Source organism: Pollachius pollachius, assembly GCF_949987615.1.
Source record: "Pollachius pollachius genome assembly, chromosome: 8".
Taxonomy (NCBI): Eukaryota; Metazoa; Chordata; class Actinopteri; order Gadiformes; family Gadidae; genus Pollachius; species Pollachius pollachius.
This window is the reverse complement of record NC_136941.1, coordinates 26486472-26628345: the sequence shown is the minus strand read 5'-3', so window position 1 is coordinate 26628345 and position 141874 is coordinate 26486472. Positions and strand designations below refer to the sequence as shown.

General features: G+C 44.6%; 5 protein-coding genes across 9 annotated transcripts; all 5 read left to right on the top strand.

Moving 5' to 3' along the window:
- Positions 1-44921: 44921 nt before the first annotated feature.
- Positions 44922-71683, top strand: usp48 (ubiquitin specific peptidase 48). 5 transcript variants are annotated; one of them, XM_079741345.1, is made up of 28 exons: positions 44922-45051; positions 45469-45605; positions 45827-45944; positions 46045-46186; positions 46716-46843; positions 47564-47688; positions 47950-48058; positions 53969-54102; positions 54732-54817; positions 55785-55964; positions 56652-56789; positions 57103-57252; positions 58528-58728; positions 59308-59419; positions 59632-59780; positions 60493-60567; positions 60664-60788; positions 61119-61241; positions 61727-61788; positions 62209-62319; positions 62568-62698; positions 62939-63045; positions 69154-69267; positions 69433-69612; positions 69843-69968; positions 70150-70198; positions 70298-70324; positions 70865-71683. In XM_079741345.1, the coding sequence occupies exons 2-28, from the start codon at positions 45472-45474 to the stop codon at positions 70885-70887; spliced, it is 3159 nt and encodes a 1052-aa protein (XP_079597471.1). In that variant the 5' UTR covers positions 44922-45051; positions 45469-45471; the 3' UTR covers positions 70888-71683. The 5 variants fall into 5 exon arrangements, 4 of the variants coding, with proteins under 4 accessions (XP_079597471.1, XP_079597470.1, XP_079597472.1 ...); XM_079741344.1 differs by having other exon boundaries at positions 45824-45944; positions 59635-59780; XM_079741346.1 differs by having other exon boundaries at positions 45824-45944.
- Positions 71684-72072: 389 nt separating this feature from the next.
- Positions 72073-89573, top strand: zbtb40 (zinc finger and BTB domain containing 40). The gene is made up of 12 exons (XM_079741830.1): positions 72073-72162; positions 73091-73241; positions 73501-74273; positions 74601-74812; positions 75437-75623; positions 76849-77247; positions 82635-82841; positions 83166-83330; positions 83672-83886; positions 84598-84757; positions 87585-87874; positions 88589-89573. Exons 2-12 carry the CDS (start codon positions 73093-73095, stop codon positions 88784-88786), a joined length of 2955 nt encoding a protein of 984 aa, XP_079597956.1. The 5' UTR covers positions 72073-72162; positions 73091-73092; the 3' UTR covers positions 88787-89573.
- Positions 89574-107907: 18334 nt separating this feature from the next.
- Positions 107908-120624, top strand: sypl2a (synaptophysin-like 2a). Its single transcript, XM_079741039.1, has 6 exons — positions 107908-108059; positions 108270-108344; positions 115100-115221; positions 116095-116293; positions 117000-117173; positions 118817-120624. The coding sequence occupies exons 1-6, from the start codon at positions 108045-108047 to the stop codon at positions 118940-118942; spliced, it is 711 nt and encodes a 236-aa protein (XP_079597165.1). The 5' UTR covers positions 107908-108044; the 3' UTR covers positions 118943-120624.
- A 2096-nt stretch (positions 120625-122720) lies between these two features.
- On the top strand, positions 122721-136834 carry atxn7l2a (ataxin 7-like 2a). Its single transcript, XM_079740883.1, has 11 exons — positions 122721-122851; positions 123865-123933; positions 124590-124959; positions 125162-125451; positions 125691-125717; positions 125814-125896; positions 129042-129253; positions 130782-130962; positions 132591-132712; positions 134120-134984; positions 136458-136834. The coding sequence occupies exons 1-11, from the start codon at positions 122722-122724 to the stop codon at positions 136473-136475; spliced, it is 2367 nt and encodes a 788-aa protein (XP_079597009.1). The 5' UTR covers position 122721; the 3' UTR covers positions 136476-136834.
- Positions 136835-137077: 243 nt separating this feature from the next.
- On the top strand, positions 137078-140485 carry cyb561d1 (cytochrome b561 family, member D1). The gene is made up of 3 exons (XM_079741679.1): positions 137078-137885; positions 138014-138051; positions 139074-140485. The coding sequence occupies exons 1-3, from the start codon at positions 137720-137722 to the stop codon at positions 139578-139580; spliced, it is 711 nt and encodes a 236-aa protein (XP_079597805.1). The 5' UTR covers positions 137078-137719; the 3' UTR covers positions 139581-140485.
- Positions 140486-141874: the final 1389 nt, after the last annotated feature.

The following is a 141874-nucleotide window of genomic DNA, read 5'->3' as shown; positions in this document are numbered from 1 at the left end:
CAATCAAAATGTACTCTTTTAATTTGGTCAAAGAAAGAAAGGATGATAAGGAATTTCTGCTTTCAATTTGATATACCTCTATGAAGATGTTAGAACTGATGTTTAATTGTGGTTTAGGAACTTCTATATTCAACGCTTGTAATCTGGGATGGTTTTCCAAAAATTCCCATTGTTTTTTAACCAATGGTGCTGTGATGGCCGAGAGGTTAAGGCGTTGGACTCGAAATCCAATGGGGTTTCCCCGCGAAGGTTCGAATCCTGCTCACAGCGGAACATTTCAATGGAATCATTCTGTCCTCATTTGATTATCTCAAAGAAGAAATTGGTAGTTATGGCTTAATTCTTTTAATTTTGACCATCCTCTATGAAGATTGTAAAAACACTTGTTATACTGGGTATAGAGGACCTTCTTTGATTGCTGCATTTCATTTAATAATCTTTTGCCAATATATTCCGCTTTTACACCAAAAATAAGAAAATGTTATGACGCATTGTTTAATGCATTAGACTCGAAAACTCACTGGGAATAGCGAAGCTCAAATCTTTCACATATAATTTTCTGCTGAGATTTTTGACTAGATCAACCATTCGACAAGGCCTAGTAATTGTTAAAGGCCAATCCATCTTGACCGACGGATATTCCCTTTGTTTAATTTACAAAGGTCTTATGATGAGAGAGGGGTAATGACTTTAGATCCAAAATCACACGGTTTCGATCCGGGCCGGTTCAAATTCTACCAGGGGCATCGTATTAGAAACGTATCCAGTTATGGAAAGTATGTATCATATTTGCTTACGTCTTGTAAATTTGACCAAAAAACATGAAGTGCTGGAAACAGATGTTTCACTGTGTAACAAGGGCCACTTTAATCTATCCCAGGTCCCTTGGGACTCTGTTTGGAAAAATTGCCATTTGGGAAGTTGTCACATGAGCTGTGATGGCGGAGTGGTTAAGGCGTTGGATTTGAAATCCAATGGGTATTACCCGCGCAGGTTCAAATCCTGCTCACAGCGTTGTATGTTAATATTCCACGTGAGTTTTCAGTATCTTGACATGAGGAGCTAAGTGGGTTAGAAGACGTACTCAAAATGCAATCGTGGTATCGATGAAAATGTTCAAATCTTACTCACACCTGTCAACTCTAAATCAATCAAAATTTGGTCAAAGAAAGGATGATAAGGAATTTCTGCTTTCAATTTGATATACCTCTATGAAGATGTTAGAACTGATGTTTAATTGTGGTTTAGGAACTTCTATATTCAACGCTTGTAATCTGGAATGGTTTTCCAAAAATTCCCATTGTTTTGTAACCAATGGTGCTGTGATGGCCGAGAGGTTAAGGCGTTGGACTCGAAATCCAATGGGGTTTCCCCGCGCAGGTTCGAATCCTGCTCACAGCGGAACATTTCAATGGAATCATTCTGTCCTCATTTGATTATCTCAAAGAAGAAATGGGTAGTTATGGCTTAATCCTTTAAATTTGACCATCCTCTATGAAGATTGTAAAAACACTTGTTATACTGGGTATAGAGGACCTTCTTTGATTGCTGCATTTCATTTAATAATCTTTTGCCAATATAATCCGCTTTTACACCAAAAATAAGAAAATGTTATGACGCATTGTTTAATGCATTAGACTCGAAAACTCACTGGGAATAGCGAAGCTCAAATCTTTCACATATACTTTTCTGCTGAGATTTTTGACTAGATCAACCATTCGACAAGGCCTAGTAATTGTTAAAGGCCAATCCATCTTGACCGACGGATATTCCCTTTGTTTAATTTACAAAGGTCTTATGATGAGAGAGGGGTAATGACTTTAGATCCAAAATCACACGGTTTCGATCCGGGCCGGTTCAAATTCTACCAGGGGCATCGTATTAGAAACGTATCCAGTTATGGAAAGTATGTATCATATTTGCTTACGTCTTGTAAATTTGACCAAAAAACATGAAGTGCTGGAAACAGATGTTTCACTGTGTAACAAGGGCCACTTTAATCTATCCCAGGTCCCTTGGGACTCTGTTTGGAAAAATTGCCATTTGGGAAGTTGTCACATGAGCTGTGATGGCCGAGTGGTTAAGGCGTTGGATTTGAAATCCAATGGGTATTACCCGCGCAGGTTCAAATCCTGCTCACAGCGTTGTATGTTAATATTCCACGTGAGTTTTCAGTATCTTGACGTGAGGAGCTAAGTGGGATAGATGATGTACTCGAAATCCAATGGTGGCATTGACGAAAATGTTCAAATCTTACTCACACCTGTCAACTCTAAATCAATCAAAATGTACTCTTTTAATTTGGTCAAAGAAAGAAAGGATGATAAGGAATTTCTGCTTTCAATTTGATATACCTCTATGAAGATGTTAGAACTGATGTTTAATTGTGGTTTAGGAACTTCTATATTCAACGCTTGTAATCTGGGATGGTTTTCCAAAAATTCCCATTATTTTTTAACCAATGGTGCTGTGATGGCCGAGAGGTTAAGGCGTTGGACTCGAAATCCAATGGGGTTTCCCCGCGCAGGTTCGAATCCTGCTCACAGCGGAACATTTCAATGGAATCATTCTGTCCTCATTTGATTATCTCAAAGAAGAAATGGGTAGTTATGGCTTAATCCTTTAAATTTGACCATCCTCTATGAAGATTGTAAAAACACTTGTTATACTGGGTATAGAGGACCTTCTTTGATTGCTGCATTTCATTTAATAATCTTTTGCCAATATAATCCGCTTTTACACCAAAAATAAGAAAATGTTATGACGCATTGTTTAATGCATTAGACTCGAAAACTCACTGGGAATAGCGAAGCTCAAATCTTTCACATATACTTTTCTGCTGAGATTTTTGACTAGATCAACCATTCGACAAGGCCTAGTAATTGTTAAAGGCCAATCCATCTTGACCGACGGATATTCCCTTTGTTTAATTTACAAAGGTCTTATGATGAGAGAGGGGTAATGACTTTAGATCCAAAATCACACGGTTTCGATCCGGGCCGGTTCAAATTCTACCAGGGGCATCGTATTAGAAACGTATCCAGTTATGGAAAGTATGTATCATATTTGCTTACGTCTTGTAAATTTGACCAAAAAACATGAAGTGCTGGAAACAGATGTTTCACTGTGTAACAAGGGCCACTTTAATCTATCCCAGGTCCCTTGGGACTCTGTTTGGAAAAATTGCCATTTGGGAAGTTGTCACATGAGCTGTGATGGCCGAGTGGTTAAGGCGTTGGATTTGAAATCCAATGGGTATTACCCGCGCAGGTTCAAATCCTGCTCACAGCGTTGTATGTTAATATTCCACGTGAGTTTTCAGTATCTTGACGTGAGGAGCTAAGTGGGATAGATGATGTACTCGAAATCCAATGGTGGCATTGACGAAAATGTTCAAATCTTACTCACACCTGTCAACTCTAAATCAATCAAAATGTACTCTTTTAATTTGGTCAAAGAAAGAAAGGATGATAAGGAATTTCTGCTTTCAATTTGATATACCTCTATGAAGATGTTAGAACTGATGTTTAATTGTGGTTTAGGAACTTCTATATTCAACGCTTGTAATCTGGGATGGTTTTCCAAAAATTCCCATTGTTTTTTAACCAATGGTGCTGTGATGGCCGAGAGGTTAAGGCGTTGGACTCGAAATCCAATGGGGTTTCCCCGCGCAGGTTCGAATCCTGCTCACAGCGGAACATTTCAATGGAATTATTCTGTCCTCATTTGATTATCTCAAAGAAGAAATTGGTAGTTATGGCTTAATTCTTTTAATTTTGACCATCCTCTATGAAGATTGTAAAAACACTTGTTATACTGGGTATAGAGGACCTTCTTTGATTGCTGCATTTCATTTAATAATCTTTTGCCAATATATTCCGCTTTTACACCAAAAATAAGAAAATGTTATGACGCATTGTTTAATGCATTAGACTCGAAAACTCACTGGGAATAGCGAAGCTCAAATCTTTCACATATAATTTTCTGCTGAGATTTTTGACTAGATCAACCATTCGACAAGGCCTAGTAATTGTTAAAGGCCAATCCATCTTGACCGACGGATATTCCCTTTGTTTAATTTACAAAGGTCTTATGATGAGAGAGGGGTAATGACTTTAGATCCAAAATCACACGGTTTCGATCCGGGCCGGTTCAAATTCTACCAGGGGCATCGTATTAGAAACGTATCCAGTTATGGAAAGTATGTATCATATTTGCTTACGTCTTGTAAATTTGACCAAAAAACATGAAGTGCTGGAAACAGATGTTTCACTGTGTAACAAGGGCCACTTTAATCTATCCCAGGTCCCTTGGGACTCTGTTTGGAAAAATTGCCATTTGGGAAGTTGTCACATGAGCTGTGATGGCGGAGTGGTTAAGGCGTTGGATTTGAAATCCAATGGGTATTACCCGCGCAGGTTCAAATCCTGCTCACAGCGTTGTATGTTAATATTCCACGTGAGTTTTCAGTATCTTGACATGAGGAGCTAAGTGGGTTAGAAGACGTACTCAAAATGCAATCGTGGTATCGATGAAAATGTTCAAATCTTACTCACACCTGTCAACTCTAAATCAATCAAAATTTGGTCAAAGAAAGGATGATAAGGAATTTCTGCTTTCAATTTGATATACCTCTATGAAGATGTTAGAACTGATGTTTAATTGTGGTTTAGGAACTTCTATATTCAACGCTTGTAATCTGGGATGGTTTTCCAAAAATTCCCATTGTTTTTTAACCAATGGTGCTGTGATGGCCGAGAGGTTAAGGCGTTGGACTCGAAATCCAATGGGGTTTCCCCGCGCAGGTTCGAATCCTGCTCACAGCGGAACATTTCAATGGAATCATTCTGTCCTCATTTGATTATCTCAAAGAAGAAATTGGTAGTTATGGCTTAATTCTTTTAATTTTGACCATCCTCTATGAAGATTGTAAAAACACTTGTTATACTGGGTATAGAGGACCTTCTTTGATTGCTGCATTTCATTTAATAATCTTTTGCCAATATAATCCGCTTTTACACCAAAAATAAGAAAATGTTATGACGCATTGTTTAATGCATTAGACTCGAAAACTCACTGGGAATAGCGAAGCTCAAATCTTTCACATATACTTTTCTGCTGAGATTTTTGACTAGATCAACCATTCGACAAGCCCTAGTAATTGTTAAAGGCCAATCCATCTTGACCGACGGATATTCCCTTTGTTTAATTTACAAAGGTCTTATGATGAGAAAGGGGTAATGACTTTAGATCCAAAATCACACGGTTTCGATCCGGGCCGGTTCAAATTCTACCAGGGGCATCGTATTAGAAACGTATCCAGTTATGGAAAGTATGTATCATATTTGCTTACGTCTTGTAAATTTGACCAAAAAACATGAAGTGCTGGAAACAGATGTTTCACTGTGTAACAAGGGCCACTTTAATCTATCCCAGGTCCCTTGGGACTCTGTTTGGAAAAATTGCCATTTGGGAAGTTGTCAAATGAGCTGTGATGGCCGAGTGGTTAAGGCGTTGGATTTGAAATCCAATGGGTACTACCCGCGCAGGTTCAAATCCTGCTCACAGAGTTGTATGTTAATATTCCACGTGAGTTTTCAGTATCTTGACATGAGGAGCTAAGTGGGTTAGAAGACGTACTCAAAATGCAATCGTGGAATCGATGCAAATGTTCAAATCTTACTCACACCTGTCAACTCTAAATCAATCAAAATTTGGTCAAAGAAAGGATAATAAGGAATTTCTGCTTTCAATTTGATATACCTCTATGAAGATGTTAGAACTGATGTTTAATTGTGGTTTAGGAACTTCTATATTCAACGCTTGTAATCTGGAATGGTTTTCGAAAAATTCCCATTGTTTTTTAACCAATGGTGCTGTGATGGCCGAGAGGTTAAGGCGTTGGACTCGAAATCCAATGGGGTTTCCCCGCGCAGGTTCGAATCCTGCTCACAGCGGAACATTTCAATGGAATTATTCTGTCCTCATTTGATTATCTCAAAGAAGAAATGAGTAGTTATGGCTTAATCCTTTAAATTTGACCATCCTCTATGAAGATTGTAAAAACACTTGTTATACTGGGTATAGAGGACCTTCTTTGATTGCTGCATTTCATTTAATAATCTTTTGCCAATATAATCCGCTTTTACACCAAAAATAAGAAAATGTTATGACGCATTGTTTAATGCATTAGACTCGAAAACTCACTGGGAATAGCGAAGCTCAAATCTTTCACATATACTTTTCTGCTGAGATTTTTGACTAGATCAACCATTCGACAAGGCCTAGTAATTGTTAAAGGCCAATCCATCTTGACCGACGGATATTCCCTTTGTTTAATTTACAAAGGTCTTATGATGAGAGAGGGGTAATGACTTTAGATCCAAAATCACACGGTTTCGATCCGGGCCGGTTCAAATTCTACCAGGGGCATCGTATTAGAAACGTATCCAGTTATGGAAAGTATGTATCATATTTGCTTACGTCTTGTAAATTTGACCAAAAAACATGAAGTGCTGGAAACAGATGTTTCACTGTGTAACAAGGGCCACTTTAATCTATCCCAGGTCCCTTGGGACTCTGTTTGGAAAAATTGCCATTTGGGAAGTTGTCACATGAGCTGTGATGGCCGAGTGGTTAAGGCGTTGGATTTGAAATCCAATGGGTATTACCCGCGCAGGTTCAAATCCTGCTCACAGCGTTGTATGTTAATATTCCACGTGAGTTTTCAGTATCTTGACGTGAGGAGCTAAGTGGGATAGATGATGTACTCGAAATCCAATGGTGGCATTGACGAAAATGTTCAAATCTTACTCACACCTGTCAACTCTAAATCAATCAAAATGTACTCTTTTAATTTGGTCAAAGAAAGAAAGGATGATAAGGAATTTCTGCTTTCAATTTGATATACCTCTATGAAGATGTTAGAACTGATGTTTAATTGTGGTTTAGGAACTTCTATATTCAACGCTTGTAATCTGGAATGGTTTTCCAAAAATTCCCATTGTTTTTTAACCAATGGTGCTGTGATGGCCGAGAGGTTAAGGCGTTGGACTCGAAATCCAATGGGGTTTCCCCGCGCAGGTTCGAATCCTGCTCACAGCGGAACATTTCAATGGAATCATTCTGTCCTCATTTGATTATCTCAAAGAAGAAATGGGTAGTTATGGCTTAATCCTTTAAATTTGACCATCCTCTATGAAGATTGTAAAAACACTTGTTATACTGGGTATAGAGGACCTTCTTTGATTGCTGCATTTCATTTAATAATCTTTTGCCAATATAATCCGCTTTTACACCAAAAATAAGAAAATGTTATGACGCATTGTTTAATGCATTAGACTCGAAAACTCACTGGGAATAGCGAAGCTCAAATCTTTCACATATACTTTTCTGCTGAGATTTTTGACTAGATCAACCATTCGACAAGGCCTAGTAATTGTTAAAGGCCAATCCATCTTGACCGACGGATATTCCCTTTGTTTAATTTACAAAGGTCTTATGATGAGAGAGGGGTAATGACTTTAGATCCAAAATCACACGGTTTCGATCCGGGCCGGTTCAAATTCTACCAGGGGCATCGTATTAGAAACGTATCCAGTTATGGAAAGTATGTATCATATTTGCTTACGTCTTGTAAATTTGACCAAAAAACATGAAGTGCTGGAAACAGATGTTTCACTGTGTAACAAGGGCCACTTTAATCTATCCCAGGTCCCTTGGGACTCTGTTTGGAAAAATTGCCATTTGGGAAGTTGTCACATGAGCTGTGATGGCCGAGTGGTTAAGGCGTTGGATTTGAAATCCAATGGGTATTACCCGCGCAGGTTCAAATCCTGCTCACAGCGTTGTATGTTAATATTCCACGTGAGTTTTCAGTATCTTGACGTGAGGAGCTAAGTGGAATAGATGATGTACTCGAAATCCAATGGTGGCATTGACGAAAATGTTCAAATCTTACTCACACCTGTCAACTCTAAATCAATCAAAATGTACTCTTTTAATTTGGTCAAAGAAAGAAAGGATGATAAGGAATTTCTGCTTTCAATTTGATATACCTCTATGAAGATGTTAGAACTGATGTTTAATTGTGGTTTAGGAACTTCTATATTCAACGCTTGTAATCTGGGATGGTTTTCCAAAAATTCCCATTGTTTTTTAACCAATGGTGCTGTGATGGCCGAGAGGTTAAGGCGTTGGACTCGAAATCCAATGGGGTTTCCCCGCGCAGGTTCGAATCCTGCTCACAGCGGAACATTTCAATGGAATCATTCTGTCCTCATTTGATTATCTCAAAGAAGAAATTGGTAGTTATGGCTTAATTCTTTTAATTTTGACCATCCTCTATGAAGATTGTAAAAACACTTGTTATACTGGGTATAGAGGACCTTCTTTGATTGCTGCATTTCATTTAATAATCTTTTGCCAATATAATCCGCTTTTACACCAAAAATAAGAAAATGTTATGACGCATTGTTTAATGCATTAGACTCGGAAACTCACTGGGAATAGCGAAGCTCAAATCTTTCACATATACTTTTCTGCTGAGATTTTTGACTAGATCAACCATTCGACAAGGCCTAGTAATTGTTAAAGGCCAATCCATCTTGACCGACGGATATTCCCTTTGTTTAATTTACAAAGGTCTTATGATGAGAGAGGGGTAATGACTTTAGATCCAAAATCACACGGTTTCGATCCGGGCCGGTTCAAATTCTACCAGGGGCATCGTATTAGAAACGTATCCAGTTATGGAAAGTATGTATCATATTTGCTTACGTCTTGTAAATTTGACCAAAAAACATGAAGTGCTGGAAACAGATGTTTCACTGTGTAACAAGGGCCACTTTAATCTATCCCAGGTCCCTTGGGACTCTGTTTGGAAAAATTGCCATTTGGGAAGTTGTCACATGAGCTGTGATGGCCGAGTGGTTAAGGCGTTGGATTTGAAATCCAATGGGTATTACCCGCGCAGGTTCAAATCCTGCTCACAGCGTTGTATGTTAATATTCCACGTGAGTTTTCAGTATCTTGACGTGAGGAGCTAAGTGGGATAGATGATGTACTCGAAATCCAATGGTGGCATTGACGAAAATGTTCAAATCATACTCACACCTGTCAACTCTAAATCAATCAAAATGTACTCTTTTAATTTGGTCAAAGAAAGAAAGGATGATAAGGAATTTCTGCTTTCAATTTGATATACCTCTATGAAGATGTTAGAACTGATGTTTAATTGTGGTTTAGGAACTTCTATATTCAACGCTTGTAATCTGGGATGGTTTTCCAAAAATTCCCATTGTTTTTTAACCAATGGTGCTGTGATGGCCGAGAGGTTAAGGCGTTGGACTCGAAATCCAATGGGGTTTCCCCGCGCAGGTTCGAATCCTGCTCACAGCGGAACATTTCAATGGAATCATTCTGTCCTCATTTGATTATCTCAAAGAAGAAATTGGTAGTTATGGCTTAATTCTTTTAATTTTGACCATCCTCTATGAAGATTGTAAAAACACTTGTTATACTGGGTATAGAGGACCTTCTTTGATTGCTGCATTTCATTTAATAATCTTTTGCCAATATATTCCGCTTTTACACCAAAAATAAGAAAATGTTATGACGCATTGTTTAATGCATTAGACTCGAAAACTCACTGGGAATAGCGAAGCTCAAATCTTTCACATATAATTTTCTGCTGAGATTTTTGACTAGATCAACCATTCGACAAGGCCTAGTAATTGTTAAAGGCCAATCCATCTTGACCGACGGATATTCCCTTTGTTTAATTTACAAAGGTCTTATGATGAGAGAGGGGTAATGACTTTAGATCCAAAATCACACGGTTTCGATCCGGGCCGGTTCAAATTCTACCAGGGGCATCGTATTAGAAACGTATCCAGTTATGGAAAGTATGTATCATATTTGCTTACGTCTTGTAAATTTGACCAAAAAACATGAAGTGCTGGAAACAGATGTTTCACTGTGTAACAAGGGCCACTTTAATCTATCCCAGGTCCCTTGGGACTCTGTTTGGAAAAATTGCCATTTGGGAAGTTGTCACATGAGCTGTGATGGCGGAGTGGTTAAGGCGTTGGATTTGAAATCCAATGGGTATTACCCGCGCAGGTTCAAATCCTGCTCACAGCGTTGTATGTTAATATTCCACGTGAGTTTTCAGTATCTTGACATGAGGAGCTAAGTGGGTTAGAAGACGTACTCAAAATGCAATCGTGGTATCGATGAAAATGTTCAAATCTTACTCACACCTGTCAACTCTAAATCAATCAAAATTTGGTCAAAGAAAGGATGATAAGGAATTTCTGCTTTCAATTTGATATACCTCTATGAAGATGTTAGAACTGATGTTTAATTGTGGTTTAGGAACTTCTATATTCAACGCTTGTAATCTGGGATGGTTTTCCAAAAATTCCCATTGTTTTTTAACCAATGGTGCTGTGATGGCCGAGAGGTTAAGGCGTTGGACTCGAAATCCAATGGGGTTTCCCCGCGCAGGTTCGAATCCTGCTCACAGCGGAACATTTCAATGGAATCATTCTGTCCTCATTTGATTATCTCAAAGAAGAAATTGGTAGTTATGGCTTAATTCTTTTAATTTTGACCATCCTCTATGAAGATTGTAAAAACACTTGTTATACTGGGTATAGAGGACCTTCTTTGATTGCTGCATTTCATTTAATAATCTTTTGCCAATATAATCCGCTTTTACACCAAAAATAAGAAAATGTTATGACGCATTGTTTAATGCATTAGACTCGAAAACTCACTGGGAATAGCGAAGCTCAAATCTTTCACATATACTTTTCTGCTGAGATTTTTGACTAGATCAACCATTCGACAAGCCCTAGTAATTGTTAAAGGCCAATCCATCTTGACCGACGGATATTCCCTTTGTTTAATTTACAAAGGTCTTATGATGAGAAAGGGGTAATGACTTTAGATCCAAAATCACACGGTTTCGATCCGGGCCGGTTCAAATTCTACCAGGGGCATCGTATTAGAAACATATCCAGTTATGGAAAGTATGTATCATATTTGCTTACGTCTTGTAAATTTGACCAAAAAACATGAAGTGCTGGAAACAGATGTTTCACTGTGTAACAAGGGCCACTTTAATCTATCCCAGGTCCCTTGGGACTCTGTTTGGAAAAATTGCCATTTGGGAAGTTGTCAAATGAGCTGTGATGGCCGAGTGGTTAAGGCGTTGGATTTGAAATCCAATGGGTACTACCCGCGCAGGTTCAAATCCTGCTCACAGCGTTGTATGTTAATATTCCACGTGAGTTTTCAGTATCTTGACATGAGGAGCTAAGTGGGTTAGAAGACGTACTCAAAATGCAATCGTGGTATCGATGCAAATGTTCAAATCTTACTCACACCTGTCAACTCTAAATCAATCAAAATTTGGTCAAAGAAAGGATAATAAGGAATTTCTGCTTTCAATTTGATATACCTCTATGAAGATGTTAGAACTGATGTTTAATTGTGGTTTAGGAACTTCTATATTCAACGCTTGTAATCTGGAATGGTTTTCCAAAAATTCCCATTGTTTTTTAACCAATGGTGCTGTGATGGCCGAGAGGTTAAGGCGTTGGACTCGAAATCCAATGGGGTTTCCCCGCGCAGGTTCGAATCCTGCTCACAGCGGAACATTTCAATGGAATCATTCTGTCCTCATTTGATTATCTCAAAGAAGAAATGGGTAGTTATGGCTTAATCCTTTAAATTTGACCATCCTCTATGAAGATTGTAAAAACACTTGTTATACTGGGTATAGAGGACCTTCTTTGATTGCTGCATTTCATTTAATAATCTTTTGCCAATATAATCCGCTTTTACACCAAAAATAAGAAAATGTTATGACGCATTGTTTAATGCATTAGACTCGAAAACTCACTGGGAATAGCGAAGCTCAAATCTTTCACATATACTTTTCTGCTGAGATTTTTGACTAGATCAACCATTCGACAAGGCCTAGTAATTGTTAAAGGCCAATCCATCTTGACCGACGGATATTCCCTTTGTTTAATTTACAAAGGTCTTATGATGAGAGAGGGGTAATGACTTTAGATCCAAAATCACACGGTTTCGATCCGGGCCGGTTCAAATTCTACCAGGGGCATCGTATTAGAAACGTATCCAGTTATGGAAAGTATGTATCATATTTGCTTACGTCTTGTAAATTTGACCAAAAAACATGAAGTGCTGGAAACAGATGTTTCACTGTGTAACAAGGGCCACTTTAATCTATCCCAGGTCCCTTGGGACTCTGTTTGGAAAAATTGCCATTTGGGAAGTTGTCACATGAGCTGTGATGGCCGAGTGGTTAAGGCGTTGGATTTGAAATCCAATGGGTATTACCCGCGCAGGTTCAAATCCTGCTCACAGCGTTGTATGTTAATATTCCACGTGAGTTTTCAGTATCTTGACGTGAGGAGCTAAGTGGGATAGATGATGTACTCGAAATCCAATGGTGGCATTGACGAAAATGTTCAAATCTTACTCACACCTGTCAACTCTAAATCAATCAAAATGTACTCTTTTAATTTGGTCAAAGAAAGAAAGGATGATAAGGAATTTCTGCTTTCAATTTGATATACCTCTATGAAGATGTTAGAACTGATGTTTAATTGTGGTTTAGGAACTTCTATATTCAACGCTTGTAATCTGGAATGGTTTTCCAAAAATTCCCATTGTTTTTTAACCAATGGTGCTGTGATGGCCGAGAGGTTAAGGCGTTGGACTCGAAATCCAATGGGGTTTCCCCGCGCAGGTTCGAATCCTGCTCACAGCGGAACATTTCAATGGAATCATTCTGTCCTCATTTGATTATCTCAAAGAAGAAATGGGTAGTTATGGCTTAATCCTTTAAATTTGACCATCCTCTATGAAGATTGTAAAAACACTTGTTATACTGGGTATAGTGGACCTTCTTTGATTGCTGCATTTCATTTAATAATCTTTTGCCAATATAATCCGCTTTTACACCAAAAATAAGAAAATGTTATGACGCATTGTTTAATGCATTAGACTCGAAAACTCACTGGGAATAGCGAAGCTCAAATCTTTCACATATACTTTTCTGCTGAGATTTTTGACTAGATCAACCATTCGACAAGGCCTAGTAATTGTTAAAGGCCAATCCATCTTGACCGACGGATATTCCCTTTGTTTAATTTACAAAGGTCTTATGATGAGAGAGGGGTAATGACTTTAGATCCAAAATCACACGGTTTCGATCCGGGCCGGTTCAAATTCTACCAGGGGCATCGTATTAGAAACGTATCCAGTTATGGAAAGTATGTATCATATTTGCTTACGTCTTGTAAATTTGACCAAAAAACATGAAGTGCTGGAAACAGATGTTTCACTGTGTAACAAGGGCCACTTTAATCTATCCCAGGTCCCTTGGGACTCTGTTTGGAAAAATTGCCATTTGGGAAGTTGTCACATGAGCTGTGATGGCCGAGTGGTTAAGGCGTTGGATTTGAAATCCAATGGGTATTACCCGCGCAGGTTCAAATCCTGCTCACAGCGTTGTATGTTAATATTCCACGTGAGTTTTCAGTATCTTGACGTGAGGAGCTAAGTGGGATAGATGATGTACTCGAAATCCAATGGTGGCATTGACGAAAATGTTCAAATCATACTCACACCTGTCAACTCTAAATCAATCAAAATGTACTCTTTTAATTTGGTCAAAGAAAGAAAGGATGATAAGGAATTTCTGCTTTCAATTTGATATACCTCTATGAAGATGTTAGAACTGATGTTTAATTGTGGTTTAGGAACTTCTATATTCAACGCTTGTAATCTGGGATGGTTTTCCAAAAATTCCCATTGTTTTTTAACCAATGGTGCTGTGATGGCCGAGAGGTTAAGGCGTTGGACTCGAAATCCAATGGGGTTTCCCCGCGCAGGTTCGAATCCTGCTCACAGCGGAACATTTCAATGGAATCATTCTGTCCTCATTTGATTATCTCAAAGAAGAAATTGGTAGTTATGGCTTAATTCTTTTAATTTTGACCATCCTCTATGAAGATTGTAAAAACACTTGTTATACTGGGTATAGAGGACCTTCTTTGATTGCTGCATTTCATTTAATAATCTTTTGCCAATATATTCCGCTTTTACACCAAAAATAAGAAAATGTTATGACGCATTGTTTAATGCATTAGACTCGAAAACTCACTGGGAATAGCGAAGCTCAAATCTTTCACATATAATTTTCTGATGAGATTTTTGACTAGATCAACCATTCGACAAGGCCTAGTAATTGTTAAAGGCCAATCCATCTTGACCGACGGATATTCCCTTTGTTTAATTTACAAAGGTCTTATGATGAGAGAGGGGTAATGACTTTAGATCCAAAATCAAACGGTTTCGATCCGGGCCGGTTCAAATTCTACCAGGGGCATCGTATTAGAAACGTATCCAGTTATGGAAAGTATGTATCATATTTGCTTACGTCTTGTAAATTTGACCAAAAAACATGAAGTGCTGGAAACAGATGTTTCACTGTGTAACAAGGGCCACTTTAATCTATCCCAGGTCCCTTGGGACTCTGTTTGGAAAAATTGCCTTTTGGGAAGTTGTCACATGAGCTGTGATGGCGGAGTGGTTAAGGCGTTGGATTTGAAATCCAATGGGTATTACCCGCGCAGGTTCAAATCCTGCTCACAGCGTTGTATGTTAATATTCCACGTGAGTTTTCAGTATGTTGACGTGAGGAGCTAAGTGGGATAGATGATGTACTCGAAATCAAATGGTGGCATTGACGAAAATGTTCAAATCTTACTCACACCTGTCAACTCTAAATCAATCAAAATGTTCTCTTTTAATTTGGTCAAAGAAAGAAAGGATGATAAGGAATTTCTGCTTTCAATTTGATATACCTCTATGAAGATGTTAGAACTGATGTTTAATTGTGGTTTAGGAACTTCTATATTCAACGCTTGTAATCTGGGATGGTTTTCCAAAAATTCCCATTGTTTTTTAACCAATGGTGCTGTGATGGCCGAGAGGTTAAGGCGTTGGACTCGAAATCCAATGGGGTTTCCCCGCGCAGGTTCGAATCCTGCTCACAGCGGAACATTTCAATGGAATCATTCTGTCCGCATTTGATTATCTCAAAGAAGAAATTGGTAGTTATGGCTTAATTCTTTTAATTTTGACCATCCTCTATGAAGATTGTAAAAACACTTGTTATACTGGGTATAGAGGACCTTCTTTGATTGCTGCATTTCATTTAATAATCTTTTGCCAATATAATCCGCTTTTACACCAAAAATAAGAAAATGTTATGACGCATTGTTTAATGCATTAGACTCGAAAACTCACTGGGAATAGCGAAGCTCAAATCTTTCACATATACTTTTCTGCTGAGATTTTTGACTAGATCAACCATTCAACAAGCCCTAGTAATTGTTAAAGGCCAATCCATCTTGACCGACGGATATTCCCTTTGTTTAATTTACAAAGGTCTTATGATGAGAGAGGGGTAATGACTTTAGATCCAAAATCACACGGTTTCGATCCGGGCCGGTTCACATTCTACCAGGGGCATCGTATTAGAAACGTATCCAGTTATGGAAAGTATGTATCATATTTGCTTACGTCTTGTAAATTTGACCAAAAAACATGAAGTGCTGGAAACAGATGTTTCACTGTGTAACAAGGGCCACTTTAATCTATCCCAGGTCCCTTGGGACTATGTTTGGAAAAATTGCCATTTGGGAAATTGTCAAATGAGCTGTGATGGCCGAGTGGTTAAGGCGTTGGATTTGAAATCCAATGGGTACTACCCGAGCAGGTTCAAATCCTGCTCACAGCGTTGTATGTTAATATTCCACGTGAGTTTTCAGAATCTTGACATGAGGAGCTAAGTGGGTTAGAAGACGTACTCAAAATGCAATCGTGGTATCGATGAAAATGTTCAAATCTTACTCACACCTGTCAACTCTAAATCAATCAAAATTTGGTCAAAGAAAGGATAATAAGGAATTTCTGCTTTCAATTTGATATACCTCTATGAAGATGTTAGAACTGATGTTTAATTGTGGTTTAGGAACTTCTATATTCAACGCTTGTAATCTGGGATGGTTTTCCAAAAATTCCCATTGTTTTTTAACCAATGGTGCTGTGATGGCCGAGAGGTTAAGGCGTTGGACTCGAAATCCAATGGGGTTTCCCCGCGCAGGTTCGAATCCTGCTCGCAGGTTCGAATCCCTAGATTATCTCAAAGAAGAAATTGGTAGTTATGGCTTAATTCTTTTAATTTTGACCATCCTCTATGAAGATTGTAAAAACACTTGTTATACTGGGTATTGAGGACCTTCTTTGATTGCTGCATTTCATTTAATAATCTTTTGCCAATATAATCCGCTTTTACACCAAAAATAAGAAAATGTTATGATGCATTGTTTAATGCATTAGACTCGAAAACTCACTGGGAATAGCGAAAGCTCAAATCTTTCACATATACTTTTCTGATGAGATTTTTGACTAGATCAACCATTCGACAAGCCCTAGTAATTGTTAAAGGCCAATCCATCTTGACCGACAGATATTCCCTTTGTTTAATTTACAAAGGTCTTATGATGAGAGAGGGGTAATGACTTTAGATCCAAAATCACACGGTTTCGATCCGGGCCGGTTCAAATTCTACCAGGGGCATCGTATTAGAAACGTATCCAGTTATGGAAAGTATGTATCATATTTGCTTACGTCTTGTAAATTTGACCAAAAAACATGAAGTGCTGGAAACAGATGTTTCACTGTGTAACAAGGGCCACTTTAATCTATCCCAGGTCCCTTGGGACTATGTTTGGAAAAATTGCCATTTGGGAAATTGTCAAATGAGCTGTGATGGCCGAGTGGTTAAGGCGTTGGATTTGAAATCCAATGGGTACTACCCGCGCAGGTTCAAATCCTGCTCACAGCGTTGTATGTTAATATTCCACGTGAGTTTTCAGTATCTTGACATGAGGAGCTAAGTGGGTTAGAAGACGTACTCAAAATGCAATCGTGGTATCGATGAAAATGTTCAAATCTTACTCACACCTGTCAACTCTAAATCAATCAAAATTTGGTCAAAGAAAGGATAATAAGGAATTTCTGCTTTCAATTTGATATACCTCTATGAAGATGTTAGAACTGATGTTTAATTGTGGTTTAGGAACTTCTATATTCAACGCTTGTAATCGTTTTCCAAAAATTCCCATTATTTTTTAAAAAATGGTGCTGTGATGGCCGAGAGGTTAAGGCGTTGGACTCGAAATCCAATGGGGTTTCCCCGCGCAGGTTCGAATCCTGCTCACAGCGGAACATTTCAATGGAATCATTCTGTCCTCATTTGATTATCTCAAAGAAGAAATTGGTAGTTATGGCTTAATTCTTTTAATTTTGACCATCCTCTATGAAGATTGTAAAAACACTTGTTATACTGGGTATTGAGGACCTTCTTTGATTGCTGCATTTCATTTAATAATCTTTTGCCAATATAATACGCTTTTACACCAAAAATAAGAAAATGTTATGATGCATTGTTTAATGCATTAGACTCGAAAACTCACTGGGAATAGCGAAAGCTCAAATCTTTCACATATACTTTTCTGATGAGATTTTTGACTAGATCAACCATTCGACAAGCCCTAGTAATTGTTAAAGGCCAATCCATCTTGACCGACAGATATTCCCTTTGTTTAATTTACAAAGGTCTTATGATGAGAGAGGGGTAATGACTTTAGATCCAAAATCACACGGTTTCGATCCGGGCCGGTTCAAATTCTACCAGGGGCATCGTATTAGAAACGTATCCAGTTATGGAAAGTATGTATCATATTTGCTTACGTCTTGTAAATTTGACCAAAAAACATGAAGTGCTGGAAACAGATGTTTCACTGTGTAACAAGGGCCACTTTAATCTATCCCAGGTCCCTTGGGACTATGTTTGGAAAAATTGCCATTTGGGAATTTGTCAAATGAGCTGTGATGGCAGAGTGGTTAAGGCGTTGGATTTGAAATCCAATGGGTACTACCCGCGCAGGTTCAAATCCTGCTCACAGCGTTGTATGTTAATATTCCACGTGAGTTTTCAGTATCTTGACATGAGGAGCTAAGTGGGTTAGAAGACGTACTCAAAATGCAATCGTGGTATCGATGAAAATGTTCAAATCTTACTCACACCTGTCAACTCTAAATCAATCAAAATTTGGTCAAAGAAAGGATAATAAGGAATTTCTGCTTTCAATTTGATATACCTCTATGAAGATGTTAGAACTGATGTTTAATTGTGGTTTAGGAACTTCTATATTCAACGCTTGTAATCGTTTTCCAAAAATTCCCATTATTTTTTAAAAAATGGTGCTGTGATGGCCGAGAGGTTAAGGCGTTGGACTCGAAATCCAATGGGGTTTCCCCGCGCAGGTTCGAATCCTGCTCACAGCGGAACATTTCAATGGAATCATTCTGTCCTCATTTGATTATCTCAAAGAAGAAATTGGTAGTTATGGCTTAATTCTTTTAATTTTGACCATCCTCTATGAAGATTGTAAAAACACTTGTTATACTGGGTATTGAGGACCTTCTTTGATTGCTGCATTTCATTTAATAATCTTTTGCCAATATAATACGCTTTTACACCAAAAATAAGAAAATGTTATGATGCATTGTTTAATGCATTAGACTCGAAAACTCACTGGGAATAGCGAAAGCTCAAATCTTTCACATATACTTTTCTGCTGAGATTTTTGACTAGATCAACCATTCGACAAGCCCTAGTAATTGTTAAAGGCCAATCCATCTTGACCGACAGATATTCCCTTTGTTTAATTTACAAAGGTCTTATGATGAGAGAGGGGTAATGACTTTAGATCCAAAATCACACGGTTTCGATCCGGGCCGGTTCAAATTCTACCAGGGGCATCGTATTAGAAACGTATCCAGTTATGGAAAGTATGTATCATATTTGCTTACGTCTTGTAAATTTGACCAAAAAACATGAAGTGCTGGAAACAGATGTTTCACTGTGTAACAAGGGCCACTTTAATCTATCCCAGGTCCCTTGGGACTCTGTTTGGAAAAATTGCCATTTGGGAATTTGTCACATGAGCTGTGATGGCCGAGTGGTTAAGGCGTTGGATTTGAAATCCAATGGGTATTACCCGCGCAGGTTCAAATACTGCTCACAGCGTTGTATGTTAATATTCCACGTAAGTTTTCAGTATCTTGACGTGAGGAGCTAAGTGGGATAGATGATGTACTCGAAATCCAATGGTGGCATTGACGAAAATGTTCAAATCTTACTCACACCTGTCAACTCTAAATCAATCAAAATGTACTCTTTTAATTTGGTCAAAGAAAGAAAGGATGATAAGGAATTTCTGCTTTCAATTTGATATACCACTATGAAGATGTTAGAACTGATGTTTAATTGTGGTTTAGGAACTTCTATATTCAACGCTTGTAATCTGGGATGGTTTTCCAAAAATACCCATTGTAATTTAACAAATGGTGCTGTGATGGCCGAGAGGTTAAGGCGTTGGACTCGAAATCCAATGGGGTTTCCCCGCGCAGGTTCGAATCCTGCTCACAGCGGAACATTTCAATGGAATCATTCTGTCCTCATTTTATTATCTCAAAGAAGAAATTGGTAGTTATGGCTTAATTCTTTTAATTTTGACCATCCTCTATGAAGATTGTTAAAACACTTGTTATACTGGGTATTGAGGACCTTCTTTATTGCTGCATTTCATTTAATAATCTTTTGCTAATATAATCCGCTTTTACACCAAAAAAAAGAAAATGTTATGACGCATTGTTTAATGCATTAGACTCGAAAACTCACTGGGAATAGCGAAAGCTCAAATCTTTCACATATACTTTTCTGATGAGATTTTTGACTAGATCAACCATTCGACAAGCCCTAGTAATTGTTAAAGGCCAATCCATCTTGACCGACAGATATTCCCTTTGTTTAATTTACAAAGGTCTTATGATGAGAGAGGGGTAATGACTTTAGATCCAAAATCACACGGTTTCGATCCGGGCCGGTTCAAATTCTACCAGGGGCATCGTATTAGAAACGTATCCAGTTATGGAAAGTATGTATCATATTTGCTTACGTCTTGTAAATTTGACCAAAAAACATGAAGTGCTGGAAACAGATGTTTCACTGTGTAACAAGGGCCACTTTAATCTATCCCAGGTCCGTTGGGACTCTGTTTGGAAAAATTGCCATTTGGGAAGTTGTCACATGAGCTGTGATGGCCGAGTGGTTAAGGCGTTGGATTTGAAATCCAATGGGTATTACCTGCGCAGGTTCAAATCCTGCTCACAGCGTTGTATGTTAATATTCCACGTGAGTTTTCAGTATCTTGACGTGAGGAGCTAAGTGGGATAGATGATGTACTCGAAATCCAATGGTGGCATTGACGAAAATTTTCAAATCTTACTCACACCTGTCAACTCTAAATCAATCAAAATGTACTCTTAATTTGGTCCAAGAAAGAAAGGATGATAAGGAATTTCTGCTTTCAATTTGATATACCTCTATGAAGATGTTAGAACTGATGTTTAATTGTGGTTTAGGAACTTCTATATTCAACGCTTGTAATCTGGGATGGTTTTCCAAAAATTCCCATTGTTTTTTAACCAATGGTGCTGTGATGGCCGAGAGGTTAAGGCGTTGGACTCGAAATCCAATGGGGTTTCCCCGCGCAGGTTCGAATCCTGCTCACAGCGGAACATTTCAATGGAATCATTCTGTCCTCATTTGATTATCTCAAAGAAGAAATTGGTAGTTGTGGCTTAATTCTTTTAATTTTGACCATCCTCTATGAAGATTGTTAAAACACTTGTTATACTGGGTATTGAGGACCTTCTTTGATTGCTGCATTTCATTTAATAATCTTTTGCTAATATAATCCGCTTTTACACCAAAAAAAAGAAAATGTTATGACGCATTGTTTAATGCATTAGACTCGAAAACTCACTGGGAATAGCGAAAGCTCAAATCTTTCACATATACTTTTCTGCTGAGATTTTTGACTAGATCAACCATTCGACAAGCCCTAGTAATTGTTAAAGGCCAATCCATCTTGACCGACAGATATTCCCTTTGTTTAATTTACAAAGGTCTTATGATGAGAGAGGGGTAATGACTTTAGATCCAAAATCACACGGTTTCGATCCGGGCCGGTTCAAATTCTACCAGGGGCATCGTATTAGAAACGTATCCAGTTATGGAAAGTATGTATCATATTTGCTTACGTCTTGTAAATTTGACCAAAAAACATGAAGTGCTGGAAACAGATGTTTCACTGTGTAACAAGGGCCACTTTAATCTATCCCAGGTCCCTTGGGACTATGTTTGGAAAAATTGCCATTTGGGAAGCTGTCAAATGAGCTGTGATGGCCGAGTGGTTAAGGCGTTGGATTTGAAATCCAATGGGTATTACCCGCGCAGGTTCAAATCCTGCTCACAGCGCTGTATGTTAATATTCCACATGAGTTTTCAGTATCTTGACATGAGGAGCTAAGTGGGTTAGAAGACGTACTCAAAATGCAATCGTGGTATCGATGAAAATGTTCAAATCTTACTCACACCTGTCAACTCTAAATCAATCAAAATTTGGTCAAAGAAAGGATGATAAGGAATTTCTGCTTTCAATTTGATATACCTCTATGAAGATGTTAGAACTGATGTTTAATTGTGGTTTAGGAACTTCTATATTCAACGCTTGTAATCTGGGATGGTTTTCCAAAAATTCCCATTGTTTTTTAACCAATGGTGCTGTGATGGCCGAGAGGTTAAGGCGTTGGACTCGAAATCCAATGGGGTTTCCCCGCGCAGGTTCGAATCCTGCTCACAGCGGAACATTTCAATGGAATCATTCTGGCCTCATTTGATTATCTCAAAGAAGAAATGGGTAGTTATGGCTTAATCCTTTAAATTTGACCATCCTCTATGAAGATTGTAAAAACACTTGTTATACTGGGTATAGAGGACCTTCTTTGATTGCTGCATTTCATTTAATAATCTTTTGCCAATATAATCCGCTTTTACACCAAAAATAAGAAAATGTTATGACGCATTGTTTAATGCATTAGACTCGAAAACTCACTGGGAATAGCGAAGCTCAAATCTTTCACATATACTTTTCTGCTGAGATTTTTGACTAGATCAACCATTCGACAAGGCCTAGTAATTGTTAAAGGCCAATCCATCTTGACCGACGGATATTCCCTTTGTTTAATTTACAAAGGTCTTATGATGAGAGAGGGGTAATGACTTTAGATCCAAAATCACACGGTTTCGATCCGGGCCGGTTCAAATTCTACCAGGGGCATCGTATTAGAAACGTATCCAGTTATGGAAAGTATGTATCATATTTGCTTACGTCTTGTAAATTTGACCAAAAAACATGAAGTGCTGGAAACAGATGTTTCACTGTGTAACAAGGGCCACTTTAATCTATCCCAGGTCCCTTGGGACTCTGTTTGGAAAAATTGCCATTTGGGAAGTTGTCACATGAGCTGTGATGGCCGAGTGGTTAAGGCGTTGGATTTGAAATCCAATGGGTATTACCCGCGCAGGTTCAAATCCTGCTCACAGCGTTGTATGTTAATATTCCACGTGAGTTTTCAGTATCTTGACGTGAGGAGCTAAGTGGGATAGATGATGTACTCGAAATACAATGGTGGCATTGACGAAAATGTTCAAATCTTACTCACACCTGTCAACTCTAAATCAATCAAAATTTGGTCAAAGAAAGGATAATAAGGAATTTCTGCTTTCAATTTGATATACCTCTATGAAGATGTTAGAACTGATGTTTAATTGTGGTTTAGGAACTTCTATATTCAACGCTTGTAATCTGGGATGGTTTTCCAAAAATTCCCATTGTTTTTTAACAAATGGTGCTGTGATGGCCGAGAGGTTAAGGCGTTGGACTCGAAATCCAATGGGGTTTCCCCGCGCAGGTTCGAATCCTGCTCGCAGGTTCGAATCCCATGATTATCTCAAAGAAGAAATTGGTAGTTATGGCTTAATTCTTTTAATTTTGACCATCCTCTATGAAGATTGTAAAAACACTTGTTATACTGGGTATTGAGGACCTTCTTTGATTGCTGCATTTCATTTAATAATCTTTTGCCAATATAATCCGCTTTTACACCAAAAATAAGAAAATGTTATGATGCATTGTTTAATGCATTAGACTCGAAAACTCACTGGGAATAGCGAAAGCTCAAATCTTTCACATATACTTTTCTGATGAGATTTTTGACTAGATCAACCATTCGACAAGCCCTAGTAATTGTTAAAGGCCAATCCATCTTGACCGACAGATATTCCCTTTGTTTAATTTACAAAGGTCTTATGATGAGAGAGGGGTAATGACTTTAGATCCAAAATCACACGGTTTCGATCCGGGCCGGTTCAAATTCTACCAGGGGCATCGTATTAGAAACGTATCCAGTTATGGAAAGTATGTATCATATTTGCTTACGTCTTGTAAATTTGACCAAAAAACATGAAGTGCTGGAAACAGATGTTTCACTGTGTAACAAGGGCCACTTTAATCTATCCCAGGTCCGTTGGGACTCTGTTTGGAAAAATTGCCATTTGGGAAGTTGTCACATGAGCTGTGATGGCCGAGTGGTTAAGGCGTTGGATTTGAAATCCAATGGGTATTACCCGCGCAGGTTCAAATCCTGCTCACAGCGTTGTATGTTAATATTCCACGTGAGTTTTCAGTATCTTGACGTGAGGAGCTAAGTGGGATAGATGATGTACTCGAAATCCAATGGTGGCATTGACGAAAATTTTCAAATCTTACTCACACCTGTCAACTCTAAATCAATCAAAATGTACTCTTTTAATTTGGTCCAAGAAAGAAAGGATGATAAGGAATTTCTGCTTTCAATTTGATATACCTCTATGAAGATGTTAGAACTGATGTTTAATTGTGGTTTAGGAACTTCTATATTCAACGCTTGTAATCTGGGATGGTTTTCCAAAAATTCCCATTGTTTTTTAACCAATGGTGCTGTGATGGCCGAGAGGTTAAGGCGTTGGACTCGAAATCCAATGGGGTTTCCCCGCGCAGGTTCGAATCCTGCTCACAGCGGAACATTTCAATGGAATCATTCTGTCCTCATTTGATTATCTCAAAGAAGAAATTGGTAGTTGTGGCTTAATTCTTTTAATTTTGACCATCCTCTATGAAGATTGTTAAAACACTTGTTATACTGGGTATTGAGGACCTTCTTTGATTGCTGCATTTCATTTAATAATCTTTTGCTAATATAATCCGCTTTTACACCAAAAAAAAGAAAATGTTATGACGCATTGTTTAATGCATTAGACTCGAAAACTCACTGGGAATAGCGAAAGCTCAAATCTTTCACATATACTTTTCTGCTGAGATTTTTGACTAGATCAACCATTCGACAAGCCCTAGTAATTGTTAAAGGCCAATCCATCTTGACCGACAGATATTCCCTTTGTTTAATTTACAAAGGTCTTATGATGAGAGAGGGGTAATGACTTTAGATCCAAAATCACACGGTTTCGATCCGGGCCGGTTCAAATTCTACCAGGGGCATCGTATTAGAAACGTATCCAGTTATGGAAAGTATGTATCATATTTGCTTACGTCTTGTAAATTTGACCAAAAAACATGAAGTGCTGGAAACAGATGTTTCACTGTGTAACAAGGGCCACTTTAATCTATCCCAGGTCCCTTGGGACTATGTTTGGAAAAATTGCCATTTGGGAAGCTGTCAAATGAGCTGTGATGGCCGAGTGGTTAAGGCGTTGGATTTGAAATCCAATGGGTATTACCCGCGCAGGTTCAAATCCTGCTCACAGCGCTGTATGTTAATATTCCACATGAGTTTTCAGTATCTTGACATGAGGAGCTAAGTGGGTTAGAAGACGTACTCAAAATGCAATCGTGGTATCGATGAAAATGTTCAAATCTTACTCACACCTGTCAACTCTAAATCAATCAAAATTTGGTCAAAGAAAGGATAATAAGGAATTTCTGCTTTCAATTTGATATACCTCTATGAAGATGTTAGAACTGATGTTTAATTGTGGTTTAGGAACTTCTATATTCAACGCTTGTAATCTGGGATGGTTTTCCAAAAATTCCCATTGTTTTTTAACAAATGGTGCTGTGATGGCCGAGAGGTTAAGGCGTTGGACTCGAAATCCAATGGGGTTTCCCCGCGCAGGTTCGAATCCTGCTCGCAGGTTCGAATCCCATGATTATCTCAAAGAAGAAATTGGTAGTTATGGCTTAATTCTTTTAATTTTGACCATCCTCTATGAAGATTGTAAAAACACTTGTTATACTGGGTATTGAGGACCTTCTTTGATTGCTGCATTTCATTTAATAATCTTTTGCCAATATAATCCGCTTTTACACCAAAAATAAGAAAATGTTATGATGCATTGTTTAATGCATTAGACTCGAAAACTCACTGGGAATAGCGAAAGCTCAAATCTTTCACATATACTTTTCTGATGAGATTTTTGACTAGATCAACCATTCGACAAGCCCTAGTAATTGTTAAAGGCCAATCCATCTTGACCGACAGATATTCCCTTTGTTTAATTTACAAAGGTCTTATGATGAGAGAGGGGTAATGACTTTAGATCCAAAATCACACGGTTTCGATCCGGGCCGGTTCAAATTCTACCAGGGGCATCGTATTAGAAACGTATCCAGTTATGGAAAGTATGTATCATATTTGCTTACGTCTTGTAAATTTGACCAAAAAACATGAAGTGCTGGAAACAGATGTTTCACTGTGTAACAAGGGCCACTTTAATCTATCCCAGGTCCGTTGGGACTCTGTTTGGAAAAATTGCCATTTGGGAAGTTGTCACATGAGCTGTGATGGCCGAGTGGTTAAGGCGTTGGATTTGAAATCCAATGGGTATTACCCGCGCAGGTTCAAATCCTGCTCACAGCGTTGTATGTTAATATTCCACGTGAGTTTTCAGTATCTTGACGTGAGGAGCTAAGTGGGATAGATGATGTACTCGAAATCCAATGGTGGCATTGACGAAAATTTTCAAATCTTACTCACACCTGTCAACTCTAAATCAATCAAAATGTACTCTTTTAATTTGGTCCAAGAAAGAAAGGATGATAAGGAATTTCTGCTTTCAATTTGATATACCTCTATGAAGATGTTAGAACTGATGTTTAATTGTGGTTTAGGAACTTCTATATTCAACGCTTGTAATCTGGGATGGTTTTCCAAAAATTCCCATTGTTTTTTAACCAATGGTGCTGTGATGGCCGAGAGGTTAAGGCGTTGGACTCGAAATCCAATGGGGTTTCCCCGCGCAGGTTCGAATCCTGCTCACAGCGGAACATTTCAATGGAATCATTCTGTCCTCATTTGATTATCTCAAAGAAGAAATTGGTAGTTGTGGCTTAATTCTTTTAATTTTGACCATCCTCTATGAAGATTGTTAAAACACTTGTTATACTGGGTATTGAGGACCTTCTTTGATTGCTGCATTTCATTTAATAATCTTTTGCCAATATAATCCGCTTTTACACCAAAAAAAAGAAAATGTTATGACGCATTGTTTAATGCATTAGACTCGAAAACTCACTGGGAATAGCGAAAGCTCAAATCTTTCACATATACTTTTCTGCTGAGATTTTTGACTAGATCAACCATTCGACAAGCCCTAGTAATTGTTAAAGGCCAATCCATCTTGACCGACAGATATTCCCTTTGTTTAATTTACAAAGGTCTTATGATGAGAGAGGGGTAATGACTTTAGATCCAAAATCACACGGTTTCGATCCGGGCCGGTTCAAATTCTACCAGGGGCATCGTATTAGAAACGTATCCAGTTATGGAAAGTATGTATCATATTTGCTTACGTCTTGTAAATTTGACCAAAAAACATGAAGTGCTGGAAACAGATGTTTCACTGTGTAACAAGGGCCACTTTAATCTATCCCAGGTCCCTTGGGACTATGTTTGGAAAAATTGCCATTTGGGAAATTATCAAATGAGCTGTGATGGCCGAGTGGTTAAGGCGTTGGATTTGAAATCCAATGGGTACTACCCGCGCAGGTTCAAATCCTGCTCACAGCGTTGTATGTTAATATTCCACGTGAGTTTTCAGTATCTTGACATGAGGAGCTAAGTGGGTTAGAAGACGTACTCAAAATGCAATCGTGGTATCGATGAAAATGTTCAAATCTTACTCACACCTGTCAACTCTAAATCAATCAAAATTTGGTCAAAGAAAGGATAATAAGGAATTTCTGCTTTCAATTTGATATACCTCTATGAAGATGTTAGAACTGATGTTTAATTGTGGTTTAGGAACTTCTATATTCAACGCTTGTAATCGTTTTCCAAAAATTCCCATTATTTTTTAAAAAATGGTGCTGTGATGGCCGAGAGGTTAAGGCGTTGGACTCGAAATCCAATGGGGTTTCCCCGCGCAGGTTCGAATCCTGCTCACAGCGGAACATTTCAATGGAATCATTCTGTCCTCATTTGATTATCTCAAAGAAGAAATTGGTAGTTATGGCTTAATTCTTTTAATTTTGACCATCCTCTATGAAGATTGTAAAAACACTTGTTATACTGGGTATTGAGGACCTTCTTTGATTGCTGCATTTCATTTAATAATCTTTTGCCAATATAATACGCTTTTACACCAAAAATAAGAAAATGTTATGATGCATTGTTTAATGCATTAGACTCGAAAACTCACTGGGAATAGCGAAAGCTCAAATCTTTCACATATACTTTTCTGCTGAGATTTTTGACTAGATCAACCATTCGACAAGCCCTAGTAATTGTTAAAGGCCAATCCATCTTGACCGACAGATATTCCCTTTGTTTAATTTACAAAGGTCTTATGATGAGAGAGGGGTAATGACTTTAGATCCAAAATCACACGGTTTCGATCCGGGCCGGTTCAAATTCTACCAGGGGCATCGTATTAGAAACGTATCCAGTTATGGAAAGTATGTATCATATTTGCTTACGTCTTGTAAATTTGACCAAAAAACATGAAGTGCTGGAAACAGATGTTTCACTGTGTAACAAGGGCCACTTTAATCTATCCCAGGTCCCTTGGGACTCTGTTTGGAAAAATTGCCATTTGGGAAGTTGTCAAATGAGCTGTGATGGCCGAGTGGTTAAGGCGTTGGATTTGAAATTCAATGGGTATTACCCGCTCAGGTTCAAATCCTGCTCACAGCGTTGTATGTTAATATTCCACGTGAGTTTTCAGTATCTTGACATGAGGAGCTAAGTGGGTTAGAAGACGTACTCAAAATGCAATCGTGGTATCGATGAAAATGTTCAAATCTTACTCACACCTGTCAACTCTAAATCAATCAAAATTTGGTCAAAGAAAGGATAATAAGGAATTTCTGCTTTCAATTTGATATACCTCTATGAAGATGTTAGAACTGATGTTTAATTGTGGTTTAGGAACTTCTATATTCAACGCTTGTAATCTGGTATGGTTTTCCAAAAATTCCGATTGTTTTTTAACCAATGGTGCTGTGGCTGAGAGGTTAAGGCGTTGGACTCGAAATCCAATGGGGTTTTCCCGCGCAGCTTCGAATCCTGCTCACAGCGGAACATTTCAATGGAATCATTCTGTTCTCATTTGATTATCTCAAAGAAGAAATTGGTAGTTATGGCGTAATTCTTTCAATTTTGACCATCCTCTATGAAGATTGTAAAAACACTTGTTATACTGGGTATTGAGGACCTTCTTTGATTGCTGCATTTCATTTAATAATCTTTTGCCAATATAATCCGCTTTTACACCAAAAATAAGGAAATGTTATGACGCATTGTTTAATGCATCAGACTCGAAAACTCACTGGGAATAGCGAAAGCTCAAATCTTTCACATATACTTTTCTGATGAGATTTTTGACTAGATCAACCATTCGACAAGCCCTAGTAATTGTTAAAGGCCAATCCATCTTGACCGACAGATATTCCCTTTGTTTAATTTACAAAGGTCTTATGATGAGAGAGGGGTAATGACTTTAGATCCAAAATCACACGGTTTCGATCCGGGCCGGTTCAAATTCTACCAGGGGCATCGTATTAGAAACGTATCCAGTTATGGAAAGTATGTATCATATTTGCTTACGTCTTGTAAATTTGACCAAAAAACATGAAGTGCTGGAAACAGATGTTTCACTGTGTAACAAGGGCCACTTTAATCTATCCCAGGTCCCTTGGGACTATGTTTGGAAAAATTGCCATTTGGGAAGTTGTCAAATGAGCTGTGATGGCCGAGTGGTTAAGGCGTTGGATTTGAAATCCAATGGGTATTACCCGCGCAGGTTCAAATCCTGCTCACAGCGTTGTATGTTAATATTCCACGTGAGTTTTCTGTATTTTGACATGAGGAGCTAAGTGGGTTAGAAGACGTACTCAAAATGCAATCGTGGTATCGATGAAAATGTTCAAATCTAACTCACACCTGTCAACTCTAAATCAATGAAAATTTGGTCAAAGAAATTAAAAATTCCCATTGTTTGACAAATGGTGCTGTGATGGCCGAGAGGTTAAGGCGTTGGACTCGAAATCCAATGGGGTTTCCCCGCGCAGGTTTGAATCCATTCAAACCTGCGCGGTACTTTCCATAACTGGATACGTTTCTAATACGATGCCCCTGGTAGAATTGGAGCCGGCCCTGTCGTAGTTTGAATATCTTAAAGAAGAAATTGAAAGTTATGGCTTTATTCTTTTAATTTTGACCATCCTCTATGTGACAGTCGGAATTATTGCCGCCGCCTTGTAGGGGTAACACAGTTCTTAGTCTGGAGAGGACTGAGTTGGACAGGATCTAGGTCCCCCACACCCAATGCCTATGGCTTCAATGTCCAGGTGAGTGAACACGTTGTGCGCTGTTTAGCCGTTTAGATCAACGGTAGCCTACTAGACAGGGTAATGTAGGATTCAGGATGTCCTGAGTAGGGTTGTCACGATACCAGAATTTCAGTAGTCGATACCAATACCTGTGAATTTCCACGATTTTCGATACTAATTCGAATCAGATACTAATCGATACCACAATTTTTTTTTTTAAACAACAGGACCCATGTACTTTTAAATTCACTCATTTATTGAAAACTGCTTCAAAATGTCAAGTATTTAACACCACTGTCCTTCAACATCTTTTTGCACAGAATTTAAAAATTGCAGTACCAGCTGCCAACAGGTAACTATACATTCAAAAAAGAACAGCAGTGGCCTATAGCCATCCAGTATAAAAACAAACAATACTGTGCTTATAAATATAGTCATAAATAACAATTATTGATTGTCTGATCTCACCTAACTAAAACCTCTAATACCAGGTTCCAACAGGCATAACTTAAGGATTTTTGAACTTCTTTGTCAGTTCCAGGTTTTTTGAAAGGAACACCAACATGTCAATGTTTTCTTGGGTCAGTCTTGACCGTCTTGGACTGGCAATCAAGCCAGAAGTACTGAAAACTCTCAGAAGCACAACTTGATGCAGCAATGCACAGATACTTTCTTGCAAAATCAGAGAGCTGAGTGTGTGACTTTCTTCCTGCTTCTCCTGGTCTGGCTCACACTGTAAAGAAAAAAGAACAACTTTTAGTTTAAATAACATAAGGGAAGAGACTGTCGGACACTATCTCATCATGCCACCTTACGTATAATGAGGCAGACCGTATCGTTGCATTAAACATCTACATGAGGGAGCGACTGAGCGAGCGAGTAGAAGCCTGCGCGGCTGCGCGCAAGCTGACTCTCATGCCCAAATGACGGTACGGAACATAGGCATATTCGGGTTAACGTATAACGTGACACAACAGTGATAGTGAACGGAAACTCACTCACCTTGAATTCTCTAAACAAGTCGGGGTGCCTGTCTTGAGGTGTTTGGCCAGGTTTGACGTGTTTCCTCCTTTCGTTTGAAAACTTCTGAGGCACTGTTTGCATGTTGGCTTGTTTGAGTCTAGAATTGCTCCAGATTTTTTTCGTGTCGGCATCGAATTGGTACCGAAGTATCGGTTCTTGTGACAACCCTAGTCCTGAGGGACCGCCTAAAGTGTGTGCAGGGTTTGCGACCTGACACCACCCCCCTTCTTTACTAGTATTCGGCTAAACAGGTGAAGCGCCCCTACCCCCAGATAAGTAGCCCAATACAAAATAAATAAAATAGAAAATGTCTGTAATTTACCTCTGATGTTTACTCAACATGAAACACAGCTTATATTTCAGAGAAATAGCTCAAAAGACACTTGCCAACATTCAACACAGTATGCACACATTTGTTCCAATCAACAGTAACATTTAAACCGGGAAAACATAAAACACATGTCCATGCCAAATCACCAAATGTGCATTTAACGTTCGAATCACAATCACAATGCAACTATATCTATATTATTACATTAATAACACTTATAACACTCAGACAAGAAAAACACATTTTCTTCAGTCCTGAACAGTTATTCATGTAAACCAGCGCTACTGTACAATTCAGTTCAATGGGTGGTTGTGTGGGGTATAGGCACGGAATGCACAGCGGTGCAATGTCCCTTCCTCTGTGTGTGTGTGTGTGTGTGTGTGTGTGTGTGTGTGTGTGTGTGTGTGTGTGTGTGTGTGTGTGTGTGTGTGTGTGTGTGTGTGTGTGAGTCACAGTTCTGTTCGGTCTGCGGTGTGTGTGTGTCTTCAGTGTCAGTGTAAATGGTTAGGTGTGGTGCAGGGGTTACAGATACCGCAGCAGGGATCCACTTCGGGATGTACGATGGCTGGCAGGGCACACTCTTCCGGACACGTCCCCAGCCACGTGGGCCAGCGTCCTTCCTCTTACTAATCACATGGAGAGCCTCTTTCACCTTCCACTGACGTCCAGACTCACTCCGCAACGAAACGCTCAAAACCGCCGCACTACTCTCAGCGACCGAGTTGACGTCAAACCGTACTAGACGTAACTTAGACTAACTAATAAACTAATAAAACAAAACGAAAAAAACAGCTTGCAACCGCCTTACTTCGCATTGCACACCGCCGGGGTCCTTCACGACCTTCCGCTCCCCTTTCCCGCTCGTTCTTATTCCCGCCTCTTTCCCTTTCCGGGTCCGTCATGCGTCTTAAAGGCGTAGTCTATTTGTACCCGTTACATCTATGAAGATTGTAAAAACACTTGTTAAACTGGGTATTGAGGACCTTCTTTGATTGCTTCATTTCATTTAATTATCTTTTGCCAATATAATCCGGTTTTACACCAAAAATATGAAAATGTTATGAAGCAGTGTTTAATGCATTTGACTCGAAAACTCACTGGGAATAGCGAAAGCTCAAATCCTTCACATATACTTTTCTGCTGAGAATTTTGACTAGATCAACCATTCGAAAAGCCCTTGTAATTGTTAAAGGCCAATCCATCTTGACCGACAGATATTCCCTTTGTTTAATTTACAAAGGTCTTATGATGAGAAAGGGGTAATGACTTTTGATCCAAAATCCAACGGTTTCGATCCGGGCCGGTTCAAATTGTACCAGGGGCATCTTATTAGAAACTTATCCAGTTATGGAAAATATGTATCATATTTGCTTACGTCTTGTAAATTTGACCAACAAATATGAAGTGCTGGAAACAGATGTTTCACTGTGTAACAAAGGCCACTTTAATCTATCCCAGGTCCCTTGGGACTCTGTTTGAATAAATTACCATTTGGGAAATTGACAACTGAGCTGTGATGGCCGAGTGGTTAAGGGGTTGGATTTTAAATCCAATGGGTATTAACCGCGTAGGTTCAAATCCTGCTCACAGCGGTCGTCCCTGTCACTGAATGGACTGCCTAACAGTTCCTAGCAAGTCCTCACAAGATTCAAAAACAGACGCCAACGCTCCTAACCAGTGGTGTAACAGAGACAATCAGATCCTGAGAAATCTCTGGGTTGACGGACAGTACCCAGACTGGTTAGTGACAGGTGCCATTCAACACCTTCTGGTTGCCATGCTATGCCGCTGCTGACTGGACGACTACAGTGTTGTGAACTTCCTCCGAAACTATTGACGCTCAATTATTAGGTATTCGTATAGCAAGGCAACTTTATTTATATAGCACTTTTCATACACAAGGCAGACACAAAGTGCTTCACATATAAACATTGTCATACAATAAAATAAAATAATAGATAAGTAAAAGAAAACATATGCAAAGAAATTAGTAAAATAGAAAGTGCAATGTATTTAAGACCAGATCAAAAGTCTCTCTGCTACCCACGTCGGGACTCCAACCCAACCTAAAGGAACTTGGTCCTTTCTCTTTCTCTTGGTCCTTTCTATTCTAGGACTCGAATTCTATTCAAGAACTCTATTCTAGGACTCTAAACCAGATTCTAGGACTCTAACCCAGACACATGTCGGGACTCTAACCACGAACCAAAGGCCTTATTCTGGGACTCCAACCCAGACTGACGTTGGAACTCTAACCCAGACAGAACTCAGGCCTTTCTCTGGGACTCCAACCCGACCTAAAGAAACTTAGTCCTTTCTCTGGGACTCCAACCCGACCTAAAGGAACTTGGTCCTTTCTCTGGGACTCCAACCTGACCTAAAGGAACTTGGACCTTTCTCTGGGACTCCAACCCGACCCAAAGGAACTTGGTCCTTTCTCTGGGACTCCAACCCGACCCAAAGGAACTTGGTCCTTTCTCTGGGACTCCAACCCGACCTAAAGGAACTTGGTCCTTTCTCTGGGACTCCAACCCGACCTAAAGGAACTTGGTCCTTTCTCTGGGACTCCAACCCAGATTCTAGGACTCTCTTTGTAACTGATTTGATGTGACTGTCAAAATGTAAATCTGAATCCATGATAACCCCTATATTTCTGGCTTTGATTGGGGTTTTCAGGGACAGAGAGTGAAGGTGTTACTTTCTGTTTCAGCACCAAATACAATTATCTCTGTTTTGTCCTCATTTAGTTGAAGGAAATTTCGGCACATCCAGTCATTCACTTGCTCAATGCACTGGCACAGCAGATCTATGGGCCGATAGTCATTTGGTGATAGTGATACATAGATTTGCGTGTCATCAGCATAGCAATGATGGTCAATATTGTTATTTTGCATGATTTGCCCTAGTGGGAGCATGTAGATGTTGAATAAAGAGGGTCCTAAGATCGAACCTTGTGGGACTCCACATGTCACGTTAGTTGATTCTGATACAAAGTCGCCAATGGAAACAAAGTAGTTCCTATTTTGTAGGTAGAACCTGAACCAATTTAAGACTGTGCCTGAAAGCCCCACCCAGTTTTCTAACCTGTCCAAAAGTATTGTATGGTCTACAGCAGGGATGGAAATTAACACCCGCCACACGCCCTTTGCGGGTGGATTTGTATGGTGGCGGGTGAATTGTGTCACTTCACCCGCCACTGTGTCGTGAAATACTTTCCAGTCAGGTACGATCAAATTTGCATATTTAATACATTCGTCATATGGCGCTGCACAGTTCCACAACCATTACTGTCAACATCCGGCCCCCTTCTTCTTCTACGCCTCTTTTGCTGAAATGCGACTGTCAACATCCGGGATAATATACCGGTAACCATAGAGATAATATGCCGGTATCAACATTCGGTATAGTATGCTAGGCTAATTATTGACATATAAAGAAAGAACTACACGAGAAAGCAATGTTGCGTTTCCTCACCGGAGGAAAGAGAACAGCTGAGGAGAGTGTAGGCCAGGTACAGGTGGCGGATGATAGTACGGCTGTCATCCCCAAAAAGAAGCGTTGTTTTAATGAGAGATGGCGAACATCGGACAGTGGGCAACACCGTGACCGGCTGGTGTTTGACGGGACGAGCCAGACAATGTTCTGTGCTCTCTGTCGTAAACATGCTTCGGATGGCCACAGGTCCAATAGTTTTGTGAGTGGGACACAAAACCTAAAATTGGAAGCTGTGAAGGACCACGAGTCCTCAATAAGTCACCTTCACGTTTTGAAAATTGCCAAGGGAAAATCAGCGGCCGACACCACGACAGCGATGAGGCCGCTCGTTAGCCTCAAAACAGCCCAGCTTGATGGCTCTACTATTTCGAAATGCACACGCAATTGCCAAAAAGAAGGCCATTTCAAGACTTCGAATGGCACTGCACGTAAGTTAATTTTTTATTTTCTATTAGGCCTAATGCAATAGTTTGTTGCTGTCGAAAAACAAGCATGTTGGGTAACCTTAGAGCTCTGCTCACTTGTTTGGCAAACAGCTGCTTTCTGTCAGTCTGGTCAAAACAGATGTCAAGTGTGTGTGCTAAGATGTAGGGCTGTCCCGAATACCATTTCACAGGCTTAGAATACTCGTTGGATATTCCGAGCGAGTATTCCAATACTCGTTCAAAAACAACATTAATAATTGAACAGTAAAAAAGTCAGAGTTCCTTACTTTGCTGTTTTTCCGTTCCAAATCAGCTGTCATCTGTGCCATCGTAGTCCTTACAGGAGCTTATCAATTCATCCCGTAACGTGCATATAAATCCATACAAAGATCCTATGTTTAGTCATTTGTGTCCATATATTAAATCCATCATTGACCGGGTATTCCTTTGACAAAAGCCAGTCTGTGAATACGCAATAGCATGGCTGCATAGCGAACGTACACAAACAGATACGCTAACAAGTTCCTATATATATATATATAGTTTAATGTATTCTGACGTTTTTCAATGTGTCTTGCACTTATTAAGTCATTGTTTCTTGTTCATTTTCAACTCAGTTCCTTGGTAGCACCTACTGGATAAATGACGTGTATGAAAAGCACTTTTCTTATCTATTGTTACTATTATATTGTTTAAAATGTATGCATATATTAAAAATATATATAGTGTATAAAAAGTGGCTGGTAAAAAAGATGAGTGGCTGGTAGATTTTTAGATCTACCTGCCACAGTGGCTGGTGGGCAAAAAAGTTAATTTCCATCTCTGGTCTACAGTGTCGAATGCAGCGCTGAGGTCTAGTAGCATTACTATTGAGGTTTTGCCAGTCTGTGTTAAGACATATGTCGTTTACAACTTTAATAAGGGCGGTCTCAGTGCTGTGCAGGGGTCGAAATCCTTATTGGAAGGTGTCATAGCAACCAGTTGATGCCGGGAAGTGATTAAGTTGCTGGAGGACAACTTTCTCAATGATTTTACTTGAAGGGTAGATTTGATATTGGTCTGTAGTTGTTAATAATAGAGGCATCTAGGCTCCACTTTTGAAAATGGGGTTTAATAACTGCAGTTTTCAAGGCTTTTAGGAAATTGCCTTACTGGAGAGAGTTGTTAACTATCTGCAATATGTCTATTGCTAGGCAGTCAAAAACAATCGTAAAGAGGTTGGTAGGTAAAGTACCAAGGGAACAGGTGGATGGCTTTAGTTGTGTCACAGTTTCCACAAGAGTTTTAGAGTCTATAACATTAAAGCATGCCATCCTTGCCACGTTACTTTTGCCTGAATAGGGTGGTAGTCCAACATTTTTGTTTGAAGTTGATATATTGATGGCGCGTCTGATGCCTTCAATTTTATCAGTATAAAAAGCTGCAAACTCATTGCATTTCTGCGTGGAGTGGAGATCAGGTGGAATTTGTGTTGGGGGGTTGGTCAGTCTGTCAACAGTTGCAAACAGGGGTTTTGCATTATTAGTATTGGTTTTAATGATATTAGAGAAAAATGTTACCCTAAATTGTAGGCATGGAGGCCCGTTGTGATAACCAGGTCTAGAGTGTGCCCCTTACAATGAGTAGCCTCTTACACATGTTGAGACAGTTCAAATGTGTCCAAAATGGTAAAAAGTTTTTTGCACACTTGTCATTCAAATCATCAGTATGAAAATTGAAGTCACCAGTTATAACTAGACAGTCAAAGTCTGTGGAGATGCTAGGCAATAATTCTGTGAAGTCATTGAAAAAGTTTGCAGAGTATGTGGGTGGCCTGTAAATAATATATAGGAGAACTCTGGGGGAGCATTTCAATACTGCACAAAGCTATTTGAATGCTAACCTATAAAGCCTTGCATGGATTAGCTTCATCCTACCTGAAGGACCTCATCATTCCTTATAGCCCTTTACAGCCCCTTCGGCCTTCTTTCGCTACCAAAGAATAAAAATAAATCGGCTGGACAGAGAGCGTCCGCCTATCGAGCCCCGTTCCTATGGAATAGTCTGCCACCGGTGATCAGGGAAGCTGACTCTGTCGAGCTATTAAAATAAAAGCTTAAAACGCACCTCTACAGCCTTTCGTTTGAAACATAGAGGTGAGAAAACCATACTGATGCGATGTGAAGACAGATGCATGTTTTTTCGTTCTTTTGTTAATGCAGTTATCAAATTAGTAGCAGTTTACATTTCTGCTATGTACTTTTTCCCTTCTAATTCACTATTCTGTCTTTTTTAGCGTGTTGCTGTGACTGCGACTGAATGCCTGGACTTTCCTCATGGTTAACCGGCCAGCACCCCATCACCAATTTAATGTTTTGTCTTTATGTATGTACTGTATATATGTCAATTATGGCACCCATTGCACTCCTGACCATCCCTGGAAGCAGGGATCTCCCACTCTACGTTTCTTCTCAAGATTTATTCCTTGCTAATTAAAAAATGTCTTGCCCTTTGACAGGGGATGTCATAAATATTTGGTCTGTTAAGCCCTTTGAGACGGTAATGGTGATTCAATTTATACAAATAAAATTGAATTAAAACCTCTTACTGAGCATGCTGCTCTCTTGCTGCTCCGGCCTGTCGATACACAGGGCTGGCTGCAGCCTTTTTCTTACCTTCCCCTTCACCGTCTTTTGACATAACATTTCAATATGCTTTTGTAGATAGTTAATTTAATAAATTGTTATTGTTTTAAACTTTATCAGTGTGGTCTTCCCTATGTCAGTTCTACCTATAGGCAGGTGGTTCTGACATTAGGGTGTTTTGTTTAATGGGGCATCTAGCGGTTAAGGGGCTGGACCAATTACCAGAGGCTTGTGGGTTTGAATCACACCTAAGACACGATGAGGTTCCCCTGAACAAGGCACCTGGAATACCCCCCATGGCACCCCACTTTGTGGCTGCATGCTGCTCCGGGTCTAGTAGTATTATTAGTAGTACTCCCAGATAGGTTAAATGAAGAGAAAGAATTTCCCCAAGAGGATTAATAAAGTACACACTATTATTTATTTTTTCTATTATGTATATATATTTCTATCTATCTCATTCCAACTGATAAAGTGAATTATTCCTCGTCTTATACTACCATCTACAGGCTAAAACCTGCAACTGCATGTTAATAATTTAGTCATACTTTGTTACTTCTAATGGAATTTAAAATTATAAATTATTAATGTGGGCCTGTACTGTAACTTGCTGTAATTTCAATGGACAGCAATACAATATATCAATCTCCACAATTGAAAAATATAATCCTTCAGGGATTCCAACCAACAGAAGAGCAGACAGACCTCCAAAGCTTTACCTATTGTTTATTATTGGAATCCAACTTCTACGCTCTTTTATTGTTTTTATTGTACTCAGAACAGACCAAGCTGACTCATGTAATGCAGAAATAAACGTATGCTATAAATAAATGTCTGCTTTTTCATTCTGTTATGATCATAGTTGCCACTTACCATACACAAAATGTTCGGTCAAGTAACTTAGATAGTGTATAATCAAAGACTATTTACTTGTAGTGTTCACCACCTCCACATTAACGCCCTTTAATTTAGAACATCTTAACAACTTTAGACTTTAAAACCGATGGATAGGTTGGTTTTTGCAGCTAAACAAAACTCAAAATGAAAGGTACCCTTTCAATCTATCATATTATTATACTACTATACATATATATAGACACACTATACACTAAACCAGGGGTCAGCAACCTTTTCAACATGCTGTGCCAGTTTGACATTTTCTCGTTAATGAGTGTGCCTTAAGCAACAATATAATCAAAATTAAGCTAAATTACGACACAGCGACCAAAAACATTTCCAGAAGACATGGAATTGTACTATTTCCATATAGTCCACAATCATGCAGCAACATTTAAAATATTTTTTTGGTTGTTATATTTGCAACATGGGCTTACAAATTATAATTACATCTGTCCCATCTTAAAACACCATTTTCAGAAACTCATTCAAAAACATATTTGCACTGTGAGAAATGTAAAAAACAAGAAAATATGAGAATGTTGGAACCATCCACATCAATATCTTTACGATGTACAGCTTTGCAAAACCATGTGAAGGCGATGCATACAGGCCACTTGCAACAATATTTTAAAGAATTTCTTCTCTATTACTCACAACATAAAAACTATTAATTGATCCAATTTCAGAACACTGCTTTCTGTAACTAATTTAAACATATTTGCACTGGGAGGAAATGCCCCAAACAGAATAAAGTGCAAAGAAAATTGGTAGTAATGATCAGGGGCGTAGGAATGAGTTTAACATTGGGGGGGACACATATTGGAAACCTGACAGATCCGGTATAATTTTTAGGTGGGACAAATGCGCCTGTCTCCGATATTGGAGGGGACACGTCCCCTCCGTCCCCCCCGGTTCCTACGCCCTTAGTAATGATTATGATTTTATTATTTTTTAAGTGTGCCAATGATTATGTTGCCCCGTGCCAGTGGTGGCACGCGTGCCTAGGGTTGCCGACCCCTGCACTAAACTATCACCATAAACAAGTTGGCCTGTAGAGTAGGTAAGTTTGAGCAAACTTTGCAACAGGAAAGATTTGCGAAAGAAGATCTCTGGACTCGACTGATGTTGTCTGTGTTTAGCCATGCATATGATTGGGTGAAAAAAGTTCAAAGCTATTGGCTGAGAAATTCGGGGGGGGGGCTAATTAGCATATAATTGGCACGCGTTCTGAACTTTTCTGAACGCGTACTGGAACGCACGCTGATGTGCTTTCAGAAAGCGTGCTGAATGGCGTTCAATGCAGCGTAGAGTTTGTCGAACGGCGTTCAATACGGCGTAAAGTTGGTCGAAGTTGGCGAATTGTGGCGCACTCGGCTTGCCATAGTACCAGTCCTCCCAGGATTCTGAGTACAACCTCTTAATCGCCCGAAAGGAGCGATTAAGAGGGAGGGAGATTGAAGCCGGTTTTCCCTAGCGCTGCACCTTTTCTGTTTTAGTTGGTTTTTTTCTGCTATTTGTCTTAGAGTAGGGTTCAGTTGGGGACGATGGTGCAGGTGTGAATCCTGCTCACGGCATACAATTTTAAAGGAATAGTAAACTGTCTTTTGGTTTAAATTGTACCATCCTCCATGAAAATGTTAAAACTTGTTTTACTGGGTACTTAAGACGTTCTTTGATTGCTGCATGTCACTTGGGAAAAATATGAAACTGTTATAGAGCAGTGGTTACGGCATTAGTCCCGAAACACACTGGGAACAGCAGAGGCTCAAATCCTTCCCACTGACTTGTCTGCTGAGATTTTTGACTAGACCACCCAATTAACAAGCCTACGTAATTGCCAAAGGCTAATCCATCTTGATCGACCGATATTCCCTTTTTTCATTTTACAAAGGTCTTATGATGAGAGAGAGGTAATGAATTTGGAATCAATCCAACGTCTTCCAACAGCACCGGTTCAAATTCTGCCAATGCCATCTTTGTAGAAACTAATCCAATGCTGGTCATGCAAATATGTTATGGAAAATATGTTAAGGGAAATTGCCATTCTGGGACTCACTGCCGGTTGTGCTGCTTTGACTGGAGCAGTGGCCCTCCTTTTTGTCTTGGCCTCCCCTAATTTGCTCTCATATGATATCTGTGCTCAACACCAGTTGGCTTAGGAGCGACAGGTGTGGGTTGTGCTAAAGCAGAAGAGAAGGCTTTACAGGCAATACTGGTGAAGGGGTGGTGGTGGAGGGAGGAAGAAGGTGGAGCTACTGGCCAGTTACCACTAGTTGAGGACGGGGCTGGTGTTGGATGAGTATATATTAAATTGATAATATTTTAGATGCTACATCTAAATTGTTGACATTTTAGATGTAGAAACACTCAACAGTCTTTATTTTCTGCCTTGCAACTTTTGTGGATTAACAAGACATAAAAAAATAACCACCAAAACTACAAATGAATATGCAAGCAAAATTAGATGAATATATAATTTATACTTTATAACATATTTTATTTACTTTTTCACAGTTTTGACCAGTTTAAACTGTGACAATAGGCTTATGAACACTGCTATGGATTAACATTATGGACACTGTCAAATCTGCGTTGTTAGAATTTAAAAGCCATTCTGTAACAAGTTATGGAGGTTTATTCTCTACTGGGGTCACCGCGTATCCAAATCCACGAGACGCACTTACAACAGAGTGGACCTTCTGAAGTTTCAACACGCTTGCCAAAAAGTTTAGTTATCACTAGAACAACTGGATTTCATACCAAAAACGCTGATAAAGAAGGGAATACGGAGGAAAAGAGGATAGAGAGGAGGGATTAGGAACAGGATTAGGAGACGAGGAAGTAAACGATTTCACCGTTAGTGAGATGCACTGCTCCCGCCACTATGAAATCCTGACGGTGTCGTTTCGTCCCCACTATCTTCCCCTTGAATTTCAACAACTGACTGCAATTCTTGTTTATGTCGCGCTAGCAGCAGAGCGCATTATAGAATGCGACATCAATGCCGTCTCCAGGGCATCTGACCATCCTGTGTTTTTGCTTGGAGATTTCAACAGTTGTGACGTCATCGCACTTCTCCCACAGGAGCAATATGTGACATCTACAAAACGTTTGGACAGGACGCTGGATTTATGTCTAGGAAACATTCCTGGTGCATATGTATCAAAGCCCCGCCCTGTCCTTGGGTCGTCAGATCATAATTTCATTTTACTACTGCCTAAGTATAGACAAAAATACTTAAAAAACACACAAAATCCAGACCAAAACCATCCAGGTCTGGAATAATGATTCTTTAGAAAGGCTGAGAGGGAGTTTTGAGATTACGGACTTGGAAATATTCTTCAAAGCATGTTCCCTAAACATGCTGAATGAATCCAAATGCTCCTACCTCTCATTTTGTGCTGATAGTGTTATTCCAACCAAACAGATCCAAACACTATGCCAACAACAAGCCGTGGGTAACCAGAGAACACAAATACTGTCTCAATTAGAAAAAAAATATGCTTTTATTCAAGGAGACAAACAACATGTCAAAGACCTCACAAGGGAGCTGAAGCAGAAGACCAAGTTTGCCAAGATCAAATGCAAGGACAAAATGGAGGAGAAGTTCACCAGTGGAGATGTGAGGGATGCCTGGAAGAGTCTGAACACCATGATGGGCAGAACTCAGAATGCTGCCAAGATGCAATGCCCAGACCCTGTTGCCTTTGCTGAAGAACTAAACACCTTCTATGCCAGATTCAACAGCACTGATTCTGTGGAGGATGGGGTCACATACAACTACCCCTCTGAATCCATCTGTGTAGAGGAGAAGAGGGTTGTTTCAGTCTTTACCCGTCTCCAGTCTACAAAAGCTCCCGGACCAGACGGACTGAAGGGATGGATATTGAAGGAGTGTGCAACCCAGCTAGGTGGTGTGATGACACAACTCTTTTGGCTTTTTCTGGATGACAGCTTTGTTCCCAAGGCATGGAAGGAGACTACCATCATTCCTGTTCCTAAAAAGACCCAAAGCCCTGAACGATTTCCAACCTATGGCACTCACCTCTATCCTCTATCCCCTAAATGTATGTGAGAGTTGTTGCAGAGGAACTCACCACCATGGTTGGAGGAAGTCTGGATCTGTTGCAGTTCTCCTACAAACCAAGACGGGGTGTGGAGGATGCCAGTCTAGCTCTCCTGGACACTGACAGGCACCTTAACTCACAACACTCCTTTGTCAGGATTCTATTCATGGATTTTTCATCAGCCTTCAATACAGTAAATATCAACACACTTCTACATCGCCTTCAGCAGCTACAAGTCAACCCAACACTGACACTCTGGATTAAGGAGTTCTTAATGAACAGACCCCAGCATGTGAGAGTGCATGGTCTAACATCTACCAACACCATTTTAAATACAGGAGTCCCACAGGGATCTGTCTTGTCACCAATTATCTTTTCTATATACACAAATGAGATCACCTGCATGATCAATGAACTAAACCTAGTTAAATATGCTGATGACATGGCGTTGGTGGCCAACCTGACAGACGAGCACACCCTGTCCACTTACAGGCAGTATGTCAGCACCATGGCCCTGTGGTTCAAGGAGAGCTCACTGCAACCAAATATCAGCAAGAAACCCCACATCCACTCTCCACACCTTTAAGACCGGCGGGGCAAGTGGTTGAACAGGTTAACATTTTAAGTACCTTGGCATCCAGATTGACCACCGCCTGTCCTTCACCCAGCATGCAGATGTCAGAAAGGACATTTTATTCACGGTTTATCAGATCAAATCTGTCATCTCCTTTAACATAACATCTTGGTACAGCTTCCTAACAAGCAGATGCAAGGGAAAAGTGGCTAGGATAATTAAGCAGGCAAGCAAGATAACCAGCATCCCACAAAAACAGCTTTCAGACTTGCACACTCAGGCAGTGGAAAGGAAGACCAATTCCATTCTCCTGGATCCCTCCCACCCACTCCACGGCCGTGTTGAGCTGCTTCCGTCAGGCAGTAGATACAGAGTGCCTCTGGCCAAAAAATCCCTCTACAAAATCCTTCATACCCAAGGCAATATACACACACACACAACATACTTCTTACACAAGCACCACATACACACAATTAGGGGGAACAGATTGCCTTCAATCAAAGACAATTTCCTAACATGGCAACATGTTGGACTTTTTGAACTTTGAACTTTAATATTTTTATAGATAAAAAACCTTTGTGAAGGTGTATGCTGAAGCCTTATTTTTCCTACACTTTACAATACAATAATAAGTATATCAATAGTGTGAAATGGGTTATTCCGTTCGAGTCAGTTGGTGTACAGGTGTGCTATGAAAAAATAGTGCAATGGCTATAATTATAGTGTATACAGTCTAATATAGCATGGCATAGTTAATAGAGCATTGCCATTCAAATAAATGCAGAAGCAGAAATATGTCGCAAGGATATATATATTTATGCCACAAATGTAAATACAACTTTAAAAATACTTTTGAAAACTACAGTGCTTGCTAAAGTTTGTTTTCCGCAAGAATATCAACAGTGACCTGCCGAAACACTGGCTAAGGAAATGTGTTCTATAGTTTATTTTATTTTATTATGAAATTATTATAGAAAATAGAGAAAACATTTCTCTATTTCCCTTATTTTTCCCTCTCTTTATAAATTGTCCTCTCTTTTCCCTTTCCCTTTTCTCTTTTTCCTTATCTTGGGCCCAGTTTTTCAAAAGTAATCCAGTGGTATTTCGGATCATGGATTGGATCGATTCTTGGAAATGGGTTTTTCAAAGCAAAAGAGGGATTCCGAACTAAAATCTGATCATGTAGTCTGATTTTACATTTGATCAGATCAAACCTGCCCTTTGAGTTTTTCAAAACTTTGAACTCGGTTTGGGATCTAGTTGATCCAAAAAAAACAGGATTATCCTGATCCCATCGGAAGGGTGCAATCAGTTGGTAAACCAGAAATTTTGCATTTGGATCACAGTGATCCAATCGAATGTTCCTTTAAAAACTGGCATAAAATTACGATGGATCAGGTGATCCTGGATAGCAAAACATTGGATTTCCAAATCCGGATCAATTTGATCCATATATATATTTTTTTAAACTGGACATTGTAATCCCTTTTGTACAACATAGGGGTTTAATGGTAAGAGGTTCAGAGAGCCTTGGGTGCGAGCGCTTAGGATGACGTAGGCGACGTCAAGTGTTGACGTCGTATTGCTGTGGAGCAGAGGAATAATTTATTTATAAACTGACGCAAGGGCGCTAAATCTAAAATATTTTTTTGACTAAAATGTGAAAATGGAAATTTAATCAATAGCTCACCAAGGAAAAGGTTAAAATATATTTATTCTTTGAAATGAAATGCGTATCGGGTTGTATACGCTTGATTTGGACTCGTTAGCATAGTTCTTGTGTTGTGCTAACCTCCGAGCTAGCGCTAGTGATGGATATTAGTTTGATTTGACGAGTTCCATTCGATACCGCTCGGTTACGGTACCGTACCTTCCTTTTCATTGTGGATTCTCCATTGAGTCGGGGCATGTAAATGCTAATTAATTTGGAAGGATTACTTTTGAAACCAGACGAAACGGGGAAATGTGGGGTTTGCCTGATGATGCTAAGCTAGTTGCAGCCAGCAGGATGACCGACGCACCGCCCAGCTAACAACATTAGCACCGATCACAACAGGTCTGCTAGGCCGCGGTTCGCTGACCTCTTTCTGCCCGGTTCTCGGCTGTGGGTTTGTTAGGTTATGGCGCCCCGTTTGCAGCTGGAGAAAGCTGCCTGGCGGTGGGTGGAGACCGTGACGCCGGAGGACATCGGCCGGGAACACGTCGAGTTATCTTATCGTGTGAATGTGCCCGCCTGCAGAAGAGGGACGTGCAGGTATGTGGTGGACCCGGGAACTCGCATCCCTCCTACCCCGCATCCCTCTCTGCTGGGGTGGAATACAAATGGACAATATTTACTAAACAAAAAAAGAGCTTGTAGTTTTCTCGTAGAGCAGTTTGTTATGAGCTACTTCTGTGACAAGCTTCACACGTTTTCAATGTATGCATTTTGATAGCAGTGGAAAAGTGAATAACCGGTTTTCATTGGGGCAGGAGGAATTGTAAAGGTAACCCTAATTGCCTTGTGGGTATCGGAGAACAGGCCTGGTTGGGAGAGATCGATGAAAATGCTTTCCACAACATCGATGACCCTAATTCAGAGCGTCGAGACAAGGTATTTTTCAAATTGTATCGTGCTTTACTCCTGTTCTCTTTCACCGGTTCCTCCTCACAGAGGCCTATTGCAAAACTCATGTGAACAATTGATTCCACAGAACACATTTGTGGGCCTGACAAACCTTGGAGCAACTTGTTATGTTAACACATTCCTGCAAGTATGGTTCCACAACCTAGAGCTCCGCAGGAGTCTCTACCTGTGCCAAAGCCCTCGTGCCCAGGACCACAACATCCAACTAGGTAATGTCATCTGCGGATCATTGGCCGTCTGTGGTAGGAGGGCAGTACACGCCAACAAGTTTGTTTTTTAAAGGATTTACTTATGCCTAGTACTTTTAAAGACTACCAGAGACTATGAGAGTTACGACTTATTCAATCTGAGGTCGTTCTGTGTAAGGAAAGAATCGGTGTCTTTCTATCTCCAATGTCCATAGCAAAACCTTTAGTCATTCTTGAGCAATATGCCGTCCCATGCTTGTTTCTTGTTGACCGATCTGAATTTACTGTAGGTTAATTTGTTTAAGCAATTAGAAATACTGAACACCTGTCAAAAACCAACAAAGCATATGCCTTCACAGCAACCTGCTGTTTATCGTCGTGATTCCTTTTTCTCAATTAAATTGAGGATTGAAACTGAAAATTTTGTCAAACTAAAAGTGAATCTTTTTAAATGATCAATCTGTAAAATATCATGATCGAAAACTTGTTTTTGTATTTATAATATATTAATGCAAATTGGTGCATGGTCTTTTCCTCATCCACACTTCAGATTACGAACCTGAGTCCATTTGCGAACATCTCCAATATCTATTTGCACTACTGCAAAACAGCAACCGAAGATACATTGACCCATCGGGGCTGGTGAAAGCACTGGGGTTGGATACGGGGCAACAACAGGTAAGACTGCTGACAATATATATACCCTAGATAGGAGAACATAACCAATCAAATTCCAAGGCAATATTCATAAAACCTAATTTCACTTACATTTTTCTCAGCAGAATCATGTTCAATTAAATAAAAACTGATTCATAATGTCAAAATACCTGTCAGAAGTCAAGTCATATCCATACAAATGCAGTTTTTAACAAGCATTCACACTAAAACACACTGACCAAGTCTATAGGCTGTCATTCTTTGAGATGGTTACATGAGATAATGTACTGGTACAAAGGCATTTAAAATGGGATTTGTGTTACAGTCTTCATGTAGACAATATGTAAATTGCGCTATATTGGACAGAATATTTTATATATATAATATTGACTGGAATTGGCCTACAATGAAGTTGTGCAAACACTTTTTTCAGAGCTTTTCCTAAACATTAAAGCATATCGGTGTTTAACTGATCATCAAACAATAACCATGTCAAAACCTGCAAGATTAATTAACAACAATCCTGATGGTAGAAAGCAAAACATTTACGCATCTTGAAACGCATCTACCTTTATTTATAATTTATTTATTTATTTATTTATTTAAAAGGGACAATGCACATCAATTGGAATTGTTAGTTTACACTCAAAATGTAAATGTGCCAGTTAGCAAAAAAGCTAATTTTTCACCTTACCCAGTTTTGTGTTCCTACTTTGGTCCTCCGGTTGTTGTGTATCCTAGGACGCCCAGGAGTTCTCCAAACTGTTCCTGTCCTTGTTGGAGGACACCCTATCCAAACAGAAGAGCACCACTCTCCAGAACATCATTCAGCGCCAGTTCTGCGGACAGTTCTCCTATGTTACTGTGTAAGATATTAACTCCTAAGACCCTGACTCCAAGACTCCTGACTCATTCTTTGCATGTTAGCTTATGTGGTTATTATGTGTTTGTCGCCGGTGCAGTTCACCGGGACTGTCAGAAGACATTAAGACCTCATGAAGATATTCTAACGGAATGCAAACAATTAAAATATATTCATGTTGGGGCGTTAGTAGACAAACTTCTATTACTCTTATTATTTTAAATTCAATTACATTTTGTGTCCAAAAATATGTTTCTCTGCACAGTTGTAACCAGTGTGGCCGAGCATCACCCCTTCCGTCCAGATTCTACGAGCTGGAGCTCAACATCCAAGGCCACAAGAACCTCAATGAGTGTATCACAGAGTTCCTCAAGGTACCCCTTGCGCAGTCGATCTGAACCTACAAATCATTCACGTTCTGCTGCATGCCTCTGTTGAGAAAAGGGGGTGGTGGTGATCATTCAGCTCCCGTCGCTGGCGACTGTTGCTAAGGCATATTTCGACCGACCAATTTTAGGGGCCGATACCGATATTGGGGGGGTAAAAAATGATATATCGCCCAATATTCAAAAACTCGGCAGTTATTTGACATATGTATATTAGGGGAGCAGCGGATCACAAAACTCATGGTTCGGATCGTGTCACGGTTTTTGAGTCACGGGTCGGATCATTTTCGGATCAACAACAGCAAAAAAGATAACAAGACAAATGTGGCTTTAAATAAAATCTTAAAATATGTAAAAACAAAATAAAGTGAAAAATTAGGTAATAATCCTGCTTCCTTTAAGCATAGTCAATATTTTAAAAAATTGCAATCCGAGGCATTATTCCTTCTTCTTTTTAACATGGAGAGTAAATTATCCCTAACCCTGGATTTACAAAGTTAAATTCAGGATGTCTGCATTGCCTGGGGAGAGTTTAGAGTCTCCTCTCATTCCCCAGGCAATGCAGACATCCTTATCTTCTTTTTTTTCATCAAGCATGGCAGCAAAATACAGTTTCTGTCATGTTTTATTTGGCATTTTTTTGATGATCAATGAACTAAACCATTGATTTCGGTTGGAAGACTCATTGCTCATTGCAAGGGGGGCTGGTTGTAGTCTTTTCGCTCGGTTCTAGCCCTACTGTTGATGCGGAGAACCGAGCGAAAAGACTACAACCAAACATAAACATGTCCGCTTCCGGTTTCCGTTTCAATGGGATTTACGGAACACCAAATAAAACACAACAGAAACTGTATTTCGCTACGATACTTGATGATGTTGTTAATACCGGAATTGTCCTTTAAACATGCGCTGATCAGGTGAACACACAATTTTTTTTTTTATCAGCCGATCCGCGGATCACTTGCGTCCCGAACCGTGAGGGCTGATCCGTACGGATCACGGGTAACCCGTGAACGGTTGCACCACTAATGTATATGTATAATAGAGCGGTCCATCGTCCATAATAATTCCGTAAAATAGAATCATTGACCTATACTCATCGCTATCTGCTGTACAGGTATGTGTTGATCATTCATCTCATTCAGTGAATGTTCAACGACACCTCATGAACGCAGGTTGCTTTGGATGCTACACTATTTAACACTTCGACTAAAAGTAGTAAGTAAAAGATCCTCTAAATACATATAATATTTTGTTGAAAGGACATCTTATGCTGCCTATTGACAGTCAAAGGCAATATAAGCTCGCCCTCACGAGGCTATAAAGGTTGAGTAAGTCTTTTCACCGGCAGGATTATGAATATGTTGCATATCGCATGGTTTTTTAACGTGTGTGAAAAGGTTATTGTTGGTCAGGCGGGACAAGGAGAGAAGGGCAGGATTTGCTTACATTAGCCAACACGTATATAAAAAAAAAACTTGTATGCATGTATGTATGTGTTTTTAGGGGTGTAAGGACACACAACACTAACGATTCGGTACGTACCTCGGTTTTAAAGTCACAGTTCGGTCAGTTTTCGGTACAGGGTTAAAAGAAACCAAACATACTTTTTTGTTTTTTATATTTTTTTAAACAGTGGTTTCCAGTACAAACTATGTCAACAATGAATACAAAAAATAGGTAATACTGCTGAAAAAAGATACTGACTGTCTTCTCTATCTTTTTTTGTCATTAACAGTTACTGACAAGTACATTTTTTTATTTGATTTTGATTTCTTAAATTGTATCAAACTGATGCCTTACACACATGAAAATACATCAAATACAATTGAGGCTAAAACACAATGATGTCCAGGACTGATTTCCATTCCATAAAAATTTTACGATAATGATTAATTGGTGCGCTATAATATATGTATTTATATTATTGTGGCCATGGGTGGTGGAGCAGTAGTCATGCTTCCATCATCTAAGAGAGGAGGAGTGATTCTTCCTTGATTGTAACGTTCATATCACCCTCAAAGCAAATCAGTCAACAATAGGGCTGTAACGATACACCAACTCACGATTCTTGACCCACGGTTCGATTCATCCCACGATTTTTTAAATTTAAAAAGCATTTTATTTAAACAACACTTATATAACAATTAACTTAATGTAACATTTAATAACAAATAATTTGGAACATTGAACAGAAAGAATACTATTAAAGAAGGCCTATAGCAAAATGAATAAATAAATAACCAGAGATTGCAGTTGGAGGATGCTTGCAGGTAGGCAAAAACCCTCAACTAGTTTTGTGGTTTAGGCTTACTCATTTGAAAATATTAATGTCTTAATGATTACAATTTTAGAAAAGCTCTGCTTTGCGCGAGCTTCAGGAATGCTTGGTAAAATGTAGCTTGTGTGGAGGCTACCTCACACTACTCGATCAAATAAAGAGCACGCCAAACAGCTGGGCGGTATAGTTAAAGGACAATTCCGGTATTTAGCACTTTGAGCCCTCTTTCGGTTTTGTCTAGGATGAAATAGAGTGGTTGATAGGGCTGAACGATTTGGGGAAATCTAATTGCGATTATTTTGACCAATATTGCGTTTGCGATTTAATGTGCAATTTTTACAATTTATTCAGTTCCTTATGTTGTGTATTATTCACTAAAAAGTAAATAAATCATTCTTTATTACGACCAACACAACATTGGAAGCAGTCAACATAAAAACTGCTCTTTCCTTTAGGCCAGGCCAATGTGTTGAGATTAATTTATATTATAAACTTCTTTATTTAACTATTGAATTGTAAAATAGATATAAATGATTCGTACTGATTTTCAGTCAGTAACGGTTACAAATCACTTTTTTTTTTTTTTTTATCGCAGCCGTTGCGATTTGCATATCGCGTTCTATTACATCGCGATGTTGATTTGAATTCGATTAATCGTTCAGCCCTAGTGGTTGACACCGAAATTTTGACTATTGGTCCTGTCTCGGGAATTTGACTAATTTCAAATCGCCTCTGCCTGCTTCAGAATGGCTGGCTACGGGCATTCACAAACCTGTCCTTAAAACAACCCTAAACATTTGTTTTCAGAAATGTGTTTGAAATCATCCATCGCACGTTGCTTTGTTGCGTCGATGGATAGCACGTAACTATCCATCGACGCAACAAAGACGGCAAGGGCTGTGATTGCTCCTGGTTCCGGAATCACTTCTCCGGTTTAACTTTGCACCTCATTTACTTTGTACATTGTTTACCTTAAAGATTAAGGACCAATAAAAGGCACAAATAAGATTTGAAAAGCTTTGGAAGTTTATTTACAACACTGCTTACATGGTTTGTTGTAAACATATAAGATCGATCATGCGGCGAATTGCATTACGTGTCCGACATCCCAACGGAGAACTGTGAATGCTTGATGGGTCTCCGTATTTACCGAGTCGGATATCGCATCGCAAAACAAGCCTTTACATTTGCCATATTAACGCTATGTACGCCACATTTACGAACCGCAGTCCACCTCTGTAACCACCCAGAAGTGCCTGTACCGTGACGGTTAGGTACAAATACGTCTTTCGTTACAACCCTAGTGTACACCCCTGTGGTGGAGCTATGACAACGCTGTGTTCGCACAGGAGATCAACAGGCAAGATGGTTTCACCAAAACAAATAGAAGAAACACTTTCGGTAGAACCAAATACGGGCCACAGATTGCTCGATCTTTATCGGTTGATATACACCGTAAACACGTGATTGTTGATCGGCCACTCAACTTGAAATTTGCCGATTGCAGGAGCCAATCATGTGACTCAAACTATTGTGCACAAGACCCGTGTTGTGCACAAGACCCCCACATGTGACCCACAAAAATTAAGTGGTCAATGAAAAATATTAAAAGGTCACTATCCCATACAATTAAACAGAAATGCACTTAAGCGGCGGTGACACATGCTGTTACTTTATGTGGTCCAAAGGCTGAATGAGCCGGATCTATTTCGCAAGCTATGACATCGTAAGTGTTTCTTCCTCTCACCCTCTTGCAGACAAGAGCAGCCTTCTCAGGTTTTAAAGTAATGCCGTGTATCCAGTGCACCGTCATTCCTAAGTAACTTTTTTTGTTGGAGGACCAAATGTCCGCGGTGTTGGACACATGATCCAGGGAGGACTCGAAAATTATTTTGAGCTTTGATTCCATGTCGGTATAACACTTTTTCAGGTAATGTGAAAATGTCTTCCTGTTGGATGTTGGCTTGCGAGTCTCGGGTATTTTATCTAGTATTTTTCTAAATCTGGGCGATTCAATAGTCGACAGGGGAAGCATGTCTTCTACAATGAACCCTGTAACCAGCCGGTCTTTCTGAGTCACCTGCTTCTGCGCTCCAACACTTGAACACTCCTTCGCACAAGCAGCTACGTCACTCAAATCGATCGCTATGTCAAGGTGCCGAGGCAAGAAGGCGCTGCAGACACACAGGCAGCACGCATGCACGAACCACAACAGATCAGATCTTTACACGCAGGCAAACACGGCTTGGGTAACGCGGAAAGCGCGTCACTATAGTCTAGTAAAATAGTGTAATGCGTAATGCGTTACTTTACTTCGTTACCCAAAAAAGTAATATCGTTACTGTAGTGCGTTACTTTGTTACGCGTTACCCCCAACACTGTCACTTACCATAGGAAAGGCCCAGGGTGCCTTCTCCCAACTCCGTCCCATCTGGAGATCAAAACAATACAGCCTTAACATATTTGTACCGGCTGCTGTGCGGTGCAAAATTGTATCTAGTAGATACAATGTTGCTCCTCGCAGCCGGTACAAATGGGTTAATGGTAAACACGCATTGATGCGCAATCCGGTCTTAAAGGTAAACACGCACAGATGCGTGATCCGGTCTGAATGGGTTAAAACAAAGATACTCCTATTCAACAGCAATGTTAAGTCTGTTCTGCTGTACGGTTCAGAGAGCTGCCGGGTTGTCAAAACAGACATGAGGAGAATGGAAGTGTTCCATAATATGCCAAATCTTTTGGCCTAATAAGATCTCCAACAATGACCTGTACGTGAAAATGGGAAGCCGGAGCATCACCAAGGAGATTCCGCACGGACGCCTGAGATGGCTAGGACATGTGTTGAGGACGGAGCTGGACCCCATCGCAAAGGGCGCCTTAAGAGGGACACCCCCAGGCAAAAGAAAACCTGGGGGCCAAACCCACCTGGCGCAGAACTGGGACACAAGAGCAGAGACAGATGAACCTGTCGTGGGGAGAGACCCCACATGGACCGAGTGGAATGGAGAGCGCTCATTGAGGCCTTATGTCCCATAGGGGATGAAGAGGAGGAGGAGTAGTCACTTACCATAGAAATGGCTTTTTGCTGGTCTCGGTTATAGGATGCAATTACCAGCCTGCATATCACTGGGCTTCATTCTACCTGGTTTTCCCTTGCTTACTTCCTCCACACAAAATTTGACTTGTGATATTTGTTTTTATTTGAAGCGACATTCAAATAAAACATGTTATTTAATCAAGTGAACCGTTTCAGAAATTAAATGGGGGGGAAATCTTGACGTCAACTAAATGTCCACGTCGCAATAGTGCCATTCTTTTCTTATGTTACATGGTGGCACAGCTCCACTATAACATTACTTCCGGAGAGTTCTGGGGCATGTAGAATGTACGCATCACAAATCAGGGGTCCGTGCATCTGTCACTATTTTACTTCAATCAAATGACTCTAACCCTACCCGCCGAAATTCATGTCGTAGGGCAAAGTCAAACCGGTGTACTTGCTACACCGACCACCCTGTCCGGCCCTGATCTATTGCCGCCCGGCCGAGCTACTTGGACAAACGTGACATCGGGAAGAAGCATTAAAATCAGGAAGCTGTGTGCCTGCCTTGCAGGAAGAGAAGCTGGACGGAGATAACCGCTACTTCTGCGAGAGCTGCCAGAACAAGCAGTGTGCCACAAGGCGCATCAAGCTGCACAGCCTGCCCCGGACCCTCAACCTGCAGCTCATGCGCTTCGTCTTCGACAGGTCAGTCCCCTAGAACAGCGACTCAGTGTTATTCCCTCCAACACATTGACTCCATGCACTTATTTGTAGTGGAGAAAAGGGAAACATTTTGTGAATTGTTCTGAAAGTTTTAATACTGGCATATTCAATTCATACAATTAGCCTTTGTTGCCACCTTGTTCATAATATGCAACTAAACCACTGTAAATTAAGCACTGTAAATAAACTGTGTCTTTGCACTACTTTCATGTTTATTTAAGTCTCAGTTGACTTTTCTTGTGTTTCTCATATACATTATTATATATTATTTTATATTATTGAATTAAAAAAAGAGCCCGAGATTTGAGTATTTCATTGCTGTTGCTTTATTTGTTGTGAATAAGATCCATAAACCATCTTCAAAAACAGCCACATCTTTAGTTTAAAAATGATGCATTAAAATTGACTACCGGTCCTTCAAATGCTTTTATGAATATGCTGGTCCTTGGAACCAAAAGGTTCGGGAACCCCTGCCCTAGAAGACCTACTCAGGCACCTTTTAGAAAGCTGCTACAAACACGGGCCATTGCAAGGGGCAATGGGAAACTGTTTAACTGTGGTTTAACTGTGTCGGAAGCTCTTACTTGTGGCATTTATTTTTTCTCTTCAAGGACAACGGGCCACAAGAAGAAGCTCAACACCTTCATCAGTTTCCCTGAGCAGCTGGACATGGGGCCGTTCCTGGAGACCCCGCAAGGTATCAGCATAGCAGGCCATTTAGTTGCTTACCGTCATTTCGAGAAAATTAGGTGTCAAGTGATGTACTCTTTGTACGTCTAATTGCCTCTTAATAAGGAATCTCGATGTCATAACACAGAGACACTGAAGGCAAGAGGGTGCAGTATGGTGATGGATGAATGGCACTGCGTCCGGCCAGTGGTGGGCATTGATGGCCGAGAGAGCTTTAATCTACTAGGACATCTATAGAATCAGTGTGTGTTCAGTTTCATGAGCAGCATCGCCCATTATACCGTTCAGACAAAACAACGCTATTCGCTTAAAAATAAAAGCATCACAATGTTGCCGTGGGTCGTAGCCATAGGTACCTCCCCCTCCTTCCTAGATCTCTCAGCCCTAAATGCATTGGCAACTCTTTATAATGCATGTAGTCATCATTTATAAGCCTTTAGTTAACGATGAACCATTCTTTAACCAAACTATAGTATACATTTAGAGACGATTAATGAGTCACTTGGCAGCCTAGCAGCCGGTCCAGTGGACTGTACCAACTGGTAGGCTGATCTGTCCATCATACATCTGATTACTATTAGTCCTCTACCAGTTTATAATAAGGTTTTGGTTCCTCATTAACTAAAAGCTTTTTAAATGAATGTTTGATTAATCATTAGTTCATCATCAAGGTCCAATATCGAAACTTTCCAGATCTAAATAACTACAAACAACTAGCCACCAAGCTATTTATTCCTTTCCCCAAACATAGGCTTTACTTGGGCAGGTCGATTATTATTGTTCTGTTATTGTAGCGTTTCCCATCAATTAGAATTTTTCGGTATGAGGGATGCAAGGAACATCCTTAAACTCTAATCGATTACACGTCTTTATCTCAACGAGAAATCTCTCACAAAGCAGTCTGACCCTGTGGCCTGTGTTTCCAGTCGTCTGTCACCATGTAACACGTGCGTCCTGCTCTCCCTCGCCCCCAGACCAGCAGTGTGTGTACGAGCTGAGTGCTGTGCTGATCCACCGGGGCGTGAGTGCCTACTCGGGCCACTACATCGCCCATGTGAAGGACGCCCGCACCAGCGACTGGTACAAGTTCAACGACGAGGAGATCGAAAAGATGGAGGGAAAGAAGCTGCAGCTGGGCATTGAGGAGGACATCGGTAAATAGCTGCTAAACTCAGCTGAACACAAACATGCGCCATACTGGTGGTTGCCGTTTCTGTTGTTTGTTTTGCCCTACCTGATGGACCCCCGGTCTGAACTCATCAGAGAACCCATAGACGGCGCTTCCCTCGTGGGCAAGGATGTCACAAAGAGCTGGTGTGTTGAGAAAATAAATGATACGTGGCCCATTGGATTCCCTGGCTGTGTAATGAATTACCGGGCATTATATTCACAAACAGCAAGTGTCTTGTCGGCTCTTGGGTCCAGAGAACCAGGTCCAAGGGGCGTTGAGACATGAGGTGGTACTCATGTAAAGAACAGGTCCAAGGGCGTTGAGACATGAGGTGGTACTCATGTAAAGAACAGGTCCAAGGGGCGTTGAGACATGAGGTGGTACTCATGTAAAGAACAGGTCCAAGGGGCGTTGAGACATGAGGTGGTACTCATGTAAACAACAGGTCCAAGGGCGTTGAGACATGAGGTGGTACTCATGTAAAGAACAGGTCCAAGGGCGTTGAGACATGAGGTGGTACTCATGTAAAGAACAGGTCCAAGGGCGTTGAGACATGAGGTGGTACTCATGTAAAGAACAGGTCAAAGGGGCGTTGTGACTAAGAGTTGGTATTCATTTGAAGATCCAGGTCCTCAACGTGAACTTCATGGTTGTCATTGTTCCTTGCTAGCGGAGACGGTGAAATCCCAAACAAGGAAGCCCAAATGCAGCAAAGGCTACCACTGCTCCAGGAACGCCTACATGCTGGTGTACAAGGTCCAAGAGGAGGAGAGCACGGACCCCAACGCCAACGACGTTCAAGTGCCTGGTGGGTAGTACCCCTTCTATTGTCTCGGGTTGGATTACCGGAGCAGCTACGTGAAATACTACCAAATATATTTGAAAGGCAAATTTATTTGGTACAAAATGAAAGTACAAAGAAAACTAACAATAGAAAAACATTGCCATGAATAAATGAAATTAAATGTAGCGCCAAAACAGTCACTGCATATAAGAAATCTCCCTCAACACTATAAATTATAAAAGCAGGGCTCAAGTCCGTTTACCACTTTATTTTTTTTGTTAAAATGCGTAGTTTGGTCTTTCTTAAACCTCATGGACCTGGTTGGGCGTCTCCCCAGGCTTTCTCCAGCGCCTGGTGGACCAGGACAACCACAGGTTTGAGGAGTGGTGCACGGAGATGGCGGACATGCGGAGGCAGAGCGTGGACAAGGGCAAGGCCAAGCACGAGGAGGTCAGGGAGCTCTATGAGCTTCTGCCTGTGCAAGACGGTGAGTCACCAGCCCCACGGGGCAGCCTGGGCCGCCTGTGACAGGGGCCCCCAGTCCTCGTGGTCCCCAGTCCTCAGGGCCCTCTGTCCTAGGGGCCCCCTGTGACAGGGGCCCCCAGTCCTCAGGGCCCTCTGTGACAGGGGCCCCCAGTCCTCAGGGCCCTCTGTGACAGGGGCCCCCAGTCCTCAGGGCCCTCTGTCCTAGGGGCCCCCTGTGACAGGGGCCCCCAGTCCTCAGGGCCCTCTGTGACAGGGGCCCCCTCTGACAGGGGCCCCCAGTCCTCAGGGCCCTCTGTGATAGGGGCCCCCAGTCCTCAGGGCCCTCTGTGATAGGGGCCCCCTGTGAAAGGGGTCCCCAGTCCTCAGGGCCCTCTGTGACAGGGGCCCCCAGTCCTCAGGGCCCTCTGTGATAGGGGCCCCCTCTGACAGGGGCCCCCAGTCCTCAGGGCCCTCTGTGAAAGGGGCCCCCAGTCCTCAGGGCCCTCTGTGATAGGGGCCCCCAGTCCTCAGGGCCCTCTGTGATAGGGGCCCCCTGTGAAAGGGGTCCCCAGTCCTCAGGGCCCTCTGTGAAAGGGGCCCCCAGTCCTCAGGGCCCTCTGTGATAGGGGCCCCCTGTGAAAGGGGTCCCCAGTCCTCAGGGCCCTCTGTGAAAGGGGCCCCCAGTCCTCAGGGCCCTCTGTGATAGGGGCCCCCTGTGAAAGGGGTCCCCAGTCCTCAGGGCCCTCTGTGATAGGGGCCCCCTGTGAAAGGGGTCCCCAGTCCTCAGGGCCCTCTGTGATAGGGGCCTCCTGTGATAGGGGCCCCCAGTCCTCAGGGCCCTCTGTGATAGGGGCCCCCCGTCCTTGGTTTGTTGTATGAGCCCATGCTAAAGCCCCAGTGCTGTTAAACTCTTCTGGACTCATGGAAGGTCTCTGGTCCAATCAGTTGGCGTGGTCGGACCTCACTATCGTATTCATGTACGTTACCCCATTTGATTAAAGTCTGTTTTGGTCATATAACTATAGTTCAGGGTCAATATGCCAACTAGTAAACAATGGTGTATGTAGCAAGATTGTGACCAAATATATAGAATTAAAGAGTTAGTGCACCGTAAAACCAAACTATGGTAATGGTCACCTTGGCTCATTGCTATTCCTCATGCCACGCATGAAGAGTGATCACACACCCGGTGTTCACTGCCGTCGTACCTGCTCTAGTGCTCTGGTTAAGTCCCCTGCTGGGGGAACGTCTTTGAGTGGCAGTAGAGAGGAATGACCCGTCCCCTCCCACCTCGTAGGCCAGCCGTACGAGTTTGTCCCCCTGGAGTGGCTGAAGAAGTGGCTGGACGACTCCACCGCCACCAAAGAGATGGACAACTCCCTCTTTCTGTGCTCGCACGGCAAGCTGCACCCGGACAAGGTGGGGGAGGCCAAGCGTGTGTCCATGGCGGCTGCCCACATCCTGTACCAGCGCTACGGGGGCGGGCCCCGGCTGGACGGTAAGCGGCCCCTTCACGTGTCCCCCATGATGGGTCACCTGCAGCCAGGAGACCACGTGGAGACCCGGCAGGTCCTTAATGGTGACACCCAAAGGAAGTTATGGAGACATGACCTGTGCAACGACATGCTCAGTCTTTTGGGTGGCACGGGGGATGTTGCCCTCCATGCCATCCAGAGGAGTGGCATGTGGCTCAGGAGGTAGAGCGCGTTTGCAACCGGAAGGATGCTAGTTCAATCCACGGCTCCTCCTTGAGCAAGACGCATCACCCTAACTGATTCCTACAAGCTGGCTGTCGCCTTGCATGGCTGGCTCCGCCGTCGGTGTCTGAATGAGTGCATGAAAAGGTGAATGTTTGGCAATATTGTAAAGTGCTTTGAGTGGCCACTGGTTAGAAAAGCGCTAAATAAATGCAGTCCATTTGTCATTTACCATTTAACCCTGCATATAGCTTCACTACGCTGATGCTACTCTCCAGAGAAGTGTAGCAAGCTGAGCTACAGCAACCATGGCAACAATGCTTTACTACATCAAAGAGATGCATTTTCACATTGAACCAATCCATTGACTGTGTGTGCAGGATCGTCCCTGTGCAGGGAGTGTGTGAGCCAGCGCTGCAGGGTTCTACGACTGAAGAACCAGCTCAATGAGGACTACAGAGAGGTCACCAACCTGGTGAAACGCACACTTGGGTGAAGAGGCTCATCTGGTTTCCTTGTGCATAAGTCTGATTTTTGTTGTTTAATATTTAGAAATTCAGAACAGATTCTTCTTATTTTCCAAAATTGTTGAACATGCAACGCTCTTAATATTATTTTACAGCTAGTGACCTGATGTGTTTTGTGTAGCGTTTTGGCTGATGTTTGTAACTTTAGTGTGTGTGTGTGTATGGGGGTGGGAGCAGCAGCAGTGAGGAGGGCTACTGGGTTGGCAAGTCATCTCTGCGCAGCTGGAGACAGCTGGCCATGGAGCAGCTGGAGGAAGATGAGCAGGAAACCATGCATGGCAGTGGACAGACCAACGGACAGGCAGCACACAGCCGCATTAATAAAGGTAGGTCTCCGGAGTTCAAGGTTAGGTCCATGTGCTTTGGAAAACTAAATCCAATACAATCAGCTTGGACCAGCGGCCTTGGATTTCCAACATGGCGATAAAATCAATCTTGCAAGGCTTTCAAGTGAAGCGTTGTGGGGGAACTACGGACCAATCAGAGTCCTATGAGGAACCACGTGATCCATGTGATGGACAGATGGTTCACCCGGTCACCAGGTAGCCCTATGAGGAGCTACATGGTCCTTGCGATGGACAGGTAGTTCATCCATTCACCAGGTGTATTTTTTAAAGCAGCATCAGATTCCTGGTTCACACGTAGCCTTGAAAATCTTTACAAACGGTTGTGAGATCTTGATGCAAAGTTTATTGTTTTCTCCACCAGAACAGGGTGGAGGGGTTGTATGAGATGTTGAATCTAGTTTGACGAGCCATTGGCTCTCGTCTAGAAAGAATATTCTTGAGACAAGGAGCAAACCATTGCTTCGGTGCAGAGCTGAAACTCCGTATGCTTGTGCATTTTCAAGCGATGTATGTATGTATGTATAAACAGGCTGAGAGGGTTGTCAGTACATTGTGCCCTTTCTGTGAACAGTTTTGAAGTCTAGATTAAAAACAGATTAGCATAATCTAGATCTGTCTCGCCTAAAGAAGGCCATTGTGGCCATAATCAAAATCCCTCGTTTAGATGTTTGGGGTTTTGGTTTCATTTAAGAGTACGGCCCCCATCTTCCAGAAGACTCCGAGGAAGCCATGAAGACCTTTAACGAAGACATCCTCTGCACACACGGTACACGCACACTCACTCACATAGTTGAGAGATGATGCGAATGTTTTAGTATTAGCAGCAGGGGGTAAGTGAGCCTGTGGTGCTGTTGTCCCGCAGGGGGTCTGAGTATCCTGGAGACGGAGAGGAGACTCGTGCCCTCGGCGGTGTGGATCAAGGTCCGGGCCTATTTCCCCAAAGCCCCAGAGTTCACCCAACGCCAACAGCCCTGTGGGCAGTGCCTGGTGAGAGGACCAGACCCAGTTACCCAGAGAGCTGGAGTCTATTGACCGAGTTAATCACTTTACAAGCATGTGTGTACAGTATGCCTGGAAAAGGGGACTCACGATATTTGGTTAATCACAATTTTTAGCTAATCACAATTTGTCAAAAAGCCCAAAGCAAGACCTTTGGGCTTTCACTATACTGCAAGACCAGACCTTTTAGCAAAGGTCTGGTAATGCCCACTTCCAAGCAGTCGACTGTGGTAAAAATAATATAAAAGCTTGGAAATGGGAAATGTGCCCCACACTGGCTGCACTGTAACACCCGGCCAACCGCCTTGTCTGGCCCAGACCCTGGAGCAGGAAGAGAAGGATAACGAGGCTGTCAGCAAGATGATGGCCCAAGACCAGAAGAACCAGCTGCTGAACCTCTTCCAGGAGAAGAACCGGCCTGTGCTCACCAAGTGGCCTCAGGTATGGAGGAGCCTCGCTGCTCCCTTTCCCAGCCAACAGCAGTGGGTACATGTGACGTGTTGACCTCATGCCAAACCTGATTTACCCTTTATTGGGTCCTTATACCCGTGCCTTTCCCCTCCTACGACAGCACATTAGAACCCTTGTCTACAGTGGTAGGCAACCGTGTTTTCCTTCCTCGAGCACATCTGAAGGGGAGCAGTAAAACCACATGTTAGGTCACATGGTGGTCAGACTGTTGTTTCATAAACACTGACCGACTGTTTGAGGATCCTGTTGTTTCATAAACACTGGCAGACTGTTTCAGGATCCTCGGTACCATGTCAGACCTCGTCAAAGGGTGAAACACCTTTTCAATGGGGAAGTTGTCACTAGCATCCCACATAATGGAGTCAGGTTAAATGTGTTGTGCCAGTATTCAGCTGTCTGTTGGGATGAGCTGCTGTATAGACCCTATGATTAAAACACTGTTCTTGTCATTCCAGGGCACAGACACTCTCTTCATAGTGCCAATGTTTTTTGTGGACGAGTGGAAGAAATTCATCAGGTACGTGTCTGTCTGATTTTGAAAAGCTGGAAACGGGTGATTTTGACAGCGGTATGGTGTGTGGACTCGCAGCCTGTGGACATTACTGAACATGGTGTTAGAGCATTGTGTGAAAACCTGCAAGCGAGAGCTCTGTGTTGTTCAGTAGGAACCACACAAAAACCCGTCCATCAAATCAAAGAGGCACCAGAGAAACTACCATCCCCTTAACATCTCTCGCCCCTATGGTGTTGCATGTCATTCCCTATGTTTTACACCAGCCGCTTGTTTGTTTGGAGAAAACATCCAAATCAGGAGGTAGAACAGTTTGGAAAGAGAGAAGCCTTTTTAAGATGTGAGGTCCAGTTCTGGCCTCTTATGAATTGGACTACTGTGGCCTCAAACGCTGGCTCTCATCTGCACCCCCCCACACCCGTTCAGGAGGCCCACAAAGTCGTCCCCAGTGTCCAGTGTGGGCAACAGCCTGCTCCTCTGTCCCCACGGCGGCTTCATGTTCACCTACGAGTCCCTGATCAACGGGGACTTTCAACAGTGAGTACCCCTGACCCTGATCTACCGATACGGTCTCCCAGCCCAACCATACTGGATGTTCACATGCAACACGTCGGAGCCGTTCTGGCTGAGACCAGAACGGCAGGCTCCATGAAGACGTGTCGAGTGTTGAGTGTCAATCATTGTTGAATGAGTCGAGCCGACCTGATTTAAGTATGAATGCGTGTGTTTGTGATCACCATGTGGACAACGGCATCGTCTCAAGTGGTGATGTTCTTCCTGCACAGTGTAGCTTTGCTCTGGCCTAGCGAATGGGAGGTCATCAGCAAACTGTTCATAGTGGACCAGGCGATCTCCCTCCACTGTTCCAGCCAGGACACGGCGGCTGGCGCCACACCGCAGTACACCACACAGCCTGGTAAATATAGTGTTGAACATATTGGACCAATCCAAATAAATATGACAAAAGATGTCACTCTCCCAGTTTTGTTGATGTTGGCAGACCCATTTGAAGTACAATGCCAATGTGTGTTGACCTTTTAAATCACTTCTATGTGAAGTAGTTGACAGGCTTATTAAACGGGAGACATGCAAAACACAACCTTTTGGTCAGAGTGGACAGGCTTCAGAGACAAGTTAAGTGTGTTTGTGTTCCCAGAGCTCTGCTGGGAGTGTCGAGAGGGCTTCATCTTCCAGCAGCAGAGGGACCTGAGGGAATACACACAGGCCACCATCTACGTCCGCAAGGTGGTCGAGGACAAAGCGGTAAATGGGTTTCCTACAACTCTCAATGCGTGGCCCAGCATTCACAATGAATCACAGTGAGCTGTTTGTGATTGTTGGGCAAGATGGATTCCCCGTACCAATCAGAAGAGAAGCCCTGATTGGTCAGCAATAAGGCGGGAGCGATTAAAAAGCTAGATTGTCTCTTATGGCACATGTGTAACGGGTGTTGAACTGCGTTGTGTTCTGGCGAATGCGTTGGAAGGGCGGAAGGACGGCTGGAGTTGTTGTTGTTGATTATGAGGGGGAAGACGAAAAAAACATGGACCAGGAGGATGGTGACGGGGACAGTGAGACAGTCAGGAAAGAGGTAGTGTCGTATTTTGGGGAAATTCCTGTCCCAAGGGATAATAACCCCCTTACATGGTGGAAGGTTAACGCCATAAGGTTCCCCGGCCTGGCTGCAGTAGCCAAATCTTATTTGTCTATACCTGCCACATCAACGCCATCTGAAAGGCTTTTCTCAGTTGCTGGGAACATTGTTTCTAAAAAAGGGCAAGCCTGACTCCTGAGCATGTGGAAATGCTTACATTCCTCCACTCCAATATATGACTGTATTTTGTCTTGAATGACACACACACACACACACAGTTATTTGCATGAATGAAGATGCTTTTTTCAGTAAGCTAGGCCTGTGTTCATAAGTTCATAAAAAACACAAATGTTGAATTCTGAATATTTACTTTTATTATTTGTTGTTGGAAAAGCACTTTTTTTATATTAGCTTAAAGCCCCCAAGTTTACAAAAGTTATTGTATTCTTTCAATAGCTCTACGAAAGGGTGGCTGGGTGACCTTTTTATTTTTATATTGCATGCTAGACATCAGAATGCATTATTTTGCTCTTGTACACTCTAACTAGAATTTTATTTTTGAATTTTAAGTTTAAGACAATGGTGAGTGGCAGTGTTTTACTATATTTTGTTATTTTTATGTGAATAAGGACTTAAAATATGCACTTTTTTTCCAGTAAGCTAAGCCTGTGTTTTCATAAATGTTCAATTCTGTTGGTTCAGGAAGGACGGAAGGCCTTTGTGTTTTCAAGGCCTCAAGACTTCAAGGTTTTATTGAATGCTACCTCTGACCTCTAAGAATGCATTACTTTGCACTTTTATTTTGGAATTTTAAGGCAATAATCATGTATTGCAATGTTAAGGAATTATTGTTTTTTTCATTCAGATATGTAAATCAACATGTATAGATTGCTATTAGTCAATTAATGGGGAGATAATCGATAATCGAATCGAAATGGAATCGGACTGAAAAAATGAATCGTTAGATTAGTCGATGCATCGAAAAAATAATCGCTAGTTTAATCGTTTAAAAAGTAATCGTTTATCCCAGCCCTACAAGGAACCCGACTTGCTTCTGCAGAAGGTGGCACTTTTTAGGAGCCAGTTTCAGGTTGTTCTCCCGCAACCTCTGAAACACTGCTTCGAGTCTGGACAGAGCCTCTCCCTCCGTTGGGGCAAAGACAAGAAGGTCATCGAGATAACACAGAAGCTTTGTGAAGTTCATGTCCCCAAAGATCCCAGTCATCACCCTCATGAAGGAAGCAGGGCTATTACACAGACCTTGTGGCATGCGGTTGTATTCATGCAGCCCGAGAGGAGTCGTGAAAGCTGTGTACTTCTTGTCTTCTTCATGCATTGGAATGTTGAAGAAGCCAGAGGTGAGGTCCATCGTGCTGAAGAAGCAGTTGCCACTAAGGGCAGCGAGACAGTCTGACTGGTGAGGCAGGGGATGTGCGTCCTTTATGGTTCTGACATTCAACCATCTGAAGTCATTGCAAATCCGCAACCCACCATCCTTTTTCCACACCATCACCAAGGGAGACGCATATTCGCTTGTGGACTTTCTGATGATTCCCTTTTCCTCCATATCAGTGAGAGCCTGCCTCAACTTCTGATAGTGGGCTGGAGGGACTCTCCTGTATGGTAGGCGAAACGGGCGATCGTCCGTGAGACGGATGCGGTGTGTGTAACCCTTGACCTCACCGCAATCAAGAGAGTGCTTGGAAAAGATGTCCTGATAGTCAGTTATCAGTTGCTTGGGACCTACAAGCTTCGCTAACCTGACATGGGTCTACATCGACGTCGCTCAGACGCAACTCTGACAGACTTTTGCCGGCCTGGGGTGAAAGACTAGCACTGGAAGAAGCATCATGCTGTCGTTTCTCGGTGTCGGGTTGCTTCTTCTCCGAAGCTGCTTGTGAGCCCTGGAAAACATCAAGATCCTCGACTGCTAAGCACAGGAACACATCAGCCAACTTGCAATTCCTCTTCAGCGTGATCGCCTTGTCAGATGGGTTCACAACTGTCATTGGCACCCATCTATCACCCCAGAGAGGTGTGACAAGACGACCCACTAGGACACCTCGTGGCATGGCTTTTGAGTTGGTCTGCTCCACAACAACAGTGCTGCCAGGTGACATAGGCGACTTGGCAGGGAGTCTGCCCCAAACCAAGTGCTCATGCCTGGGTAGGAGGGTCACCGCCTGGGAGAGCTTGACAGTTCCTATCTTTTCTGGGACTGCGCTCCCCTTCCAGCGCTCGACATTTGTGAACATGGACAAGAAGTGATCGATCTCGGGGTCAGATTGATGGTCATGAGAAGATGCAAGATCCCAGTACTCACCACCACCCTTCAGGACATGAGTGACATATTTGATGATATTCGAGCCCAATATGAGGTCATCTTGTTGGCCAGACACAACCAAAGTGGATACAACACATGGAACGCCATACAGCTGCATCTCCAAATCATAAAAACCCTCAGGCTGGGTTCACAAACCACCACAGCCAATCAAGACAATGTTCTCTTCGGGGTACTGCTTCTCTGGCAAAACATCAGTGCATCTGAGCTTCTCTACTGCTTCTTCACTGATGCTTCATACCATAGAGCCAGAGTCCCACATGCCTCTAAGCTGCACACTGTGGTTGACGAGGACTGGAGCATAGAACAGCTCCCCGAAAGCTTTGATTCTCTGGGTAGCTTGAATGGCTATTCTTGTACCTTTTTGGTGCTTTGGCACAGCTCTCCTCATATAACTGAGCTAGGTCACAGGTTTCAGAAGGGATTCCATTTACGTTACCCACACCGGCCCCTTCCAGGTGTGGGTTTAATAGTTTAACTCCTGAGGCTGGCCATCAGCGCTATCATCAGACTGAGAGCGGCACTGGTCAGGCTGCTGGTTAGGCCGCTGGTTGTGGTTACCAGCACGGCCATTGTGCTGAAAGCGGTGCTGGTTTGTTCGTTGAGGACAGTCCCTCTTCCAGTGACCGGGACACAAGCACTGTAAACATAGGTTGTCCTGCTTGCAGTGGGACAATGTGGAATGATTAGGAGCCCCACAAACCTTGCACACTCTCTGGTAAGAGCGTGGCATGGCAGCTTGGGTGCCGGGGTTGGCAGGCACTTGGGTATGCATTGTGACCAGTCGGTCCAACAGGTTTACCAACCCCTTCATGCAGTCATTGTCGACACCAGCAGTGGTCGAAGGGGCTGAAGGCTGTCTTGGTGGAGCAGCAGTGTTCAAGAGAGGTGCCTCTTCAAGCATAGGTACATGGCACGAATGAGCTCTGTGCTCCACAACACTTGGCCTAAGTGGCCTTGCAGCTGCAGATCTTGATTTCTTATCCTGATTGTGCTCATCGAGCCTATCTTGAATTTCACAGGCCGACCATTTGTCAGCAGACTTGAACTTGAAAACACTGTGGAGAGACTGGTCCGGGCAGTGTTTGATAAACATCATGCTGACCTCATGGCCCGGGTCATCAATGCTACGACCCTGCCTTTTCAAGCACTCGTCAGCTACATCCACTGTTTTATTTAGCCTAACCCAATACTCCATAGCATCTTCACCTGGTGTGGGCAGTGTGTTATAGAAATCTGACATGGGCATGCTTGAGTATGACAGTTCACTGAAATGTTGTTTCAGAGTATCAAAAATCACATGTGGATTTGTAGCGTGATTGATAGATGTGTTACGCAGCTTTACTCTGACCACGTCTCCTGCTTTGCCCATAAGCTTTCCAGAATCTCTTGAGATTGCTCGTGAACTGGGATGGCACGTCTCTTTAAATACAGGGTCATGAGATTTTCCCACTCGTGAACTGTAAATTTATCTGAGCCATCGCCCCTGAATAAGGGGGGCTCCTTTGCGGCCGACTGCAGCACAACACTGACATTAGGCTGTTGTCTCTGTTGGCAGAGGAGCACTCGTGCTGTTTGTGCCCCTACCAGCCTGTAGGTGAGCTGTGATGGACTCACCCAGCTTTTCAGCTAACTGTGTAATGAGCAAACCCAAGTCTGGGTTCTGATTGAAATGGCTTGGCATGGCACGGTCCACATACCGAGTTGAGGTCAACTGGGGGGTGCCCAACGCCGTGACTCCAGGCCCTGGTGTTCTGGTTTCTGAGGGCTGATTCAAAAATCCCCTCCCCACACCAAACTGGCACTCAAAAGGAACGCGCTCAGCATCACATCACCCCCACTGCCCAGTAAGTATGTTCTGCCCTCTACCATATTAAATGCCACTTTATCAACACAATGGAAAAATTTATAATAATAATTCCAACGAAATCACAATGGATAAATCGAGAGCACGAAATGACAGTATTAGAAAAGCATATCAACTTGCAAACATATATACAGCATTAAATCAGCACTTCACTTTACAATTGCCAAACGTGCTGAAACTGCCTTTTTTTATAGCACTCAATCAGTTCACTGAGATGAAACAAAAAGTCCACAGTGTGCAAACACCTACTTCATTCAGCATTGACACACGTGGATAGGCCTATATAAAAAAAAAAAAGAAATCGTCCATTCAAAATAAAATAAAACACTGAGCACTCTCCATGGATACACCTCAGTACCACAAAAGGCCAGTGGCAGCAGCTTCCTCTGCGAACAAGGTGATGTCGTCCTTTAAACCAATCCTTGAAGGGTCACGGCACCAATGTAACGGGTGTTGAACTGCGTTGTGTTCTGGCGAATGCGTTGGAAGGGTGGAAGGACGGCTGGACAACAATAGAGGGTTTCTCATTTATTGGAATCTGGATGAGCCAAAGAAAATCATGTCACCGCATGTAAACCACATTTAAACCGTCATAGCCAGGACCACATTCCCGCCTCCATTCAGATAGCCAACCGCATTCTGACAATATATAATAACATAAAAATAAACAAGATAGCATAATGAATGCGATTTGACTGCACTCCAACAAACATAAACATAACCAGCACAGATAATATACACAACACAGATAAAACATTCATACCTGGATGAGCCAAAGAAAATCATGTCACCGCATGGAAACCACATGTAAACCGTCATAGCCAGGACCACATTCCCGCCTAGCAAACAAACAAACGGATACTCTGACGCACATATATACAATAAACTCTCAAAAGTTACATTTGCAAAGCGTTAGCTGTTATAATGGTGCTGTAGCATATTCATATATAACATTCACATTATCTACAAAACGATTTATATGCTTAAAATGTGACGAGAAATACGTCAACATACCTCCACTCAGATAGCCAACCGCATTCTGAGCTTGGCGCTGCATATACGTCACTAAAACACGAACTTTTCTTAAAGCGACAGTACAGGTAATGAAAACACATTGACATAGGGGTTGGAACAGGTTACAAAAGGGACCTTGAACATAGCTTAAACACATATTTACTTCTTACTAATCAGAATTTGGTGACATTTCAACATAACTAAAACATGTTGTTTCACCCTGGTTACACATGCAGTCAACTAGAACCAGATATTTTGATACCTGGGAATCACAGAAATAGTTTACATATTTTATTTTATTTATTCAGTATTCAACGTGTAGCCACGTTGGTTCTGTTAACAGTTTTTCGCCTATTCATTCTGATAATAAATAATTGTAATTTATATTCCACAATTGACCTTCTAGTATCTTCAGGGTTCTGTCCTAAGGGGAAAACTCTTAAAACTGTAAACTGGGCATTATTATTTCATATAAATGATAGATTAGCACCTACCTAAACAGTCGTTTTCGTGTGTGTGTGTGTGTCTTTCGTGTGTGTGTGTCTCACCCTGCAGGTCATAAAGGAGGCCGCTCCCGAGCTCAACGCCAGCAGTTCAGAGGCGGAGCCAGAGGAGGAGAAGGAGGAGCTCCCCAAGGCAGACGGAGAGGGAGAGAGTGACTTCAGCCAGGTAACCACACCCTAACCTGCATCGTCTCACCCGTGGCTCGTCAAACCCATACCTTCCATCTGAAACATGACGCCCACGACTCCACAACCACGGACCCCGCGCTGGCCAAACACAAACCAGGAGGTGTGACGTGACCCCTGACCTGCAGCCACTCCCTTCCCACAGAGCGAGGACGGAGCGAAGCGAGCGAAGATGAGTGACGGCAGCGCGGCTGCTCTCAGCATGGGGCCCATGAGCTCGGGGCGCTCAGGAAGCATCCGGAGGAGCACCCGGCACAGGAAGCTCCGAGGAGAGAAGGCCCTCATCGTCTCAGCCAACCAGACCCTCAAGGAGCTCAAAATACAGGTACTGCCCGTTGCAGGCACAAGGAAGTTGGTTCAGACTATGTGCCCGCCTGAAAAGGTGTACTTGATATATAGTCCTCTACATTTTGTCGGCCTCTTGCCTGAATACCCCTGTTTCGGAGGTTGTACAATGGCGGCTCCGGACTGGATGCACTCGGGTCTCAATGTAAACCAGAACTGTGTTTGACATCGTCACCAGCTTAAGCTCACCACATGCTCTGTGTTTTGCAGATCATGCACGCGTTCTCTGTGGCACCGTTTGACCAGAATCTCTCCATTGAGGGAAAGGGTCTCACTGACGATTCAGCCACACTGGGCAGCCTGGGAGTCATCCCCGAGAGCATCGTCTGTCTCAAGGTAGCTCCTCATGGAGGGGCCTGCAAGATTAACTCCCTGGCTTTGATAAGAAATGTTCACCAGGCTTTTATACTTATTGTTTTTCGCTTTTATTGTTGTTGAAAATACCCTTTAATGTTGAAGGATATGAGGTTGAATTGATGTTAAATCTCTCACTGTCTGGGCTTCTTCCTCGGTGCAGGCTGATGAACCAATAGCAGATTATGCAGCCATGGACGATGTTTATCAGGGTGAGGGATGCTTTGGCTGCAGCTCAAGAAGTATCAATTTGAGAATGAATTAAAAAATAATGCTATTGTTCTCTAATACTTTTATTCACTCTTTCTCAGTGGGGATGCCTGAAGAAGGATTTAAAGGTAAACCATTCTTGGTTACAAACCTGACCCCCCCCCCTTAACTGTTCCTGTAAAGTATTTCTTACTGCGAAAACCTTTCAGCCTACCATCACATATACTGAATATATTCAAAAAAGCTGGTCTTGAGTATCGGCTGCATGTTAAAGCCTCCTTGGGTATTGGTTTTCTAATGAATAACCCCTTCATCCCGTTTTCCATCTGCTCAGTGGGCAAACCGATGACATGCCGAGCTCAAGCACCAGCATTAAGGATGGGATGAATAAGCAGCCCTCCTGTCCGTGCTCAAATGGAAAAGGCCTCATCACTATGAATATAACTTTGCTATTGTTAAGAACCATACATACAAACATACAACCATACTGCTATGCACTACTATCTTAGCAATGCATGTGAAATTCGACCACCAAATTTATACATCATTTTTTCTTCTTTTCAAACCTTGGAGGGGCAGGGGTTGCAGATTCTGTGAAGAGGATATGAAAGAAAGGTTGTTGCAGCGCCCCTAATCTGTGCCCGTGTGATGTTTGTGTTGGTCTGCAGGCACTGGGCTGCTGGGCCACTGAGGGGAAACCGACGCTTTGCTCCAAGCAGAAGTTGAACGAAAATCAAAAAGCTTGAACTTGTCAAGTGTCCATACACAAGTGCTTTAATTTGTTCTAACGATTATTTTTTTTAAGTTTAGGTAGGTTCTTGTATATAAATATATACATACATATGTATATATGTATGCATGTATATATTTATATATAAACTGTGACTGTGTTGCAAACCCACTGTTTTTCTGTATATTCAAAAAGATTGCTGGCTTTTGATATTTAAAGAACCTATAACATTTTTATTTAAAGACCGTGTTAGGTTTTCAAGGACTTTGTGATAGTGGTTTTTGACCTTATTAATAGAAACGGGTTGAAGAAGATAACATTTATCTTCTAGTCAGGAGCTTGACGCCGTAGTTCTGTCTCTTTTGAGAGTAGGTTGGTCTTAGACACCCGTTTTTTTTTTATTTTATTTTTATTGTAATATGACAAATGAAATTACACCATTATTTTAGATTTGTGCTATTGAATAAGCAAGTGCTCCAAGTGGCGGTTTCACTCCTGTTACTGCTGATTCTTCCAACCATGTTTAATAAAATGCACGAGTAACTGTTAAGTATTAGATATAAACCGCTTTCCATGTTTGAACATTTATTACCTCAACAAGTAAATTAGACATATACTCATGTGGCATTTAAATCTAGCTGCAGCGTGTGTTGGTGTTGACTCCCGCGGTGCGTTCATGAGTGACTCGGTCTGTCTAACTGGAGACACGGCAGCGCTGCACTGCTCTCAATTTCATATCCACAATAAAGATATTGTTTCCAAAACACGACACAATTGTGTAATTCCAGTTGCCGTGCTCAATTCACGCCGTAGAACAGTGTGGAAGCAGATAACAGGCTGGGGATGAGTTTTTAACAGGGAACTAATTATTTACAAGATCATTTTGCCATACTACATTCAAATAGTGTGAACAGATATACCCTGCAGATTAGGTCATTCATCAGTAATGGAAATATACACAAATATATAGATATAAAATATACAAATCTTATAGAAGCATTAAAAGCACTGTATTATTCACACAAAACCAAACCAGGTTTGTGTGAACATAAAAATCTCAATTGAAAAAAGCGTCTACACGTCATTGTCATTGTCGTTTACGCATGGGCGTCTCATCTCGCCCGTGCATTTTTTTTTCGCGATGACGCCATTTTCAAAAGACCGAAGCTTTATTGGGATCCTACGACTGTTCGTCGATGAAGTTTAAATAAAGAATCGGACCGTTTGAATTACAAGGTAAAATGGAGTGGGCACACGTTTTATGGACGCGGTCATGTGTAAAACGTTCGTTTATTCTCCTAAAGTAGTTAATATCATTCAAGCGGTAGCTTGAATGATATCTTCTGTTAGCTTCTGTAGCTACCTCCCCGGTAGCTACGGAAGCTAACTCAAAATGCAACCTTCCCCACAGTGGGGTTAGACTAGACAAGTTAAAACAAACTGGTTTGCACTAGACCATTCAACCAAAGGGGTTTCACTGCAGCATACGACCCGCTCGTGGGTTCGAGCAATAGCTTTACTGGTTGCCATCTACTCGTCGCATTTCTCCCATGAGTAATAAACTAGTCATCAACCAGCCGACCATGATAAAGCTCCCTTTGTACCTCACCAACAACACGGGTTAAGGAGCCCTCCTGGCCATGCTCAAATGGATAAGGCCTCATCACTATGAATTAAACTTTGCTATTGACACGAACCATAACACTGCACTACCATCTTAGCAATGCATGGGGAATTTGACCATCATATTTCGACATAATCTTTTCTACATTATTTACGGCACTACTTATCAAACCTTGGAGGGGCATGGGTTGCAGGTTCTGTTAATAGGATATGAATGACATTTACATTTAGGGCATTTAGCAGACGCTTTTATCCAAAGCGACTTACAATAAGTGCATTTGTTACAATAAGTACATTTGTCATAAGAAGTGAAACTGTCGGTACAGTAAAGATGTTCATAGAACCAAGTGCAAGTATTACAATCGCTAGGCTAACCCATTCCCCGTCTAAAGCAATGATAGCAGCTACTGTAGATGAATGAAATGAAATGAAAGAATGAAATGACATGAAGCGCCTAGCCAGTCCTGATAAGCTGAAATGGTTCTATGTTCATAAAACGGTAGAACAAAACATTGTTGTCTCTGCATGGCCTTCTGCTCAGGCATGGACCTGACGAATTACAGCAAGCAGCTCATGCAGCAGCTGTGGGCCCTGAGGACGGAGGGCAAGTTCTGCGACTGCACCATATTAGTGGGTGACACTCCTCACAGCGCGCACAAGCTGGTGCTGGGAGCCACCAGTATGCTCTTCAGGTACATCCCCCCCGGCACATGTCTCTGTTGATGGCTTGTAATGCGATCAATGCTCTGCATTCATTGAGGTGTATTAAACCCCCTTGGTATGTGAATGGTGATATGAAACACGCTCACACAGATCATGACCCGGTTGTAATATTGACTGTTGAAAGCAAATGACCACCTGATTGCATGCGCTTACTACGACCCGATTTAAGATGTGTTTTATTAGACCACTTGAATTGCGTTGAGTGCTCTATGCTTTGCGCCCAATCAGATCTCTGCTGGAAGGCTCTGACACCATCTCTATCGACACGGCGGTGGTGTCGTCGCAGGAATTCTCCTGCCTGCTGGACCTGGCCTACACGGGCAAGCTGCCCACTGGAAAGCACAACGTCAGCCGCGTCATCGCCTCGGCAGACAGCTTGCAGATGTACGATGTGGCCGTGCGCTGCAAGAACATCCTCAGTAGGCTGGTTGGGGCCCAGCCCAGGCCTGCAGCTGCTGCTGCTGTCACCACCACCAAGGCTGAGCCTCAGAACCAGGCTGAGCCTCAGACCCAGAACCAGGCTGAGCCTCAGACCCAGAACCAGGCTGTGCCTCAGAACCAGGCTGAGCCTCAGACCCAGAACCAGGCTGAGCCTCAGAACCAGGCTGAGCCTCAGACCCAGAACCAGGCTGAGCCTCAGACCCAGGCTGAGCCTCAGACCCAGAACCAGGCTGAGCCTCAGAACCAGGCTGAGCCTCAGACCCAGACCCAGGCTGAGCCTCAGACCCAGAACCAGGCTGAGCCTGAGAACCAGGCTGAGCCTCAGCCCCAGAACCAGGCTGAGCCTCAGACCCAGGCCGAGAGGGGAATGCCGCCCGCAGGACACCCAGCATCCCCAGCTGAAGACCAGGTGCAGTCGGAGGCTGTGAAAGCCAGGCTGGAGAGCAGAGAGGAAGTAGAGGAGTATCTTGGCCATAGGAGGCTTGCTGGGTCAAAGAGGCAGGGAAGTGTGGAAGCGCCAAGCCCTAAAATCCCTCGTATGGATGTCCTGGGGTCCAACGGTGGGTTGCTCAAGCTCACGTGAAGGCTCAAATGATGGCACCACTGGATGACGAGCTAGGCAGTACTTATCAATTGCTTTTTCCTCGTTCTAAATCATTTGTGCCCACGGTTTCAACTAACCAGCTTGGCTAATATGACCTGAAAGGATGATATCAAGCTGTTTCGGTTGAAATTCCCAATGATTATTCAGATGCATCATTATCACAATGATCATGGTGAAATTGAATTCATAGGTTTATTTGTTAATGAATATATATGGCTTTAATATAGAACGACTGATGGTTTTCCAATGATAACCAATGAACCTTCTGACTCCATTGAACCAGACCGGGACGTCTGCGTGCCCAGGCCGCTCCTCGGTCCTCTGACGGAGTCGTCAGAGGAGGCGCCCGCTGCCCCCAAGCGCCATCCTCCCTGGACGGCGGGCGCTCTGCTGGAGCGCTCCGGGGCGCTGCTGGAGCTCCTGGGGGGCGTGGCCTCCCTTGCAGAGCTCCTCCCCCGGGCGGCGGCCAGCTGCCTGGAGGGTCAGGAGAGAGAGGTGAAGGGGGCATGGCCACACTCTATACACAGTCAGCTGGTCTAACTACGTCGTTCAGGTGTTGGTAGGGGTGGCGCTCGGGATAACCTGACGCGTAGGTAAGACGTCCAATCGTTTCTTTCGACTGAATGAAAGTATTGGACGGTTAAGCCTGCGACAGACGTAACTACCAGATTATTGTTATGTTTGGCAGAGCATTTTCTTAGTGTTTGCTGTCTGGATATAAAGAAAAAAATAATTATTCTAAAATAAGTTCCCTTACCTATTAAGGGGTATTCATTTTGTATTATAATTGTTTGATTGCATTGCTGTTGGGTTTGACCACTTTTAATGCTTTCAGTCCATTGTATCGCTGTAATAATTCCCTCAACCTAGTGAATACTGTATTTTCATACAAGCATCCATCACCTCCATGAGAGGTTCCAGACGGCTCTGATTTCCCACCTCGCTGCTTCGCTTGAACTTTAGAGAGCTCAACCCTGTCCCCTGTTGACGCCAACCTCTTGAAGTATCCGATCAAACTGACGCCTGTCCGCTATACTCTCCACCGCGTCGTGATTGGTCCATGCAGCCTCCAGGCTCTGCTGAAGCTCCTCCAGGTTGCCTGACGCCTCTGTCCTGCAGGTGGTGCTGGCGTGCTGCTCGGGGGAGGCAACGCCTACCGCCGCCGCCCGGCTGGTGGCCCGGCTGAGAGAGGGGCTCATGAGCGAGGCCGGGACGCTGGCGCTGCTCGCCGCCCTCCAAGAGGAGTCCCCGGCCTCCTGTGGGGCCGGCCTGCTGGCCCTCCTGGGGGAGGTGGAGCGCGCCGCAGGTACGTCCTCAGAGAGCTCAGTGGGCGGGGCTTCCTCAGGAACCTGCTCTCAGCGAGAACTCAGAATCAAATGACATGTCGTAGGGACGAGGAATAGGCCCAAATCCCTGCAGTGAGTTGGGCATGGCAACCGGAGCATTGTGTGAGATTGTTCCGCAGTTGAAAGATGGTGCGATGTTTTTTATTTTATTTCCGTAATCGGAATTTCGTATTCCCGTCTCCATGGAGACAAAACTGGTCTTGATGAACCAATGTTCAGTGATCTAAACTAAACCACAGCGATTATAAAACCGGAGTCGGCAAAGACTTCCTCGGCCTGCCCACTTTAGGCTGCGTGGCAGTAAATAACCACAGTGCAGCACGTACTCCCCAGAGCTGCAGCGCACCCTAAGACACACCAACCCCGCAGGACCCAGAGCGCCCACCCACCTGCACCCCTATCTCCGCTGCAGCAGCAGACCCTGTAGAACCGCCTCCAGGTCCGCTTCAACACAAGTTTACTGCCGTCCTTACAAAGTCCCACCCTACCTCAGCCCAGAAGCCTCTTTTTAAGGTGTTCAGTGTACTATGCACTACCCACACTGTGTACTGTGTTTAACCCAAGCCCTATGGTGTGAGAAGGAACTTGGTGGAACCATCCAACTAAATATGTAGCATGGAGTTTAGAGGCATTGAGCTGAATGCACCGTGTCAATCCAAGTCAAGTCAAGAAGCATGAACCTTAATCCAAGTGAGCCTCTCATAGGGCTTCATCGGCCCATGCTACACAGCTCCCCCTGGGGCACAAATCACACGTCACCCGCGCGCTACTCAGATGCCGCTTTTGTCTGATTTAGACAAAAAGCGGCCTGAGTAGCGCAGGGATCCTTTCTGTCCGGCGAGGACCTGTGTGTGTGTGTGTGTGTGTGTCGGCAGAGATGTGGCGTCCTCCCAGAGCTCGGCACCTTATAGAGCCTTACTCTGTGCCAGAATCAAAAACCCTATCTTCAGTTTGGCTGCGCTACTGCACAGTTGCCGATATAGTTCTACAATTGTTTGTGTTAATGTAAATCCACTGAACATCACTTTAGTTGCCATCGCATCGCAAAGCAGTTCACATTACCGTCAGTTCACATTACCGTCGAATAGCGCCGCTCCTCGGAGGTGTTCCCCTCAGCCTCAAAGGCCCATGGTCCGCCTCGTCATCACAGTCCAGGGGCCCCTCTGGTTTGTCTCCGTCCTCCAGGGTCCACCACTGAGGACCAGGAGGCAGGAAGCGATGGCACCAACGAAGAGGTAGACAAAGAGGATGAAGAAGAAGAAGAAGACGACGACGAGGACGGGGGCGTTAAGGAGGAGGTGAAGTGTGAGGCCGCCGCCTCGGACCCTGATGGCTCCGCCCCACCACAGCCCTTCTCCTGCCGCTGGTGCGAGAAGGGTTTCGCCTTCAAGTGCCGGCTCCGGGCTCACCTCAAGTGCTGCGCCCTGTCGCAGGAGCCCAAGCACCAGTGCCCCCAGTGCCCCGAGCGGCTGCCCACCGTGCGGGCCCTGCAGCGCCACCGCGGGGAGGCCCACCCCAACGGCCCCCAGCCCAAGAAGAAGGTGGCCTGCGACCTGTGTGGCCGCACCTTCGCCCACCCCTCGGGTAGGAATCTGGTTACCTCCGGTTACCTCTGGTTACCTCTGGTTACCTCTGTTTACCTCTGGTTACCTCTGGTTACCTCTGTTTACCTCTGGTTACCTCTGTTTACCTCTGGTTACCTCTGGTTACCTCTGGTTAACTCTGGTTACCTCTGGTTAACTCTGTTTATCTCTGGTTACCTCTGGTTACCTCTGGTTACCTCTGGTTAACTCTGGTTACCTCTGGTTAACTCTGTTACCTGTTTACCTCTGTTTACCTCTGTTTACCTCTGGTTAACTCTGTAACCTGTTTACCTCTGGTTACCTCTGGTTACCTCTGTTTACCTCTGGTTACCTGTTTACCGCTGGTTACCTCTGGTTACCTCTGGTTACCTCTGTTTATCTCTGTTTACCGCTGGTTACCTCTGGTTACCTCCGGTTACCTCTGGTTACCTCTGGTTACCTCTGGTTAACTCTGGTTACCTCTGGTTACCTCTGGTTACCTCCGGTTACCTCTAGTTACCTCTGGTTAACTCTGGTTACCTCTGGTTACCTCTGTTTACCTCTGGTTACCTCTGTTTACCTCTGGTTACCTGTTTACCTCTGTTTACATCTCTTTACCTCTGGTTAACTCTGTTTACCTCTGGTTACCTCTGGTTACCTCTGTTTACCTCTGGTTAACTCTGTTTACCTCTGGTTACCTGTTTACCTCTAGTTACCTCTGTTTACCTCTGGTTACCTCTGTTTACCTCTGGTTACCTCCGGTTACCTCCGGTTACCTCCGGTTACCTCTGGTTACCTGTTTACCTCTGGTTAGCTCTGGTTACCTCCGGTTACCTCTGGTTACCTCTGTTTACCTCTGGTTACCTCTGGTTACCTCTGTTTACCTCTGTTTACCTCTGGTTAACTCTGTTACCTGTTTACCTCTGTTTACCTCTGTTTACCTCTGGTTAACACTGTTACCTGTTTACCTCTGTTTACCTCTGGTTAACTCTGGTTACCTCTGGTTACCTCTGGTTACCTCTGGTTACCTCTGGTTAACTCTGGTTACCTCTGGTTAACTCTGGTTACCTCTGGTTACCTCTGTTTACCTCTGGTTACCTCTGTTTACCTCTGGTTACCTGTTTACCTCTGTTTACATCTCTTTACCTCTGGTTAACTCTGTTTACCTCTGGTTACCTCTGTTTACCTCTGTTTACCTCTGGTTAACTCTGTTTACCTCTGGTTACCTGTTTACCTCTAGTTACCTCTGGTTACCTCTGGTTACCTCTGTTTACCCTTTGGTTAACTCTGGTTACCTGTTTACCTCTGGTTACCTGTTTACCTCTGTTTACCTCTGGTTACCTCTGTTTACCTGTTTACCTCTGGTTACCTCTGGTTACCTCTGGTTACCTCTGTTTACCTCTGGTTACCTCTGGTTACCTCTGTTTACCTCTGGTTACCTCTGTTTACCTCTGTTTACCTGTTTACCTCTGGTTACCTCTGGTTACCTCTGTTTACCTCTGGTTAACTCTGTTTACCTCTGGTTACCTGTTTACCTCTAGTTACCTCTGTTTACCTCTGGTTACCTCTGTTTACCTCTGGTTAACTCTGGTTACCTGTTTACCTCTGGTTACCTGTTTACCTCTGTTTACCTCTGGTTACCTCTGTTTACCTGTTTACCTCTGGTTACCTCTGGTTACCTCTGGTTACCTCTGTTTACCTCTGGTTACCTCTGGTTAACTCTGGTTACCTGTTTACCTCTGGTTAGCTCTGTTTATCTCTGTTTACCTCTGGTTACCTCTGGTTACCTCTGGTTAACTCTGGTTACCTGTTTACCTCTGGTTACCTCTGGTTAAATCTGGTTACCTCTGGTTAACTCTGGTTACCTCTGGTTAACTCTGTTACCTGTTTACCTCTGTTTACCTCTGGTTAACTCTGTTACCTGTTTACCTCTGTTTACCTCTGGTTAACTCTGTTACCTGTTTACTTCTGTTTACCTCTGGTTAACTCTGTAACCTGTTTACCCCTGTTTACCTCTGGTTACCTCTGTTTACCTCCGGTTACCTCTGGTTACCTCTGGTTAACTCTGGTTACCTGTTTACCTCCGGTTACCTCTGGTTACCTCTGTTTACCTCTGGTTACCTCTCTTTACCTCTGGTTAACTCTGTTTACCTCTGGTTACCTCTGTTTACCTCTGTTTACCTCTGGTTAACTCTGTTTACCTCTGGTTACCTGTTTACCTCTAGTTACCTCTGTTTACCTCTGGTTACCTCTGTTTACCTCTGGTTACCTCTGGTTACCTCCGGTTACCTCCGGTTACCTCTGGTTACCTGTTTACCTCTGGTTAGCTCTGGTTACCTCCGGTTACCTCTGGTTACCTCTGTTTACCTCTGGTTACCTCTGGTTACCTCTGTTTACCTCTGTTTACCTCTGGTTAACTCTGTTACCTGTTTACCTCTGTTTACCTCTGTTTACCTCTGGTTAACACTGTTACCTGTTTACCTCTGTTTACCTCTGGTTAACTCTGTTACCTGTTTACCTCTGTTTACCTCCGGTTACCTCTGGTTACCTCTGGTTAACTCTGGTTACCTGTTTACCTCTGGTTAGCTCTGTTTATCTCTGGTTACCTCTGGTTACCTCTGGTTACCTCTGGTTAACTCTGGTTACCTCTGGTTAACTCTGTTACCTGTTTACCTCTGTTTACCTCTGGTTAACTCTGTTACCTGTTTACCTCTGTTTACCTCTGGTTAACTCTGTTACCTGTTTACCTCTGTTTACCTCTGGTTAACTCTGTTTATCTCTGTTTACCTCTGGTTACCTCTGGTTACCCCTGTTGACTCTGGTTACCTCTGGTTAACTCTGTTACCTGTTTACCTCTGTTTACCTCTGTTTACCTCTGGTTAACTCTGTAACCTGTTTACCTCTGGTTACCTCTGGTTAACTCTGTTTACCTCTGGTTACCTCTGTTTACCTCTGGTTACCTCTGTTTACCTCTGGTTACCTCTGGTTAACTCTGTAACCTGTTTACCTCTGTTTACCTCTGGTTACCTCTGTTACCTGTTTACCTCTGTTTACCTCTGTTTACCTCTGGTTAACTCTGTTACCTGTTTACCTCTGTTTACCTCTGTTTACCTCTGGTTAACACTGTTACCTGTTTACCTCTGTATACCTCTGGTTAACTCTGTTACCTGTTTACCTCTGTTTACCTCTGGTTACCTCTGTTTACCTCTGGTTACCTCTGTTTACCTCTGGTTACCTCTGTTTACCTCTGGTTACCTCTGGTTAACTCTGTAACCTGTTTACCTCTGTTTACCTCTGGTTACCTCTGGTTACCTCTGGTTAACTCTGTTACCTGTTTACCTCTGTTTACCTCTGTTTACCTCTGGTTACCTCTGGTTACCTCTGTTTACCTCTGGTTATCTCTGGTTAACTCTGTTACCCGTTTACCTCTGGTTACCTCTGGTTACCTGTTTACCTCTGGTTACCTCTGGTTACCTGTTTACTTCTGGTTACCTCTGGTTACCTGTTTACCTCTGTTTACCTCTGGTTACCTCTGGTTGCCTCTGTTTACCTCTGGTCAACTCTGTTTACCTCTGGTTACCTCTGGTTACCTCTGTTTACCTCTGTTTACCTCTGGTTACCTCTGTTTACCTCTGGTTACCTGTTTACCTCTGTTTACCTCTCTTTACCTCTGGTTAACTCTGTTTACCTCTGGTTACCTCTGGTTACCTCTGTTTACCTCTGTTTACCTCTGGTTAACTCTGTTTACCTCTGGTTACCTGTTTACCTCTAGTTACCTCTGTTTACCTCTGGTTACCTCTGTTTACCCTTTGGTTAACTCTGGTTACCTGTTTACCTCTGGTTACCTGTTTACCTCTGTTTACCTCTGGTTACCTCTGTTTACCTGTTTACCTCTGGTTACCTCTGGTTACCTCTGGTTACCTCTGGTTACCTCTGTTTAACTCTGGTTACCTCTGGTTACCTCTGTTTACCTCTGGTTACCTCTGTTTACCTCTGTTTACCTGTTTACCTCTGGTTACCTCTGGTTACCTCTGTTTACCTCTGGTTAACTCTGTTTACCTCTGGTTACCTGTTTACCTCTAGTTACCTCTGTTTACCTCTGGTTACCTCTGTTTACCTCTGGTTAACTCTGGTTACCTGTTTACCTCTGGTTACCTGTTTACCTCTGGTTACCTCTGGTTACCTCTGTTTACCTGTTTACCTCTGGTTACCTCTGGTTACCTCTGGTTAACTCTGGTTACCTGTTTACCTTTGGTTAGCTCTGTTTATCTCTGGTTACCTCTGGTTAACTCTGGTTACCTGTTTACCTCTGGTTACCTCTGGTTAAATCTGGTTACCTCTGGTTAACTCTGGTTACCTCTGGTTAACTCTGTTACCTGTTTACCTCTGGTTAACTCTGTTACCTGTTTACCTCTGTTTACCTCTGGTTAACTCTGTTACCTGTTTACTTCTGTTTACCTCTGGTTAACTCTGTAACCTGTTTACCCCTGTTTACCTCTGGTTACCTCTGTTTACCTCCGGTTACCTCTGGTTACCTCTGGTTAACTCTGGTTACCTGTTTACCTCCGGTTACCTCTGGTTACCTCTGTTTACCTCTGGTTACCTCTCTTTACCTCTGGTTAACTCTGTTTACCTCTGGTTACCTCTGTTTACCTCTGGTTAACTCTGTTTACCTCTGGTTACCTGTTTACCTCTAGTTACCTCTGTTTACCTCTGGTTACCTCTGTTTACCTCTGGTTAACTCTGGTTACCTGTTTACCTCTGGTTACCTGTTTACCTCTGGTTACCTCTGGTTACCTCTGTTTACCTCTGGTTACCTCTGTTTACCTCTGTTTACCTGTTTACCTCTGGTTACCTCTGGTTACCTCTGTTTGCATCTGGTTACCTCTGTTTACCTCTGGTTACCTGTTTACCTCTGTTTACCTCTCTTTACCTCTGGTTAACTCTGTTTACCTCTGGTTACCTCTGGTTAACTCTGTTTACCTCTGGTTACCTGTTTACCTCTAGTTACCTCTGTTTACCTCTGGTTACCTCTGTTTACCTCTGGTTAACTCTGGTTACCTGTTTACCTCTGGTTACCTGTTTACCTCTGGTTTCCTCTGGTTACCTCTGTTTACCTCTGGTTACCTCTGTTTACCTCTGTTTACCTGTTTACCTCTGGTTACCTCTGTTTACCTCTGGTTACCTCTGGTTACCTCTGGTTACCTCTGGTTACCTCTGGTTACCTCTGGTTACCTCTGGTTAACTCTGTTTATCTCTGTTAAACACTGTTTAATTCTGTTAAAGAGTCTGTTGAAACAGATTCCCGCAATTATATTTAGATGTCCTGTCTGGGATGAAGAACTCTTGTGTTGTGACTTCTCGGCACCCGATAACTTCTTACCTTCTTGCCCCCCCGCCCGCCCCCAGGCATGATCTACCACAAGCGCACGGAGCACTTTGAAGAGAAGCCTTTTGCGTGTGACGAGTGTGGGACCAAGTTCGCTGCCAACTCGTCCCTGAAGAACCACATGCGGCTGCACACGGGCGAGAAGCCCTATCACTGCAGGCACTGTGACATGAGCTTCAGCGTGGCCGCCGCCCTGGCCTACCACACCAAGAAGAAGCACTCCGAGGGTACCGCGCACGCACACACACACGAACATGAACACGCACAACTCCATGAGCTTCAGCATGGCCTCATACCTGCCCCCCCCCCACACACACACGCATACATACTTTCATTTTTCACTAAATCCTCACTAAAAGTATCCTATTGTCACACATAGGATGTTGAAGGATGCCCATATTCATTTGTGTGTGTGTGTGTGTGTGTGTGTGTGTGTGTGTGTGTGTGTGTGTGCGTGTGTGCTTGTGTGCGTGTGTGTGTGTGTGTGTGTGCGTGTGCGTGTGTGCGTGTGCGTGTGTGCGTGTGTGTGTGTGTGTGTGTGTGTGTTCCAGGTAAGATGTATGCCTGCCAGTACTGTGAGGCCCTGTTCGCCCAGTCCATCGAGCTGACCCGCCATGTGCGCACACACACGGGCGACCGGCCATATGTGTGTCGCGAGTGTGGCAAAGGTTACAGCCAGGCGAGCGGGCTTACTGTCCACCTCCAGACCTACCACAGTGAGCGCACACACACACACACACACACACACACACACACACACACACACACACACACACACACACACACCTCTGGGTCCACCTCCAGACCCACTACAGTGAGTACACACGCACACACCTCGCTCACGCATCGCAGCACGTACACACACTGCAGCACACACACTGCAGCACGCACACACACACACACGTGGTGTAGCAATCAACAGAGCACTCTAAACCTTTAGATAGGTAATGAACTGGAAGGCTTCTCTTTAGGGAGGACTGCTTAGTGAAGAGACAAACTGTGGTTTAATGTGAGTGTTTTGGACAAAGTTCAGAGCTGTGTGTCGTGGCCTCACCAGACATCCTGGAGCCCCACGACTGCCAGAAGTGCCGTCTGAGCTTCTCGTCAGTGGAGGAGCACAGGAAGCACCTCCAGGACAGCCACCCGCGTGATTTCCACAAGTGCCCCGTCTGCCACAAGGTGTTCCACAGCGCCATCCTGCTGGAGAAACACAAAGGCATGCACTCTGGGGTGAAGCCCTACAGCTGCGACCTCTGCCAGAAGTCGTACCAGGTAGGGTTCCCAGGCGCCCAGGGCAGCAGGGAGCAACCGTACCTCCACAGGGGCAATGATGCAGACCAAATGTTTGGGGTGGGAGCGAGACAGAGCGAGACGCCTCACCCTCACTGCTCTGATGAGGTCGCTGTCGCCTTGCATGGCTGACACCACCGTCGGTGTGAACGTGTGAATGAAGGGTTGTAAGTCGCTTTGGATAAAAGCAAAAAAAAGTATGTTCTTGGAAAATAAGAAAATCTTTCTTTATACTTTGTTGGAGGATGATAGTCACTTTAGCAGAAATCACTCATACATGTTGTAGATAATGCAATAGAAAATGCTTTCATAAGAAAAAACAAAAGGATACATATAGAAGTTAACAACATTATGTGATGTAATGTCACAAGGTAGTTCAGTAGAAGTTTAGATTGGTTTATCAAATAACCCATCATACATCTGTAACCATCATTGAATTGGCACTCATAGGGTTCGTTTGGTGGCCCCTATGGTGATAACATGACAGCAATACCATAGATCCCAACGTTCTGATGTTCATAACACTAGAAAAGGCCTTCATCAGTGGGCCATTGGCTCCTGCTCCCTCATTCAGCCATCCTCCAGACGGCCACTTTAAGGACTAACTTAGCTTATCACATGGGGGCTAGCGCTGGAAGACCTGGGTCTGTGATCGGTTAGCAACGCCTTCCTGTTGTCTTCTTGGTTCTCCAGCAACTGTCGGGCCTGTGGTACCACAACAGGACCAACCACCCGGAGGTGTACGCCAGCCAGACCAGCAAGTCCCTCAAGTGCCTGGTTCAGTGCGACGTCTGCTTCAAGTTCTTCCCCAACGCCAGCAGCCTGAGCTCCCACCAGGCGCTGGAGCACGCCGGTAAGCCCTGCTGCGTTCCCCCGTCAGACACGGCCTGTCAGACACGGCCCCCGTCAGACACGCCCCATACAGACACGCCCCCTCATCAGACACGCCCCCCGTCAGACACGGCCCATACAGACACGGCCCCCGTCAGACACGGCCTGTCAGACACGGCCTGTCAGACACGGCCTGTCAGACACGCCCCCCGTCAGACACGCCCCCGTCAGACACGCCCCCTCATCAGACATGGCCTGTCAGACACGGCCTGTCAGACACGCCCCATACAGACACGCCCCCCGTCAGACACGCCCCATACAGACACGCCCCCTCATCAGACACGCCCCCCGTCAGACACGCCCCCTCATCAGACACGCCCCCCGTCAGACACGCCCCATACAGACACGCCCCCCGTCAGACACGCCCCATACAGATACGCCCCCTCATCAGACACGCCCCCTCATCAGACACGCCCTCTCGTCAGACACAGCCCGTACTGACACGCCCCCTCATCAGACACGCCCCCTCACCAGACACGCCCCCTCATCAGACACGCCCCCTCATCAGACACGCCCCCCGTCAGGCACGCCCCCTCATCAGACACGCCCCCTCATCAGACACGCCCCCTCATCAGACACGCCCCCTCATCACACACGCCCCCTCATCACACACAGCTCGTACAGACACGCCCCCTCATCAGACACGCCCCTTCATCACACACGCCCCCTCATCAGACACGCCCCCTCATCAGACACGCCCCTCATCAGACACGCCCCCTCACCAGACACGCCCCCTCATCAGACACACCCCTTCTTCAGACACGCCCCCTCATCAGACACGCCCCCTCATCAGACCCTGAGGCTCCTGGCTGGAGAGCGGCCCATTCAGTCGGTCAAATTCAAACCATTTATTCATTTAAATTCCATTTTCTAATGCATTCTTTCCCCACATGTTAACTGTCTGGTGTCTGTGACGCCACCCACTGGTTCTAACACAAACGTTTAGATGTGGTAGATTTGCCTTCTCCCGAGCTCGTCATCATTTAACCAGCAAGAGAAACAACCCATTGTTGGACTTGCATCCTCGCATTAGTCTTAAAGGAGAAATCCGGTGTAGAATGGATCTGGGATATGTTTAATATGATTACGAGTTGGGATGTTCGTTTGGGAGCAAAAAAGCGCATGTAGACGCATTCTTAAAGGACAATTCCGGTATTTTGAACATTGAGCCCCCTTTCTGGTTTGTGTAGGAGAAAATAGAGTTGTTAACACCGAAATTTTGAATATTGGTCCTGTCTCGAGCATTTGGCTGATTTCGAATCGCCCCTTCCTGCTTCACAATGGCTGGCTATGGGCATTCACAAACACCTCTTAACCTTAGGGATATGTTAACCTCTATTTCCTCCTAGACAAACCAGAAAAGGGGCTCAATGTTCAAAATACCGGAATTGTCCTTTAAGTTGGCTGTTTTTAGCCGATTCTACCAAAACGCTATAAACTTTGAACGATGGGGGCATGTGTTAAGGTAAAAGCTAAATCGCTATTTTAAACCATTTAAAAGGCTAGAAGTAGCCCGACACTTCTTTGGTAGTATAATAAGGTTCTTAAAATATAAAACGAGGCATTGATAACTTTGTAAGTATACAGATTGTTTATTAAAAATGACATTTTATACACACAATACCATCAGTAGTTTACCCGTCGACGCCATCTTGTCTTTAAGACTCAATAAGTCGATTGGCAAACATAGAGCTTGCGTGTTGAATCAGAATCAGAATCAGAAAACTTGATTGATCCCCGGGGGGAAATTGTTTTGTTCCAGGTGCTCCATACAAATAGAAATTACAAGCATAGAAGATAAGATTATAAAATTCACGGATGTCACAAGCTCTGTGTTCGCCAATCTACCTATGAATGTGTCGGGCTACTTCTAGCCTTTTAAGTGGTTTAATAGAGCGATTTCGTTTCGAACACATACCCCCATCGTTCCAAGTTTATAGCGTTTTGGTAGAATCGGCTAAAAACAGCCAACTGAAGAGTGCGTCTACATGCACTTTTCTGCTCCCAAACGAAAATCCTAACTCGTTATCATATTAAACATATCCCAGATCTCTCTGGGATATGTTTTCTCCTTTTAATGAGAAATAGTTTGGTGGAGAGACAAACAGTGGTTTAATGTTAGTGTTTTGATCAAGGTTTGGTCTATGGTTCCCCCCTACAAGAGCTAGCCTCTTGTAGGGCCTCTTAAAACGTTACCTAGCCAAGAACAAATGACTGTGTTACGAGAATGAAACCGCATTTCTTCCCTTTGACTTAAAATTGGCCCTGACAACATTATGGAAAGGATCCCTTCAGAGAAAAAAATGTGTTACTTTACTTCACCTGATCCAGTCGCTTTCTAACTGTGTCTCGTTCTAGGAAAAGTCTCGCTCTGAAAGCTCATTGTTTTGTTGTCACTGGAAATGTCCTTATTGTCATTTCGATTTCATCTGTCCTTCACCCAAACCATTGGATCAGTGGATCCCAACCTTGGGCTAGGGACCCGGTACCGAGTCGCGAAGAAAGAATAAATAACTTTGAATTTTTTATTTGAAAGTATAAAAGGTTAGGGACCGCTGTTTTAGATAACACAAGCTACGCTTTCTGTAGTCCAACACGAGCCACTGTGCTCTCTCCAGCTCACGTTTCAACACCCCAATGCTCGCCTCTCCTTGAGACACGATAAGAAACAGACGGGGGCCGAGCCGACGGTCAGGAACCGGGTTGTAACCTGAGGGTACCTGTGTGCGCTGCGGGCCTTCCCGCCCCAGTGTACCAATGCTCATCCCTCCCCACCTCCCTGTCTGCAGACCCTGCGGTGGAGGCGGCGGTGCGCTGCCCGTACTGCCCCGCCCTGCTGGGGGGCGAGGAGGAGCTCCAGGAGCACAGCACCAGCCAGCACTTCAGCCCCGGGGGCACGGCCTTCAGCTGCTCCCTGTGCCCGCTGCTCTGCCCCAGCCAGCAGCTGCTGCAGGAGCACTACCTGGCCTGCCACGTGGAGGCGCTGGTGGAGCAGGCAGACCAGGGGGCCGCCGTTGGAGGAGGAGGAGAGGAGGAGGCAGCAGAGGAGGAAGAGGAGGCCTTTATCTCGGACGGCGCGGTGAGAGATCTCTTTAGGGTGTTGGAACGGCTCCTGGCTCACACAGAGGCTGTTCTATGGATGCTGTGTGTTGTTGTTTGCACACGTGTTGACACTAGTTTGATGTCCAGCCTGTGGTCGGGGAAGGATGGCCTCCTTCCACTCACGTTCTCCAGAGCCACTTCCACCCTGATCCCTCGTCATGTGCCCTTTGACCAATCGCTATTCTCTCTGTAAACGACAAGACCAACTGAATCAATCATAATGGCTCCACGACTACACTAGCCAGATTAACCATTGTGGGCTCTATGGAAAGATAATACTTATATATTGAATATAGATCTGTTTGTCTTGTAACACTACACTAAACATCCTAAAATATTGTGTCTCTCCTAGAGAGGATTGTCTGGATTCAAGGATAGTTTGAATGGTGTAATAGGAAGGAGGCATCTCTTGGCTCTTGTTTGGTGCCAAACATGTTTGGTCATTGTGTCAATGTTACGCATAATATGTAATGCTCTGTAATCAGATACAACTGTGGACAAATGACACATCGATTTCTTTAAGCACCTTTGAAGCCCCTTGTAGTAGCCGTTTGGTCTGGACAGAGTTGATCTGGACATTCAGATACAGACATACCCGACCGTTAGACTGAAGGGCAAACTGCGACGAGGGCTGGAGTGTTGCCACGTGTCATCACTCGTTCCAAAACGTTGTCGTCCTCTCCCTCCGCAGGTGATCCCGACAGAGCCTCTTCTGGACGGGGCGGAGTCAGTCCTCTCCCTGGACCCATCGCAGATGGCCGGCTCTCAGCAGGTGTTCGTGGCCCTGGGGGGCGGGGCCGTGGCGGAGCTGTCGGCAGACATGGTGGCGGTCAACATGGACGACCTGCTCAACGGCACGGTCACCTTCATCTGTGAAGACAAACCGTGAGGTCGGCCACTCAGGACCCAACCCCTTAGGGTTACTGCGCCTTCACCTCTCAGGAGCCTGACGGGTGCAGGGATGACAGGTGGGCTGCTGTGGCCTAACACCGAAGTCCAATCTCAGGGATGGCAGCAAACGTGTCCCAGGAATGGAAACAGCATTCTGGGCCTAGACCAGAATCTGCATTTCTCTTTCTAACCAGAAACTGTGCTGTTCATTTCGTTGGTGGCCACTTAGGTTGATACGTTTAGATTGTTTCTACCAAATTAAAAGGAATTCAAGTAAAAAAAAAACTCTGGGGAAACCATGTTCAGCAAAGAATGAAGATAGGTAACTTCTGTCCTGAAGAGAATGCATGTAAAAAGAGTAGGAAGTGGGTTAGATCACATTATGCATATGTCACAATTGTGTGATGTGGATATTGAACACCTGCTCTGCTGGTAACATCGTCCGTCTGTACAAGACAATGAACTGCAGCGATCAACCACCCTGCGTCTGGGCGTCGGAGGAGCCAGCGTCGCCCCCTAGAGGGCGTGGGGCAGCATAACCACCTTGTAGGCCAAGGTCACCACCCCTGGTTCTGAAGAGGAAAGGTTGGAATGGGCCTCTACAGAAGAATGGATCAGAAAACCTTGTTTATTGCGTAATGCATGATTAAATACAATAGTCCTATTCTCACAATGTAGAAAATGCGTACGTATGAACATAAAACAGCCAAACTCGTATTTACCAATGAGCCAGGAAGCAAGCTGCTGTGTCCTTTATTTCTCGACATTTATCAAAACATCCATAGCGAAATACAAGAAAATGAAAGTACTCGACCAAGCATGACCAACAGCACGAAACATCTAGAAGATTTTATCTTGAGTGTCTGTGAATCAGGCTGAGAATAATAAGGGAGTCCCAACAAAATAAAATACTGTTGTTAATAATAATAAATAAACTATTTTTAACAATCATATTAAATCAGGTTAAAATATGTTAATTAGGAACATTAGAAATGACTTCTGTGAAGTCATGCGGCGTAACATCAGCTCATTCACCTTGTGGATGAGAGTGATCCACCCTGTACAAGAGGGGCTATTACTGGAAGGGTGCTACTGTAAGGTAACATACAAGTACCATAAAGAGTACAGACCAGAGGGCCTATTACTGGAAGAGTGCTACTGTAAGGTTAGATACAAGTACCATAAAGAGTACAGACCAGAGGGGCTATTACTGGAAGGGTGCTACTGTAAGGTTAGATACAAGTACCATAAAGAGTACAGACCAGAGGGGCTGTTATTGGAAGGGTGCTACTGTAAGGTAACATACAAGTACCATAAAGAGTACAGACCAGAGAGGCTATTACTGGAAGGGTGCTACTGTAAGGTAACATACAAGTACCATAAAGAGTACAGACCAGAGGGGCTGTTACTGGAAGAGTGCTACTGTAAGGTTAGATACAAGTACCATAAAGAGTACAGACCAGAGGGGCTATTACTGGAAGGGTGCTACTGTAAGGTTAGATACAAGTACCATAAAGAGTACAGACCAGAGGGGCTATTACTGGAAGAGTGCTACTGTAAGGTTAGATACAAGTACCATAAAGAGTACAGACCAGAGGGGCTATTACTGGAAGAGTGCTACTGTAAGGTTAGATACAAGTACCATAAAGAGTACAGACCAGAGGGGCTATTACTGGAAGAGTGCTACTGTAAGGTTAGATACAAGTACCATAAAAGGTTGATACAGTTTTAACCCGAATAAGGCCACTGGTTATATATATATGGTCATATACAATATAGATTGAAAGACCAAGATGTGCACCAAATGTGGTTGAAATTGCGAAGGTTTGAAGTTAGAGGGAGAATGAAACTTAGTAGCAACAACAAAAGGACACCTTAACATACTTTTTGTAGACCAATCAAACTTATTATTACTTGATACATTGCGGTGGATATGGTCTGTATCAGTTTGTTATCATGTCTGAACAAGTCTTGCTCAAGGAACCAACGGAAACGTTGGTGCGGGACATTCCCCTAAGACAATCTCCACCCTTCAACCATTGGTCAGCCAGTCAGGGGCAAAAACAAGTAGGCTACTTTAGGAGGAAGTACGATGACGTGACGCTATTGCCCCAAAGATATCCATTGCGGCCCGTTTCATTAATTACGGCTGCAGCGTTCTCGCTAGATTGTGACCAAAAAAAGAAGATTGGTTTGTATTAGTCCCGTAGACACAACATGGTGGGAAAATGAAGTCCAGGTTTAAGAACCCTGAAGTCCTCCTTTAAGACCAGAAGATTGAAGCTTCAACCCAGGTTTGGTATTGATCAGTAAATTTGTCTACTAGGATTTCGACTTTAAAGGTTTTTCAAAAAATGTAAGATGGTACTTTAATCCATTTGGATGGTACGTGCATTTGCAAGTCGTAAATTGCAAATCCCCCAGCTTTCTTGCGGCATTTGCGGAGGCACGTCGTAGTATATTTCCCGTTTCTCATTGGCTAGTCATAGTTATTGTTGGCTACATTAGCCTCTTTAGCTAATAAACGGTCAAACTCTTGACATGAAAAACAAACAACATATGTGTAATCCGGGGCATATAAAGACTGGGACCAGAAGATAATTACTTTCTCTCCATTGAAACTCATTCATATTTTTCAGTCTCATAGGTCCCATGGGCTATACCGAAAGGGGCGTGACTTCGCCACTATACAAAAAAATAAAGATTCTCTCTGCGGGCGCAGCTATTTTTGTTGACGAGCAGTACGTTCGGCCTCATAGTCAGGGGACCAAAACTGATATTAAAACTTTGTCTGACACTTTTTGTTACAAGCATACAACCTATCCAGTATTAATATTTACCCCCTAAACATGTGTTCTAGCCAGGTTGTCAGCTTAGAAAAAGGTATATTCTTGAAAGTGGTAAAAGATGATTTTTTACCTCCTGTAATTTGGGGCAAATGTGCAATATAATCCAATTTATGTGCAAGCATGATCTTTAAAAAATAATAATCAATAAATACCACAAGAGTATCACACCACAAGTGGCACTGTTGTGTCAACACAGCTGTGATTTGGCATGAGGCAGCAGATCCAGTGAAGATGATTACAGCAGGTGTCAACAGTCAGAACAAAACTTAAAAAGGAGTGAATCACACAACAGATTAACTTGGTATATTTGTCTACAAAAACATTTACCTCAAGAATATCATCAAATGTTGCCAGAAAAAGGTAAGCTAAACTGTTTTCCATCTAGCTATACTTCCCAGAAAGATAGCTAGGCTAATTTACTTTCATAATTACTAGCTTACTTACTAGTAGGTAAATTAAGTTTTGTGCAGATGTGTAATGGAAATATTATGTTTATAATTTATTTGCTGCACAGCAGCCAATTTTACAGTCTGCTAGCTAAAAGTGTTAACCAGTTTGTTAGATAGAAAAGCCCTCAGCTTATGTCAGATGACCTTGTAGTGATCTACTCAGAAACCAATCAGACTAGTGTAGTGAAACATTTATTTGCCTTTCAGATGAGATAACATGGATCCAGAGCATAGGCGTCGATTCCACTGGTAACGCGTCCCCCCCAGTTTTCGCCAAGATTCATTTTGTATCAACCACTTTTTTTCAAAACTTGAGTTGAATTATTATGGATTATTACACAGGTCTTCTCAATGCTGTGAAACGCTCCGTTCACTTGCATGGAGACAGGTGCCCAGTGGGAAACGCAAGACTGTATTCAACGCCTGGAAATGGCTACCACAGCGTCCCGCTGCATGAAGATGACCGCCACAAGACGACGTTCATCACACCATGGGGGCGCTACCGGTACCTTTCAGCGCCACAAGGGTACGTGGCGTCAGGAGACGGTTACTCACGGCGCTATGATGAGGTGGTGGTTGCGGACATCGGCAACAAGACCAAGTGTGTGGACGACACGCTCCTGTGGGCTGATACAGTTGAAGAGAGCTACTTCCAGGCGGCACAATGGCTGGACGTTTGTGGCAGGAACGGCATCATCCTCAACCCGGATAAATTTGTCTTCGCCGCACCCTCGGTGGACTTTGCGGGCTTCACAGTCACCATGTCCGACGTACGGCCATGCAGCCGTTACCTGGAGGCTATCCGAGACTTCCCACGACCCCGCAATGTCACTGACGTCAGGTCCTGGTTCGGACTGGTCAACCAAGTGGCCTACGCCTTCAGCGTGGCCGAGCGCATGCAACCGTTCCGGAAACTCCTACTGCATGGGGTACGCTTCGAGTGGTCTCCGGAATTGGAGAACGTTTTCCGCGATCAAAGGAGGAGATCGTCCAGGAGATCGAGCGCGGCGTCCGCATCTTTGACAAGTCCAAGCCGACATGCCTCGCCACGGACTGGTCAAAAGAGGGCGTTGGCTTCTGGCTGTTCCAGAAGCACTGTCAGTGCGTGCCGGTCAGGCCCTTCTGCTGCGCTGATGGATGGAAGGTGACCCTGGTTGGCAGCAGATTCATGCACGTGGCCGAGTCCAGATACGCGCCTGTAGAGGGCGAGGCGCTCGCAGTCGCTGACGCCTTGGACAAAGCACGCTACTTCGTGTTGGGCTGCAGGGACCTGATTGTTGCGGTCGACCACAAGCCACTGCTCAAACTCCTTGGCGACAGGGCACTCGACGACGTGCCCAACCCCCGTCTCAGGAACCTCAAGCAGAAGACCCTGCGCTATCGTTTCCGCATCATACATGTTCCCGGAATGAAGAACAGGGCTGCAGATGCCATGTCGCGCAGGCCGGTCGGCACACCGTGCCCGTCGCCCATGGATCTTCCAGAGGACAATGCCGCCATGGTGGCCCACCTCTCACCCAGCGCACACACTGATGTGCTGTCTCTGATATGGTGGGCAGGGCCGAGGGCCGATGATGTTGAGGAAGGTGACCTGGCCTGGCGCACTGCGGGGCTTGAATCGCTGAAGTCCGTGACATGGGACCGCGTCAGGGAGGCCATGAGCAGCAGCGACGATATGCGCGCGTTGGAGGAGATGGCAGCAGTCGGCTTCCCCGAGTCAAGGGCTGGGATGCCGGTGGCGATTCGTGGCTTCCATCAGTACCGCGAGGACATCACATCAGCTGACGGGGTGGTCCTGTACAAGGATAGGGTAGTCATACCACCCTCACTCCGTGGCGAAGTGCTGAGCGCCCTACACGCTGCCCACCAAGGAGTCTCCATGATGACCACCCGCTCGGAATCGTCCGTGTTCTGGCCAGGCATGTCGGCTGACATCTGCGCCACTCGGAATGGCTGTGAACACTGCCACCGGATGGCGCCCTCTCAGCCCGCGGCGCCGCCGACCCCGCCTGTCATGGCCATTTACCCCTTCCAGGCTGTGTGTTCAGACTTTTTCATGCACAGGGGTGTACACTATCTTGTGATAGTTGACCGCTACTCGAATTGGCCGATCATCTCGAGGTCGACGGGTGGCGCCGAGGACCTCATATGCCTACTACGCCGTGCCTTTGCCACGTACGGGACTCAGGAAGAGCTTGCATCGGACGGGGGACCAGAGTTCACCTCCGCCGAGACCAGGTCTTTCCTTCGCAGATGCGGCGTACACCACCGCCTCTCATCGGTGGCCTTCCCCCACAGCAACTGCCGCGCAGAGATCGGGGTGAAGACGATGAAGCGGCTCATCACTGACAATACAGGCCCGAAGGGCTAACTCGACACCGACGCTGTGCAGAGGGCGATACTCCAATACCGTAATACGCCGGACCCTGACACAAAGCTATCCCCGGCGATGTGTGTCTTCGGCCGGCCCATCCGCGACTTCATCCCGATTCCCCCCGGGAGGTACAGGCCGCACGTAACGTGGCGTGAGACGCTGACGGCGAGGGAGGAGGCCCTCCGCAAACGCCACTTCCGCACAGCTGGCACTTGGGTGGAGCACACCAGATGCCTCCCACCTCTCGAGGTGGGGGACTTTGTCCGCGTACAGAACCAGACGGGGCCTCACCCTAACAAGTAGGACAGGACGGGCAGTGACGTTGAGGTGCGCCAGCACGATCAGTACGTGGTCAAGATTGACGGGTCGGGCAGGGTCTCGGAACTGAAGATTCCTGAGCAAGTTCTACCCGGTCCACAGCGACCGGCCCCCACCTCGTTCGATCTTTGATGATCTGGCGTCTCGTGTCGCTGTGCCAGCACTTCATGCGATGCCGCAGCTACCTGTTCTTGCGAGCGGCCAAGTGAGGCCCATGACGGAGTCAGGGCCCACTCCGCCACCGGCGCTGCCACCTGCAGGCTCTCCCCGGCGCGGGACGCAGCCCTCCTCTATCGTGCAGGGGGTGCCGGCCCAGGGCGTGCTTCGTACGCCGCAGCCGGCCTCTGTGGCCCCTGTGGCCCCTCTCCCACCGCCACCCAACGTGTCGCCGGCGGCAGGCCTGCGCCGGTCCACCAGGAAGGCCAGTGTGCCTGCCTGGCATAAGGACTTTGCTGTGGGGTAGTCTTTAATGGGTTCTGTGGGCGTTGTGTTCATGTTGGACTTTCCGCTCGTTTTTATGGCCCAAAGTGCATACGACCGTTCGTTCGATGCTGTTTTTCTTTTATTTTTATCAGCCTTTGTGTTGGAGTGTTAAAGGCTCAGGGGGAGATAGGGAATATTGCACTACGGTCCTCTATGTTGTTGCACTACGGACCTCTATGTTGTTGCACATAGCGGAACAGGAAGTTAATGACTCTGTTAGATGTAAACCTACCGGCACTTTCAGCTGCTCATGACATGTTTGGTTATTGTCATTTCACTGCTGTCGTTCATTAAAGCAAGTGAACAAATGGAAAGTTGTTCTTATTTAATGTGAAGTTAATTTTTCACCATGTGAAGTTATTTTTTCTGAAGCAAGACACCTTCGCTGGGCGTCCTGTTCTCCCTGTCTGGGCTTATTTTCCCGATAATGACCGGCATTCTATACATTATCCCTTACTTATTACACGGCTCTTCTCAATGCTGTAGATGCCGCTCCATTCACTTGCATGGGCCTTCCCAACGTTCAGCTGTCAATTGTTTTTGTTTATTACACAGCTCTTCTCAATGCAGTGGAATGCTCACGTCCAGCATATTTGACCGCTGTCAAGGAAAGTGAATTTTTTGCCTCTGATTCACGTCATCTGTATCACTCCGCAGTCTGGTAACTTATCAACCCCAGCGTATTCGGTTGCTAAGCGACGTCAATGACTTTGGCAAACTATTTCTCTGCTGATCAATACTACGAATAACAAATACATTGGAAAAAGACACACTGTGTGAAGTTATTTTTTCGTTTTGGCAAGTAGCCATCACTAATAATACCAATACTCTTTGGCTGGGATGATGAGGCCTCAGACAATCAAGTCATTTTAGCCTGAATACATAGTTAAAAAGCACCGGAGCAGGTTGCTCTACCATGGACAGTATCAGAACGATAACCTGTTGAACTAAATGGATGTGGTAGGCTACACCACGGGATGCATCTGCAGACCACTGCCACATTAATAAAGGTAAGACACGATATTTATTGCTTAAGATTTGCTGGTGCTGTGGCGAGGTCTTTTGTGTTTTTTGCACCCAAGTGGTCGGCTGTTTTAACTTAACTTAAATTGATATTCGGTGGAGTCAGTCTCTTGCTGACACAAAGTGACTTTTGGTCATTCTTGCTTTGCTTAAATTCTGGAATAATTGTGGGGGGGAGTGCTTGAGTTTTGGTCAGAATGCCTGGTGTAGGTTTTGATGGAATGCGTGTTGTGAATTGAGAACAGCCAGCTCATGATGTGATACAGCGTTCAGCTGTGCAACAAATATTTTTTTCTTTTTCAATCTTGACGACTTTTTTAGTACTGTGTGTAGCCACACGTTTGGCCCTTCTGAACTTAAACACACAGTTAATTTCCTTTCCTAGCTCCTCTTGTTTATGTTGTTAGCTTAGCCATATCATGTCACGCTGTCAACATTGGATACATGGAGCAGAACATAGTGGGTCATATGTCCGATGCTTTTTGGAAACGTTTTCTTCATAAAACGTGCCGGACAGATTTTGTATACATTTTATTCCTTAGTAATTAGCTACATGGGTATGCCGTCTTTCAGAACCTTTCATTACCGGCACTAAAGAGAGAAAAAAGAGTGCATCTTCCTCATTGTACCCAGCACTTCTGAAAATGCACTTCCGAAAGCGTCTCTGTCCCCATCACATTTCAAACCAAACTGACGCCCATGATCCAGAGGGAGCTGTAAGCCTAGCATCCAAAGAAAAATAAATAGGAAGAGATATTGATTGGGAAAAATGTTTCATTTGTCAACACAAATATGGAAAATACAGCCAAGATAAAGCCATAAGAAATTCTTCTGAGAATGGGCTAAAGTGACACAATTGACACAATTTGGACTATGACACAATTTGGACAATGCTACAGAACTGCCACAAAATGACTACAAAACTGGGCCAAAGGTACACAATCATAACCTTTGATGGGCAGCTCTACTGCAAAGCAAAGATGCTTCAGTGGCACCACCAAAAAGAGTGTGAGGATATTATTTTTCTCTTGGGTGACTTTCATGTGCAGATGAACTCTTCAAAGGTCATTGGACAGCATCTTGCTGATTCTGGATTGAGGGACATTTTTGAGGAAAGGGGTGTGTTCGGAAAGAACACAGCTGAAAACATCATGAAGGGAAAGGGATGGAACTGTGTAGCCTGTGCACACAAACTTACCTTTGAAGCACTTTGGAGAATTTTGTGGCCAACCCTTCTGCAATGGCTGGATGACAATGATACCACAATAGACAACAGTTACCTCGAGTTGGCAGATGCACTCTCCAAACACATACGATGTGGAGAAATTGAGGCAGCTGCAGCATGCTATGAAGATCTTGCTCTGAAAGTTGGAGAAGTTCAGGATCTCCTTGCTGAGTTTGACAAGGCTAATGAAGACAAACCAACATTTACCTTCTGGCGACAATACATGGACCTTGTGTCTATTCTCCTGGCATTCACACGGGCACTGAGATGTGCTGACTGGAAGCTTTACCTGTCTGCCTTCAAGAGCATGATGCCTGTTTGCTGCATATGATCACACCCACTACACAAGATGGGGTGCTGTATTCATAGCAGACATGGAACATCTTGCACAGACTGCACCACGGGTCTACCAGGGCTTCCTAGATGGTGATTTTGTAGCCAAAGAGGCCAAACACAGCTTCAACAAGGTGTCATTTGTTCTTTGCCTTGAGCACATCAACAAAACCGAAAAGGTTGCTGGAGGATTGGTAGGCATCACTCGAAATGAGACCGCTAGAAACCGTTGGTCCATCACCTACAATGAACGTGCATCTTTAGCACGGGACACTAGATCCCTGTTAGGACTGACACATAATGGAGAAGATGATGAAGACGACCACAAAGACTGCCTTCCATCAAGAATCAGATTGATAATGATGATGTCATTCAGCTTGTAGACCAAATCCAGAGATATCATGTCTTCCAACTGGAGAATATGTATGAGTTGGCGTCTTTGACAACCGGTGATGTTGCTTCAGAAGATATACTGAATGACCTAACACATGCTGCAGAGACTGGGAAACAAATGGTAACTGAGCTGGTGAAAAAAAGAACGAGCACAATGAACCCAAACTTCCATAACAGCCTCACTAAGAGAAAACTCAAAACATTCTCAAATCTTTACAGAACAGATAGCAAACCTGGAAAACTCAAATCCAAGTGTGTGAAGCCTGACAGGGATATTTTCCGTCACATCATTGTATCCATGGACAATGGCAGAGAGGTTAACATAGATGGGCTTCTCCAAGAGGAACTGTGTGCAATCCCCCTCTCACTTGCCACAACAGAGTCAATGCTCAGACCTACTAGCAAAGCTGCCTTAGCCACCATACTACAAGCTGGTGCAAAAGAGACAGGGCTAAGTCCATCTCTTGTGAGAACATGCACTATCATTTATGGGATGGCTTTAGTAAGAGCAATAGAAAAACCTGAAAATGCATCAACCTTTGGGGATTATGCAGACATTTTCATACAGAAAATGACTAGCAATCTATATAGGAACATTACTAGAATGGATCTAGTCTTTGATCAGTATCTAAAGAACTCCATAAAGGGTGGAACAAGTGCAAAATGCAGCACCGCACTGCGAAAAATTTGCACCATTGTAAGTAATGATGTAAAGATGCCAGGTAACTGGAATAGTGTCATTGAAATGGACGAAAACCAGGCCAACCAGACACAATTAATTTAAATTGAACTTGAAAGGCATGTCCTTCAGTAAGGTCTTGAAATTGTAATAAGTATAGGCAACAGCAGCTGGGATTGATGTTTCCCACCTACGGGCTGCACATGAAGAAGTAGATACCTGCATATTGCTACATGCTGTTGATGCCAAAATTAAAGGGTATGAGAGGCTCATCATTCAGTGCAGAGACACAGATGTACTGTTGTTGCTTCTTGTGTTTGCACACCTACTGAGCCCAGAAATTTGGATGAAAGCAGGAACTGCTAAGAAACCACGCTACATTAAAGTGCATGATATTAAAATGTCAAATGAGATTCTGAATGGTCTGTTTGCATTTCATCACTGGATGTGACACTACCAGTCAGTTCACTGAAATAGGGAAAAGGACGGCGTGGAAAGTGTTCCAGCAGTGCCCTCATCTTCTCCACAACTTTGGTGAGGATGAAGTACCAAGTCCAGCTATTCTATCCTCAGCAGAACAGTTTGTCTGAAAACTTTATGATCCAAAAACGACCAGCACTTCAATCCATGAAGTTCGCTGTTCCCTGTTTCGGAAAGTGAAAGCCGATGTGGATACTTTACCACCAATTCAGGATGCCTTGCCTCTGCACCTAATGAAGGGCCACTATCAAACAAAGGTTTGGAACTGTGGAACTGTTAGCTTTCATTTGATACAATTTTTATGTATATGGTCCTTGTGGAGATATTCAACATTTTTTGTTGGCATGTTGTATTGAGAAGGAAACCAAAAAAATTGTCCTGAAATTGCTTCTAAAAGTCACAAAAATAATTGTTCAGCTTGACAACCACCCTAATATCTTACCTATGGGTGTCTTCTAACTAAAAAAATAGGGTGACAGCTTGTAACAAAACATCTACTTTCAAAGCGACAAGATACTATGACCAAAAGCGGGCATGCCTCAGTGAAATGCCTCAAGGAAGATGGGAGATTTGCAACTTACAACTTGCACGTACCGGCGTACCATCCAAACGATTTACAGCATGGACAGAAATAGTTTTATTGGACCGGTCAAGTCACAGATGACAAGATCTCTTCTCCAAGGAGCCCTTGGCCCGGTTTCCCGATAACGTTGACTCTTACGCCGTCAACCCACTGCACCGTCCGTTAATGGATGACGGGGCGTGGCTGACGGACGGGGGCGTAGTCTTTGCAGAGGCACACGTCAGCCAAGCCCGAGCATATGCAATCTGATTGGATGGCGGATCCGTCGCTGCCTGAAAAGTTGAACATTTTTCAACTTTCTTGACGGAGCCGACGGATCCAACGGAAAGGATGGATCCACAATGCATTGGGGCTCCGCCCCATTCAAAGTCAATGGGATCCGTCCATTGACAGATGCAGTGGGCAAGAGGGGTTAGCGCGCTATGAAGACTCCTACGCTTAGACTTATAAAAGTTGTTTACCACTATAGGCGTGGTTCCCAAACGGTCTCTTAGGAGTCTTCTTAGGAAACACTCCTTACGTTGTTTGTAAACGGCGCTGTCCAGAAAGAATGTGCTGAAATCGTTTGCACAGAGAGCGATTTTCCATTTCATGCGCAGTTGCATGACCGCGTTCTAAAGAATATTGCAGTCTTTGCGAATAAAACATTGCTCGAAATTCTTCTAGTAGGCCCAAACATTTATTTAACCATAGCATAGCCTACACTGATCTAAAAAAAAAGTGGAGGGGATTGAGGCAATCACATCCTTAATTACATCTCGCAGCCGTTCAAATTAGGCTATTGATTTTCTGTTTACAAAGGTGTCTGACTTGTTGATTATTTATGAAAATAGACGTTTTGAATAAATTTTGAAGTTTATTTAGCTTGTTATATAATACTGTTTATGCTGAAACTGCTTTGCTTTTTGCTACCAGTGTATGGGATTTGCGCACCGTCAAGGGAAATATTTTTATTTTTCAGGCGATTTCTGTTGCGATTGTTTGCCATAAACCACTGTAGGCGCTTCGGTGAGGCTGTGATGAAGTTCAATATTAATTGGTCCATGTCTAGATAGTTACGAACATCCCTGACCTTAGTGGAGTGCACAAAGTTGAGAACATGGTTTCTGCAGTGAACGTAGACTAATGCGGGAAACTGCTGCGATGCCCCTGCTCAACAATATGGGCAGGATCTAGACCAGCACAGCAATAGCTGTGTCTGATGCCTCTGCGGTTGAATGATAATGAATGAATGGAACGTTGCATTTTTAATGTTTACACCAAAGATTCTAGACTAGAGAGTGCGCGCCAATCAATAAAACCTTATGCGAAATCAGAGAAAGTCTGCTCTCTTTGCTGGGCAAAGCATGTTCCAGAAATCAGCACATTTAGATAAATGTTATAGTTGTCACACAGACACAAGCTATTTTTAATTTTTGTAATATGGAATTATTTCAAGAGGGAAAAATGCCGTGAAAAAATGTGCACACGGTGCGTTCAGGATTAGGATTGATATAGCATATGTTGGCCGGTTACATGCCGCCATTCCGACATGCCGCCATTCCGACATGCCCCCATTCCGACACCTTTTAGTACCGCCATTCCGGCAGTCTATCAATCAGTGGCACCAACTTCAGGTCAACATTGGGGGATCATAAATAATTTGTTCAAATGTGTTCAACCAGAAAGTAGTCCTTTCAGTATTATTTATCTGTAATTTATTTGATTAATTACAAATTTTGGTTGGGAGGATGTATGAAATAACCCATTCCATCAATTGACGACTGCATTTACAAGTGTGTTATGAGTGGCGGAGCGGGCACTTATTTAACATGCCCTGGGAATGTATGAATATTCTATGAAACTTAAAACTGGACCATTTATTCATTAGAGTTGGATTTAAACTCAATGCAGGACCACTATTGGAGTGGATTGTACGAACATTGGAACGAAATTGATTGTTTGGAGTGCCGCGGCAGATCGAATCAAGGAATAGGCGCAGTTAACTTCATATCGGCCCAAAGGCAACACAATGCGCTTTACAAAGGAGAAAGGCGAGGATATAGCCCGCCCCAGACCCACCCCTTTCCACACAAATTCTCGAAGGGGACTTGACTGTTATACAATATCCCCCGACCTTTTTTTTATACCTTTTATTGGAAACCTAAAAGGGCCAGTAAATTTTCCCGCACGGGCCGGATCCACGTGTGTTTGTGTGTGTGTGTGTGTTTGTGTGTGTGTGTGTGTGTGTGTGTGTGTGTGTGTGCACGCGCGCGTGCGTGTGAGACGTCAACCTCGTAGAGCTCCGAAAAATCGATTTCAAAATCGATTTGTTTGCTGACAGCCTGCTGCTGTGGAATTGCGGACAGTTGTCATCAAAATTGGCCTGTGTAAAAAGCAACGCCTTTAAGGTGGCAACGGTGATGCGGTTCATCTGTCCAAGTATTGTTCATTATGGAATAAAGATCAGTTCAACGGGAGCATTAGTGCTAGGCAGACACACGGCAAAATTATACATTTATTTTGGTCTTGTAATCTCCCTGCTTCTGAAATGAGCGAACATCTCCGCCCAGCGCTCGTCCGCCCAGTGGACGAGCGCTTTCCACTGTGCAGATTAAATCGTGCAGCATTCCATTGTGCGATTATCCCTGTTGCGTATGTCCTCACACATTGTTGAGATCACATGCTGGATGCTTTAATCTCTCAATGTGTTTTTTAGTTAATGATCGGGCTATAATAAGACCGCGTTGGCTATGTAATCGCGGACAAAAGGGGACATTTCATAGTGGATGGTGGAAACCTGGACATTTTAGCATCCCGACCGGCTTTTGCTGGGACTCGGGACACGCAACTCAAAATCGGGACTATCCCAATCACCAATGACGAATGTCAGTGTAGGACACTACAGCGCATGAAACTAAGAAATAATAATATTAATTAAAGTACAATGATAATAGTAGGCTAATGCAATTTATATTAATTAGCTCATGTCGGATTGGTGGGACGTTTGAAAACAATTGAAGTGCCGCCACTACGACAATTAGACGTCAATGTCGGAGTGGGGTTATGTCTGAATGGAAGGCGGTCCCCATGTCAGCCTAGGCCTTATAAATTGTGTTTTAATATTTGTAGCATTCATATTAGTCTATTCTTTTCGTAGGATACTCTGCTGTTGGCCTTGATGGGGAGATATTTTGTTGCTGCAAAATATAGTTTCATCCAACAACATTCCTGCGTCTCCCCCTCCTACAGAGCTCATTTCAGCACGTGTCAGTGGACAGTTACAAGCCTACGAACGTCGTTAGAGCAGTGCACGTGCGTTCATGTTAAGAGGAGTTTTGGAAAAACTCTGAACATTTTTATGAAGGTTTGAAAAATCCTTCTTGAGAATGATCGTACGAGCGTGGATCCATTGTTGGGAAACTGGGCCCAGACCTTTCCCCAAAAATAAACATGGCGGCGGCCTTGGTAGGGAGCACCGCTCTGTCCGACAGTGAGACGCAGTCTTGGGAAGAATATTGTGAGGTTCTCCACCATTTCTTTGCAGCTAGTGAAATCACAGATGCAGGTCGGCAGAAAGCTATACTACTCAGTTCAGTGGGAAGTACAGCCTCGTGAAGAACCTTGTCAGTCCCTCCAAGCCCGGAGACAAGACGTTTGGAAGGACTGGTCAAGATTTTAAAGGACCATTTCTACCCCAAACCCAGCGAGATTGTGCAGCGGTTCAATTTTAATCTCAGGCATAGGAAGCTTGAAGATACCGTTATGGAATACATCGCTGTTCTGAGGAAATAAGCACTGGATGCAACTATAGAGACAAGTTGTCGGAGATGCTGCAGACTGGTTTGTGGAATCGGAGATGACCGCATTCAGCGTCATCTGTTGTCATAGCTGGATTTGACCTTTGACAAAGCACTGAAGCTGGCAGAAGCCATTGAGACAACCAGCAAGGATGTAAAGGATTTACAATCGCTGGATTATACACCCTCAAACATGAGGGCACAACAGGCAGTGCACAAAATGTCTACAAAGCAGTTCCCCACTAAGCAGCAGCACCAGTACAACGCGTGTTACAGGTGTGGAGGTGAGCAGCACAAGGCTGAGGACTGTAGGTTTATTAAAGGGGACATATTATGGAAACAACACTTTTCCAGGGATTTGGGGTGTTTTTTTGGGTCTCTGGTGCTCCCACACGCATACAAACTATGAAAAAAGTCTCTACATGATTTTTGTGAGATGCATTTCTGAAAGTACCCCGCCTACAGATACCAAACGAGCGAGTCAGTTTCGGTGCCCCCTCCTACGTAGGAAGGGGGTACAGTTGAATATTACCTCCCACTTCCCCACTTCCCTCCAATCAGTCAAGTTTAGACTGTGGTGGCTCGCTGAAGAAGAGAGGGGGGCCATGAAAACAGCAATGGTCCAAGAGACTCGTCTTCTTTATACAGAGCCTTCTGAGGATGTCGGCACCTCTGGAAACGCCACAGTTGGAGGTGATCCAGAAGATGACGACAACTTCTTCAGTTTTGAGACAGCACAAATGATGAGTTCATCAGCGGAGGAAGAGGTTCAGAGGAACCTCCGGGATACAGACGAGTCATTGGCTTCATTGAAGATGTATCCAATGATCAGAGCCCTCTTCTTAAAGTACAATACTACTCTGCCATCAAGTGCTCCTGTCGAGCGGCTTTTTAGCCAGGGAGGACTTATTTTCGCTCTACATCTTAACAAAATGACAGATAAGCACTTTGAGCAGTCTCTCTTGCTGCGATACAACCGACTTTACTGGAGTATTGACATGTAGAGTAGGTGGTTCCACACACACACACACACACACACACACACACACACACACAGACACAGACACAGACACAGACGCACACACACACACACACACACACAGACTACCCAGGGTTAACAAAATCCCCCTTGCCTTCCTGGGAGCACCTCAGTAAATGATTGCTCGAGTCTATATCTGTTTGTGGAGCTTTGGCCACTTTACTGGAGAAGATCCACCATGTCAAATATTACACCTTACACGTTTACTGCAAATGTTTGCACAAAATATCACCCAATGTTATGTTAAAATTTTCAATGGAACATTGTTTCATGTGGGTAAAATGATATTTGGTGGCGTAGTTAAAAAATATATATTATTTAGCCATCATCGCATTCAGTTTGAGTTTCTGTTTAATTGAGATGGGCCGTTATTATGTTTTTATCCTGTAAAAACAGGAAAAGGGTAAGGGAAAATGCAAGTTTCATTCTGGTGCTTTTTATTTTAAGGTGATTTTATATGCAACACCTATGCACTTCAGCACTTGTTTTATGTTTGTCTATTTTCCGAAGTTTTCCAAGTTTTTCCCACAGCTGAGTAAATAATAAAGAAACTGAGAAGGGCAAATTTGTCAATTCGTCTGTTGTTCATATCTTTTGCATAAACATACCCTTATAGTCTTTGTTCCTCTACAGCCAATTATATAAAATAGTGCACTTTCAGTGAGACTTGGGCCTGACACATTCAGCCAGTTTGAACAGAAGAACACACCAGAATAGGCCTGTTTAGTAAGCAGGATTTGATGCCGCATTCCTACACTATTCCTCCACTCAATGTGGAAGTAATCCAAGTATCCGGAATACAATACTCAGATTGAGTGAGCTAATGGAATACGTTACATATTACATTTTTGGGCATGTATTCTGTATTCTGTAACTGGATACATTTTAAAAGTAACCTTCCCAACACTGCATATGGGGTAGATGCTGTACTGTCACACCGCATGCCAGATGGAACTGAGAGACTCATAGGTTTTACCTCACAAACACTAAACACAGCAGAAAAAAACGACTCACAACTGGATACGGAAGGACTTGCTGTGATGTTTGGAATACAGCGCTTCCACAAGTACATTTATGGTCGGAAATTCACTATAGTGACAGACCACAAGCCCTTGTTGTCACTTTTCAATGAGATGAAAGCAGTACCACAAATGGCCTCGCCCAGGATCCAAAGGTGGGCTGTAACTCTGAGAGCCTACGAATACACAAAAGTGTATAAAGAAGGACAACACCACAGCAATGCAAATGCTCTCAGACGCCTTCCTTTGCCAGATACACCTGAAGTGGAGACGTCGGAAGAGAGGGTTCTCATGCTTGAGAGCTCTGACATCCCACTGGTGACAGCTGATCAAGTGAAAGGACGGACAAAGGTCCAGTACTGTCGAGAGTGTGGGAGATGGTTCACAATGGCTGGTCAGCAAAAGAAAAAGGGAGGAGTTCGCCTTTAAGAGGTGAGGAAACTTGAACTCAGTATTCAAAATGACTGTGTGTGTTATGGGGGTCAAGGGTGATTGTGCCAAAACCAGGACAAACAAGTGTTTTGAGACAACTTCATCAATGCCACCCGGGAGCCTCCAGGATGAAAGCATTGGCTAGGAGTTACATATGGTGGCCGAAGCTTGACAAAGAGGTGGAGGATACGGTAAAGGCCTGTACAACATGTCAGGAGCATCGCAACATCCCGGCATCACCTCCATTACACCCCTGGGATTGGCCCGACAAGCCCTGGAGTCGTATTCACGTGGATTATGCCAGACCGTTCATGGAAAAAAATGTTTTTGTGCTCATAGATGCACATTCAAAATGGATGGATGTGTATCCAGCGAACTCTGCCACTTCAGCCACCACAATCGAGTGCCTGCGTACCAGTTCCAGTAACCATGGCCTGCTGAGTTGTTGGTGTCTGAGAATGGCACTTGTTCATCAGCATTGAGTAAAAATGGTATTCGTCATGTGACCTCTGCACCCTACCATGCATCCAGTAACGGGTTAGCAGAGAGGGGTACAAACATTTAAGAGAATGATGAAAAAATTTCCAGAAGGCTGACAGCTAAAGTAGTGTTATTCAGCTACAGAGTGACCCCTCACACTACAACAGGCCTATCACCAGCAGAGCTGGTTCTTGGGAGGAAGCTACGTTGCACTTTGGAATCATTCCACCCCGACCTGAACTATAGAGTGCAGAAAAACAAGAAAGACAAATAAAAGATCACGACAAAAGGGCAAAAAAAGTTTGAGCAAAAAAGAGTAAAACAGGAGACTCAGTGCTGACCCAGAACAGTTTTGGACCTATTTGTATTCCAGGAATCATTGAGTCAGTGACAGGACCAGTGTCATACAAGGTGTTGCTTGGTGATGTGAGAATAGTGAGGAGACATGTGGACTAGATTCTTGCTCACCACCAGAGACCAGAAAGGGGCAATGAAAAACCAGAACTACCTAACTACAGAAGCTGTAGGAAGTTCAGATAAAGACAAAAGAGCTGTGGCAAGCAAAACTCCCGTTGACAGACTGTCAAAAAGAGAAACTAAGTTGCCCAGTTATCTTCCAGTTGAACTAAGAAAAAGAGACTCATTAATAAGGTGGTCTAAATATTGACACCTAATATTAAAAAAAATAATTAAAAAAAATAAAATGATGTGTTGGTATAGTTAGAATCTTCTTGAATCTGCTTAAGGAGGGAGGGATGTGGTAACGTGCACAGTGTAATTAAAACGTTAATCAGTTGGTCCACTTGGTGGCAGCACCCCTCTTGTTACGGTTGAGGTCACCTATAGACAAGCACAGAACAAGTCGGTTTCTCTGGAATTACCGTTGGAAGTTACCGTTGGTTACTATTCCTACCGTTTTTTTTTATTATTATTCCTACCGAATTGATGAAAGTGAGTTGGTTGAATTAACTAATAATAATCTATATATAATATAGATTATATTATAATCGTTTTATTTTACATTCTACAACGTAGGTTTCACACCACTCTGTCCGTAGGCGGAATCAAACGTTTAGCTCCGCCCACATTTAGCCCAACCCCGATCTGCGCGCTGCAGTCAGGTGCGATTGGCCGGGGGCGCGCGGAGAAGTTTGACAGCGCGGAGCTCGCGCATCGTCGCCACCAAGAGCTGAACACGTGACCATCCCCGCCTGAAGCCCGCGGAACAACCCATCGTTAACCGGAGTTACAGGGCGATACCTTCAGGTTTCGGACATCACTTTAAACAAGAACAACATTGTAGTTGGGCTGAGTCTCCATGGAGATCGTTCAGGTGGGTTTTTGGGCTGAACGTTGACTTATTTCTGACAGATCCGGTTAGCATTTCGTTAGCATTTCGTTAGCGAGATAAGGGCTAACAAGGGCAGGGCCACGCCACACAAGGTGAACGGCAGGTAGCTCGGTGTACCGGATGTGTACTACACATATGTTGCTAATTGACTCAACAATGTTTCCGCTTCACCCCCCTCCTCGCCCTGTGTAGGGAGCTGTGTCGGGCTTCGCTCTGGACCTGGGACCCATCAAGGAGCCCCTGGGGTTCATCCGTGTCCTGGAATGGGTAAGAACACCGACACGTCGCTCGCCCGGTCCCCCTCTTCATCCCGACGGGTCCCCGCCACGTTGACGTGGTGACGGGATGCCGTCCGATCAGCGGCAGCACCGGGGCTATCGCTCACATGGTGCATGCGTATCTAAAGGGAGGTGCGGCAGGCCTGCGTAGTGCTCCCAGGAGTAAGTAAGTCAGTAGACACTTTATCCAGTAGCAATAGACACTACAGTTGACAAACAACAAAGTGGACAAACAGTAAAAGTCAATAGAAAGTGAGCAATATTGCACATAATTAAAAATTCCATATAGAAAATAGCCAGAGGTATTTACTATAATAGATAAATAAAATGCAATTGCACATTGTCTGGTAGGTTGGGGAGAAGAGAGAGATAGAGAGTCGTTTCTACGGTTCAATGTGTAAGAAGAAGGCGTACTCTAACGCCACTTTATCTGGTCAAGGGGACAGAAAGGTGCCTGTGTCATTTTCTGCTGAACGGCATTGAATACACATGTTCAACATACAGTAAGTGCATCTTAACATATAAGGTTAGTAAGATGTTTCTTATTACGTAGCTATACTTCGGAATAACCTTGCATGGACTTAGTAAGTAGTAGTAGTAATGTGAACTTCTGTGAGGTTTACTTGGCTTCTGTGAAGACTAAGGCCACATGCCAAAACATAAATAGCATGGAACTGTGAATACTCTGGCACAATTAACATCAACACATTCTTGGTATTGCTACTGCATGAACCGGGTGTTATTCATCTTTGAAAGTACGATGGCTAGTTCATTGAATGGTGTCAACCTTCGGTCCCCTTCACTGATCTAGAGCTCTATCAACTTTTATGCAGAGCTGTTTGGGGAAGTCAGCAGTGCACTGTGTGTGCCTAAGGCGTATTCAGTTGGAGTGGTTGATCCATTTAGCAAATGATAAAGTGCAGTGTACATGGACTAGTCTTTTCCTTAGTTTATTATAGATCTAGTGCCCATCACCGCTAGGGCTGCTCGATTATGGAAAAAATCATAATCACGATTATTTTGGTCAATATTGAAATCAAGATTTTTCTTTGTTTGAAAACATGATGTATTTATCTAGCATGTCTCTCCCAAAAACACTTGAAAGAACTTTGAACTTTGAAATTTCGCCTTAAAAAAGTATACAAAATGGTCAAAAAGAAAATGTTCAAATCTAAAATAATGTACAAATATGTATCCAGCTGTTCTGTTTCTATAAAACATTAAAAATAAATAATTGAAAACTCGATTATATTAGTTTTGTGATAGTTTGACACTATTATCGAATTCAAGCTCGAAATTCGATTAATCGCCCAGCCCTGCTCACCGCTTTAACAGCAGAGGTAGTCCTTGGCTCGACAATGGTGACTTTCTATAGCCATAAAGCGTGGCTGGCAGCGGTGTCATGGAGCTGAATGGGGGGATAGGAGAGGCCCGACGGTTCCTGGGTAAACAATGTTAAATATAGGTGGTCCTTCTGACTCTTATTTACCTAAGGTGTGAAGTGATCAGTTAAAAGGTGTTTGGGTTGAATTTGGGTTGAAACCTGTTCATAAACACACATAATCAATGTCATTACAATAACATGGTTATCTAGCAGAAACTTTTATTCAAAACGACTTACAGATGAGGCTTAGCTCAATCAAAGCATACAAAAACTATTGATTATTCAGATCAAAAGGAGGGCAGCTCTATCTATAGTAATAAAACACCTACTGTTATCCAAATATAACCTGAGATTAGCATTTAAGATGAGTTTGTGTGTTTTTAAATTGTGGATGCAAGACAGTAGATATGGAGGAGTGCGTTCATATATTTGTAAAAGGTGAACTACACCACTGAACCGCTAACTAATTCAATTGTTTTTGAGGTGGTAATTATAGAGAGCACTTACAAGTTGATCTTCCAGCGAGTTTCAAACCTAACCTGATTAATGTATTTGCGTTAGGGACGCAGCGATTGTGAAATTCTGGGCCTAATACTGGGCCGATACCAATGTTGGCCGATGTTTTTTGTTGTTATTTATTCCCCCTTTTGTGCCAGGGAAACAAACCCTAACCCCCACGCACGGACGCAGACACGCACCTCGTAAACACGCACACACAATGACACAGGGAGAGGCTTTTATGATTTGTATGAAATCAATCTGTTTACTTAAACAACTGCACCAAAAATTACTTCACGCGGTGTGTCTTTTTACAATTTATGTGTTAACAGCATTCGGAGTGTTGATCAGCTGAGAAATAGTCCGCCAAAGACGTTGACGACGCTTAGCAACCAGGGACGCTTGCGGAGTGATACGACAGAAAAAAAAAAGCCGCCTGCATGGGTGGTTTGTTTACAAATAAAAGTGAAAGAAAATGTCGGCCGGGTGGGAGTATTACACTGTCTCGGAGAAAGATCAGCGATATGCAGTTTGTAAGACATGTTCCAGTGACATTTCAAAAGGAGGAAGCATTCAACATGTAAACATCGGCCACTGCCATCGGTGAATGTCATCTTATTTTCCGATAGGCCGACGGCAGTCAGCAACGTGAATATCGGCCGTTACCGATGTTCATCCGATACATCGGTGCATCCCTAATTTGCATAGCTTATAAGGCAGTTAATTAGTTCACAATGTCTAACAGTTGCTGGCTATGCCTGGCTATGACTGTGTCTCACAGTCACACCCATTGTGGTTTTATGCAGATTTAGGTTCAGTACTGTTATTTTGTTTGAATATTCATCAAATACTTTTATCTGTTTATAATATATATATGTATATATCTTTTCTTGGATGGGATCCTTTATTTTAATTTTCCTACACAATTACCAATCATAGTCATCAAAGCCATAATATTTTAAGACGGTTCTGCTAATTAATTAATTGTTCAAATTCTGTTATCAACTTCATCGTATTTGACCACACTCACCAGTTGGTTTTCTTCGTTCTTTTACTGAATAAAACGTAACGGCTGAATGTCGTGGGCGCGATGAGAGACCTCATAACATTTGAAACAACAGGTGAAACCATAATCACTTCAGGGACCTGACCAACAACAACTACAAAGGACTGTTGCCATGCTCGGTAGTCATTAACAATTATCCTCAGACTGGGCTTTCTCCTGATCTTCCTGGTGAAATATGATGGAATCTATTTGAGCTTCCTGCGGTTTCTTATCTCTCATGCCCTTCTTTGATTACCCTTATTGGCAGGACGCAGTGAAACATATCTTGACCAGTGGGAGTCTGCGTTTGAGAAGTATTGGCCAACAAGGGTTGGCTAGGAGAAGATTAGGCATGGTTAATTGTAGGCAAGGAGACGGTTAGGCCAGTGATGTTTGCTGCACCGCAAACATCACTGCGGTGGCCCGATCCTGCAGATTTGCACTTTACAACATCCGCAGGATCCGGCCCTTCCTCACAAGGGAAGCAGCTCAGCTTCTAGTCCAATCACTGGTCATCTCCCGCCTCGACTACTGCAACTCGCTCCTGGCTGGACTCCCTGCCTCTGCGATTAAACCCTTGCAGCGCATCCAGAATGCGGCAGCGCGCCTCGTGTTCAACCTACCAAAGTTCTCACATGTAACCCCCCTCTTCCGAGACCTCCACTGGCTCCCTGTAATAGCTCGCATCAGATTCAAGATGATGGTACTGGCATACAAGGCAGTCGATGGAACTGCCCCTGCCTACCTCCAAGCATTAGTAAAGCCACACACCCCAGCTCGATCCCTCCGCTCAACTACCTCAGCTGGACGTCTGGTACCGCCATCGCTAAAAGCAAGCAAAGGTCGATCAGCAAAGTCACAACTTTTCTCTGTTTTGGGACCTCAGTGGTGGAACGAGCTCCCTACCGATGTTAGGACCGCAGAGTCGCTAACCAGCTTCCGCAAAAGACTCAAAACTCACCTGTTCAGAGTTCATCTCGACTCTGCATAGAAACCAATGCACAGCCACCATTGAATGTTGTACGTCCTGGCACTTGTACATTGCACTTATTCAAGGTACTTAATTGTGTAGCATCTACAGTAGCTGCTATCGTTGCTTTACACGGGGAATGGGTTAGCCTAGCGATTGTAATACTTGCACTTGGTTCTATGAACATCTTTACTGTACCGACAGTGATATATTGTTTCACTTCTTATGACAAATGTACTTATTGTAACAAATGCACTTATTGTAAGTCGCTTTGGATAAAAGCGTCTGCTAAATGCCCTAAATGTAAATGTAAATGTAAATGAAAGGAAAGGCCCGTGGAAGGGCAGGCTAGGAGGAGGAATAGCTAGGAGAAGACCTGAGGAAGGCAGGCTAGGAACAAGGCAGGCTAGGAGAAGGGAATTCCCAACTGCTGGCCCTGTTTGTTAGCTAACTGCTCCTTATGACCTGCAGAACGTGCTTGGGCAGATGTTGGTGTGGGATGTGAACAATGGGTATGATTCTGCATAGGAAGTTGGGAAGCAGCAGAAATCACATGACTCTATTTAACGCCGCTCGCTAGGGAAAAGGCCTTTTTAGGGAAAGTGTAGCCCTTTGTCTGAATGAATCCTTTTTCAAACTCAGAAGTCTCCATTACTTAATCAATTATTACCCCATTTTGTGTGTGTGTGTGTGTGTGTGTGTGTGTGTGTGTGTGTGTGTGTGTGTGTGTGTGTGTGTGTGTGTGTGTGTGTGTGTGTGATATAGCCAAAGAAACAAAGCCATCATTTTGTACACTGACAAAACAGTTACATGTTGCTGTTCTTGTTGCTGTAAAATGATGTTGGATATGCCACAGTAACGTAGAAATAGTGTCCAGAAGACTGCTTTTTGTCGACAACATATGTTTTGCAGCTAGTTAACCTCTAGGCTCAATCTGCATTGTCACCATATTGAGTTGTAACAGATGTGTTAATTGTTTTAAAAAATATATATACATATATATATTCTTTAGCATTAGTGGATTAGTGCTTTGTCACACTAATCCAAAAGTAGGATAACACTAGCTTTTTTGAAGATGGAAGATTTGAAGATGGAAGCCACATCTTTTGTGTTCTACATACATGGGATCATTTTCATAAATCAGCCCATGTCTTGAGCCCCTGCACTCAGCTGAAACGGGTCCCGTGGTGGGTGGGGTGGGCACAGCAGATGGGTGAGAGAATCTTCACCCACCGTCCAGCTGGCCCCGGCAGCCACGCCAGTTGAAGTCCTGCATTGCCAAAGAGCAGATACTCATACCAATGCCTTTCCGTTCCCTGCCTTTCAAAAATAGGAAGGGGAATCAACAGATAGCCCGCATGCATGACCTAGCACAGGGGTCGGCAACCCTAGGCACGCGAAAACCACTGGCACGGGGCAGCATAATCATTGGCACACTTCATTTTTATTTTATTTTATTATTATTATTAAAAAAATTCACCGCACAATGTGGCAACATAATCGTTACTACAGATTTTTTTTTGCACTTTATTCTGTTTGGGGCATTTCCTCCCAGTGCAAATATGTTTAAATTAGTTACAGAAAGCAGTGTTAGTTTTTGAACCTATGTTGTAAGTAATGGAGAAGGAAATATTTAAAATACTGTTGCAAGTTGCCTCTATGCATCGCCATCCCATGGTTTTGCAAAGCTGTACATGTCTTAAAGATATTGATGTGGATGGTTCCAACATTCTCATATATTCTCGTTTTTTGCATTTCTCACAGTGCAAATATGTTTTTGAATGAGTTTCTGAAAGTGGTGTTTTAAGATTGGAAATATGTAATTATAAATTGTAAACCCTTGTTGCAAATATAAAAAACAAAAAAATATTTAAAATGTTGATGCATGATTGTGGACTATATGGAAATAGTACCATTCCAGGTCTTCTGGAAAAAATTTTGGTCGCTGTGTCATAATTCAGCTTAATTTTCAAATATATTGTTGCTTAAGGCACACTCATTAACGAGAAAATGTCAAACTGGGACTGCATGTTGAAAAGGTTGCTGACCCCTGACCTAGACCCACCCCACAATCAATCAAAACTCATGTGTAACCAAGTACCACATAAAGTTTGCCTGGACTCACCCAAACATGAAACCCAATCTATGCCAAGGCCATTGCATAGTGGGCCTGGATGTGTCTAGCCCTGGTGCTCACTGGTGCCACACGGAGCCAATGAGAAACGGACCATGCTTCACCAGAAAATGGTGCTTCCTGCAGTTGGATTTGAGTCCAACACTAATTGAAATGATTGACTATCCTTCTCAAAGTAGCTTCCAGTGTCTGGTCTTAATTAAGACTAGAACTGACTGAAGATCACTATAAGGTGGTTTGTTTTTTTTTCCAGAATATGTCTGCCTGCTTGCTCCATTAGACTCCCTTGTGTATTTGGAAGCCCAATGTTTTAGCTTGAGTCAGATGTTCTTCTGTTAGTTAGCCCCGTGTCTGGTCAGCCTTGTTTGCTCTCTCAGCACTCCTGAGGGAGGGCATTTCCTCTCGGGAAACAGGAAGTTGAAGAAGGCAATCACAGCGCAGGGAGACCTGGTTATCTTTCAAAGTGGGCGGGGGGGGTTAAACAACAGGGCATTGATGCTGCCTCCGAATTTGTGTGTACCTTGCTTTAAACAAAAAACGAGAGCAGGCTATTTGTATTGTTTTGGAATATTCAATCTACATCTTTTATGCACAGATTTAATCAGTAAACATAATTGTAATGTAATTCCTCTTCATTGCCCTTTTGTTGTTTGAATATTGTCTAAGCTTTGCCTTGATCCTAATGGTCTTCCGTCATGTTTTTATGTGTACAGGTGTTCACCATATTTGCGTTCGCCACGGCAGGGGGCTATTCGGGGAGCACCCAGTTTACGGTCAAATGCCCGGAACCTGAAAAGCCAATGGAAGTCAAACCCGAGTTCTGGTACCCCTTCAGGTAGATCAATGGTTAACGCCTCGCGTGTGCTGTTTCTTTGTATGGTCTCTGTTGTAGGGAGCTCATTGATCACCAGCAATTTCTCCACTTTCTAGTTTCCCAAGGAAACAATGCAGGTTCATGTCGATCGGCTCATACTGGTGGATTTTAGTGTGTGTCTAGATCCTAACCTAGACACAGAAGTTTAGTAGTTACAATGGCTTCAGTGTACCATGGAGGACTTGACAATCGTATAATATGCAAAGAGCCTTTCACCGTGGATTGAAAAGTGAAGTACTCGGCTGGCCAATAAATATAGGACAGATTGTTCTTCATGACGCATGTATTTAAACCATAATCTGCTGTCCTCTATACGACCCAATGTCCCAATGACTAGTTTATTCATGCTTTTCACTTTGTTCTTTTGCATCCATTGGAAACAAAAGTAAGTAAATCCTGGTGAGTGTGGTACTCCCACTGTCTCCTGTCGCTCATCATTGTGAGGGAGTCTGAGTGTGACATGAACAAAATAAGAAATAGGACCATAAGGGATGTACCAATATCTCCCTTTCAATGCTGATACTGCTGCTGATACGATGACAAGCGTCTGTGTCAACCGACCAATCACAATTTATTGTTATTATTAGTCTATTGAGCATGCTTATTAACGTATTCCACATTACCCAGTTAATATGCGTAGCATGGATGCCAAATACGTAGAAGTGTCTTTTCTTTCATTGGTCAAATGCATGGCTCTTAGTAGTACAGTGTCCTAGCAGGGGGTAAAGGGTCTGATCCCCAATACGAAATGTGATCAAGCCAGTTGGTGTCCTTGCTCACCACGTCGATTACCTCTAAATCAATCCCCCTATCCCGCTTTCCTTTTCTCCCCAGGTTGACCGACAAACCCTACAACATGCCAACATGCAATAACAGCCAAGTGGAAGTAATGTACCTCCAGGGTGACTTCCGCTCCTCTGCCGAGTTCTTTGTGAGCGTGGGGGTGTTTGCCTTCCTGTACTGCACCTTCACGCTGGTCCTCTACCTGGGCTACCAGCACGTGTACCGGCAGACCAGCCGCGGACCCCTCGCCGTGAGTGCGCTGGGGGGATACTTTAGGACTTTGGCATTTGTAATGTGATGATGAAATGGTTTTGATAAACTGCAATTTTTATGACATGATTGTCAATAATGATCACCATTCAGTGGGTTGTGGAGAACAATGCACCACAAGTGCACTGGTAGTAGATATGATGGGACATGTCAGGGATACCAGGGCTGGGTTCAACTTGATTTAGTTGCTTAACAAATTTTTATTTGAATTAGTAACCTGTGATTAAAACCTTGTCTTTGTGTTGAAGCAGTTTATTTTGTCGATAATCTTTCTAGATCTTGATTCGCAGCTTAGTTTCTTACGATCTTTAAGTCGAGAGTTTGCTTTTAATGTGCGTGAGACTTCCTACAAATAAAATGGGACTGAATAAGAGTCATTGGTGCGATTGAATATTGTTCTCTGAAATGGATTTATTTCCCGTCACTAAATGGAGTTGCCCTGCAAATGATCCAAAATGCTCCGGAATTGAATACACCGAAGCTAAGCTGCGAATAGATCTTGATTCGCAGCTTAGTTTCTTACGATCTTTAAGTAGAGTGTTTGCTTGCTTGATTGATGAAATGATTTATTCGTGTATTAAGTGGATCATGTTTGAGTCACTGGACCGTTTTTTAGTCCTGTAGAGGCAGTGGGGTTTTCTTGTGTTGGTGCGGTGTAGTCACTCAGTCGTGTGCTCTCCTCTCAGGACCTGCTGGTGACCGGAGTGTTTGCCTTCCTTTGGCTGGTGTCCTCGTCAGCCTGGGGCAAGGGGCTCACAGACATCAAGTTTGCTACCAACCCCGACCACCTGATGATTGGCCACAAGGGCACGCATACCGTGGAGGCATACGCCTCCATGGGCCGTCTCAACGCTTCTGTGGTACGTACACTCAAACATCTACACTCCTGGGGCTCCGTCCACACTGCAAACCTTGGTGCTGAATTTCGATTTTATTGCTCAGATCCGCAAATATAAGATTCCAGTGTGAACTGGTTCACAGTCCGAAACGACCGGCATGCAGAGAAGAAGAACACTAACAAAGACGTTATGAACGGAGGTCAGAATTTCTGATTTAGTTTATCAGTGGCTGTGCAGCAGTGCTGACATGGTGTGGACATCTGCACACTGGCGGATGTTCCTCTGAGAATACAGCGGTCACCACCAAAGGGAAGGGGACTATCTTTTTCTGTCTGAGTCTGCGAACACCACTGCTCCAGAATTGCTTTTTTATCAACTGATGGTATTCAGTGGTGGTTAAGATCGTTGTAACAATAATCAATAAGCAAATGTAGAATATCCCGTAGGATTACAACCCACGCCAACTTTAGGATAGTTTTTAAGTAACCTTGATGTGCATGAGCGTTATAAAGAGCGGTGTTGTATATGGAAGGCCTCACACACGTTGGGTTAGACTGAGCTCAACTCTTACTCTGACACAACCACACACACTCTGTGGCGTTATCCTGAGAAGCCCATCCCTCTCTCGGACACGCTCATCAAGATCAACGGCCGTTCAGGATGAGCTCCGCATGTCCGCACACTAAAGACTCTTTTAGTGTGACTTGTTTGAGATGATCTTTTCTTTTCATCACTTCCCTCGAGCGTAGTTTGTGTCTCTTGACATCTTGTTCTGCTGCGGGGACGTGGGTTCTGTGTTCCGCTCCTTCATTTTTATTTTTTGTATTTGTCGAGCAATTGTGTACATAAAGCAGTGTCAGAATGACGTTAAACACTGGGGTAAAGTAAAATAGTGATGGGAACAATGGAGGGTAATATCTATTGATAGACTTTTTTATTTTATTTGTGCCCACAAACGAACTGCGTTTTGATTCTGTGTTTGTTCACGGACTTGGAGCCTGAGAGGCTTCTACGTACGTTCACTGGAAATGGAGAACCATGTGATACCCAGCTGATTTACAACTCACGTGAAAAAAGGTCAACATTTAACCTGGGTTCTTGGAAACATCCTTCAATACAAATTGAGCATTATTTAAATCCCAGAGCGTGCCCGACCACGTGCATTATGACAGCCACAGTTCTTGATTACAACCACCCGCAGCAGCTCACAGAACAGCGTTTGGTGAACAAGATTGTCACCTGTGATGGAACCATTTTGTTGCTCTTGCCTAATATTGTTCAATGATTTGGTTCTACAGTTTGACAACTGATGAAAAAAAAAATACTGAGCTTTTATTTTTTTTAAAGGTGGGCTTGCACACTTCAAGTTGAAGTGCAAGTGCACTTTTCTTTTTGTGACACATTTTGAGGTGCTGCAACTTCATTGGCTATTTGAGAAATGGGTAAAGATGATTGGTTGCAGACAGCGAATGACATGTTTTGTATACCCTAGTTTTCCGACAGAGCAGCTCTTTGGGCAAGGGACTGATTCAAGAGACCGCCACCATTTAATGACGGATAAAACATTCATAGATAACCTCAGCTTTAGCTACTACAAAAAACTGCTTCAATTATGATTGATTGCTTATGGATGACAATTTCTGTTTTCTCTTCTTTTCTTTTAGATATTTGGATTTTTGAACCTGATTCTGTGGGCCGGTAACTGCTGGTTCATTTACAAAGAGACGCACTTCCACAAGGACCCCAACGCTCCTGCCCCCATGCAGGAGGGAGATCTGGCCGGGCCCTAGACCCCTCAGGGGTCAAACACGTCCTTCATCAATGGCCAAATACGCTTTGAGCCTAACAATCGTTCTTAAATATACTAAAAAGGAATCTACCGATATCCATCCCTTTACTTCATTAGCCACAATTTAATTAAAGTTAACCAATTAACGTGCCAACCATGTGATTTAGTTTCTTGATTTCACAATATGAAGATTGTTATTAACTCAATCATATGACTAAACCCTGTTAGTGCCTTCCATTGAAACTACCATTAATTATCTCGACTAACCACATGTTTTTACACTACATAGAAAAGACTAATTTAGCAATGTTTTGTTGCAAGCCTTTTATTGAAAGGGCTTTGATTAATGGCACATAAGTGTTACCTTGTAAAGATGAGAATCCTCTTCCTTATGAAAGGAGCTATGCATCAGAGCTTGGCTTGCAGCTCTTCTATCAAAGCTGTTACACAGCACCTCGATGCAAAGGCGAGGGGAGCTATTACTTGCTAAACTAAACTGATTTGGCAATATCGAGCCACAAATATGTCTCCCTAAACTGTTGGAGAATATCCAGCCTGATTTGCTTCTAGTGGCAACAAAAACGCATGAAAACATATATAGGATCCACCCCATAATGACCATGCCTTCACCAATGGGAGAATTGTACTAATCACACAACCAGTGAGTTAGGTTATTTTTGTCAATATCCATACAGGTGTTGATAGTTAGGTGCCTCATTCTGCTCATGCTACTTTAACATTTTGGGTTACATTATGTTATTTATTTTTAAACAACACTACGACTGACTTGTGCGTGTTGAAATAACATCCTAGGAGCAGAGAGGCACAGCTTCCATGTTTACTTATAACTGTTGCTCAAAGCAGTCCACTTCCCACTGGGGGACTGAAGCCAAACAATATGACACTAGTCAAATGGAAGTTCAATTGTTTCTTTTTATTGTTTTATATTCTGGAGGGTATAAAAGTAGGTGCTGTGGTCATTATACAGATATTTTTTTCAGTGTTGGTTTTGGGTTTGTTTTCCTCATGAAAAGCATTGCGCAGCTTCTTTGTTTTGGGCTTGCGGTCCAATCATGCTTTAGTATTTTGTCACACCACTGTGTAGCTCGAGGGGTTCACCTTGTCGTGAGTGCGAGTCACATTGGTGTCAGAAGGGGGGGTGCTGTAATCATGTCATCCTGCTGCAACGCTAGACGGCCAGCTGATTTCCCCACTCTAACCAGACGGCCTCATTAGACTCAAAGCAGCTCTGGCTCTGGGTGTACAATGTTGTGGAAATTGTTGATTGTTATTTGTTACCTGCTTTGTACTACAAATGTTCTAAGATTATGTAAATGTAGTACTGTGCTTTTCAGAGATGGCTCAGAATTGGTTCTTGGTAAATGATTGTCTATTTATGCAAATAAGTGCCTTGTAGGAGCTTTTTTAGTTAACAGCCTGTGCCTTTGGATTTGAAGACAAATTACACCAAAAGTAGTCTCACTTGTGATGCAATAATAAAAATAGAATTACTTTAATTTGGCTCAATATTAAAAGATGAATCTTAATGTTTGACTATCTTTACTAATCTGATTATAACATTGATTGTTCCTTTTCTTATTGTTCCGTATTTTGCCTTACTTGGTTTTGCCAAAAAAGAAAAATGGACCTTCTATCCTTGTTTACTAAAAATATATATATTCATGTTTGAGCTCCCTCTGTTGTGACTTGGCTCCTTGGCTTTACATCACAAGGGCAGGGTCGTTCTATAGGGTGTTTGACTCACAGCTGACATAAGGGCAGGGTCGTTCTATAGGATGTTTGACTCCCAGCTGACACGAGGGCAGGGTCGTTCTATAGGGTGTTTGAGTCCCAGCTGACATAAGGGCAGGGTCGTTCTATAGGGTGTTTGAGTCCCAGCTGACATAAGGGCAGGGTCGTTCTATAGGGTGTTTGAGTCCCAGCTGACACAAGGGCAGGGTCGTTCTATAGGGTGTTTGACTCCCAGCTGACACGAGGGCAGGGTCGTTCTATAGGGTGTTTGAGTCCCAGCTGACACAAGGGCAGGGTCGTTCTATAGGGTGTTTGACTCCCAGCTGACACGAGGGCAGGGTCGTTCTATAGGGTGTTTGAGTCCCAGCTGACACAAGGGCAGGGTCGTTCTATAGGGTGTTTGAGTCCCAGCTGACACAAGGGCAGGGTCGTTCTATAGGGTGTTTGAGTCCCAGCTGACATAAGGGCAGGGTCGTTCTATAGGGTGTTTGAGTCCCAGCTGACACAAGGGCAGGGTCGTTCTATAGGGTGTTTGAGTCCCAGCTGACACAAGGGCAGGGTCGTTCTATAGGGTGTTTGACTCCCAGCTGACACAAGGGCAGGGTCGTTCTATAGGGTGTTTGAGTCCCAGCTGACACAAGGGCAGGGTCGTTCTATAGGGTGTTTGAGTCCCAGCTGACACAAGGGCAGGGTCGTTCTATAGGGTGTTTGACTAATCGACGTCCGCACAGGGTTTTATAGCGTGTTTGACTCCTTAACGACGTCCGTACAGGGTTTTATAGCGTGTTTGACTCCTTAACGACGTCCGTACAGGGTTTTATAGGGTGTTTGACTCTTTGGCTACATCAGGGAAGGGTTCAAAAGCCAATGTCTATACTTGTAGGTATGCCAGAGCAAGATGCCTCCCCCCTCACTTTGGATCAGAGTGTTTTCTAAAGGATTCAACATCACAAAGAATGTCACCCAACTCCCAAGAAGATTAAACATATACAATTCACTGTTCTTATTAGACTGTGAATTTGTGTCACATCACTTGTAAGGAGAAACGTTGGGGCCATCTTTATCCAGCTTTGAGCCCTAGTTAAGACTATTCGTAATGCATTCCCCAGCTTGGACACTAGGAGGCATCATTTTACTTGACCCCTTTGTTTAATTCATCCCCCTTCATTGCATATTTTACATGATAGATCCTGCTCTTTCTCTTAGGAACACGTCATGTTAGTTTACGTCATTTGCGTATTGAACAAGTGACGAGAGGCTTTTCTGTTTCATGAATATACCAAAGGGCAACAAAGGAAAAAGGGAATGTAATAACAAAATCTCAATGTTTGGAAATCAAACTTATAAAAAATTGTAATTATACAAATAGCACGTATCCCCCCAGGTGATAGCAGTGTTGTGATGACCACTGCGTGGTAACGACACCCCCATCGCACAGGGTTTCAGACACCTTGCTGGTTGATTTTTCACCACAGCCTTGACTTGACCTTTAGGGCTTAAGCACTTGGAGGGATTAAGAAATCGGTGGGCTGCCCTCACGAGTATATATTCTGCTATTCCAAACTTCTGGTACAAACAGGGTTGGCCCTGCAGGCAAGTAAAGTGTTTATCTCTGAAAGATTCGTTTATTTTTAAAATTGCACTGAGGGTCAAAAGTCTAGGCAGCAGCCCCTGTATTTACATTTATCATAGCCAATTCAAATGAGCTGTTGGCTTAGTGTGGTTTTATTCATCAGGACTGACGCGGAGTGTATGAGAAAGGCAGAGGTCAGCTGGGTCACATCACCCCAGTCTCGGTGTCCCTGAGGCTGCGAAATGAGAAGCATTGCCCACAATCTAAATATGGGTACTTAGAAAGTGTTCCATTTCTGCTTGTGTTTTTAATCAGAAGCAAGACACATTAGGCCTCAACTTCTCAATCTGAAGACAGACGGTGCGTGTGTGTGGGAGGCTCATGGACGTGCATGCAGGAACTTCCTATCATAACCGGGAGCGCGCTTTATGACGTAAGTCGCTTGCCGCGCAGTGATGATGGCGGTGCGTGAACGCGCAGTGAAAGCAATGGCTGCTCTGGAACGGCGGGTGCCTAGCCTCGGTGATTTCGAGGGCCAAAGCTGGAGCACCTGGGCCGAGAGGGCCGGTGTGACCGCGTCGGATGGTAAGGAAGCACGTTTTCATCCGTATCGGCTGGTAATGGAGACGATTGATGAACCCGTCGGCGTTTATTCTCGCGGAAACGGCGGGCAGCGCTAACCATGTTACCCAAACAAAGACCCTGCCGGGTCCTAGCGCTGGCCCCCTAACATGTTGCTCTCTCCCAGGTCCTCCCAGGTCTTCAGCCAGAGAATAGTGATACTCATTTCAATTTCAGCACCATATTACACATGTATACACTTCATCCTCAACACGGAGCGGGCAGGGGATGGGCAGCGCTCTGTGTGCCAATGAAACACGCTCCACATCAGTGCTTTCAGAGAGCGGAATTAGCCTCTGTGTGGATGGTAGGGCGATACAACTTATTGCAATGGAGCGCTAGCTGGCGGCTAGCTCCCGGCTCGGCCAGCCGTCAAGCATCGAGCTAATGCTGCTAACGCCGCTAGCCACGGGAGGTGGAGTCTGAGGCTGGGGCCACCGTGTAAACCCCAGCCGAGCCTCTGATATCAAGGGTCGTGACTTCATGGTCCCCTCACCTGGTACACTGTCCCTCTGACGGGTGACAGCACCACCAACCCCCATTCCAATCTCTGTGAAGCAAAACGTTTTGAAGAGGAACCACTCATTTTGCCTCCTTGACCAAGGAGTGGTTTACCCTGCTGACATTTTTAGTGCGCTTTATCTTGGTCTGGCATCCGTCCGAGTGCCACTCCGAACCTAACTAGCTCACCTTTGGCCCCATACTGCTGATGGCTACCCGGCGATGCAACTACAAGCATTTCAGACGTCCATTAGTTTAGTATACAAAGTATATCCCTTCCTCAAGCTGTTCCAGAGTGTAGCTGGAAGGCCCCCGTTGTAGAACTTTTGTGGTGATACCTTCATTTTTAAAGATGTTGCCAATAGCTTTGACCTATGTCCCTCCCTTTGCTTGATTTATTTGATATTAGGATTTCCATCAACAAGAGGGCGCAGAGGTCTTAAGATGTCCTGTTATATCTGTGATCTGTCTTCCAGGGGCTGATGTAGAAGAGAGCGGCAAGAATGGCAAAAAGGCAGCTGAGGCCATGTCGCTCAGCAAGGAGGGTAAGTCCTTCTGGACCAAGGGCCGCCCAGTCTGGATGTGTGTTGGTGGGGCTCCTCACTTTGCTGTTTGTAACATGTTTAGTCAATGTTTGTTGGGGCGGCTGAACCTGCTGTTGGAACAAGATGTTACGGCAACGCTGCCAAGCTTTAAAACACCAGCCTGGCTCTCTATCATAGTAGCAGTAGCAGTCGTAGCAGTGTTGTTCACGGTAGCAGCGCTCAGACGGGCGCTTTACCCTGTTTCATTTGGTGGTGGCGTGCACGGGTACTCGCTTGTGCTTGTGTTTTGGATTTTTTGCCTGGAACGGTTCCGGAGAGAGGTACCTTTCACCGTCACTCGTGAGCGATCAAGTTGCGCTGAGAAGCCGGCTACATTTGGCCTCTCAGCGCTCAACTTTATTAGCCGTCCTTTAAGGGCGTTCATGGTTTTTACGGTTCAAGTCTTCAGAGCCAGGGTGTCTGTAAAGCACTGCCTGTTCTGTAGACGTATGCTGAACCCTGTTCTTTATCGCTTTGTTTGTTGTCATGACTCGGGCATTTGCCCTGTCTAAACGTGTTCATCTGAGCGGTTAGTACGATAGGAATGTGCTGCATCGTGTATTACTCACTGGCTTCCCCCCCCCCCCCCCCGTCCGTCCGTCCGTCCGTCCGTCCAGACATGTGCATCTTCGGCCACTACCCGGGCCAGGACGACTTCTACCTGGTGGTGTGCGGCCACTGCGGCCAGGTGGTGAAGCCCCAGGCCTTCGAGAAGCACTGCGAGCGGCGCCACGGGCCCCCGGCCAAGGTCTGCGCCCGCCTGCGGGCCCCGGCCCCGCAGGCCCAGCAGGGTCCTCGCCACGGCCACTCGCACGCCCCCAGCGCCCCGGCGGCCCCGGCTTGGGAGGGCCGCGGGGCCCCGGGCCCGGGGCCCCGCGGCCCTCCCAAGCCGGGGCCGCCGGGGCCTCCGCCTCCGCCGACGCCTCCGCCCTCCCCCTCCGACCCGCCCCAGCACAGACAAGCCAAGAGCTCCAAGGAGGCAGGACGGTACGCCGGGACCGGGGGGCAGGCCGTGGTTCTTTTAGATCAAGGTGTCGAAACGGGCCACCAATAGCGTGCCAGATGTCTTCTCATTCGGACGTTGACTACGTATCGAGTAGTGACCGGTTGTCGGGTGGGTGGGGTGGGCGACGATGACCCGAGCCTCTGAGCCTAACTCAGTCTGTTGTTCCTCCCCTCCCACCCCCAGACGCTCCCCCCTGGAGAAGCCGCCTCACAGCGGCGGCGGCGGACGCACGGAGGCGCCCGCGTTCAAGCCCCCTCCGGTCCTGGACCCCCTGCTTGGCTCGCCGCCCCGGTCTCTCCGAGAGCCGCCCTGGCCCCACGGGGGAGCCACCCCTCCGCCGGGCCGGCAGTCCCCGGGGGAGCGAGGCGGAGGGACCCCCTCCGCCCAGAAGAAGGACCCCGCGGTGGGGCCCGGGGCCGGGCCGGGGGGCGCCTCCCACCGGGTCCCCAGACCGTACAACAAAGTGGCCTCCAGTAAGTATGGGGGTGGCAGGTGGAGGAGGGCAGTGCGTCGTTATCTGCTGTTATAGTGTCACCCCGATGCCACGCGTGACGGCCCATTCTGTAACCGGGCCCCACTGCCGTCGGGCTGTGTGGTCGGGGGCGCTAGGGTACTCGTGAACTGGAGCGTCTCTGTTGACCACACTAAAGAGGATTACACAAGTCATCTATTTATGATATTGATTGGACATTTTGGTGTTGTTGTTTGGCAGATCGGTGTCTGCATCGAACCAAAACAGGTACTCACAGCCCCTCTCAATAACACACATATATCCGCCTCGGACCCTAAATCACTGTGTGTGTGTGTGTGTGTGTGTGTGTGTGTGTGTCCCCAGGGAGGGAATGTGACCTGGACAAACACTGTGGAGTGCTGGACCCGGACAGAAAGAAGGTTTGCACGCGGCTCCTCACCTGCAACGTAAGAAGCACGCACACATCACAGACATGCACGCAGAGACACGCACACACAGGCAAAGACACACACAAACCCACAGACGCAAGCACAGACAGACAGACACACACACCTGTGAGTGAGATTATTGCTTAAGTAAGCATAGCTGGATTAGTATCAAATGGTAATATGATATTCTTCTAGCTTCTAGTCACACGCTCCAGGTCATGGACTAACCTGTTGTACGTTTGCTCTGCCGAGAAATGCCTCGCTAAACGCAACACAGAATCTGTACACTAGGCCTCAGTGATACAGGAAGTGCTTATATGGTCGCTGTGTGAAGGAGGAAGTAGATACAAAGGCCGCTTCCAGTTATGACAGGATGACGCGGCGAACGGGAAATGACACAAAGGAGTGGGAGAGGTGGGGGGTCGCTGCTTGGAATAAAAAAAGGATTTAAATATCCTACTGTAGGTCTACTGCCTACCTCACTTGTTCCAATGTCATGTCAGCAACACCACCACGCTTGCAACCCGTTTCCTGGATGCACCAAAGGGGAATTCCTACTCAAGACCAACTTAAACGATAACGGATCTCTGCCATCTGCTCTTCACGGCAGAGATAATGCAGACAGTATAGGGCGAGGCTAGAGTGAATGTACTGATAGTTACAAACTTTAAAGGGTTGATGTCATGCTTCTTCGACTTTTCCCTTTGCTTCAGACTATTGTATATCGTATGTATACATGTTTTACCTAAGTAGAAAAATCTAGAACTTTTGTCTGGTGGGCGGAGCTGAAGTGCAGCAGTCATGTCTCCCAGCTACCCGCAATGTTTTTCGGATCTTGTCAGATTTTTGCAGACGCACACACAAAGCGTTCGACCAATCACAGCAGACTGGGCTACTCGGGAGGGGGGCCTTAAGGCGACATGATACAAAACAGAACGTTTTGAAAGACGATGAAATTGGTTTTGCAGAAATTAACAGTTTGAGTCTCATCTGCTGTGCTCAACTGTGATTGGCCGGTTAAAGAGCCAGTGAACCCAACATTTCAGCTCGAATTCAAACACTGAAATAAAAAAAAAGGTGTTTGGGGAGTTCTAGGAAGGAGGAGGCCATGTCATCCCCATGGTTACGGCCCACGGCATGTTTGCGATACTTAGTTTAGTATCGACGTTGAGGTTGAGCGTTTATAATGAGCGACGACGTGTATGTAACGCACCGTAGTGTTAAACTATAGGTGACCCTATAACCCCCCGGCAGAGCTCCACACGACCACAGACATCGTCCAGAGAGAGAACCACACACACCAGACAGGACAGAGCTCCACACGACCACAGACATCGCCCAGAGAGAGAACCACACACACCAGACAGGACAGAGCTCCACACGACCACAGACATCGTCCAGAGAGAGAACCACACACACCAGACAGGACAGAGCTCCACACGACCACAGACATCGTCCAGAGAGAGAACCACACACCAGACAGGACAGAGCTCCATGCGACCACACACACCGGCCCCATAGAGGTCCACACACACACCAGACAGGACAGAGCTCCACACGACCACAGACATCGTCCAGAGAGAGAACCACACACACCAGACAGGACAGAGCCCCACGCGACCACAGACATCGTCCAGAGAGAGAACCACACACCAGACAGGACAGAGCTCCACGCGACCACAGACATCGTCCAGAGAGAGAACCACACACACCAGACAGGACAGAGCTCCACGCGACCACAGACATCGTCCAGAGAGAGAACCACACACACCAGACAGGACAGAGCTCCACGCGACCACAGACATCGTCCAGAGAGAGAACCACACACACCAGACAGGACAGAGCTCCACGCGACCACAGACATCGTCCAGAGAGAGAACCACACACACCAGACAGGACAGAGCTCCACGCGACCACAGACATCGTCCAGAGAGAGAACCACACACACACCAGACAGGACAGAGCTCCACGCGACCACAGACATCGTCCAGAGAGAGAACCACACACACCAGACAGGACAGAGCTCCACACGACCACAGACATCGTCCAGAGAGAGAACCACACACACCAGACAGGACAGAGCTCCACGCGACCACACACACCGGCCCCATAGAGGTCCACACACACACACACACACACACACCAGACAGGACAGAGCTCCACGCGACCACACACACCGGCCCCATAGAGGTCCACACACACACACACCAGACAGGACAGAGCTCCACGCGACCACACACACCGGCCCCATAGAGGTCCACACACACACACACACACACACCAGACAGGACAGAGCTCCACGCGACCACACACACCGGCCCCATAGAGGTCCACACACACACACACACACACACCAGACAGGACAGAGCTCCACGCGACCACAGACATCGTCCAGAGAGAGAACCACACACACCAGACAGGACAGAGCTCCACACGACCACAGACATCGTCCAGAGAGAGAACCACACACACCAGACAGGACAGAGCTCCACGCGACCACACACACCGGCCCCATAGAGGTCCACACACACACACACACACACACACACACACACACACACACACACCAGACAGGACAGAGCTCCACGCGACCACACACACCGGCCCCATAGAGGTCCACACACACACACACCAGACAGGACAGAGCTCCACGCGACCACACACACCGGCCCCATAGAGGTCCACACACACACACACACACCAGACAGGACAGAGCTCCACGCGACCACACACACCGGCCCCATAGAGGTCCACACACACACACACACACCAGACAGGACAGAGCTCCACGCGACCACACACACCGGCCCCATAGAGGTCCACACGTCCAAGAAAAAGGTGGTACCTGTATTCAATAGTGGAACGTTCACGGGGAAAATGGCAACAATTACGTATTCAACCTCCTTCTTCTCTAAATCGGGGAATTACTGCAGGTGACGATCATATAACTGTTTTGGGTTGACTGGTGTTAATCTATAAATTTGTTTAGTGTTTTAGCTTAACTGCAATTAAGTCGCTGTATGTTGCTTTTAAGTGTCCAGCTGTGCAATGAATCCATAAAGTAACTTTTGGGTAGGAAGGTCTCCATAGACGCTAACAGAAGGGGGGGTTGTTCAAAGTGGATGTCAGGATGCTCAACGTATCCCCCCCCCCCCCCTCCCAGATCCACTCCATCCACCAGCGTAGGAAGGTGCCGGGGCGAAGTAAAAACTTTGACCAGCTGGTGGCGGAGCTGAAGACCAAGGTCCGGGAGAAGGGCCCCCAGTCGCTGGACGGCAGCCTGTCCTCGGGGCTCCCCTCCAGCCCCGAGGCCCCCAGGGAACCCACCGGGGCGCCCCACTGCAGGAGACCGCTGGCCACCCTCCCTGCCTTCAGGTGGGTGTGGGTCGGTTCTCCGCCATGGCACCCGGCCCTCTGTGACCCGACAGGACACCCCCAGGGGGTGTCCTGTCGGGTCACAGAGGGCCGGGTGCCATGGCGGAGAACCACCGTGCCTCTGGCAACTTTCTGGACACAATGATCTCCAGTCGTGCCTCACTGGTACAGCAGGTCGGAGGGCTTGACACCCAGCCCACCTCTTGTACCATTTGTAAATGCTCAGGGAGGTTTCGTTTTTGGTTGCACCATAAATAAGGTGGCGGAACGTTTTTCTTCCGCTTGTCCTCGCACCATCTATCTTTATATTCATGAGAAAAGAGGAACTTACTTTGGTGTACTGTAAAATGTTTTTTTTCTTAACTGCCGGTTCCTCCCGAGCCAACTCCCTTCTCATCCTTTATTAAAACCTCCTTTTAATAACCCGCGGGTCATAAGGTCACAACTCGTGTTAGGATTCACTCTTTCCTTTTCGACCGATCCCTCATCCAGAATAGTGTGCGTGTTTTGTATGGAGGCTCTCATTTTGAGTGTCACTAGTGCTGCGGTGCAATTTCAGTAAAACTGGACAGCGTACAAACCACCTTTTAGCTCTGTATACTAAGTGGAACTTAAGTAGGTTGTTTTCCACACACCAGCGCTGCACACTGCCTGTCTCTCCCGTCACTGCTCCAAACCTTCCTGAGCACACATCATATGAAAGCAGAATCTGTCTCCCAGAACCCTGACTGACTTCCAAGACGCTGCCCGCCTTGGACCGAAATAAAACCGGACTTTAAAATGTTAAAAAATGTAATTCATAAATGTAGGTATTTGTGTGATATACGATTCATCTGTTGAACGTGAATCGACTGGTTTTGTTAGGTTCGAGTAGTGGTGTAATCCATTTGTATGGTACGCCGGTACGTGCTAGTCGTAAGTTGTAAATCTCCCAGCTTTCTTGCGGCTTTTCACTGAGGAACGCCCCCTTTTGGTCGGTCCATCTCGCTGTTCTGAAAGTAGAGTGAGTTCAGTGAGGCCGTCCGTACGACTCAACAACAAAGATGGCTGCCCTGTAGAGAGATTTATTTTCTTTTTATTTGTACCAAGTTGGTCATTTAAATATATATTTTAAATGCTCTTGCATACCTGATTACATTGCTACTTTATTTCAATCACCAATTAATGCATTGCACGGTCTTTCTGTGCGTAAAATACAATGTTAAGTTGTGTGTTTGTTTTCGAGCTGGTTAGCCTAAGAGGCTAATGTAGCTAACTTAACAATGACTAGCTAATGCGAAACGGGAACGCTATAAGTGCTGCAAAACAGGAATTTGCGTCTCGTTCTGGCTATAGCAGGTCGTACGTACCATTCAAATGGATTACACCATAACCCACACTCAGCGGTACTCCAGTTCAACGTTCTTACCGACGGAACCGATTTGGGAACATGAATGGGGAACGGTGGTCCACCTGTTTGTGTGGACAACGTTGTTTAATGTTTTCAATCCTTATTTGAGACGCCCTTCTGTCCCCCCCCCTCTCCCAGTCGGTCCCGGGCCTCGTCAGAGAGCGGCCCCGATGATGAGATGTCGCGGCAGGACGACGGCAGCCCTGGGGCCCCCTCTCCGCTGGTCCAGGGGCCCCTCTCCAGTGACGACAGCGACGGGGAGGGAGCGGAGGAGCCAGCTCCGTACCCCTCCTCCCCCTCCCATCCCAGGCCCCTGGCGGTAAGACCCCTGAAGACCCCCCACCCGTCCGCTGGGCCTAGGGGTTACTCACATTCAGCACTTTGTGTTTTTTAATTATGGCTTATAAAAGTTAGTCCATTTGAAATTCAATATTTGGATGTATTTACGTTTCATGGGATCGACAGCCAGATGGTTTCCTTGTCTCCTACAGCACAATTCCTTAGAAACTGATATTCTTACATTTCACTAACACCTGATGGACGACTTGGCCTTCATAACACGGAACACATTACTGATGGCTCTCAAACACATTGGGAGGCCACAGATCTTGTTTCCAGCACATTCTAACAGGCCTGCATCTATTGCATTAGCAGTCTCATTGATTGGCGCGCACTCTCTAGTCTAGAGTATTTGTAGACATTAAAAATGCAACGTTCCATTCATTCATTATCATTCAAACGCAGAGGCTAGGCATTGACACACGGCTATGGCTGACCCGATTAGGAGAGCTTGGTCTAGATCCTGCCCATACTGTTGGGCAGGATGAAGTAGGCTATAGGTCTTTTTACACTGCCAAGCCGGTTCGGTCGCAGCTTTGCACGCCCGGCGATTTCACCTTCTTATCTCAAGTTTGCTGAGTAAAACCGAGGGGGTCGAATCCCCCGTTCGTCACGGCGCGGGCTTTCTTGGTTCACTGGGGAAGGCGGGGCTGCGCACGGAGTCTAGACCTCTTGAGAATAATTTGTATTACTGCAAACTCCTGAATGTTTTATTTTGTTTATGAATGAAGACACCCGCATGCAATAAATGAGTTTACGTCTGAGTGTAGACTACAAACGCGATTAACTATGGTCAGGGATGTTCATTACTATCTAGACACGGTCCAATAAATAGTGAACTTCATCACAGCCTCACCGCAGCGCCTACAGGGCTTAATGCAAACAATCGTAACAAAAAACGCCTGCAGAAATTCTCCGACACCCGCTGGTCTCAGCATGATGCAGGTCTACTGTAGCCTATGTCTTTTGTCATTGATCAATATGAGGGCATTTTAACCACAGTGGTTGAATTAAAATCAGAGGGAGACAGCAAGTGCAGCTCGAAAGCGACCTCCCACACAAGAGCAATGGAAACAATTGATTTTATTATATGCCTTGTGACGTGGCGTTTGATCGGTTCATTTCGGCTGCGCATGTATTTTTGGAATTTTTGATTGCTGCAATAAATTATGTTGTTGATGTCCGTCTTTGCTGTTTAAATCTAACAGCAGTCTATGAGTAATATATCGGCAGTAACCACTGTTTGTGGTTGCTAAATTGCGCCAGCTGGGCATTCCGTGGTATTGGATGTGTTTTAATAAAACGCATCCAATACTAGGAATGTCCGCTGGTGACGCCACTGAGGCTATAGTAGGCTAACGATGCTCTTAGCATCGTTCGAGTACCCCTGGAGTCCTCGTTAGCTACGAGCGTTTTCACGCCGTTCGTTACCAACGATGCTTTCGGGAAACGGTGTGAAAACTGTACGATGCTCGTACGACGCGCTTCACGATCCACTCAGGCTAACGATGCGTTCGGGAAACGGCGCCCGGGAGGTGTTGTTTGGACTGGTGCAGTAGTGTTGTGTTTGGCTGAATACCTGTGTAATGAGGCCCCTCCCCTCCCCAGGTGTGCTCGTTTGGCAGCCACGCGCTCGGCCATGGCGTGTACACCTTCGACCGCCGCCTGCACCACCTGAGGTCAGCCCTCAGCTCCATGCTGGAGCAGCACATCAGCGCCCACCTGTGGAGGTAAGGGACTCACTCACACACTCCCTCAATATTAAGCATGTTTATATCTGACATTATCTGCACAAAGTACAGTTTTTAGGATTCCTAGGAGCATCGCTGCCCTCTAGGGGCGGACATAATGCATGCTGGGCTTTGCAGTCCTGCAGCATTCCTTCAAATAGAGAAATTCTAATTCCGTATTCTTAACTGTGTGGTCTGCTTTCACAATGTGTGTCATGAGATGAACTCCTCAGGTTTAAAGTTCAAAAGCTTTATTTGTCCAACATGTTGCCATGTTAGAAAATTGTCTTTGATTGAAGGCAATCTGTTCCCCCTAATTGTGTGTATGTGCTGCTTGTGTAAGAAGTATGTTGTGTGTGTGTATTGCCTTGGGTATGAAGGATTTTGTAGAGGGATTTTTTGGCCAGAGGCACTCTGTGTCTACTGCCTGACGGAAGCAGCTCAACACGGCCGTAGAGGGGGTGGGAGGGATCCAGGAGAATGGAATTGGTCTTCCTTTCCACTGCCTGAGTGTGCAAGTCTGAAAGCTGTTTTTGTGGGATGCTGGTTATCTTGCTTGCCTCCTTAATTATCCTAGCCACTTTTCCCTTGCATCTGCTTGTTAGGAAGCTGTACCAAGATGTTATGTTGACGGAGATGACAAATTTGATCTGATAAACCGTGAATAAAATGTCCTTTGTGACATCGAACCCTTTCAGCTTCCTCAGGAGACACATGCGTTGTTGGGCTAAAGGTTTAAGTTGACTAGACCTTGTCCAGGGCTTTGCCAGTAGCTTTTTAATGGTGGAGTATAATTGGACTTGGCAGACGCGTACATAAAACTGAACCGCAGGTTCTGACAGAGCTCAACACATCCACACACGCTGTGGCGTTATGTATGAGTGTCCGAGGAGCTGAGGGGGGTTTATGATAAGTGGGCGCGTTCTCTAATGCGTCCATGTTTTTGAGGCGTTAGTTTTTGAGGTAGTTAACCTGTTCATAACTAAAAGTATCACTCGTTCCGAGAAGTTGTTGTGATTCCACTTCACTCCGTTATTTAATCAAAAGCTAACTTATATTTACGTCCTGCAGCTTGTAGCGCAGACTTCTTTTGATATGAATTATCGATGCATATGACGGTTGACGGTAATTCTAGGTGTAAATGTAATTCCCTCCGTCCTACAGCGTGAACAGTGACAGTACAAAGATACCGGTTGTGTTTGGTAAATGATCCATTGAGCTCGCAGAGTCGGTAGAGGCTTCACATCCCTGTCTTAAAATCAAAGTATTTCACAGTGAAGCTGACTGCAGGCATCATATAGGTGTCCTTGCATTTCGGCTCTGATCTTTTCTTTTTTAATGGATCACTAGTTTGGTTTTCGCGTCCAGTTTCCTGATCCTGTGTCCGTTCTCCCTTTTTTAAATCAGGAAGATTCCTCAAGCCCAGGGGCCCCAGTCTCCTCAGCACACAGCGCCCACCACCACCTCCTCTCCCTCCTCCTCCTCGTCCTCCTCCTCCTCCTCCTCCTCCTCCTCCTCCTCCTTACATTCCAAGGTCCGCACAGGAAGTCACCTCAGCTCCTCGTCCTGCTCCTCGTCCTGCTCCTCCTCGTCCGGCCGCGGGCTGGGGAGGCCCCCCGCCCCGTCGGAGAACTCCAGCGGCGGGGCGGGCCCTTCGGGGCCGGGCCGACCCAAGAACCCCGTGGGGCGGCCCAGCAAGCAGACGCTGAGGCAGCGGGACGCGGCGGCGGCGGCGGCGGCGGCGGCGGCGGCGGCGGCGGCGCTACGGAAGCGCAAGGCGCCCTCGCAGGAGGGCGGGCCCTCGGGCCCCGACAGGAACTGCGTCACACCTCAGGACCGGGGCCGCCCCCCTCCCTTCTCCCCTGCCCCTTCCTCCTCCAAGACCAACCCCCCGCCCGTCGTTTCTCACGGACAGACCAACGGCAGCCTCTTGCCCGGGGGCAGGCCCCGCCCCCAGCCCTCCCCCTCAGAAACCCATTCGCCGGCCACAGCCTTGTCGTACAAGCGGCTCCACCCCCCGGCCGCGGGCCAGCCCGCGGCGGCCGAAGCCACCGCCACGCACGCCGCCACTAACTGTCACGGGGGGCGGGACTTTGAGCACCGGGCGCTGGTGAAGAGACGCAAGGCGGGAAACAATAACAATGGGGAACGCTCGCCGTCCGCCAAGCCGTCGGCGCCCCGCCCTCCCCCCTCCTCGTCCCCGCGCTCCAACTTCTACCCCTGGAAGGAGAGCAAAGGGGGCCCGCTGGAGAAGAAGATAGGGGCCCAGAAGGTGAGGCTCGGCCCTGGCCTTCTGACACCGAGTGGGGGGAGGACTCCTCTAGAGAGGAAGAGTCCTCCCCAGAAGAGTCCTCCCCTAGAGAGGAGGAGTCCTCCCCTAGAGAGGAAGAGTCCTCCCCTAGAGAGGAAGAGTCCTCCCCTAGAGAGGAGTCCTCCCCTAGAGAGGAAGAGTCCTCCCCTAGAGAGGAAGAGTCCTCCCCTAGAGAGGAGGAGTCCTCCCCTAGAGAGGAAGAGTCCTCCCCTAGAGAGGAGGAGTCCTCCCCTAGAGAGGAAGAGTCCTCCCCTAGAGAGGAGTCCTCCTCCCCTAGAGAGGAAGAGTCCTCCCCTAGAGAGGAGGAGTCCTCCCCTAGAGAGGAGGAGTCCTCCCCGGAAGAGTCCTCCCCTAGAGAGGAAGAGTCCTCCCCTAGAGAGGAGGAGTCCTCCCCTAGAGAGGAGGAGTCCTCCCCTAGAGAGGAGGAGTCCTCCCCGGAAGAGTCCTCCCCTAGAGAGGAAGAGTCCTCCCCTAGAGAGGAAGAGTCCTCCCCTAGAGAGAAAGAGTCCTCCCCCTAGAGAGGAAGAGTCCTCCCCCTAGAGAGGAAGAGTCCTCCCCCTAGAGAGGAGGAGTCCTCCCCTAGAGAGGAAGAGTCCTCCCCTAGAGAGTCTTCCCCTAGAGGGGAAGAGTCCTCCCCTAGAGAGGAAGAGTCCTCCCCTAGAGAGTCTTCCCCTAGAGTGTCTCCCCCTAGAGAGTCTTCCCCTAGAGGGGAAGAGTCTTCCCCTAGAGTCTTCCCCTAGAGGGGAAGAGTCTTCCCCTAGAGTCTTCCCCTAGAGTGTCTTCCCCTAGAGAGTCCTCCCCTAGAGGGGAAGAGTCCTCCCCGGAAGAGTCCTCCCCTAGAGTGTCTTCCCCTAGAGGGGAAGAGTCTTCCCCTAGAGTGTCTTCCCCTAGAGGGGAAGAGTCCTCCCCTAGAGTGTCTTCCCCTAGAGTGTCTTCCCCTAGAGAGTCCTCCCCTAGAGGGGAAGCGCTTCCCCTAGAGAGTCCTCCCCTAGAGGGGAAGAGTCTTCCCCTAGAGAGTCTTCCCCTAGAGGGTAAGAGTCCTCCCCTAGAGAGTCTTCCCCTAGAGGGTAAGAGTCCTCCCCTAGAGGGGAAGAGTCTTCCCCTAGAGAGTCCTCTTCCCCTCTAGGGGAGGACTCTCTAGGGGAAGACTCCCCCGCTGACTCACCAGGAGGAGGATGTTGTAGCCCGTGGACATGGTCAGATCAGTATCAAATACTTTTCTCAAGGAATCTTGAATTTATGCTAAATTAAAGGAATTTAGGACCAGGATTTTCACTCTCAAAACATGATTTAAGCCTGAATTTGAGTGTTATCCCTTTTTTTTTATTTATGAATGACTTCTAGATTAACATGTGCCATTATTATTTGACTAACATTTATTACACAAAGATGTTGCAGGTAAAACCTTAATGATCTTCTCTTCTTATCCCACAGCCAAAACTGCACCATTAATGAGTGCCTGCCTTAAAAGCCACTATGAGGAGCCAGCTCAGCACAGTCCTGTGTGTGTGTGTGTGTGCGTGTGTGTGTGTGCGTGTGTGTGTGTGTGTGTGTGTGTGTGGTATAATGTGAATCTTGTGGTTCTTGGTGTCTGAATCAGGCGTGTGCGTGTTTTCTGTTGTATGGATGAATATCGTGGGGGATGAGTTTCTGTGAATTTAATTTTTAGAAATACCTCAAGACCATCTGGTTATGCTGCTAAATTAAAACATGGACTAAAATGTCCTTTACACTCTGACTTGTTTTGTTCTGCACTTGGATGTCTGCATTTTCTGACCACTGGCCCAAATTTGTACATTAGTGCACATTCAGTAAACTGTTACCTGGAAACAAGTAGCCAATGTCCCATTTTATTTTTTTAATCCGTTACAGTTGAAGCGATAATATTTGCTTTATATAAATGTGTGCGTCACTCTAAATATAAAACAATATAAGATTCTAAAGCGGAGGACAAGTCTTTCCCCTGGTGCTGGTGAGACTCCCGGAGCGAAGACCTTACGGGACCGGTTTAAGATGACCTTGCAGAACCGGTTTAAGAACTAAATCAGGTCATCTGTGGGTTTGAAGAGCTACATCAGGTTATCGGTTGGTTTAAAGAGCTATATCAGGTTATCGGTTGGTTTAAAGAGCTATATCAGGTTATCGGTTCGTTTTAAGAAATAATTCAGGTTATCGGTCCGTGTTAAGAACTAGTTCAGGTTATCGGTTGGTTTTATGAACTGTCAATCAGGTGAGCGGTTGCGTTGTGGCGGAGACGCAACAATCCCGGAAGCGCTTTGCCGTCGTCCTGCGCGCGTGGCCTGCGCCTTGGATCCTCCTTCTCCAAAACGACTCCGGGGCAGGAAGTGAGTCGGGACCAATATCAAAGCCGACGCCCCACCTAACCTATCCGACGTCCGACCACCTGATCGGTGAGTTTCCACCCCACCGGTGGAGGAAGCCTCCGCTCGAGCTGTGTTGGATTATCCGTCCCTGGGCTGGCGGAGATGCTCAATGTGGACACTAACGACTTTGTCTAACCACTTAATCGGAGGGGACATATCCTGAATGTTTTGACCGACATTCGCCTGTATACTTTAAGTTTGGTGTCCTTCCTGATACTGTGTTTGAGGACCATGTGGGTGGACGTCAGGGAGACTTGTTCTCGTTTCCACCATGTCCCGCGGTGTGAGGAGCGCATCTAGACGGCGGAGGAGATGCCGTCCGACGTAGAGTACAGCCCGCTGCCGGCGGAGGGGTCGGGATCCGGGGTCCACGACTTCTGGCTCTACGTGTGGATGCGCCGCTTCTCGGTGATAGCCTCGCATGTCATTGCGTTGGGTCTTACCCTGCTGATCTCTCTGTTGTCTCGGCCTGGAACAAGTAGGTGGACGCGTTTCAACATAGTGGTACTTTTTGTACGCTACAGTTAAGTAGGGGAGGGCGTAAATAGCCTCTTGATCAAGATGTGGTGATTTTTCATAACACTTTTATATCGTCTTCTCCTCAAGGTCTGTTTTCCTGGCATCCTGTGTGCATGTCCTTTGCAGTAAGTCAAAACTCTGTTCTTCTGGTGACTCATGCATGACCCTGCGACTGTGTTTAGCCTACACTGGCTCTGATGCTTCAAGACTATGACCCCCCTGACCCGAACGGTTCAGTTCACTCCAATCGGGGTGCTTTTGGATTTTGCTTCTCAGAAAGAAATCTGATAAAGTATTTCATCACATTTTATAGTCCTGTAGCAGCTTTCCAGGAATCTCCTCTTACTCTGGTGACCCTTTGTTAATTCCTCCTCCTCCTTGTGTTCTCTGGCTCCCTGGGCTTGCCATTGTAAATAATAGATGGCTGGGACGAGAACAGGATTAAGTGACAGGCCTCAAGATTTTAGTTTCAAGATGGTACAGTTTCACCATATTAGGTTTAAAGTTGAACATAACACTACTCATAGGAGCGGCAACTGTTGATTGGTTGTGTGCATGTTAAATGCCCCTATCCTCACTAATGGACCTATCAGGGACGTGAGTCCTCCTCAAGTAGATATTAATCACCTGCTAGAATGTCTACTGGAGATAAAGGTGCCCCTACAAGCAAGCATCTTGAAAGCGTTAAATTCTGTGGCGCATATCCAATTCCTTACCATCATCACACTGAACGCTGCGCCGTCCGCCACAAGTATCTAGTTTCAATATGGTTCTTGGATTCCAGTTTGTCTCAGGGGGATTGTCTCTTTCATACAGCACTTTGTTCCGGCCTTGGTGGGAAGACATCCAAGGCAGTATCTCTGCGTGCCTAGCTCATAAAACAGATTATTTAAAAACATTTCTGTGATTTGCGCAGCATTTTTGTCATATAATCAACAGTTGCTGGTACCACTTCTTCTACAACTTTTTACACATTTGTAACTATTATTTACTTTATCTTGTACTGTTGCTGCTATGTGGCTGTTGAGGAACCAAGCCTAATAATTGTATTCTTGTGCACAATAAGATGTAATAAAGGTGATTCTGATTGATCCTCATGCTACCGGTGCAGCACCGAGGCGCTCCGTAACCCTCCCCTCCTCCGCAGTACTGCCTGTGCCTGACGGAGGGCGTGCTGCTGTTCTCCGCCGAGGGCAGCCCCTTCTGCTTCAAGTCGCGGCAGGGCAAAGTGCGCCTGCACTGGTTCTTCCAGGCGCTGCTGCTGGTGGCCGCCACCACCGGCGCCACCTTCATCGTGGCCAGCAAGAACGTGTCGGACCTGCCCCACCTGGCGTCCTGGCACAGCCTACTGGGCGTGGCCACCCTCAGCTCCACCCTCTTCCAGCTGGGCGCCGGGCTGTGCCTGCTCTTCCCCAAGTGCCTGCGCCTCCCCGTGTCGCCGCAGCGGCTGAAGCTTTACCACGCCACCTGCGGCCTGCTGGCCTACCTGCTGGCCACGGCCACCGTGGTGTCCGCCATGTTCTCGGACTGGTTCAGCGCCACAGTGCGCGGGGCGGCCTGGTGGGCCTTCCTCCTGCTGCCGCTGTTCCCCGCCGCCGTGGTGATGAACCAGATCACCAACGCCTACCTGCCACGCAAGAAGATCAGCAGCTAGCTGTGTGTGTGTGTGTGTGTGTGTCCCCTCGCTGGTGAGTTCGGTCTTATCTAGGACCGCTCTGTGACCGACGGTGAAGGAGCCCGTTTACAAACGTAAACACAGCAGGAGTTGAACTTGCAACCGGAACAGTGGTGCACCGACTACTTTGCGTTCTTGCACACTTCTATAACAAAGCAAATACGACCCAGGCACAGGCTGCGCTTGGGAGGGGTTTCCAGGGATGGATGGGTGGGGGTGGACCCCAGGAGTGGGTGGGTGGCGGTGGACCCCAGGAGTGGGTGGGTGGCGGTGTGTGTATGTGTGCGTGTATATTAAGCACCGCTCTGTCAATGCTCTGCTTGACTTTGTAATTTATGAAACTTTTCTTGAAGGGGCATTATGATTGATCCTAGCCAGCATAATTATTATTTTAGCTCTCTACCTCATAACACTAGTTTGTTTGCCCTGTTGAACACGGTTTTGTTCAATGGAGATCTGGATAATCTTCCTTTGGTTTTACTAGCTTTTATAATCAATCAAATAGTTAATCAATCTGTGACATATTAATTCACACCTTGATACTATTTGCAATATTGAGCCAAAAGTCTGCATTTAAAACTGCAAACTTTTAAAGAAGTTGATGTCTGGTGGAAAGGGCTCGTCCAGTGTTATGAAATCAAGTGAAGGAGAATTTAAAGCTCCCCAACAATGGAAGACTGAATTGATGTGATCAGATGATTTGGAAGACCAATTTGTATGTAAAAGCTTTTTTAATATATGCTTACCAGGACAAACCCTTCAGGTCAGAAGGATTTACAGAAGGATTTATTTATTCAAGACGGGTAAATGAGTGGTCTGCCTTGTGTAGAACTGCTGAGCCCTTTTTATTCTCAAATAATCAAATAAACGCTTTTTGAATGTTATTCTGCTGTTGCCTCTTTTGTTGTTGCACCAAATATCGGGTCACTTCCCATGCTTCTCATAGTTAACGCAGAGTGTGATCTCTAGCGTGCCCACTGCATCCGTCCGTTGACGGATCCCCATTGACTTTGAATGGGGACGGGCGCGCAATGCATTGTGGATCCGTCCGTTCCGTTGGATCCGTCGGCGCCGTCAAAAAGTTATAACGCCTCGTTCCCACTGCACCGTCCACCAACGGACGGCGGAAGGCGTGGCTGACGGATGGGGGAGCTTTCCAGGGTCGTCAGAGCCCGAGTAGTGTCACAGTGCTTACATTTGCATACGCGATCTGATAGGATGACGGATCCGTCGCTGCCGAAAAAGTTGAACATTTTTCAACCTTTAAACGGAGCCGACGGATCCAACGGAACGGACGGATCCACAATGCATTGCGCGTCCGTCCTCAATCAAAGTCAATGGGGATTCGTCAACGGACGGTGCAGTGGGCACGAGGCGTGTTTATTAGGTGTTCCAAGTAACTAGGTTCCTGGGTGTTCCTACCTTCGGTAAAGGATTTATGGTAGAGCTGTGAAACATCTCATTAAAGTACACAGGTGCAACCAGCCAAACTTTCCCTACAGGTCAATCAGACCTAAGCTGTTCTAGAAAGGGAGACAGGAAAAAAAAGACTGCAGTACCATTCATGAGCAGCAGGGACAGAGTGCTGGTGCATGCAATGAATTGATTTAAATGCTATAAATTGAGGATCTCTGTTTACTTTGGTTATGAATTTACTTTTTGATACTTCTGTGCAACTAACACAATCTACAGGTTATTGTCCAGACATTATTTGCAGATTAACACAATTGATCTGTGCGTTATGACCTCCCTGCTACATCTGTCCCTGCAGTCAGGGTTGGACCAAGTCTCAGACCTTCATGAAGTTATCGCAGCCCTGTGTTGCAGGGGAGCTTAATCCTTCTCTTCCACGTTTTGTTTCACTCTGGGAACAATGAGCTGACTGGTCCCAGTTGAACTTAAAGGTCTAAAGAAGGGTTCACATAGTGAACGCTAATATACGCGATATACTGGGACCCTAAACCGTTTAGTGATTTGCAGGTGAGCCATACCTGGGATCAGCGGTGGTGCGAGGGGCCCCTCAAAGCCCCCCCTCCCTGTAGTGACACGGGGGGCTTCTTATTTCACATTGAAGGAGCTTTATTTTGTTTCGGGCGAACACAGTGTGAAGCATGACTTAAAAGATTCCAGACAGGGGCGCTAGTGACGGGTCGTTTGCGACCAAATCAGTTCAAATTAACAAATCTTTTACAAGAACGAACCGACCTGATTCTTCTCTCGTTCGTTCTCAGACTCGACCCAGACCCACTAGTCGCTGACTCGCTGTTCGTTCA

Bases quoted from the DNA above. Each gene is read 5' to 3' on its own strand.
- usp48 (XM_079741346.1), top strand. From the start codon at position 45,472: ATGGCGCCCCGTTTGCAGCTGGAGAAAGCTGCCTGGCGGTGGGTGGAG. The intron at 45,945-46,044 runs GTATTTTTCAAA...TTGATTCCACAG, and splicing joins ATTCAGAGCGTCGAGACAAG to AACACATTTGTGGGCCTGAC. The intron at 61,789-62,208 runs GTACGTGTCTGT...ACACCCGTTCAG, and splicing joins GAGTGGAAGAAATTCATCAG to GAGGCCCACAAAGTCGTCCC.
- zbtb40 (XM_079741830.1), top strand. From the start codon at position 73,093: ATGGACCTGACGAATTACAGCAAGCAGCTCATGCAGCAGCTGTGGGCC. The intron at 73,242-73,500 runs GTACATCCCCCC...GCGCCCAATCAG, and splicing joins GCCACCAGTATGCTCTTCAG to ATCTCTGCTGGAAGGCTCTG. The intron at 83,887-84,597 runs GTAGGGTTCCCA...TTGGTTCTCCAG, and splicing joins TCTGCCAGAAGTCGTACCAG to CAACTGTCGGGCCTGTGGTA.
- sypl2a (XM_079741039.1), top strand. The intron at 116,294-116,999 runs GTGAGTGCGCTG...CTCTCCTCTCAG, and splicing joins CCAGCCGCGGACCCCTCGCC to GACCTGCTGGTGACCGGAGT. The intron at 117,174-118,816 runs GTACGTACACTC...CTTTTCTTTTAG, and splicing joins GCCGTCTCAACGCTTCTGTG to ATATTTGGATTTTTGAACCT.
- atxn7l2a (XM_079740883.1), top strand. From the start codon at position 122,722: ATGATGGCGGTGCGTGAACGCGCAGTGAAAGCAATGGCTGCTCTGGAA. The intron at 123,934-124,589 runs GTAAGTCCTTCT...CCGTCCGTCCAG, and splicing joins CATGTCGCTCAGCAAGGAGG to ACATGTGCATCTTCGGCCAC. The intron at 129,254-130,781 runs GTGGGTGTGGGT...CCCCTCTCCCAG, and splicing joins GCCACCCTCCCTGCCTTCAG to TCGGTCCCGGGCCTCGTCAG.
- cyb561d1 (XM_079741679.1), top strand. From the start codon at position 137,720: ATGCCGTCCGACGTAGAGTACAGCCCGCTGCCGGCGGAGGGGTCGGGA. The intron at 137,886-138,013 runs GTAGGTGGACGC...CTTCTCCTCAAG, and splicing joins GTTGTCTCGGCCTGGAACAA to GTCTGTTTTCCTGGCATCCT. The intron at 138,052-139,073 runs GTAAGTCAAAAC...CCTCCTCCGCAG, and splicing joins CTGTGTGCATGTCCTTTGCA to TACTGCCTGTGCCTGACGGA.